Source organism: Dama dama, chromosome 20, assembly GCF_033118175.1.
Source record: "Dama dama isolate Ldn47 chromosome 20, ASM3311817v1, whole genome shotgun sequence".
In the NCBI taxonomy this organism is placed as follows: domain Eukaryota; kingdom Metazoa; phylum Chordata; class Mammalia; order Artiodactyla; family Cervidae; genus Dama; species Dama dama.
The window spans coordinates 12,128,123-12,265,691 of NC_083700.1; the positions used below are offsets into that span (position 1 = coordinate 12,128,123).

General features: G+C 44.6%; 2 protein-coding genes, 2 long non-coding RNA genes and 1 other non-coding gene across 9 annotated transcripts; 3 read left to right on the forward strand and 2 right to left on the reverse strand.

Annotated features, from left to right (window-relative positions):
* Positions 1 to 14,649: 14,649 nt before the first annotated feature.
* ACKR1 (atypical chemokine receptor 1 (Duffy blood group)) lies at positions 14,650 to 16,224 on the reverse strand. Its single transcript, XM_061120423.1, has 2 exons — positions 16,060 to 16,224; positions 14,650 to 15,658 (listed from the first exon to the last, which is right to left on the reverse strand). Exons 1-2 carry the CDS (start codon positions 16,078 to 16,080, stop codon positions 14,687 to 14,689), a joined length of 993 nt encoding a protein of 330 aa, XP_060976406.1. The 5' UTR covers positions 16,081 to 16,224; the 3' UTR covers positions 14,650 to 14,686.
* A 51-nt stretch (positions 16,225 to 16,275) lies between these two features.
* LOC133040567 (uncharacterized) lies at positions 16,276 to 18,649 on the forward strand. The gene is made up of 3 exons (XR_009689003.1): positions 16,276 to 16,341; positions 17,412 to 17,501; positions 18,558 to 18,649. It is a non-coding gene; the product is annotated as an uncharacterized LOC133040567 (long non-coding RNA).
* Positions 17,798 to 50,007, reverse strand: CADM3 (cell adhesion molecule 3). 4 transcript variants are annotated; one of them, XM_061120419.1, is made up of 10 exons: positions 49,791 to 50,007; positions 31,563 to 31,664; positions 29,377 to 29,517; positions 28,711 to 28,863; positions 27,869 to 28,006; positions 27,342 to 27,512; positions 24,835 to 24,925; positions 24,239 to 24,408; positions 21,373 to 21,498; positions 17,798 to 20,046 (listed from the first exon to the last, which is right to left on the reverse strand). In XM_061120419.1, the coding sequence occupies exons 1-10, from the start codon at positions 49,870 to 49,872 to the stop codon at positions 19,928 to 19,930; spliced, it is 1,293 nt and encodes a 430-aa protein (XP_060976402.1). In that variant the 5' UTR covers positions 49,873 to 50,007; the 3' UTR covers positions 17,798 to 19,927. The 4 variants fall into 4 exon arrangements, with proteins under 4 accessions (XP_060976402.1, XP_060976403.1, XP_060976404.1 ...); XM_061120420.1 differs by lacking the exon at positions 49,791 to 50,007 and adding an exon at positions 32,424 to 32,556; XM_061120421.1 differs by lacking the exon at positions 31,563 to 31,664.
* LOC133040564 (uncharacterized) lies at positions 32,812 to 107,581 on the forward strand. 2 transcript variants are annotated; one of them, XR_009689002.1, is made up of 3 exons: positions 32,812 to 33,321; positions 92,147 to 92,264; positions 105,758 to 107,581. It is a non-coding gene; the product is annotated as an uncharacterized LOC133040564 (long non-coding RNA). The 2 variants fall into 2 exon arrangements; XR_009689001.1 differs by lacking the exons at positions 32,812 to 33,321; positions 92,147 to 92,264 and adding exons at positions 100,726 to 100,859; positions 101,018 to 101,416.
* On the forward strand, positions 77,133 to 77,206 carry TRNAR-UCU (transfer RNA arginine (anticodon UCU)). Its single transcript has one exon. It is a non-coding gene; the product is annotated as a tRNA-Arg (tRNA).
* Positions 107,582 to 137,569: the final 29,988 nt, after the last annotated feature.

The window sequence follows — 137,569 nt, forward strand, 5'->3', positions numbered from 1 at the left end:
TTGAACAAAACAACAACTATAGCAGCAACAAAACAACAATAATGATCATAAATGGAGGACTGACATAGCACTCTTACCATCTGCCTTTTATCTGCTTGTTAAAAAAAGGAAACTGAACACCAATGAGAGAATAGCCTACTATTACATTGCGGTTTTTGTTTTCACATTTTGCTTAGACTGGTGGGAAGAAAAAAAAAAAATTGTCACAAACTGGCAACAGTCCACAGACCATTATTTGGGAAACATTGGATTAGAGGATTTTTAAGGTTCTTTCTAATTCTAAAAAATTGTACAACTCTAAATCATACACTTTGTTACCTAATTACGCCTTTCTTATACTTTAGCTAACATCTTGAAAGCGTTCTCAGTGCCAGGCAATGTGTGCTAAGTTCTTTATATGTCAGTCAATTTAATCCTCCAAATTACGCTGGGTCATTGGTAGTTGCCAGTCCACTCTCAATGGAGACTGACTCAGAGAAGTTCTATGACTTATCCCAGGTCACACAGCTGGGAATTCAACTTTGCCCTCTGACTTTGGTGCCTCTGCTTTCACCAATAGTACTCCATGCTTTTATTATTAAATATGAACAAAATGAGACTTCCCAGGTGATGCTAGTGAAGGAGCCCGCATGCCAATGCAGGAAACATAAGAGACATGGGATGGATCCCTGGGTTGGGAAGATCCCCTGAAGGAGGGCACAGCAACCCACTCCAGTATTCTTGCCTAGAGAACCCCATGGACAGAGGAGCCTGGTGAACCACAGCGCATAGGGTCGCAAAGAGTCGGACATGACCGAGCATGCAAGCATGCATGAATAAAGTATTTCAAATATCTCCCTAGACTCCGAGTTTCTAGATGGCAGGGTGTATACGTTTTAGCTTCTGAATCCCGTAATTGATGCTAGCACAGTACCTCTACTGCATTCAACAAAATTAGAGTATTTATTAAGTAGCTACTGTAATTCAGCTCAGTGCTTCCTGAGGCACACAGAAGACCTTTGTTGATTAGCTGATCAGCAAATTAGTATAGGAGAATGTTGAATGTAAGAAACTGGTAAACATACTTCTCATTTCACTTATATGCTACCTGAGTATTCAAATGCACAGGGGTCACCAGCAAGGAGAGTCTTTTCTCTGACTTACCAACTCAAAGAAGGAAAGGCCCAACGTCCTATTGCTTCTCAGATTCTCCCCTTGTGCCAGAGAGAATAGCAAGGACCCTGTCCTTTATTTCCTATGTTTTCTAAGCCACACCAGCTGCCTGTCTTACAGCCTGAAAGATCAAATAGGCTCCCCTCTGGGTCTTTGTGAACCTCTGCACCATTAAAAGGCTATTGGGAAGAACCCACTGTGAGCCAAACAGTGGGAAAAACTGATTCTCTAAGAAAACGGGCAAGGACTTGGGATTATATGGTGAAGAGGAAAGATTCTAAAGGGACCGAGAGCCTGGTGGTTGACTTCACGGTTACATTCAGATACTGTTTATGATGTGCCCACTGTCCTGAGTGCAGAAGGGGCTTTGTTGTATTGCACCATTGCCAGCACAGTGAAAAAACATGTAATTTGCCAAGCACATCCAATCAGTGTAGTTGTTACCTTGGTCTGAGCACAGCAGATGTGACTAACCAGTCTGTACGGGCTTGGGCTGAGGACCGGGGCTCAGGCGGGGCTGCTAGAGCAAGGAGCTGTCCATGCTGCCTGTCTCTAGGCCGCTGATACAGAGCTGGGTATTCTCGAACCCATCGGCACTGCCCTTCCCACAACACATATCCAGGGCTCAGGGACTGTGGGCGGGTGAGAAGGAAAGTGAGAAGAGCAAAATCTATCCATGACAACCTGAAGGTGGCAATAATCACATTTGCTTGAAAATTGCCTGAGAATGAACTGCATGTTCTTGTGTGGATATGCAAATGCATGTAAATGTATGTAAATAGGAGATCCTCTTAACTAGTTTTTCCATCTGGATGCGGCCTGTTGTGGTGAGGCCAGAGGAAGTGGACTCTAAGTGATGGTGTCTGTCCAGTTCTCCCTTTGGGCCAGGGGCCAGGGGTGTCTGGAGAAACATATCCTTTGTTCTCCTGGCCACCTTTTCCCTATAGCTAGGATTTAGAATTTGGGCACCTGGCTCGTGATCGATCAATCAATATATATTGCACTGATTCAGTATGATCTGATGTGAAGATGGGTTTTGTGTTCCCTGTCCCCTTCCTCATCCCCAGCCCCTCCCAGTCCCAACCTGTTCCAGACCATGATGTCGGTATCACAGTAAACAGGGAAACTTCCACAGTCTTGACCCTCATTCACCAACTGAAAAACAAGAAGGCAGAACCTGATGTACTTTAAGGTCCCACCCAGGAGGTCAGATCTGAAATCTGGACCCACTGATGGAAAATATAGCGAGAGGGTTGTGCTGTGATGACTTACCATCAGCTCGATGCAAGAGAGAAAGAAGCAAGGGCTTTAAAGTTGAAGTCCTTCTGAAACACAGACCTGGGTTCAAATCTGTATATTTTTTTGGTTCCTAACAATTTATGCTTGAACAAGTTACATAACTTCTGATTAGAAATTTCTACATTCTTCCCTTTTGCTACATAACTTCTGTCCTCTGTACATGTGTTAATACATACAACAGATATTTAACATTTAAAATGCATACTTGGTGTCCAGTACTGGGCTAGGTTATAGAAATTGAAAAATAAGGAAGCCATCAGCTCTGCCCTTAAAACACCTAGTCTAGGAGTAAGACACCGGGACAGAGGTTAAGTAACACAGAGTGAAGTAACTATTGTGCCCAAGAGACTTTGGGAGCATGGAACAGGTACACCTAACTCGTAAACCCAGCCTAAGAACACATGGAAGATGGTTACAGGTAAGGGGACACCTGAGTCAAGTCTTAAAGAACAAGTTTAGGCACTGGCCAGACAAAGGGGAAGTGTGGATGCTTTTCAGTCTAGTGGAGCAGCCCCAGGAGAGGCACAGGGACCTGGGAGAAGATGCTTTGCTTTGGGAAAGTTGGGCACTGTGCCAGGAACTCAGCATGACTGGTGAGGCTGGAGAGGCAGGTTCAGGACTGTCGGCGTCATGCCAAGGCTTGGCTTTCCTGTAGGGTGATGGGCTCTTCAGAAGGCTGGAAATGTTAGTTCCTCCACTTGCCCCAAGAAGCTGGACCTGCATGATTCCAGCCAATAGCCTACACTGCGGACCAGAGCCAACAGTACCTATAAGGTGACTTGCCCTTGGTTTCTTTATTCATTGAGTCTCTTAAGGGAATATCTATGTAAGAAGAGGAATCAGGGTGAGGGCAATGTTTACTAATGAGAGAGAGATTTCTAACAGCAGTCATTTCAGGGATCAGCAGAGTGGGAGTGGGTTGCAGGGATTGGACTGGAAGGCCTTCCCCCACCCCCCCATCCTTTCCCACCTCCTTGCCATCTATGACATACTTAGATCACACAGTAGTTCTGACACAGCCTGCTGGGGTTAGGTCTGTGCCACCAAGTGCAGATGAGGCCTGGCCAGGGGGAATGGGGCAGCATGGCCTCTGCCTAAAGGACACAGTGCCCAGACATAGCATCAAGAAAGAGGATGCCTTGTGTACATGTGAACGTGCCTGACAGCCCCTGCGTACGGGGTGACTCTGTGAGGTCCCCTTGCTACTCAGAGGGAGTGACACTTTTCCACCCTGTGACTGGCAACCCCTCGATACTCAGTCACTTGTTCTTTACAAGATTTTTTTTTTTTTTTTTTTTGGTTGAACTGGGTCTTAGTTAAAGCATGTGGGATCTGATTCCCTGACCAGGGATCGAACCCAGGCCCCCTGCATTGAGAGTGTGGAGTCTTGGCCACAGGGTAGGCCCCTTAGTCTGACTCTTACATCATACCTGACTTACTAATAGCTTCTCACTGCTGCCCTTTCTAGAGATACCATTTATCCAGAGCAAAAGAAGGTAGAAAGATCATGTTTCCCCTTGCCCCACAGCCCCCAGACTTGTGCCATTTGAGGGAAGATTTGCAGAATGTCTACATTTCTGGGGCAGAAGGAGCCTGGGAAGGAACCAGGATGTGGTTTTGGTCTCACTTGGTCTAAAGCATGAGAATGAAGTGCAGGCCCTGCCCCCAATGCATGGTAATTCCTGAACTTTGAAGTGGTGTCTGGAAGGCAGGGAGACTGGAGAAGGGGAAGGTTCAGAGAGCCAGGACTTCTGTCTGCTGAGAGTGGGGTGGTGGATAGGGGATGATGGATGAAAACAGAGCCCGAGTTGAATATCCATAAAAGTTGGGGGTGCTCCCCAAACTTCTATGAGCCTACAAATCACCTGGGATTATATTAAAGGGCAGATTACAATTCAGCCAAGGGTCAGGGGTGGAGCCTGAGAGTCTGTATTTACTGCAAGCTCCCAGGTCTTGCCAAAACTGTGCTTCATGGCCCACTTTGAATGGCAGGGGTGTAGAATACGTAATATTAATCTTTCTCAAAGAACTGCAGGAAGCTTAGGGCCTGCTTGGGCTTCCCAGGTGGTTCTAGTGGTAAAGAACGCATCTGCTAATGCAGGAAACATTAGAGGCCTGAGTTTAATCCCTGGGTCAGGAAGATCCCCTGGAGAAGGGCATGGCAGCCCACTCCAATATTCTTGCCTGGAGAATCCCTTGAACAGAGGAACCTGGTGGGCTACAGTACACGGGGTCGCAGAGTCAGACACGACTGAAGTGACTTAGCGTGCACTCACATATGTAGGGGCTGCTAAGCAGGCAAGTACTCCCACAATAAAGAGCCTCCAAAAGATGCCACGTTCCAAGGGACAGAGACTGCCGGAAAGAACATGTGAGAAGAGCTGGAATGTGGACATTTTTGGGTCCCTGGTCCAAGGCTGGGTATAATAAACAGCACTGTGGAGATATCACTGCTTTTGAGCAATCCAGGAATATTTTGTGCTCTGCCCTAAATAATACTGTAATCAACAAAAGCCAGCCCAAATGCCAGCAAGATGCCTGCAACTACCCTTGTTATCACCACTGCCATTGCCCCCTCCCCGGGTCAACCTCTCTCTGGAAGACACGCTTCTTGGGAGCTTCCTATTAAACTGTCTCAGACAGCTTCTGTGAGCCCTTTGGTCACAGGGCTGAGTGGAGACACAGGGACAGAGGGAGAGGGGTGAGTCCCCGCAGGCCAGCTTGTTATGTGTAGTCTCGCTTTTGTAAAAACTTACATTTTGGTGGAATGGCCCAGAAGGCAATGGACAATTTTCCCAACTGCCTGCAGGGCAAATTTTCTTTAATACTAATTGCAGTGTATTTCCTCCTAGCTGTAACTCATTTTACAGCTTCCACATCTGCAGTTCATTTCATCTTTATGTCAGATCTGTAAGCTAGGCAAGCCAGTGTCATTATCTGCTTTTTCTCAGGTGGGAAAACTACGGTTCAGAAAGCTGGCAAGTGACACGGTTACAATGCCATGATCCTTGTCTCCCAGCTCAATCCAATGCTCTATTCAAATGACGATTTCTCATACATTTTGTATTTTCCCAGGGAATTAAAATGACCGGTGGAGTCGCTAATTGATGGCCTGGTTTCCTGGGGGAGTTTTCAACTCTGGTTTTTAAAATTTATCTAATTTGAGATCACCTAAGACACGGCAAGGGGCTTCCCAGGTGGCGAAGTGGTCAATGCACTGGTACATGCAGGAGATGCATGAAGACATGGCAAGGGGCAAGAGGAATTCGGTAAGCAATTGCTTAGTTCTAGCACTTCTATTTATTAACGCTAATTTTGGTGAATAACTTTCTAAAATATGTATTTAGGAGTCTCTGCTTTCTTTTCATAGGGCCCCTTCATCTTCATAGAGCCCGTGTCAGAAAATAATTCTTAGGCTGAATGAGGATCTGGAGAAGTACAGTTGAAATGATGAGTTCTGACCACTAGAGGGACCCCGGGCACCAGCTACAATTTTTTTTTTTTTTTTTTTCCCTGCAGCAATTGATGCCTGGAAAGGTACACACCTCCTGGAAAAATTCAGGTCAGGTGCACATCTGGCTAAGAAGTCCTTCATTGTTCTACAAGCCAGGTCTGGAAGAGACCAAAGCACCCCAGCTCTGAGCCAGAGGATTTTAATTCGAGGATGCAAGCAAAGAGATTAAAATCATCCCAAGTGAGACCTAGTCACCGGAATCAAAGCATTTCAGTCTAGCTCTTTCATTTAACCTATCACCATAGGGTTTTCAGAGTCTCCTGGTCTCAACTATTTGAATTCAGAATATCTTGTATTGAGTCAAGGGCTGTTGAAATCCTCTCCCCAGGTGGTTCTGTTGCACTGCCAATTTGGGGGAAAAGCTGCTGGACTCATCCTGGATCTATCCCAAAGCATGGACTATCCCTGGAAAATATTCTGACGATTCGTTACTGTCCAGCCTCAGCTTGAGTCCTTTCTGTAACAGTGAAATGCTGACACAGTCTCAGGTCTATCCTCTTTTGCTTTTCTATGGCGCCAGTTCTTTTCTCTGGCAGCAGCATTTGTAATTTATCTATGTGCCTGGTGTCTCTGCCTCTCTTATTTGTCTCTAAACTTGACAAAAGCAAGGCCCTCATCTGGTGCACTCATCAGTGTGAAACGAAAACACAGACCAGTACAGAGCACGCTGTTTGTGTGCACACGTGTCATTGCTTTACATTGTCAAGAATGCCACACCCCATCCCTGAAATCAGCAATCCTGTCGTGGAAAGCCTTTCCTAACCTTCAGCCAAAATCAATCTCTGTTATTTCTCCCCATCCTGTGTTTCTAGTTCTAAAGCTACAGCTACATATATGTCTAATGTTTCTCTCAAGGACACCTCTTCAGGTACACAATGACAGCTATGTATTTTTCTACACTTTTCCAATGTCACTGCCCCACCCACACCAACCCCTGCTCTTTTAGCCCCTCTGGATGGAGGCAGCATAGTCTCTGGAGTTGCATCATCTTGGCCACCCTGGGAAGAGTTCTGATTTATTAGTGATTCAACATGTGGTTCCCAGAGCCCTTGATTTCCAGAATGGCTTGTCCTGGGCAGCTGAGGGTGGTTTATGCCCTCCCTCATCCTGGACACTGTGTCTCTTAATGCAGTTGAAGTCTACATTAGCTTTTTGGCTGCTATGCACACTATTGACTCATCTTTAGCCTGTGGCCAAGTGAAACCTCTAAAAATCTTTTCTTTTTTTCAAAAGAACTTCTGTTGAGCCAGGCCTCTTCCATCCTGCTTTTATACAATTGATTTTTTAAAAACACACGTTTTGCATTAATCTGCTAAATTTTATTTAATTTCTGCAGAATGTTTTTCTATCTCGGTGACCTCCCCTCCAACTTACTCCTTTCACACTTCCAGAGCTGTCCATAGACCTCCTGTCAATCAATCAAGAATGCAGATTGAGCAGCCCAGTTCTGGGGCCTGAAGGAGTGGATATAGAGGAGAAATATAGTCATATTTTTGGAAGCTTCCATGCTGAGAGTCAAGAGAGTCCACTTCATCCTCACCTCTTTCTCGGGTCACAGGGAGAAAACCAGTCACAGACTGGTTTGTAAATAGCTTTCTTTTCCAGTGCTCCACACCCATCCCCTTCTCTTCTGGATGACTGGCCTTCATTGCACTGGCTTCCAGAATCCACCACACCCACTTTGGAAGAGTATGGAAGGAAAAATGTCCTTTATTTTTGTATCTTCTCTGTATCTGTACATAAAGAACATTCTGGATGTGACAGTGAGACAGAACCACCCATTGACCAGGGGCTTTGGTTTGCTGAGAGTCTGCAGCTGGTAAACAGCAGAATGGATGGAGCAGTGTCTATGTGACTGAGGGCCTTGTGGAACTCCTGTGTGCCCTGGGATCCAGATGTGTTCAGAGTTATTCTGAAGAGGGCTGGGAAGGCCAGAGAACCAAGAAAGAAAAGGGACAGAGGGAACCAGAAGGGTCTGGAGAGATGCTGGTGTCCAGATAGTGTCTGATTCACTCATGTGTCTTTGAGAGCTCTCACAGTGTCTATAACTTAGAAAGCACTCAATACATCCTTAAATGGAATGAATTATATACCCCTAAGTGTATAATAATTATATACTGCTATATATTACCAGGGCTTCCCGGTGGCTCAGATGGTAAAGAATCTGCCTGCAGTGCAGCAGACCCAGGTTCTTTTCTCTGGGTCAGCAAGATCCCCTGGAGGAGGACTTGGAAACCCACGCCAGCATTCTTGCCTGAAGAATCCCATGGACAGCCGAGCCTGGTGGGCTCCAGTCCAGGTGGTCGCACAGAGTCTGACATGACTCAGCAGCTAACAGTTTCACTTCCTTTCATACATAACTATACAACCTTAGGTGCCTTAATGGAGAAAGAAATGGCAATGCACTCCAGTATTCTTGCCTGGAAAATTCCATGGGCAGAGGACCCTAGGAGTCTATAGTCCATGGAATAGCAAAAAGCTGGCCACGACTGAGCAACTGAGTACCAGTACCTTAAAGGGTTAACCTGAAGGAGTACCCAGAACTGCAGGGAAGTGAGTTCAGGCATGCTGGCAACAGGGGCCAGAACTGGAAAGAAGGAAGCAGAGTTCAGAGGGTGCGAAGGCCTAGGGCACAGGGACACCTAAACTGGAACTAAAGAAGAGAAGGGGATAGAATTGAAAAGAAAAAAATCAACAGGGAGAAAGAAATGGCTTTTAGGTCCAAGGAGGGTGTGAGTGCTCCCACTGAGGGTGATGACATGCAAGGAGGTGACTGGACTCCAAATTCAGTTCCGAGCCAAAGGAAGACTGTCTCTGAGAACTCTAGGGAGTCTCCCGGGACTCACTTCTCTGCAGGAGAAGATGAAGAATGATAGCCCTCCCCAGCTCTCCCCTGCTGTCTGAGGCCCACAGCTTTGCGGTGTCCGCAGCAGCTTCGTCCCAAAGGGAAGCATGCATCATTCCTCCAACGTGGCTGGGGAGCTGTGGTGAAGACCCACTCAGCTCCAGCCACCCGAAAGTTGACCCAGAAAACAGGTTTCCAGAAGTCATGTGCCGACAGCCCTCTGAACTCTTCAGCCCCCAAAGGGCTTGCACGCTGTGGAAAGTATGGCCTGCAGGACCGAGGGAGAGGAGTTCCATTTTAGGGCAGTTCTTCTGTGCTAATTCTTTTCTTACTTATTCCTCTTCCCCATGGGACTGTAAACCCTGCGGAGTGGGGCGCCACACTTTATTTTTATACAATTAATTATTTCTCATATCTGAAGTGAAGTGAAAGTCACTCAGTTGTGTCCGACTCTTTGCAACCCCATAGACGATATGGTTCATGGAATTCTCCAGGCCAAAATCTTGGAGTGGGTAGCCTTTTCCTTCTCCAGGGGATCTTCCCAACCCAGGGATCCAAGCCAGGTCTCCTGCACTGCAGGCAGATTCTTTATCAGCTGAGCTACAAGGGAAGCCATTTCTCATAATATGTTTAGAAGCTCTACGTTCCAGTCACAAGACAGGAAAAGTTCTTGCACTCTTGGTGTTTGTTTTTCTAGCGGGGGGAAGGGATCACCAACACGCTGGTAAGCACACCAGTAAAGAGACAGGACCATTTCAGTGCGTGGCACATGATGCCATGCTGGAAACGTCCTAGATGAACTGGTGGGGGGTCATTGGGTGCAGGAGGTGGCTGGGGGCCACAGCCCACTGGATGTCAGGGAAGGTCATTCTTGGAGGAGGTGAGATTTGCATCGAGATCTCAAGGATGAGAAAGTCCCAGTCACAGAAAGAGCACAGGAAAGAGAGTCATGGGCAGAAGAGATGTCAAGTGTGAAGGCACTTAGTGGAAATGGGACTTGCCTGTTCAGAGAACAGACAGTGCCCTAGGCCATGGGCCTCCAGCTTAGCGAGCATGGAGGAGCTGATGGAAGTCCCTGTAGGTAGAGGGAAGGCACGTGAGTTTAGCTCTGAGTACAGCGGGGGAGAACTAAACACCAAATTTGGGGTGGAAGATTCTATTTTCCTGGAGAGAGATTTCACAATTTTCATCATATATTCCAAGACACCTGCAAGGGCCCTCCCCCATACATTAATAATGCATAACATAGAGGGGAAAAGTCCAAGCCCTTCAAACACATATAGTTTGGACTCACATGCAGTGTATTCTTCTAGGAGGCAGAGAACTACTCGGGAAAAAAAATACAAACAATAACCCTTGAAGAGGGCAAGGGTGAAATTTGGGACATTATCTGTGAAATCTTAGGGAATAAGCAACTTTGATCCCTGGGTCAGGAAGATTCCCCTGGAAGAGGGCATAGCAACCCACTCCAGTATTCTTTTTTTTTTTTTTCATTTATTTTTATTAGTTGGAGGCTAATTACTTTACAATATTGTAGTGGTTTTTGCCATACACTGACATGAATCAGCATGTGTTCCCCATTCTTGCCTGGAGAATCCCACGGTTTTTGCCATACATTGACATGAATCAGCCATGGATTTACATGTGTTCCCCATTCTTGCCTGGAGAATCCCATGGACATTGGAGCCTAGTGAGCTATAATCCATGGGATCGCAAAGAGTCGGACACAACTGACTAACACTTCCAAATGGGGTAGGAACATACCTCCAAATGTGGGAAGAGATGGCAGATTGGGGAATGCTGGAGATTTCCTGGAAGACAACAAGTTTGCAAACAACTGGACAATGAATCAGAGATATTTGAGAATAACCAGGACTTCTTCCTCTCATTTGCATAACTGTGTCTACAAGGTTTCTAAAAGTCTAAGGGTGACATAAAAATGCCTAAAACCACCCTAGAACTATGCCTCAAATTTCCCTAAATCAATTTTTTCAAGAGCCTCTTTCCCCTGGTGATTTCCTCTTCCCTTCACCAAATAGCTGTACGGAGGATGAAAGCTGACACGCATTTTGGCCGAATGGATTTCTAACCTTCCCCTGCCACCCCGTGAGTGCCCCAAGTTCCTCCTGCCCCAATCACCTAGAAGACATGCAGAGATGATTTGGAAGGACTCGGACTTGTTAATTAACCTAAACAGTCACATTCGTCTGCAAGGTGCATTCTTGTTAATTAAAACTGCGATTCTCCTTGTGCCCAGACGGCGGGCTGCTGTTGTCAGAATAATTAGGTAGCATACGATGGTTTTCATGCAAATCCCTGACAATTAGAGCTGGCAATGAATTGGGTTTGAAATCCCAGTGAAGTTTTCAATCAGAATTCCTCTGAGGACTCTTTCTTGAGGAAGGTAATGATGGGGCTAAGGTTTCAGGGAAATAGGATGTAAGGACCAGGTATTTGCTTCTGAAATCCTCTGGGAGGGGCTCCAGTTTGAAATCAATGAACTATGGGCATCAATGCGATCTTCCATCTTCCCTTAAGAAATAAGTCTGTCTCCATAAAGAAGCAAAGCAGAGCAACCCTCCCTAGGGTATGTGTGTGTTCCCAAGAGCTTGCTTTCTGGCTGTCTTCTTCCTGAGAGGATTTTTTCTTTAGCCAGAGGCCCAATAATTCATACAGAGGTAAAGTCCCTGCCATCCCTGAGATTAAATTCTTATGGGTTCAAAGGAAATAGGATGTGTATTCCTGAAGGGTTGCAGAAAAGATGCCTGAGTCAGAGCAGTTTGGAGGTGGCTGGTGGTATGCAGTGGGTTAAATGGACTGGGATAACAGGGCCCCCAGGAAAGCCTTATAGAAATGATAAGGCCAGGGTTAGACTTACAGAAGAGCTACCCGAATGCAATGGAGATAACACAGGGAAAGGCCAGCACCCAGGGGAACTGGGGCAAAGCAGAGGGGATGGAATGGGAAGGAGAAAGTTGTGGGGACACATCTCCAACCAGTCCTTACCTCTTATCAGCCTCAGGCTTCTGCCTTGGCCTTTCCTTTGTGAGAGATGTAACAGGGGCAGAGTATCTGAGGGTCTCTCTACCCAGGCTGAGCAAGGAGGGATTTCTATCTGGAGGCATGGCTGAGGGGGTGGGTAGATAAGACAACCCCAGTGGTCTTAAATTAAGCCTCCTTTGCATCAGGTTGACACTGGAAGATTTGGCAAGCTGAAAATGCCCTCTCCTCCCCCTTAACTAGGTCAGCGTCCGAATCCAGTAGCTTGTAAGGCAGTTGGCCAGTACCTGAAGGATTGAGAGACTGGTCAGGTGCTGGAGGGTGCAATTTATGAGAATAGGCTGGGAAGGGAATTACAACAAAGAAAACACTGGGATACATTCATAAACTATGACTGGAGATCTTAGCATAATTTAGGTTTGTAATTTATCTCTCTTCTCTCTATTTTCTCTGCCTTTCTTTCTGTTTCAGTATGTCTCCCGCGTCTCAATTGGTCCCTAAATCCCGCCTTTCAATCTAAGATGCACCAATCAGCAGCTAATCTGGTGGTTGCTAAGAGACAGGAGGTGGGGGGTTGAGAGGATTTGTCACTGCACCCACCCAGGAAAATTCCTCCTGCCTTTCAAGTCGCCTGCCAAGGATGCTGTAACTCATCTCTGCCCCTCTCCTGCATTCTCCTACTTATTTCCAAGGTCCAAAGAGTCAAGCAGAAATGATTTGGGGGAGAAACCACATGTAGCACATCTTTGAAAAATGACAGGCCAAACCTAGATTCAGGGCTTCCCTGGTGGCTCACAAGGTAAAGAATCTGCCTGTAATGCAAGAGACCTGGGTTCAATCCCAGGGTTGGGAAGATGCCCTGGAGAAGGGAATGGCTACCCACTCCAGTATTCTTGCCTGGAGAATTCCATGGACAGAGGAGCCTGGCAGACTACAGTCCATGGGATCTCAAAGAGTTGGACATGACTGAGTGACTAATACAACAACATCCCTGGATTTGGATAGATTTAAGGTACCTTCTCAAGTCTCCCCAGCGTTTAACTGGGTTGGAAGGAGAGACACGTCTTTGTGTGGCATCTCGGGTATGGGGTGAATTTGTTGATGCCATTAGAATTGGTTTTCCTTGGGCTTCCCTGATGGCTCAGTGGTAAAGAATCTGCCTGCCAATGCAGAGAAAGGGGTTCGATCCCTGGTCCAGGAAGATCCCACATGCTGTGGACCAACTAAACCAACAGTTGTGCCACAACTGTTTAGTCTGTGCTCTGGGGCCTGGGAACCACAACTACTGAACCCCAAGCACCCTAGAGCCTGTGCTCTACAAGAGAAGCCGCCTCAATGGCAAACCTGTGCACTGCAACTAGAGAGTAGCCCCCACTCACCACAAATAGAGAAAAGCCCATGCAGCAACCAAGACCTAGCCCAGCCAGGAAGAAATAAATAAATATAATTATAAAGAAGAGGCTGTCCTACTTATGAAGGGGGGCTTATTTATGGTCCTTCCTATCATCACCTAAACTTGACTGTGAAAAAGTCTCCAGAAGCATCTAATCAGGGAGGATATTTGGGGAAGAGGTTCCCAGGGCAAAGAAGTACAGTGGGGAAAGCAGAAGGGTATATTTGTGTGGGGGAAATGGCTTATTTTGAAAGCTAAAAGGTATTAGAAGGGAAATTTGGGGAATTCCAAGCAGATGGCCCAGCCAGATCAGGCCTTTTCTCATCAAGTATCTTACGCTTCACAGCTTCTTGATTTTTATTTCCCTACATGCTTCCTTCATAGAAAAGGCTAGGTCCAGAAACTGGGGTGAAGAAAACTCATTTGAGATAGGAGTGAGTTATAAGTCCTGATTCCATACCCTGAGAACAAGGATGGAGAACAGAACGAGGTGGAGGGAGAGGCCCGAGAGAAAGAGAGAGCAGAACACTCTCACAGGAGTATGCAAGTCAAACTATGATAGAGAAGCAAGTATACACACGGGCATCTGTGATTACTCAGTCGTGTCCGACCCTTTGCAATCCCATAGACTGTGGTCTGCTAGGCTCCTCTGTCTGTGGGATTCTCCGGGCAAGAATACTGGAGTGGGTAGCCATTCCCTTCTCCAGGGAGCCTTCTCGACCCAGGAATCGAACCCAGGCAGATTCTGTACCATCTGAGACACCAGGGAAGCCCGTCTGTTATTACAAGCATGCATCTAACATGGACACAGGATCTAACAGATTTAGACAGACAGATGCACACACATGGGGATTAGGACTATGCTGAGGAATAAACCTCAGAGAGAGGACTCCTGGGAAGTGGCTTTAGAATTATCATGCTAGGTTCCCTGAGCTAAGTAAGGTCCTCCAGGACGCTTCTCTCCTCCATTCCTGCCCCCCACCTGATCTCTAAGCAAAGCCAACAGGAAGACAGAAGGCACCTGGAAGGCAGAAAGGAATGCTGGACAGGCCAGGCAGAGAGGAGTCACGCTCTCCGTTCATCTTCACTCGTCTCCGTTTTTCTCACTGCAGCAGCATCACTTCTTTCTTTACTAACTAAGCCATCTCTTCTGGCTCTTTTTTTTTTTTTTTTAGGTTTAGCTGCTCTCCTCATATTCTGGTCCCCCTGCTCTTGCCCTTTGAGATGGCAGTAACCCCGCACCTCAAGAGAACATCTGTGTGCCCCGAGGATGCTTGCACATCATTCACTTTCTCCCCAGGCCAGCCAGAGAAGCAGACGCTGACAGCAAAGTCTGGTGTGAAATGCCTCTCTCTCTCCATTCTCCTCCCTCTCCTTTACATCCCCAGACAAAATAAGAAACCACCAGCTTCATTAAAAAAAAAAAAAAAAAAAAAAAAACCACAGCGTAGACTTTAATTCAGCTTGACAGGTGGGCAGAGAGCTAGGATTTGCCTCCAAGGGTGTCCAGATGAGAAGTCTGTGTTGTAGACAGAGGCAGGGAGGGTGGGGAGGTGTGAGTGGCCTGGTAGCAGACCCAGGCGAGGAGCAGGGGTGTAGCCACGCAGTGCAATATTGCCAGGGCTTCTGCCACATCCAGCAGCATGTCCAGGGCCTGCTGGGCCGGACATGTTGACACCACTATGGCCCTGGACCTCACTAGAGAGTCCAATCCCAGAGACATGCCCTGAGGCCACCAAAAAATGAACCAGACCCACAGGATATCAACCCAGGAACAAGTCACCCTGCCCAGCGCCCTCTTCAGCCCCTTGGCTCCCAACAAACCCAGGGGCAACAAGACAAAGACGGCAAAACAGGCTGCAGCGTGTATGTACCGCAACATTTCCCACTCCCCGCTGAAGGTCACGGTGCAGAGTCCTTGGGAAGTGTCACTGCCCAGCGTGACTGGCAGGGACAGGAGGGTCGCCACTCCCCAAAGTCCCACGGTGATCCCCAGCCTGAGGCCTGGGACCTGGCCCGCACCCAGCTGGGGGCCTAGGTAGGCATGGTACCCTATCAGCAGAGCTTGAGCAAAGGCTGAGCCATAGGCGACCAGGTGAGCCAGGTGGCAGAGGGCAGTGATGGGCGCCCCACTGAGCCCCCGTGCCAGGATGGGCACCACGATGCTGAAGAGGGCGCTGCCCACGGCCAGCTGCACCAGGGTAGACCGGTCCTGGTAGAGCTGCCAGCGGAACAGAGGTCTGAGAAGCGCGTAGAGGACGGTTCCACCAGCCAGGATGCCCAGGACGCTGACAAGGATGAAGAAGGGCAGTGAGGAGTAGTCGAGCAGCGGGCAGGAGTGGCAGGGCGCAGCTGCTTCCATGTCGGCCTCATTATAGTCTGGATAGTCGGTCCCCTGAAATTCACTCCAAAGTTCCTCGTCGAGGGCCAACTTGGTGGAGTTGTCATCAGCCACCTGGAGGACATCCCCAAAGGGACAATCAGAGCATCCAGCTATCCCTCTGAAGGGGATCCTGGGAGCTGAGGGCAGGAGGTATGGAGAGAGGGGCAGTGGGAAAGTGGGGGCCGCAAGAGCTGGGTGCAGGGGAGAGGGTGGGAGAGGACAAGACTGAGCCGAGTCATAGGAAAGCAAGGGAAGGGGGTGGACAGGCCTGGGAGAGAGGAGCAGGTCTGGCTGAAACTGACAGAGACGAGCGAGGAGGCAATGAACGGGGGACCCTGGACACGGCGAGAAGGAGACAAGGAAAACGAGGGAAGGGACAAGAGAGAAGGAGCGAGGTCTACAGACCCGAGGGGCAGACAGAAGGGGCGGCAGGAGGCAGAGAGGGAGGGGCTGGGGGTCAGCCCCACACTCACCGGGTAAAGACAGTTCCCCATGACGCTGCTGGGTGCAGGGCGGGCAGAGAGATGGGCTGGGGTAGTTCTGCCAGTGGCTGTGGTTCCAAGATAAGCGCCAGGGACTAATGAAGGCCATCAGCTCTGGGCAGGGCCGTGGGGCGGGCAGTGCATTCAGGAAGTGTTTACCCCACGCCTACCGCCTGTCTGAGCCCCAGGACCACTTAGGGCACTGACCCCAGGGGCTTCCTGTTTTGAGACTGGAGTCCGCTGGTGAGGACCCACACTCGGGAAAGGAAGAAGGTGGGGACCAGAAAGTCAGCGTTTTTCCAAAGGTGGAAAGGGAGGCCGAGAAGCCAGGGGGCTTTCCAGCACAAAGGGATTCTTCAAGTACGAGGAAGGAAGAGGGGGGCCAGAGGTGAAGTGTGAGACGCTGATAAGAGACGTGCTGGGAAATTGGAGGAAAAGGGCAGCTGATGGCACTCACTGCTTCTCCATCCCCTTGAACTGGATCCAAGGAAAGATAGTTCAAAAGCGGTGTGTTTGTGGGAGGGGGTGTTAGTGGTGCTTGTGGCTGGATCCATGTGATTCTGCCAACCTGAGCGGTATGTGTTCGGGGGGGCCCTTTGTGTATCATTCATGGTGTCGGAGCATGCTTACTCATCTTTACACGTGGCTGTGTGTCATATCTGAGTGCTAGGTTTGGGGCTGAGTGCTAGGTGTCTGGGAGTGTGTGCTGCTCTCTGGGTCTGGGTGTTTTGGTGTGAGAGGAGGGAAGGCTGGGGGGCAGCTGTCGAGGTTGTATAATGAAGCTGCTTCAGGGAGCAATTGGGCATTTGCCCAGCCACCTATGGGCACAGTAAATGCATCTTCCATACCAAGCAGAACACATCATGTGACAAGTTAAAGCAGGCTCTTGGGGGCAGTGGGATGGCATACTTTAAAACGGGACTGTTGCCTATGGGGCAATCTCTATTCACATTCCTGTTGGGGATTATAAAAGCCCTGGAAGTGCTACGTTGTCCTGGCATCTTAGCAACACGTAAAGTTTCTTGTGGTGGGGAGAGCTATTTCTCACCAGCATCCTATAGGAGGATGCCCCTAAATGGACATTTCTGCTCTCTGGTATGCTGTCCCCTCTCCATCCCAATTCTCACATGGCTTCTGCTCTTTTGTCCCCCCCACCCGCCCCTACCTTGCATTTTATTTCCTCACTGGGGGACACTTAGCCTGGACTTGGGGAAGGGTGAGTCATAGAACATCTGAGTTGGAACCATAGAGAGGGTTAATTAGGTGATACTATTTCATTTGTCCAAGAAGGCGCTGGGTGTCAGAGCACTAATTCTGCCAAGTCCTCCTTCCCACTCACTCAGGGGCGGCTGGAGCCGGAAGCAGAGGCGCAGAAGAATGGTCACCTTGCTGAGATGGTCTCCTTTCTCCTGGGACACTAGCTGCAGTTTCAGGTCCAACATGAAGGGGACTGAAAAGGGAGTTTGGGGGGTCTGTTGAAGCGATCCTGGCAGAGGGCAGTGGGGAGCAGTCAGGCACCCCACCCAACACTGGAATCTAAGGACCTGGCCAAAGGGCACGAAGGAACGCTCTTCTCTCCCGCAGAGAGTCCTGTCGTTTCCAGACACGATGCCCCGGAGAGCGCGGCCTGGCAAGGCACACACCATCCCTGGAGGCAGCAGGTTTAGAACAGCCCTTACACACACGCATCCCAAGAGGAGCAAGAGTGGCAAGAAGGAGGCAGCCGAAGGACACGGATAATCCAGATATATTGAGGGTGGCCCCTCTGAGATTAGCACAGGAGAGTTAGAAAGATTATAAAGATACACGTGCCCTCCCTGCTCCCCGCCCCGCCCTCCACCCCCAGACAGACACACGCAGCACGACGGCCCGTCCCCCCCGCCCCCCGGTACAAATATGGCTTCTGTGTAATATGGACAGAGTGGTTCAGCTCAAAGAGGAAAAGTCATCTTCCCAAAAGCGGGCGCTGGGAGGCAGGGAGACCACAGGCCTGGGGCCCTAGGCTGCCTCGCTGCTCTAAGAGGAGGGGGCCCAGGGCCCTAACCAGCGGCTGGAAGATTCACGACAGTATTACCTGAACTGAAGGGGGTGGGCAGACCTGCTGGCTGCAGCTGCCCCCACTTGGCACACCCCTGGGTGGTCAGGACAGCAAGACGTGCTGGAGGAGGGTGAGAGCGGCGCCAAGGGGCACCTGGGTCTGGGGCGGGGCGGCCGGCGGGCGCGTGGCCTCGTTTCCATGGCAACCGGCTTGGCCACAAGGAAGACAGAAAATCAAAAGCAGGGATGGAATGGAGATGGGAAGGAGACAGGCGCTTTTGCCCCTAGCCCTCAACGCACCGGGTACAGACTATGGGGACAAGAAGTGAAGTGGTCATTCCAGGGTCAGTGCCAGCGGGAGGCCTGAGGGATGCATAGCAAAGGCTTTAGCACTGACTCCGTGGCTCCGAGACGGGGAGACGGAGGCAGAGGTTGAATGCCCTGTGTTTCAGGAAGAGATGAGATGGACGACTGAGCAAAAACACACCCCGGGACTGTTTTCTCCGTAACAGATGGGCGCTGGGGACGGCATGGAAATTCCAGGATGGAGCGACATCCCAGGTGAGGTGCCCAGCCTGCCTAGGGCCTGTCAGCTCCCACAGCCCTCCTCCACATGCCCCGCAGCCCCCCACCTGCCCAGGAGCCCCTCTGCCTCTCGCTCACATACACAAGTGCGCAGACACACAGACACACACCGACACACACATGACTATTCCCTTCGTTTGGGCAGGAAACAGCTCAGCGCAGTGAAGCTCCTTTTAGTATTTTTGTTGTTCTGTCTGCCTGGCTGCTGAGGGAGGGAGGGAGGGAGGGCTTGGAGAACAGGAGGGGGCAGAGGGCAGCACAAGACAGGGAGGCGAAGTTGCTGAGCAGTGCCTAAGACAAGTGGTTGCCGTGCAACAGTCCAGGGCTCCAGTGAGAGAGTCAGGGGCCCCTGGGCGGGGAAGCAGATGCAGTTTAGGGCCCAGAGCCGCACCTCCCCCACAGCTGCTAGAGCAAGGAGGGGCAGCCTTGCTCTGCTGTCCCCCAAGGGTGGTTCCTGGAAAAAGGGCCTGGCTTCATTCACCATAGGGGCCGGGTGGTGGGGGCGGGGAGAGCAGAGAGAGCCATCTCTGCCATCCTTTCTCTCCAAATCTGCCCTTCCTGCAGGGACCCGTGCCCTCCCACGTGGGGAAGCCCTGGGCCCCGCGTGGCTGTGTGCCAGCTGCAGGTCACATCTCCTGGGGCGCCCCCATTCACCCCTGTCCTGTTAGGGAGGAGGGGGAGGGGTATCAGGTGGTACCTTCTCTGTGCAGAGCTCAAGGTGTGCAACTTACAGAGGAAAAGCCACCTCCCGCCTCCTGCTCACTACCTCCCCGACCCCAGAGAAATCCAGGAAGAGGCTCTCATGACCGAGGGCTGGTGAGGGTCCCCCACCAAACTGACCCAGCTCCTTCCTGCCCTAACCCTCTCCTCATCCTCCTCCTAACACTCCAGGTTTTCTGTTTGTGTGGGTCTTGTTTGTTTGTTTGTTTGTTTTGCTTTCCTCACCCCAGGGCCCCTGCCCCTCCAGCCTGGAAACGGATTTGATTTGGGATTGTTACAAAAATAATAATAACCCAAACGCAGAGAAGCCACGGAAAGGGCTGAGGGCAACCCTCCCTCCCCACCCGCCCTCCCCATTCCAAACCGAGTACAAAACCGCACCCAAAGCAGACATTCTGTACAGGGGGGTGGGGGGGGGGCTGGGGAGCAAGCGGGAGGGGCAGCCCTGGGGTCGCTCTGTACAAGTCCAGGTTGGTGATGGCCCCAGACGTCCCCATGGGGTCCCGGGGGGGCGCCCCTAGATGAAATATTCCTTCTTGTCGTCCCCGCCCGACTGCCCGCCTTCTGCATTGATGATGGCCGTGTCCGCATCGGGGGCATCGTCGGAGCCTTTCGCCTCGTGCGTCAGGTAGGTTCCTGGGAAGAGAGAAGAGGGTCCTCCTTTCAGGAGCAGTTTCCGAATCTCGGAGGCCCCCCCACCACCGGCCACTTTCCCACCCACTCACGCGCACCTTGCTTCTGTAACTTTTCTCCTACCTGGAGCTTTCCTCTTCCCCATCTGCCCTGATTAGCATCTTGCTGCTGATATCTCTCACCTGAACACACTACTAAGAACTGATGGAGCCTGCTTTTAGTCTCATCTATAACACAGGCCAAAAAAAAGGTGTGTGTGTGTGTGTATACACACATGTGTGCTCATACACTGGTAACAGGGAAGCTGCGATGTCAGCTCCATGACTGCACTGCTGAGATCTGGCTAGCGTCTGACCTGTCCACAGAGTCAGGCTGCTGGCCCTCGACTTCCCTGGGTGTTCAGTGGTTAAGATTCTGTGTTCCCAACGCAGGGGCCCTGGGTTCAATCCCTGGTCAGGGAACTAGATCCTACATACCACAGCTAAAAAGATTTCATGTGCTGCAATGCAACTAAGACCCAGGCGGCTGGCTTACAAGGAATAACAGAGGGCTGTCTGAGAGGAAGGCATATGAAGAGAGGGGAGGGAGAGATGGCAGAGATACAAGCTGCTGCTGCTGCTGCTGCTGCTAAGTCGCTTCAGTCGTGGCCGACTCTGTGTGACCCCATAGACAGCAGCCCACCAGGCTCCCCCGTCCCTGGGATTCTCCAGGCAAGAACACTGGAGTGGGTTGCCATTTCCTTCTCCAATGCATGAAAGTGAAAAGTGAAAGTGAAGTCGCTCAGTCGTGTCCAACTCTTTGCGACCCCATAGACTGTAGCCTGCCAGGCTCTTCCGTCCATGGGATTGTCCAGGCAAGAGTACTGGAGTGGGGTGCCATTGCCTTCTCCGAGAGATACAAGAGAGGAGAGAAAAGGGAAGGGATGGTATGGGGTTAAGGGGTGAGGAGCTCAAAGGACAAAAACCATGAGGCTAAACTGAAAGGAGCAAAGCGCAGGAAGAAATAGGAGGGGGATGCAGAGTTGCGGCCGTCCTGTCTCACCCGACGGCCCTGGAAGCAGGGCCGCATGGTTGCAGCAGCTGACTGGGTGGGAAGGTCTGACTTCACCTGGATGATCACCAGGTGATCAGGCCTGACTATGGGGCTGGCGGTGCTCAGTTATCACAGGTGGGCTGTGTTCTTTCCTCCACTAGCGCTCCAAGGGTTTCGGACACTCCCGCCCACTGAGACTCCGAAGGCCCTTCCCTCTGGCCGCGCCTACCCTGCCGGCCCCTCATGATCTCCCTGTCCTCTCTCAAGTCCCTCGTGATGCTCCCTCGCGTCTCTGACCTTTGTGCCGGATCAAGTAGTGACCGAGGAAGATGAGCAGGATGAGCAGCAAGAAGACGATGAAAGCCACGATCCCCCCGATGATGGCGTGGTAGGTGCTGGAGGACGAAGGCACTGGGCTGGGGTCTGGGGGGAGAGGGGAGCACACAGTCAGATCTGGGAAGGACCTGCGCCTTACAGCGTGTCTGCCCCGGGCCATGGACCATCCGACACCTCTGAGAGAACAGAGCGGCTTCATCCAACAAAAGGGATCTGTCTCACTTTACACCTGGCTTCTTACACAGTATCTGAAACATAGGACTTGTTTTAAAAAACATATTCAAGAATAAACAGATATATCTGCTCACACTTAACCTTCTGAGTTCGTGAACCTGAAGCCTGACCCTGGTCAAAGATCAACACTTCGATCTCTACATCTTTTCTTATCTTCTCTCTCTCTCTCTCTCTCTGTGTCTGTCTTTGAATTTCTGGGTTATCAGGATATTCTTTCCCTATCCCCCATACCCTCTTACCCTTCTGTCTGCTTGGTATTCTGAGCTGGCTTTTCTAAGGGGGGCTTCTCAACCTAATCACGCATTGTCCTTATTGCAGATTGGAAAGGAGCAGTGAAAAAATGCTGGAGACAGGAATAGGCACATGAACTGTGCATAGATGGTGGACTGCGATTCCCTGTATAAAGAAAAGTGTTCCTTCTTGTCAGGGAGCTTAGAGTTCCAGCAAGACCCAATCTTCCTTTCACCAGAGAGGTCTGGGGTTCCATCTTCACTTCCCCACCAGCCAAAGGTTTGTGGGAAGGACAAAGACTGAACTTCTTCCTCCCAGTTCTGATGGCCTCTGTCATCAGATACAGAAACTCTGTCCTCCACAGCAGTGTCTATAGGGGACAGATTCCCAAGCACAGGCTTGGCCAGGCATGCCGAGGAGAGCCGCAGTCACAGTCAGAGTCCCACAGACCTGAGGAGACAGTGCCCATGCCTGGGACACAGTTCTGACATGTCCAAAATTATACGAGCTGCAGTTAAGGCTCTCCCACCCATGGGAGAGCTACTATTTTTTTTTTTAATAGATTCAGTTTGAGTCTTGATGCCTCATTGACTCCTCGTCCATTTTCTCTCTCCTACCTTATGTCTCCTCTGGCTTGACTGGGCCAGATTTTTAGCTCCTTGCCTGTCTCCACCTTATTTGGGGAAAAAAAAAAAATGCTCTGGTTTGCATGCTCTGCTTGGGAGGGAGGGAGAAGAAGGTCCCTGCGTCTCTGTGGTAGGAGGAGTGGGTGTGATGGTTCAAATTGGAGGGAACACGTTGAGGTTATCCACTGTTCCTCTCCCCTGCCTCCGAGAGAATGTGAGATATAACCTTTATTAAAAACCAATTCTAGATAATCATCCCAAAGACTGTAAGAATGAAAAGTCCCTAGGAAAGCCTAGGTTGGCATGGCGAAAATGACCTCTGGGTTCATCATTTACAGGTTGGTGTCTCCAGGTATAACTCCATCTAATTTCACTCCAGGTAGTTGGAAGTCAACTCTGTTCCGAGTTCTCTCTGGAGGCAGATGCAGTAACTAATTCTACCACCAGGCGTCAGCACGGGAAGCAGACCAGTCAGAGGACTGGGCTTCTAGCGCAGAGTGGCGGGATCAGCAAGAGACCAACCACAAGGGCACGGGAGCTTTCCTTCTCTGCCAATGGTCATCAGAGCTGGCCTGGAGAGATCTGGGGGCAGACACAGAAGCTCAGTGCATTGTCCTTGCTCCTGGCACCCGACAATAGCTTTGTTTGCTGTGCTGAGGCAGCTCCCGTGTTGCTGAGGTTTGCCCCTGGAGTCCCGAGACCTCTGGTCTCTTACTCCTGGGAGGCCTGATTGCTATCTCCACACTGCTTTAATGGACATTTCCTGTAAGGGAGTCTCTGATGTCCCCCTGACAACACACGTCCCCTATTCTGAGGGGAGCCCGAGTTTCTGGAGGGACTCAGTGTTCCTATCTGCTGCATGCTCACGCTTTGGTCCTGTCCGACTCTCTGCGACCCTAAGGACTGTAGCCCGCCAGGCTCCTCTGTCCACGGGATTCTCTAGACAAGAACACTGGAGTGGGCTAGAATACTGGAGGCCATTTCCTCTTCCAGGGAATCTTCCTGACCCAGGGATTGAACCCCCATCCCTTACATTTCCTGTATTGGCAGGGGGGTTCTTTACCACTAGCACCACCTGGGAAGCCCCCATTGTTATTGGGGAGGGGTCTTCAAAAAAAATCTCCATAAAGAGGCTTAGCCTATCGCTTTTCTTGAAGCTGAATTTTGTAGTCACACCTTTGGGACAAAGTTCAGAGAAGGAACATCATCTAGTCTCTCTAGACGATATGGCATCTGAGAAAAAGATTCTGACTATCTCTCCGCGTAGTACAAACTTATCTCTGTCTTCTGCATGGATTCTCTATAGTATGTCAAAGATCCTCAGAGAAGATGACAGCAGCAGCAAGCATCCTGTATCAGTCACAGGAGAAGTGACTCTGAGGATAGCCCTGCTGCAAAGACAGATGCCTCTGCACACAGATGAGAGACTCCGGGGGCTGGGCACACAGAATTCTGACTCTTGTTGCCAGGTGAGCGCAAAGATTGAAGGATGGTATCACCTGGGTCATGGCTAAACAGAGGCAGATGAAAGTCCACCATCCCATCGATTTGTCCTTATTCCACATCCGAGAGTGGACCCGGAGCCTGCGTCCTTGGGCCTCCAGTGGTGCACTGTTGCACCCCCCCAGTCCGCTCCCAGCCGTGGTCAGGGGAGGCTATCAGGAGATGGAAAGAGGAGAGGACCAGAAGGCAGAGGAGAGAAGGGGTCTGCTGGACGAGAGCTTCGGAGGGCTCACCGTTCACGTTGAGCGTGTAGTAAGCCTTGTAGCTGCCCATGTTGCTGGTGGCCGTGCAGCCGTAGGTGCCACTGTCGCTCTTGTTGAGGAAGGGGAAGATCAGGGCGCTCTCCTGGGCCATCTTCAGCGGGGGCACGCTGCCCTCCTTCTCCCACACGTACTGCTGGGGGCTGTGGAGGCAGAGAAATCCCAAGTGTTAGGAAAGAGCAGGGCATGGAGCTAGAGGAGAAAACAGACCCGCACACGGGGAAGTCAAGGGCAGCGTGACGGGGGCTTGAGCGGTTCGAGGGGCCGGAGACACTGAACTGCTTGGGGCAGGGGGTGGGGGTGACCCCTGAGGCCCAGCCTGGGGATGAGGGAGACTGCCGAGCTCGTATCTAACTGGCTTGGTTCCTTACAGGAACCTCAGGGGCTCAGTCCGGGAGTGGCCCCTCCCCACTTCTGCTGCTTTGTAGGAGAAATAGTCAGAAGATGGGCCTTGTTCGACAGTGTCAAGGAAAACGAGAGGCTCAGATAGCACGAAGGAGACAGGAAGGCTTGAGGTGAAGCCTTCGTGTGCAGAGGTGTGTTAAAGTCCAGGAAACGGATCTTCTTACACGGGGTTGCCACGTCCCTCACAGTGGAGCAACAGCTTTTGGCCCTCACGGGGATGAGGAGGGTCTGGCCTTATCTTCGCTGTTGGTGTGTCTGCAGAGAAGGAAATGGTGCCAACGTGATTCCATGCCATTTAGACTGCCTCCATCTCAAAGCCATTCAGTTACGCAAGTCAGCATCCACCTCTAAAGGCCTGGGAGCCCAAGAGGCTGTGCAACCAAGGCCACCCCACCCCCGCCTCTGTGAGCAAAGAGTACTACTGCCATTGGGTGTCTGAAAACCTTGCAGAAGTAGGGCTATGTCTGTCCTTGCTAGGGACCCAGGGATGTCTTAACAGAGAGCTGAGAAGGGGAATCGGGATCACCTGTGCCTAGCACATAAATGGGACTTAATACAATTTTTGACAAAACAGATAAACTTGAATTTGATCACTGATTGAGCTCACAATCTCTCCATCCTCTCTGCAAGGCAGTTTAAACAGCAAGTGCTGCATTAATGCAAAATACCATTTTTTAGGGGCTGGTCCAAAAATGAAGCGAGAGCTTGGAAAGAGCAAGAGATGGGGGTCATATTTTGGCTACAAAAAGGCACTGACACAATATACATGGGCTCTGGGAAGGAATAATGGCATCTGCCACCAATGCCGAAGGGCTGCTTAGGAGGCTGGGTCCAGATGGCTGCATAGAACAATACAACCAGATGCTGGTTTAGAACAACAGATAAAGAGGCCGAGCTCCCCCTAAGGATACAGCCAACCTTAACAACCGGTTAATGAACGTGTTTCAGTCCAATCAAACAGGACAAAGAGACTCAGGCCAGGTGAGAGAATGGGTGTTCCGGGGCCCCACAGCCAGAGAAACCTCCAGTGTGGTGCCTGGAGTGTAGCATTTGTTGACTGACTGCTGATCACACGGAAGCCAAAAGGGTCCCTGGAGAGTGACTGCCAGATGGTCTGGTACCTAACAGAGAGGTCTTTGGGACTCAGACACGAGAGGGCCTTCTTTAGCCCTGGCCAGGGGCCAGGACAAGAAGCTCAAAGTCAGGGGCTTTACACTCAGAACTAATAATCAGAGGAACAACTTAGAGCAATATAGACCTTTGAGGTTTGCAAAGTTCTTTCATTAGGTATTGTTTCATTTGTTCTTATGAAACGCACTGAAGTAGGCAGGGCCCACTCAGATTAAATGGTTTGCTAACAGTGACACAGCTGGTCAGCAGTGTCACCGCAGCCGGAATCCAGACTGAGAATCTGCTAAATGCACAGTGACGCCACTCCGGACCTACCTCACGTGCAATGCCAGCAATGGGTCTGGCAATTGATTAAAACAGCCCTGGAGTCAGGCCTGGGTCTTCCATAAGAAAGAGGTGAAGGGTCTGAGTTCTTTTAGAAAAGCAACCAGTCTTTAGAAAAGTTAGGACAAGAAATGCATTATTTTGTAACTCATTATCTTCTGCCTTTGTACTTTACTTTTTTCCCCCTTGACTTTTCTACTCAGAGAAGTTCTTTTTGAAAATTGCTAAATTTCCCATCTGTTTGCAAGGCAGATTCCATAAAGGAACGAGGATCCTTGGAAAGGTTGGGAGTAGTGATTGTTGACAGTGGCCATTTCAGGTCAGAATCCCAAGAAAAATCATACAGCTGGGGCAGATAGGGGGAATACTGGGAAAAATCTAGGACTAATGATGCCAACGAGAGTGGTTTTCCTATCGTCTCTTTTCTTGAACTCGTAGTATGTTAGACCAAGAGGAGCCCTTCATGATTCCATGTCCATCTTCTCATTTACCAAATAAAGAACCAAGCTCAATGGGGTAAGCTCCCTAACATCACTCAGCTAGGAAGTGGTGGAGGGGCAGATGAGAATCTGTTTCTTCTGACTCCTGATTTGCTACAGTTACTGCTATAATTTACAATTTAGATGCATAACACTGGCCTAACCCAGGAGACGGTAAATTTACCTATTGGGCCAAATCCCTCTAGCTACAGGTTTCTGTAAATAAAGTCTTATTGGAACACAGCTATGTTCACTATTTACATATGATCTATGGCTATTTTCCTGCAGCAACAACAGAGTTAATTAGTTGAGAAAGAGGCCACATGGCCCTCGAAACCTAAAATGTTGACCATTGCTGGAGAAAGCTTGCTGACCCTTGGCCTACCACTGGCACATATTTTTTTTCCCCCTATTATCTGTGCCTGGTTCTTCATATACAGTCACCCACACTTTTCTTTTCTCCGTGCATATGTGCTAAGTCACTCCAGTCATGTCTGACTCTGTGCGACCCTGTGGACTGCAGCCCGCCAGGCTCTTCAGTCCATGGAAACCCCATGGAGTGGGTTGCCAGGTCCTCCTCCAGGGGATCTCCCCAACCCAGAGATTGAACCCCCGTCTCTTAAGTCTCCTGCATTGACAGGTGGGTTCTTTGCCACCAGTGCCACCTGGGAAGCCCTTTCTTTTCCCCACTCCCCATCTTATACCAGATCTTCCTCACCCACAAGCCCATGACATACATAAAACTTCTATGCGTTGAGCAGTGGATCTGTCAGCTCCCTTAAGAGATTCATGGTTCACAGAACACACGATGTCTGCACCATCATCCTCCCGGGTGACCTGGAAGGTGACTGAGCTGCTGACGGTGAAGGTTTTGCCATTGGGATCTTCCTGTATTCGGGTAGATTCCCCTAGAGAGCAGAAACAGACACGTGCACACACATACACACATAGACACGGAGTGAGCCCTACCATGCGGGGATTGTGTGGGCCCCACCGAAGACATACAGATGGTGCATCTCAGCTTAGACAGACTTAGGAAGTTGTGAAATGGATATGTACACACAGGGAGGATGGAGGCCCCAACACACACACACACATTCAAACACAAGTGTACACAGATTATCTATCCTTCCCTTCTCTTCTTCTACACCATGGCTTATGTGCACGTAGACAGACAGACAGACAGGTACCCCTCTCTCCCTCTCTCCTCCCTGCCGCCCCAGCACCACCTCCTCCTGTCGCCCCCAAGGCAGGAGGAACTTACCATGGAGCTCTTGGTCACCCTTCCTCCAGGTGAGCTGGGCTGCAGGTTTGCTCCCAGAAGACTGACAGCTTAGGGTGGTTGTATCCTTTTCCCGTAATGATGACTTGTAGCCACTGATTATAGGCTTCTGTGGGATTCCTGCCACGAATAGGGGGTGGCCAGGACGGGAAGGAGAGGCACCCTCAGCTCTCCCTGCTGGGATGCACTCTCTGAGGGCTAGGATATCTGGGTTCTACTTTGGTTCCTGATGGGTAGAAGGCTAGAGAAATCGTCTTCCTCTTTGATCTCCTTCCTGAGGACCAGGAGGAAAGACCGCCCCAGAGGGAAAAGATACAGTGGTGGGAGCTTTACTGTACCTGAGATGATACCTCAGATGACCCAACGCACTAAAGCACAGCTAGGTGGCCACAGACATAGTGTGAGGCTCAGGGAAGCAAAGAAGGAAATTGAAATACGGGGTCAAGATGAGAGCATGCAGACAATGAGTGTACTTGTCTTGGAAATCAAAATCATACACTGAACATATTTCTCATGTTTGTGTCTCATCACACAGTCTTCAGAGGGAAGTGGAAGAGACACTAGCATCCTTCTGTTACAAGTTAGGAAATTCAGGCTCAAAGAGAGTTAAAGATTTGTCCCAGAGCAAACAGTAAGTAAAGGAGAAAAGATTAGAATTAGACCCAGCACGCTTTGCATTTCATTACATTGCAATATTAACACAGGCTGAACTTTCCCAACATGCCTGGAGAATTGCTTGGCTCTAGGCTGCTTTAGAGGCCCACCCAGGGAGATCTGTTTGCAAGGAAGCGCGCCGTGGAGACATCAGGGTTTGGGAGCCTCACCGAGCACGGTAACGAGGGACTTGGCCGTTCTCACGGGCATAGTGAAGATGGAGCAAGTGTATTCACCCTCGTCGGCCAGGGCCACGTTGCTGATACTGATGCTGAGCTCGTGGGGTGTAGATTTAACCAGCTGAATCCGGTTATCTCGAAGGGCTGGGGGAAATCGCAAGAATTGGAAGCAAGACTTTTACTGGCACCTTTCATCTTTATCTTCCAATCCCAGGCCAGTTTTTTTTTTTTTTTTTTTTCTGAGAAAGGGTCTAGCATAGTTTGGGGCAGGGGGGAAAAAAAACTGCTCCTGAGTTTGAGCAGTCTTTCAGATATTCAGTCCCTTTCCTAGGCCCTTGGGCTCAGTAGCCTCAGAGATACTCAGAAAAGTAGACTGGATGTGTGGGCTACCTTGGGGCAACACTGTCATCAGCTGTCACTCAGGGCTCCTTTGGGGTGCCCTTTCGTTTGGGCAGGACCCTATAGTACCATGCATGACCTAGGTCAGAGCCATGATAATGAAGTTTCTCTGGAGCCAGTTGAGGAACCCATGGCCTGTTGATTCCCCAAATAGCTTCCCTTCATGTTTCTCAGCCTCTGAACTGCAGGGACATTTCCTCTCAGCTCTGCAGCCCCATTCCTCAGCCCATGGGAGGGAGACAACTCATAGGATGCTACCTCTCTTCTCCCCAAAGTAGAGAGTCTGCTGGGCAGGGTTAGACCACTGTAGGGATGAATCCTCATGGTCTTTCACTTGGCACTTGAGCACCACGGTGCCACCAGCCACCACTGTCTCATCAGATGTCCAGGGCTGACTGTCTGCAGGAGCAGAATAGGGTTAGTTTGCAGACACAGTGCTGACCCCTCCACCCATTTCTGGGCTAAAGTCCGGCTCATCTAATTACAACCATCCAAGGCCCATGTCTCTGTATTCTTTTAACACACCACGGGGGGAGGAAGAGGGGTGAGGGTGGGGGTAGGGGGAGACAGACCTTACTTCCTCTTGCTTTGAATGCACAGAAAAACAGTCACTTGTTGAATATTTGCTGAATGAACGGACAGGGCCACAAACATTGAGAGGAATAAAGGCACCCCAAATTGACACATACCATTCCACATGTATCTTTTCTGATAGAGTGCTACCATTCACCTTTGAAAACACACATACAAATCTGTCATTCTCTTTTACCTTCCTGCCTCCACCTGCATATGAGAGCAAGAACAGGAGAAGCAATTGAGACTAATAATCCCCAAACTAAAGGTGAAGAAAAGGCCAAGTCGGCCCCTGGGTTACACATTCATTTACACAAGAGGTAGCTGATAAAACTGCAAAATAAACAAACAAAGAAGATTAAAAAAAAAAAAAGGAACATTTTGACACAGACTTCTCAATTCCTCCAACAAGAACTTCCCTCTAGTCATCAGTTCCCTTAACATATTCCTCTCAGTATCAGTGCTACCCGCCTCCCAAATCAACACACAAACCCAACTCACCATCCTGATGTTATTTTAAAGAAGAATGGATTAAAGTTTTCCCTTCAATGTGATGGAGGGGTGTGGTTTCTAATCCCTCTCTCCTTAGTCAAGTTAAACAAAAGAAGATAATAAGATAACATACAGATGAGGCCTTTGAATTCCAAATATGCCTTCCAATCAGTTTGAGCTATGAGCCTCTCAGCCTGTGTGACATGTGCTTCCTTCACCTAATATTGTCCCATGTGCCCCCCAGCATGGACGGATTCCCAATATTGATTCCCTCATCTTCAGGTCTGACTTCCTATGACCCAATAGCTCTGACCTTCCAGCTCGGATTTCTGAAACTTTCTTCACACACTTTCTTCTATCCTGCTAAGTTATTTACCCAGCAATGTCATCTCTGAATTGGAAACAAAGAAACATACTTCCTACACTCCCTAATTGAGCAATTTTAAAAAAATCCCCACATTCCCTATGGCACCAACCTTATCCCTACTTTATTTGCTTTCTCCTGTCTTCCTCCGTCCCAAGAGTTGCATTTTCAAGGAACAGTCAACGAGCACTCCTGGCACAGAGCGGGCCCTGAGGAGCAAAAGTGGCGCCTGCCAGCGCTGACATGAAGCACCAACAGCTCTGGGTGGCTGGCTCCAGAAGGGAGCCCAAATCCTGGCTGGCAGCTTTAGCATTTAGAATCATAAAAATTAGAATGGACAGGGATCTTAAGGCTCATGGAATCCAACTCCCTCATTTTACAGATGTAGACAATGAGGCAATGTTGGTGAAGTGATTGCTTCAGATCATGCCACTCATCGATGGCTCCAGTCAGGACTAGAAGCCTCCTAACTCGCAAGGCAGTAAGTACTCTTTTCTCTGGAATGCTCCTCAGGTAGTTGCCTAACTTGAGGACTAAAACTACAACTCTGATATTAGCGAGCCAGAGACTGAGTGGGCTGAATGAATGTGGGAGTGACATATTCCTTAAATATTTCAATGGAAGGGTTGGGAAGTCTTTCATTTACTGCTCACCATATAGTGATGTTTGACTAGTAATCCCATTGTCCCTGGTTCCTTTTGAAGAATTCTACCTCAAGTGGGTCCTTCCAGAACCTCTTTATTCTGCATAATACACTCCTCCCAGAATTATTTGATTTTTGGGAAAAGGTGTAGGGGAAACAGAGGTCTCTGTACTGGAGCGAGGGAAGGAGGAGTAGGTGCCAGAGAAGTTGGTGGTGTAGAACTAAGTACTAAAATGTCAGATGGAGAGGAGGAAGAGTTGTGTGGTAATGAGGGGAGTGAGAACACGGGGTGGAAGCAACATGAGTGAGAGATGATTTGAGAATGGCTGAGGGGACTGAGGGACATCGAGATGAGGGGGCCTGGATTCTCACCTTGACTGGCCAGCATGTCAGGGCTGCTCCAGACTGTGGAGCTGATGGCCTCGTCGAGTGAAGCCAGAGTTCCCAGCTCCAAATTCTGCTCTTGCCAGTAGCCTGGGGAGAGAGTCTCCATCAAGGATGAGCCCTACATGTAAGCTGCTATAGTTTGAGATCTGTACTTTCGTTGCTGGGGGTGGGGGAGAGGACTGGGCCCTATGAAAAGCATGTTCACCAGGGTACCTAAGAGAAGGTGGTCTTCTCACAAAGGGGAGAGATTAACCAGAGTCCTGAAAAAGGAAGTGAAGTCCTTCTTTGAAAGGGTGAACTAAGGAGGATGCTAAGCTTTAGTAGTCAGTCATACAATGTTAGAGCCAACAGTGATCTTAGAGATCGACGGGTCCAGTTCTCCCAGCTCACAGATGAGGGCAATGAGGCCCACAAGGGTTAAAAGTGGCTTGGTAAAGGTCATACAGAAACATGAAAGATAACAACGACTCTTTATTTCTGATCCAGGATTCTTTCTGCTACACCATATTCTCTACTAAAACAATGACAGGTTTAATCATTTGAAAATGTTTCCATTTAATCCTTTAAATGAACCAGTTAAATAAGCATATTGGTATTATCATTTCTACCTCACAGAGAGGAAACCGAATGAAGTGACTTGCCCAAGGTCCTACAAATAGAAGAACAAAGACTGGAAATTAAACGCCTGCTTCCAAAGCCCAAGCTCTGTTTCAAGGTAAAACCCTCAGCACTGCAGAAAGAGACCACAGTTGGGGCTGCAAGTTGCGCCACGCCTTCCCAGACAGTTCCCTTCTATCCAGAGTTCATATTCTCAAGTTTTCCTCCTCCGCCCTCAGTCCCACTCACCACTTGACATCACTGACTCTGCTCCCTCATCTGGCACAACACACGCGCAAGGCCTGAGTCACGGCTCTCTCCCTAGACCCTGTCGTGAAGTAGCGTACAGTGTCCATGGCCTATTCCCCCAATTCAACCTGAGAGGCAGGGGGACAAAGAAACCCATTCGCACGCTCTTGCCAGGATCGCCCGTCGTAAACCCAGAGATAGCCAATCACGTACGCAAAACTCAGTGACGCCATCGGCTGCTGAGCAGAGTCCGGAGCGGCTCCCTGTCCCGGGGCCGGAGTCCCGGCAGAACTTCGCCCCTTGTCACCTCCTCGCGCCGGCTCCGGAGCCAGCGGAGGTGGGGGTCGGGAGAGAAAAGGACGAGAAGAGGGTGGTGGGACCACGGAAGATGGGCAGGGGGGTGGTGGGGAGGGCACGGGTGGCAGACTAAAAAGAGAAGTGGGAAATGGGCTTAGGGGCCACGAGAAGAAAGGGAGCGAGGGAGAGAACTGCCGAACGGGAGAGCAGGGCGTGGGGGAGGGGAGAAGGGAGCCAGACGGGGGAAGGGAGAGGGTGTTAGGAGTCCTAGCCTCCCGAGACGGCTCTTAAAGACAGCTTCGGGGACGCCGCCGCTCTTCACGCTCTCTCAGACGTCCTGCAGGAGTTGCAGACTTGACTCTACTCCCGAACAGAAGTACTCATGCCCAAATGGGGACGGGGAGTGCAACAGAGCAAAAAAGGATCTGTAGCAGGTAGAAGTCGACAGGAGAGGGGGCAAGGAAAGTGCTGATGAGGAGAGGCAAAAAGGATGAGGATGGGAGAAAGAAGGGCGGCCAGGATGAGGTCGCCTCTCCCTGGGGGCCAGGCTGTCACCCTGCTATCTTCTGTGGACCTCAAGGATGGAGGCAACCGGAAGCTGGTGAGTGTTTCGTGGTATTTTCCAGGTCGTCTGTTTGTGGGTGCTTCACTGGGGACCCAGATTGCTTGTGCTAAAGCTTGGCATGGCGGAGGGCCCGGGAAAGCCAGAGAGGGGTCAGTGCTCAACCCCACAGCATTGGTACCCAGTACCCAAAGTAAGCACTAAATAGACCTTTGCTCAAATGGAGAAAATAGCTTTCTCTTACGTTGGCATAAAGGCTTTCAGTTTTCAGAGTGGACTTTCAACCATGAATTCATGTCAAAGCAACCTTGAGAGAGAGGCAGCCAGATAGGGTCCCTTTTTAGAAGCGAGGTTTGGAGAGGTTCGGTGACTTACCTAAAGGCACGCAAGTAGGACCCCTTTCAAGGATCCTCTTTCTCCTGCTGGTTGGTGCTCTTAAAGCTTTTTCAGCAGCTTCTCTTTCTTACAACATTTCAGCCCACTGTATTGCAATTTTCTTTAGTTATCAGCCTCCTCATCTAAACTTTGAGTTGGTAAAGAGGGCAAGAGGCATTCTCTTTTTCATCTTCGTATCTTCAGTACTTAGCCTGTAGTGGGCCCTCAGCACATTTAATTGCCTCTGGTAATTCATTCAGTCACAATTGGCACTCTGATCTGTCCATTCTCACTCAGGCAGAGCATGTCTTCTGTCCAAACAGCATGGATTTAGTCTTCATTCTATTGCTCCTTATTTCATCTGTGCTGTTTTCGGCCTTCTCCTCCGTTGCTTTTTTCCTTGCTTACATTACATTCAGCCCTCCCCTCCTCCTGCATTTTGCTGGCTTTTTTTTTTTTTTTTTTTCTGCATAGGATGAATAAGTGAAATGATGATGTTGGTCATTCAAACCAGACTGAATTGTTTAGCTGAGGGGTCTGATAACTAAACAAATACTCTCTAATAAGTGGCATGTTGGGGATATGCTTGATATATTGTCTCTGTAGATTTATAAGGAACTCATTCTGGTTTGCTATGTTTTAAGAAACTGATTAAGAAATAGCTCTTTTTTTTCCTGCGAGGGGCGATATTTTCCCCTTTAATTCTCCAAAGTACTTATGATCTCCTGTCTCCTCTTGAGAATTGTCTGTTAATATGCCTGAAAGTTTTCTTGCTGTTTTTATAAAACTGTACACCTGTAATGATAAATTCTGAATAGCCACTCTCCTGGGAGCCGCTGAGTGATTATATAATGTTATTCATAGAAACATGGATAAGTGGCAGAAATTATAACCTGGATTGTGAAAGCCTTGTTCTTTGGATTTAGATCTTGCCAATCGTTTATGACATCAGCATAAATTCCCTCAATGGGTTCAGACTGGAAAGAACTTAAGAGAGTGCTCTGAAAAGGTGGCATGCACTTTGAAGTGGAAATAGTGACAATTCTCTTCAGGCAGGGTCATTGGAAGGAAATGTAGACTTTGAGACCATAAGACCATTAGAAAGGGGAGGCCCAGGTTACTCACGTAGAAAAACTGGTAAAGAGAGCTCCAGTCATATAGGTCATGTTGTTTCTCTGCTTAGAAACCTTCACTGACTTCCCATCGTCTGCAGATAACATCCAGATTTGTTAGCCTAGCTCACAAGATCCTGCAGTCTGATGCCAATATGCCTTTCAGCTTTGTTGCTTCTTTACTTCACTCACCCCATATCCCAGACATATGATGCTATTTGGAATTCTTTCTGTAAACCCTTTGCTTTACAGCAAAGTTCACTTTCCCACAGTCACTCTGTTGATAATGCCCTTCACCCATTTGCACACATCTAAGCTCTAACCATCCTTAGAAGCCTCTATTTGTTTGTGGCACTTCCTTCAAGAAGGCTTCCCTGATTGCCTCATGTGGAAATCATTTCTGATTTTGTTGTTGTTATTACATTTTATCTGCTTTTCTTAAATTATGCATCAATCTTTACTTTGAGCTGAAAGTTTGGCTTCCCTCCTAAATTATAATAATTCTGCAGGTAGTGTTGATATCTGATCCATCTCTATGTTTGGTACCAGCCCTATTAGAGCATATTGCACTTAGAAGGTGCTTAATAAATATTTCCTTAATAAATGAATTAAAGATGCTGAACATCTTCAGTTGGGGTAACTAGGTTCAACATATGCCCGTGAAGAGGAAATAGCTAATCAAACAGGCTAGGAAGAAATGGAAGATATAAAAGGAAGAAGGTAGATATTCCAGAGGCTGAAGCTCTAGAAGTTTACAAAATGGGGGGAATCTCTATTGATTACCTTCTATGTGTCATGATCCAAGTCAAGTGCTCTGTTTTCATTATTCCAAAATAACCTGTGTGTATGTGTTAGTCACTCAATCGTGACCAACTTTTTGGGACCCCATGGATTGCAGCCTGCCAGGCTCCTCTGTCCATGGTATTTTCTAGGCAAGAATACTGGAGTGGGTTGCCATTTCCTCCTCTAGGGGATCTTCTGACCCAGGGATTGAACCCAGGTCTCCCACTTTGCAGGCAGATTCTTTACTGCCTGAGCCACCAGAGAAGCCTGAATAACCCTTTAATAGATATTATTATGCATATGTTAAGGATAAGTTAACTAAGACTCAGAAAATTTAAGTAACGTTTCCATATGATAGATCCAATAAGTACTGAGATAGGGCAGCCTTTAAACTTAGATATCTCTGACCACAAAGCCCAGACACTTTTTTGCACATCTTCACTACACTGCCTCCCTTTGTAGAAGCATGTGCTTTGTGTGTGTGTTGGGGGGCAGAAGGTATAGTTGGAAAGATTCCTTCCTGCATTGCTAGCCAAGGTTTGTTCACCTAAACAATATTCACAACAGTCACCTGCAATATGATAAAAATTAACAGTGTAGCAAGTTGGAAGTGGGAGCTTGTGGTGTTAGTATGATTTATACCCACTGAGTTATGTTTTCAATTGGATTCCTTAGTGCATCTTCATCTACACCTTTGGGGGCTCAGCTCAAAGAGCTGGGATGATTCTTCAGTTAACCAAGCAATAGACGTGTCTGGTTAAAACAGAGTTGCCTCACATTTTCATAGCACTCTGGCTCTAGGCTATGAACTAAGATTGCCTTCTTGTTTGCTCTTAGTTGTCTGGGGCTTTTCTTAATTCTTGGCCTATTTACCCATGAGTCCCAGTATCTTCAGGACTCCCAGCATTTTAAAGGAGAAAGTAGCCCTTTCACTCTGATTCCTTCTGAATGATTGTTCATATGAAGAGGAGCAGAGATGGGAACTGGAGACTTACTAATGCATTGACACCTGTGATTTTGTCTTTCACCCATAGTACAGGGCCTTACACATAGTAAGTACTCAATAAATATTTATTGAATAAATACATGAGTAACTGAAATGAATAAAAATGTATTATGTTTCCAATTTAAGTGATGCTAGTAGGGAAGTTTATGTGCTTAAAGTTTATTGCTTGGTTGATGTATTTTCCCTGCCCTGTCTGTTTGGGGAATCCACACTGCATGGGCCTCAGGGCCATATATAAAGTCACAGGTGCACACTCGGGACAGTGGGACAAGGGAACAGAGCTCCCCTGCATAAACACTGCTGGCCTTACAGTGCTTGGGTCCAGAGCTCCACTTCCCAGATTATAGAGAACGCCAGCTCCTCGAGTAGGAGTTAATGGTGATGGTGATGGTGATGGTGATGATTCAGCATTTCTCTAACTCCAGAGTTAAAAATACTCTTCATCCCAGCCTACTTGTTATTCCTCACGACTGCCATGGCAGGTGGGTGGAGGAGTGTTATCTCCAAGGGAAAAACACCCTGGGGGCTGTGGCCCAGAATGCTGAAGGGACCCACTTTTAGAAGGGTTTACCCACCCCCATTGCTGGGTTCCCTGGCCAGGTGATCTCACTCTTGATTCTCCCCTGACCCTAGCTATGTAGTGGATTCTGACATATATTTCAGTCACACTGAAGGGAGTGGCCATGACAAGATCAGAATTAGAACTCAGTGCCTGCATCCTTTCCTTATGCCCAGAGCCATGTTTTTCTTTAATAGTGAATGTCTGCTTCTGCATTTGGAAGAAAGTGGACCAATCTCATCTGCTGCTGCTGCTGCTAAGTTGCTTCAGCCGTGTCCGACTCTGTGTGACCCCAGAGACGGCAGCCCACCAGGCTCCCCCGTCCCTGGGATTCTCCAGGCAAGAACACTGGAGTGGGTTGCCATTTCCTTCTCCAATGCATGAAAGTGAAAACTGAAAGTGAAGTCGCTCAGTCGTGTCTGACTCTGCGACCCCATGGACTGCAGCCTACCAGGCTCCCCCGTCCATGAGATTTTCCAGACAAGGGTACTGGAGTGGGTTGCCATTGCCTTCTCCGAATCTCACCTGAGGCCCAATTTAATCCATAACTCCAAGATTTGGGAAGGGAGTTACTTTGACCTGCATAGCTTTAGAGCATAACATCCTGATCACAAAGAACTCTCTTTAAACTTCATTTTTCACGCTTGCTCTTGGGTTGCCAGGAATTCCATTACTTCTGCAGAAGTCACTGTGTAATTTCCTGGTTGAAGACCATGAGGGCATGAGTGTCAAAATGTTCTCTCACTTTCTGCTCTACATTCCTCTTTAACTTTGTCTTCCCTAAGTCCCCAGGTCGCTTCTATTCCCAGTATTACAGAGCAGTCAGATGAAAGAAAGCTGGGGCCATAGAGGTAAGAGCTATTTTGTCATCACGGCTTGTCTGTTTTTTCAGCTGTACTTCCTTCCTTTCCTGTGGCTCCTCAGCGCAGGCTCCTGTCCCCTCACAGGCAACATGATCCCCTAATGGATCTCCCCGCTCAGCTCAGGTATGCTCCAGCTCACATCCACTTCAGAGCCTCAGAGCTCAGTCACGCTTCAGCTGCCTGCCTCCTGATCGGCCTTCTCTCCAGCTCGCTGCCCCCGCCACCCTCTCTCTGGCTGGGCTGCTGAGACCTTAGCTTCTCAGTATTCCCTCCCTCCCTCCATTATTTCTGTTGTTGTCTGGCTTTCCCTCCTGGAGTCTTGTTTATCTACATTCTCTCTGGCTCCCAACAGCCTCTTGGCCCAAAGAAGTCACTACTCTTTGGGCGTGGCTTTACTCTCCCAGGGGGCGGGGGGGCGGGGGGGGGGCGAACAGGATATAAGTCAAACTGGATGGTGAATGGAGCGGGGAAGAGGACCTTCACTGTAAGGAGTCCCTAACATGCTGATTAGCCTCCGTAGCTTGGTAAAGTGTAGCCAAGAGAACAAGAGATCTTTACAGAATGAGGGATCTTATTCTGTTAGATGATCCAAGAGACTTAGGTTTGGAAGGGACGAATCTGGGCTCAAACAGGTTTATTATTGTAGGCTGGCAGACACTTTTTGGCTGCATCCTAAGCAGTTGTTAGAACTGAAAGGCTTTTGCTTCCTGGCCTTGGAATGGTGTGGCACTTAGCTTTTCCAGGCTGAATGAGGAGGAGGGGATCTTTAGGGTAGTTGGCTAGTTGGCCAGCTTGCCTGCAGAGGGCGTGAGGTTGAGGTTAAAACAAAAAGCACATCGTGGTGTTAACCCTCTTTTCACTAAAAAACAAACAAACAAAAACCAGTTATCCCAAATGTTTTCCCATATCCAAATGTCTTTAGAAAAACATCCACGTTTACGATGTCATGAGTAACTGCATCTTTTTGCTAAAGCCCTGCAATCAATTTGCATGTTTTGGTCATTTTCTACTGACCCCTACTGGCCAGAGGTGGTTATTCCTAAAATCGTTTTGAGTCTTCCAGGCGAGAATGTAACTGGTGTCCTTTCTGACTCCACTGCCAAAGTTCAATAATTCCTCACCTTCTTTTCTTGCACCTCATTCTTCCCAAAATATCTTCCCCTCTATGACTCTTAGGCTTCCCTAATGGTTTAGATGGTAAAGAATCCACCTGCAATGCGGGGGACCTAGGTTCAATGCCTGGGTTGGGAAGACCTCCTAGAGAAGGGATTGGCTACCCACTCCAGTATTCTTGCCTGGAGAATTCCACAGACAGAGGAGCCTGGCAGCTTACAGTCCATGGAGATGCAAAGAGTCACACACAACTGAGTGACTTTCCCTTTCACTATGGTTCTTTTAGAGTTGATAAAAATCTCAAGTAGTGTCTAGTGCACACTTTCTGTTTTAAAGACGAGAAACCAAGGTTCACAGAGGCTTAGAAACTTCTAAGCGTGGTCACACAGGCAGTTCGTGGTAGCTGGGTTTATAACCCCAGTCTTCTCTTCTCATTGTCATTCCTGTGCACAAGCTAATTTGGAAGTTAAGTTACCATTTAGTGTGACTTTACTTCCAGTGGCATCCACTCTTCCTACTTCCCAACTCCCTCTGCATTTGCTGTGAGGAACCCTAGGACTCTGGACCTCAGGGAAAGTAACTGCTAAATGCCGGGCAGGTTAGAGAAGTTGGGGTGAAATGAGGAAGCAGACGGTGTGAATAATGTCACCCTACAAATGTCAGGGTCTTCCTGGCAGATTCTGATTCTTACAAAAGAGGAGGCCATGGGGCTGAAGCTGCTTCTGTGCCCTTAGGAGTTAAAAGGGTGATGAGGAGGGTGGGCTGTGTGAGTGTTAGCATCTGTGTGGAGAGCTGGAGGATGCTAACCTGATTGTGATGTGGGAGACAGAGACTAGAAGGGAGAAAGCCGCAGAGGAGCTTATCCTATTCTTGAGCTAGTGACAGAAAAAATCTGGAGGCAGAAGTGGGCTTGCAGTAGGCTGAGGGGGGGCCCTCAGAGACTTAGTTAAGATTCCGAGGAGCAGAGACTGGGAAGTGGGTGGCAGAGAAGGAGGTGGGGACAGCTGTTGCTTTGATTTGCTATTGAGTCAGTGTTCTCCATGCATTAGCACTGGGAGAGAGCCCCGGGCTGGCCCCCCACACAAACAAGCCCCTCTGGAGCCAACACAGTGTTGAAGCAAGAACTGCAGTTGGGAGGCAAAAAAGGAAGGGGATCTAATCCCCAAAGAGCCCCTTCCTTGCCTTAGCTCCTGCCTTCCAGGACTGGGCTATGTGCTCCAGACAAGCATCGAGTGTTCTGGACTAAGAGACAGGTGGGGGTGATGAGACACAGCAGAGCGGATGGCTTTGTAAGAGCTGCTGGGAGCACAGGTTCTGTGCAGGGGGTTGACTGTCATCATTTATTTCTCAAGCAAGCCCCTAAGGGCGGGCATGAAATCACTCCAGTTGATGACAGCCTTGAACCATTTTAGAAGCATCGTTTCACCTCCATCTCCTCATTCCCTTCCCACCATGTTCACATCCTCAGAAATCAGGACAGATATGACCTGGGTCTGTGTTCTAATGCAATAGAGAGTCAGGAGGCCAGATTTTGAACTCTGAGATGTCCCTTGAGCCAAGTGTAGGCACTTTATACCCTTTCTCTAAGTGTATGTAATTGCTCTCACACGTCTGTAATAGAATTGGGAAAAAATTGCCCCATCTTAGGAAAGGAAACATACCAGAGTCCGGGTGGAGTCAATGAAAGCATAATTAAGTTTAACTTGTTGGAAAGTATGTCTAGCCATGAGAAAATAGGAACTGGGAATAGGCAGGAAAGCCCAGGAACATTGGGGAGAAGTAAAGAACAGATTCCCTAAGGAATATTCATCCAGGTGCCAAAGCCTGGCTCCTAATTGTCCATAGCCACAAAACCTGTTGGAACAGATGAATGAGTTCCCTTCTCAACAGGCTGTATCTTATTCTCCTTTGCTCTTAATGTCGCACTGTAGATAGTTGAGGCTGATGGCTTGGTGTGGTGGGATAACAACTCTGTGAAAAAGTTTAATTTGTTAGAAGTCAGGCAAGAGAGCGTTCTGGCTCTCTGCCGGCTCTCATTTTACTGACTTGTTTTTACTGTTTCCCTTCACTGGGTGATCAGAGTCAGGGTGTGGATGACAGGTTCAGGGCAGTGATTAGGAGCATCACATGGAGAAAAAACTGCTCTGCTCCGCACACCCACACTGCTCTGGGTCCCCCTCTAATGCCAATCCCAGCTGAGATTTAGTCTCTTCCCTTCACTTTTCTCACCTAAAAATGTATTTTGCAGCAAGTGCCACATTGTTCAATTAGCCTTATTCTGTGCCTTCCTGGGAATTTAGCTCCTTTGTGAGACAGATACATTCCTCCAAGCCTACAGACATCACAGTCCCTGAAATGGCCATTAATTCTGCCATTCCAAAGTTCTCCTCCTCTCCTTAAACCTTCATTGAGTGTCTTATCTTTAATGTGGATGTACATTCGATTCTGTTCCCCAAGATGCATATATATTCTGATGCATGTATATTTCAGCCTGGTTACTCTCTTTTTCCCCTTCAGCATGTGACCCTCAACACACACATGATGACGGGTTTTCACTATTTGTATCTCTGGTTTCCTTTTTTTTTTTTTTTTTCTGTCATAAACACAGTTTTCTTATGACCCAGATACAGAGCCCTTTTCACAAGCCTGTTATTAATCAGAACCCCTTACGTCCGTCCAGCAAACCATATGGTTCAAACTCAGAGATTCTCCTCAAAGCAGAATTCAGAATCCTGCTCAGACTCCCCAGGAGAGGACCAGAATCCTCTTCTCCCCAGGGCTGAGCTCAGCCCATCTGTCCCTGACACTGGACTCCAGGGCTTGGAAAGCAGAAGAGAGCTGGCATGAAGCAGCAATTGTAGATAAATGAGAATGTGCGAGGCCCAGGGGCTAGTGATGGTGGTTTTTATATTTGTTTGAGATTATAGGATGAGATGAGTGGAGGAAATATATAATATGTGTTTGGAAATATCTCATCCTTAAGAACTAGAGAAAGAACTAGTAAGAACAAGTGAGTGCAGTTGTCTCACTGTTTTGTTTACATTAGCTGAGGGACAAATGATTAGGAGCAGATGGTAAAACAGTCCTCTCATTTTATGATAATGAAAAAACTTTGCTCTGCAAAGACTGACCTAGACTAGGCTAAGTCTCAAGTAACTTGTCATCTAGGTATTTGTTAGACTCTTGCTGGGTTTCCAAGGAGGGTTGGGTATTTAAGTTAGAGACTCAATAAACCAGTTCACCTTCTGAAGCTTTTTACTCTGAGACTTTGGCTGGAATTCTAGAATCCAAATTGGAAGTAAAGAGCTAGATCTCAGAAGAAAAAATGAAGGCAAGAAGCAAGGATCTGCATATTCCCAGTAAAACCTGGTGTTGGAAGGACTAGTTTTTCATTCTACCTTGCTGATATCTGCGGCTGTATGAAGGAAGTAGAGAGCTAAGTAATGGTTAGCTTAGAGATGAATGGCTGAGATACCAGCCTTCATTTCTTTTTTTTCTCCCTAGGGCGAGGTGATACGTCTGACCTTTTTTGACCCTGAACTGGAAGTAAATGAGCCAAAGGTGCTTATAATTAGCAATCAATACACAATTAGTGTAGGTCTAGCTGGGGTAAGGAAAAATGAATCCTGAGAGAAAATAACATTTTAGTTCTTTATGTTATTTAGCTTTCTTATCATTCTCCTGGAGACCTCTGGGAGAAAGATGGCAAGAGATGAGAGGGTTAAAGAATCCCAGAGGTAAAAGCTAGCACAGAAGAATGATACACATATTGAAAAAAAGCTGGAAATTCTGCATTAGAATCCTTTCAGAAACATGTCTGCTCTTTATGAGAAGAGGGGGCGCAGGGAGATGAGTAGATGCGAGATACTCCAGCTGTTACCATAACCCTAATTCTGTCTTCTTGAAAGCTCACTCATGGAGATAAATCACTTCCATTACCTGTCCTTGAGGAATGAAATTTCTCCTTGTTTCAAATAAGGAAATGGAAGAGGGGTACTGGAAATTAATTCTGGAAACCTGTCTCTCCAGCTTCACTCTGTACAGGTCATTCATAAGTGTTAACTATTATATGAACTATTATGTAAAATTGACAGGGGGAAATCATCATTGAGGGGAAGAGAAGCTTGCATAGCTCTGATGTGATGGGAGGAACAGGCTGTCTAGTCTCAGACTGGCAGGGGCTGAGCATTCTTGGCTCCTTGCTGCACTTGACGTCATCAGCTTATTGGCAGATAACCCAGAAGAGTAGCAGAGTCCAGTTTAAAGATGCATCTTCTGAGATATGGCCAAGGACTTGGACTCTGGCATAAGACGGTTACATTAAGGCCATTTAGTCTATACAAGATGGTTATAATGATGAGGAACATGAGTCATGGATTTGGTATTTATTTAGACTCTCCCATATTGCATTCTTCTATCATCTATTCTGATGAGCCAACCTATATATTGTCTTTATGTTTACTGCTAAGGCCGAGGGGAAAGGGACAATGAGTATCATGACAGGATACTTTGAGCTGGTTGTCAGGCTCAGAGTGGTGTTAGGAGGTATGTGCTCATAAACTGAGTAGGACTCATTTTGCATTCTACATGTATAGTGTATATATGGTAACTGTGCGTGAGCAATGCTGTCTCAATCTAAGCCACAACAGTTTGTAGTTCTGTTTTAAATCTATAAGTCCATGTATAGCAAACATTCAGTTCTTTTGAGGCCACTTGAGGTCACTGTAGGCCCTCATCTCCTGAACATTGCAAATAACACTTTTCCACCTCAGAATTATTTGCTTTTTCTGTCCCCTTCCTACAGGTGACTAGGTAGTTATGAAGATTCTCCAGATTTGGTCTTGTTCCCCTCTTGCTGGTAGAGCCAGTCAGGAATCATAGCCAAGATCATGTGTGTGTTTGTGGTAGGAGGAGGGAAATCCCATCCCTGTTTTGAGGGCTGCACTGTGGAGAGTAAAGAGATGAGGAATTCGGATGGGGAGCAGGACCACGGAGAGCAGCAAGAAGAGCCTGGAGTGTCCCCGTCAGGGGCTAGCACCATGGAGAGCTCAAAGCACCTGTGGTTTGTTCCACAAAGAACAGGAAAACCAGGATCATGGGTTAAGGCAGCCAGCTCGCAAACAATCAAAAGAGAAAGAGCAGATATCAGGGCTTCTGTTAGGATCACACCACACCCATCATTTGCTCTCAAAGGACTTCTCAAGTACTTTGTTTGAACCTACCACACATGCAACCCAGAGATGGTGCTAAAAAAGTGAGACCCACCACTGGACTGAGTTTGTCAACATAAGCCTCAGTAATTATGGAAATTACATAAAAATCAGTGGTGGTGGAGAGAGTTTTGATTTGCTGCAACCAATTATGAATGCCAGTAAGAGTATCTTTTAATGTGGGAAACTGCCACAAAGCCTGGGTCTCCTCAGAGACACTAGACATAAGGAAGCCAAAACGTGTATTATAGTTAGGTATGGTATGAGACCCAGAGAAGGAAAAGGCAACCCACTCCTGTATTCTTCCCTGGAAAACCCCATGGACAGAGGAGCCTGGTGGACTACAGTCCATGGGGTCACAAAAGCGTGGGACACGACTTAGAGATTAAACCACAAACAGAGGGTGTGACATGTATCAATCGAATGCTCTAAGGCACCCCAAACTGCTGTGAACAGTCCAATCTTGATCATACATGGAAGAGCATAATGGATTATACCTTGTAAAAAGGGTATTGTCCTCAGGACTTAGAGGTCTTTGTGTTAGTTGGGAAATTTGGCCACTCTCTTTAGACTTAGGGAAATTTTGGTAAAGGGACAGATCGCTCTCTCTTTTGGTGCTTGTGGCTTCAGTGAAGAATATGTAGCTTTAATGAGCTTATATTTTGTTTAAAAAAAAAAATCTCAGCAGTTTCATGTGTTCAAGACTCCTATCTCGGTGCTAGAATGGATGGATCTCCTTGTTGTAACACGGTTGGATTGGGTTTCTACTTGGGTTGTAAGATCCCTGAGCACCAGCTGGTTCTGACCTGGTAAAAAGTCATCTCTACTGCTGATTTTAGAGGAAGAGGCAGGTCTCTGACCCCAGAGACTTGTTCTTCCCTATCTTTCAGTTACATGGAGGATTTGTGCTTAATTTGACTGAGTTCTTAGGGACCTGAATCTTTTTCTGATGGCTTGCTTTTCCAGGCTTTTTTTTTTTTTTTCCTAGTGGTTTGTTTTCTTTCATCTCTTATAAGCATTCTCATGAGGATTGCTATTCTCAGAGTTTATGGATGGGTCTCTAGGACATGACCTCATCCAGGAAACAAAATGTTCCAGTGCATAGACCTATAGCCAGTGATGAAACAGGAAGTGTTAACTTGTAGCATAAAAGATGAAAGGAGAAGATATAATTACCAAAACTTTCTAATACCCTGGCTTTTTCATGCAGTAGTCAGTTAGGAATCGGTGCAGTCTACAGCTTGCATTCATGGAAAACCTGGAGCCTAGATTACCATTCTTCAGTAAAATTCCATTACTGAGAAATAGATGACAAAAAAAAGATTGTTGAGCTGGTTCTGTTGGAGTAGGAAACAACAAAGAATGTGACTAGCTTCAGCCCCAGGGGTTTAATTTCTCTGATGATAACTGTGAGGGTTTTTTCCTTAGGTTATTTTTTGTGACCTAAGGACAAGAAGCTTTTGATTCCAGTACATATTATTTGGACTGTGAGAAAGCAGCGATAGCAAGGGGTACCAAAATCACATCTAAGAATTTTCAGAGCAATGGCACGACTACCTGGTCTGCTGTTTCAGAGTGACCAGAACACCAGAAAGATGCCATCTGTGGAGTTTTATGGCTGCAGAACTATGACTCATTCTTCAAGTGAATAGGGACTGTCTCCAACAAGGCACTGTTGAAATTAGATTTGGACCTCCTTTCTTGCTCAGTTGCAAGAGGAGAGAGAGGAAGAGAGAGAACAAGAACCTAAGGATAGTGAACTGTCTCATTTATTGTCAGTCTAGGGTAGAGGATTTCAGACTGTATGTAGCAGAACCTCTGTGCCTTAAGGATTAGGGGGAAGTATAGGGGAAGTCAAGAAGAAGGGCGATAGGGTTTAAGGTCTTACTTATCTGTTTCAAAAAGAGTAATTCTCCTTTGATCTGTTTTATTTATTTGGTAAAGAACTTCCACATCTTTAAAGATAAAAGTGAGAAAGCCACTGTGCTAGAAGAAACTGCTGGGACCAACAGTGCCGCCGAGCCGTAGGGAGAGCTCAGGACAGAATCTTTGGTGTAACTGCTGGAAGAGGCAGTTGATATGCTGCAGCTTGGGTCCCACATCAGACAGACTGGCTCTGTATGGAATTAACTAAACTCTACGATACCAGTGTCTCTCTGATGCTTTCAGCTTCTCTGTACCCGAAAATGCCATGTCTGAAGGGAGAGCATCTCCTTCCCAAGGATTCCCAGCTGCAACTGGGAAGAGAACAGAAAGAGAACAGCTCCAGCTGCAACCAGGAAAAGAAGCTGGGCGCAGCAGGTCTGCCAAGCAGATCCGTGGGCAGCTCTGGAGTGAATGCCTGCTGGACTTCTCCGGCACATTGGGCATGATCTCTACACTGGGCACCTGGCCAGGGGGCTGCAGAATGGACGGCAGTGGACAGAAGGTCATTGGGAAGGGAAAGATGTTCATGTGTGAGGCAGTGCACTCCAAGGTTAAACTGCTGTATCTTGATCTGAAGGAAAGGGAGGCTGCCCACCTGTCTGTTTCTGTACCAGATCAACTCACAGAGTGCTGGAAGAAGTTTGAAAAAGAAAAACCAAGGGAGGTTGGTCGCAATGTGGAATGTGGAACAGCTCACTGGAGAGACAACCACAGCATACATGAAGTTCACGGCCTTGTAATCCCCCAAACCTGGAAGTGCCAACTATAGCCAACACTAGTGGAGACATGTGAGAAGGAGGGGGCAGCTGGCTCACCCGGCATGTCTAAACCATTCCTGAGTTTCGAACCACAGCACTAATGGTCAGGTTCAGATAACAACTGTTTGCCCTTCTCCAGCCTCTCCATCCCTGTTCAGTCTGATGAAATCTAAAAAAGTACATGCTCTACTCCAGGGAGCTGTGTGTTGCCACTGAGCTCCCTGCCCAGGGCCCTCGGGAACCCCAAGTCAGGGGTCCTAGACACACCTTCTGTATGATCCTGGGAAGAATGGTCAACAGGACCGCCACCTGTGGGTATTAAATCTATACACCTGCCTCCCACAGCAGAGTGGGCCTGTTTAGATCCCGAAGCTAGGAAGTAGAATTAATTTAGATAGAAGATGGTGCATGGTTGTGTCTCCTGTGCATCGGTGCCTCCTGAGACACTGCAGCCAGACATACGGCCACTGTCAGGACAGGCAGTGCTCTCGAAGGACAGTGATGCTTGGTTTGACTCTTTTTGGGAACAGATCTTCTAACCCATCTCCAAATTCTCAATCCCTCCTCCTGACATTCTCCATTCAAAATTTATTGGCTTCCACTCTTCCCTCAAGCCACTGCTATGAGAGGTATATATATATATATGTATGTGTGTGTGTATAAATATATATATGTGTATATATATACATATATATATATTTAAGGATAAAGCATTTCTTTTCCTCTAAATCTTAAGCCTGAGTAGGGGCTGAGCCCCCAAATTGAGGACTAAGAGAGAAGAGTGCAGTTGGTGAAGAAAGACTTGGCTAACACACAGATTACTCTCTTCTCCAGTGTTTGTTTATATCCTGGAGTTGAAGAGCTCACAGCTTTCTGGGATGACTTCGTTCTGTTGAGGTTCCAACCTGCCCCATTAGTCCCCATTGCCAAACAGAGGCAGTTTGGGTCACGCTTGTCCCTCTTAAACACAGCTAGCAGAATGGGAAGGCCAGGGGCTGCAGCTGAAAGTCAAGGCCTAATAGAGAGTCCTTATTTGGGTATGTACACCGCACCCAGCAACCTCTCCTTTGCCTTGCACTTAGCCTGCCCTCCGGCAGGACTCTCTTCACCTCCTCACTGAGTAGGGTCGTCAGTAAGGCCATCCAGGGGAAGTGGGGTTCCGCATAGGGGAGAGGAGGGGCCTCTGTCCTGTGGTGACTCGGGTAGGAACTCCCTTGGGGAGTGTGAATGGATACAGAGCAGAAGGAGCCAGCCAGCTAGGTAGAGGATGCTGCCCAGTGTCCCCATAACACCAGAAGCTCCTTCTTCATGATGGAGATAGGACTTGGGGAGCAGGTCGGGCGAGATGGAGCAAGTATTCCTCCAGCACCCTGGCTCTTCGCCTGTTTCCTTCGGATGAAATTCTCTACATCATCCTCCCGAGTTTCACCCCTCCCCTCTCCACCCCCGCCCCGCCCTGTGCCCATCCTTGCTGGCCACTGGGTCCATCGCCCAGGAGCCGCCTCCCCTTTCTCCTCCCCTGCGGTTCTTTCTGTTTTTCGTTGGCATCTGGCCGGGCACAGCCACCACCCTCCCCCTCACTCTCCCCACATCCCTGGGCTCCGCAGAGGTCCCGGTCCCCCTTCCCCTCCCCCAGCCCAGCCCGCCTCTGCCAGGGGCGGAGGAGACCGGAGGACGCATTCCTTTAGTCCCTTCACCGCCTGCCCTCCCTCCTCCGGGGACCTGAGGCTCTGAGCTGTGCCTGTCTTCCCGGTCTCCCTACAAACTGTCCCCTGCCACCCCATGAAGCGTCAGCAACCTTTAAGAACGCTGAGGTGCCCCCACGGCGCTGACCTACATAGCCCGGTCCAGGGCGGGAGGGGTCCCTAGCCCCTCACCCCGGGCCCCGCCTCCGTCCGCCCCCCACTCTCTTCCTTCACCTCTCTACCATGACTAACCCAAGCAGGTTTAGTTCCTGACTGAAGCAGAGGGGGCTAGGCGAGACACCTTACCTCCAATTCGGATAATCAGTTCTCAGCCCAGGAAAGCTTTGGGTTTTCCATGCCTCCTCCTTCCCAAATATCTTCAGTCTTGCTTTTGCCCAGTCTCCCCCCGCGACTCCCCCTCCTCCGCTCCCGTCTGGGCTTCCTCCCCAGCTTCTGCCGCCGTCGGGGACCCTGCCATGCGCGGGCCCCCTCCGCCCAGTGTTGTTGTTTTGCTCCAGAGAGAAGCCCCCCGCTTCCTTGCCCACGCCCCCCTCCGCAGCCTCACCCAGGCCCCCTTCCCTGCCCACTCGGAGCTCCGCCGCGGGTGGGGGGCGGCCGGGGGAGCGGGAATGTTTGCATACATCAGTTCAGGGGCGCGCACTGGCTACCCAGCCCCTCCAGACACACACACACACAAACAGCCGACACACGCCCTGACTGAAGCAGCGACGAATCTCACTCCGCCCCCAGCACACACGGACACAGACATACACACAGATCCTGACACAGAAACGCAGCCAGACAGCAACACAGACGCGCACACCCAGACGCACCCGGGCCGCGGCAGACCCAGAGCCCGGGCGGCCCGGAGCAGACCCAGGCCCCCGGCTCCACACGCAGACACGCCGGACGGTGTGCAAGGGGGGAACGCGCGGCACACCCCGCGGTCCACAGAGACGCGGATGCTCGGAGGCAGGCACAGGCTGTCAGGAGCGGCTGGCGACTCGAACCCCCGCGTGCAAACAAAGCCGGCGGGCTCCCTCCGCCCCCTCGGCCGGTCGGAGCCCCCGCCCCGGCCCCTCCCCACCTCCCCTGGCGCCGCCCCCTCCCTCACTCACCGTCCTGGGAGAGGTTGGCCCCGCCGGGCGCCCAGCAGCTGGCGAGGAGCAGGAGCAGGGGCAGGGCGGAAGGGGCCCCCATCGCGCTTCCCGGCCGGCTCCCTGGCAGGGCGCTGGCGAGCCTGGGTCCCTGGGGGCTGGTGCTGGGGAGAGGGGTAGACGACGCCACTGACCGAAAGGGCGCCCCCGAGCCGCTTCGGAGCCCGGGGCCGAGGCGGGGACCGGGAGGGAGCCGGCGCTGCTGCAGTCGCGGGGATTAAATAGGGCGCTCGGAGCAAACCATTCGGTTGGAGGTGGAGGGGGGGTGACGGGGGGCTGGGCTGGTCGCGGGGGGGACCGGCTGCCGCATTCCCCACCCCCCCTCGCCTGCCGCACCCCCTCCGCGCCGTCGTGGTGCCTTCCACCCTCTCCCCCGGGAGCTCCACCAGCCCGGCTCGGGCGTGGAGCAGAGGGAGCGAGCTGGCTCAGCAGTGGGACCCGGCGCCCACCCCTCCTAGCCTTGGGGTGGAGGGAGGGGAGTCGGGCAGGGCCTTGGGCCAGCTGGCGGGAGCTGCCACTGCAGGCCTGGGCAAGGGCGTGCCCACTCGCCCGAGAGCTTCCAGCCCCGCCCTCCTTCCTTTGGCAACTGGGGATCCCCAGGAGTGGGATGCCCCTAGGGTGCCCCTATCAACAGTGTGCCCAGGGACATCTCTGCAATGGGTAACCAGTTACCCTGGTCTTTTTCCAAAGCACTAACATCCCTAGTTCCTCTGACGAAAGAGCCCCTACTTGGACGTCCAGCAACAATTTGTGGCCCCAGGCAATTTCCTTTGAAAGGCATCTTCCAGCAAGCCCCCAGGCCATGGGAATCAACACTTCCCTCAATCCCTCAAAGAAATTGCTCCCAGTCTAAAAACAGCGATTTCCCTTCAGATTCTGCCGAACTGAGCAGCCTACAAAGCAACTCAGTGGTTTTCCCCCTTAATCCTTCCTATTCCCTGACTTTACTCCCAACCTTTTCCAATGTGTTCCTTCTTTATAGTTCAGAGGATCTTGTCCTTCCTTTTTCAAGTTTTAGTGAGTACGATTCTAGGAGAATGGTCTGATCTACAGATTCTCAGGAAGCTACTCTCTTAAGGACCTTCTGTGGCTAAAGCAGTTCTTGCCCCTGAGGCCACATATAAGATGAATGAGAGAAGCAGGGTGTCTGTACTTGCTCTTGGCTCAAGAGTTCCAAGCCCCTGGGGTTTGCTTTTTCTTTTTTTTTTTTTTAATTGTGATTGAAGATCTCTGGAAGAGTCTTGGTAGATCTCAGAAAGAGACCCTCCTGAGTCAGTTTTGCTCCAGCTTACCTCTTAGGTATACACTCCTAAATTTTAGGATCTCTGAGTCAAAGAATTTTATGTGTATGAGTATTTTTTAGAAAGTATTTGGTACGATCCTTATTACACAGGTGCAGTTGAGATTCAAAGGGTATGATTAGACTGACAATAGTAGAAAACACAAGTGTTGGCCAGGACATGGAATAATATGATTTTTGAAATGCCCTCTAGTCTTGGGTAGTATGTATGGATGTGAGAGTTGGACTATAAAAAAGGCTGAACACCAAAGAATTGATGCTTTTGAATTGTGGTCTTGGAGAAGACTCTTGAGAGCCCCTTGGACTATAGAGATCAAACCAGTCAATCCTAAAGGAAATCAACCCTGAATATTCATTGGATATTGACACTGAAGTGCCAATACTTTGGCCACCTGATTTGAAGAGCTGACTCATTGGGAAAGACCCTGATGCTGGGAATGATTGAGGGCAAGAGGAGAAGGGGACGATAGAGGATGAGATGGTTAGATGGCATCACTGACTCCGTAGACGTGAGTTTGAGCAAACTGTGGGAGATGGTGAAGGACAGGGCAGTTCATGGGGTCACAAAGAGTTGGGCACAACCTAGCAACAGAACAACACCAATCCCAGGAGGCCAGTTTTGTCTCTAGATGAGAGATTTGGGTGCCTGTCTTCTAACTTCTGGGTCCATCCCCTCTCTGCACTGGCTGTGCATCACCATGCTAATCTTTAATGTTTGAGTAATCTTTCCCCCTCTCAGGCAGTTTTTGCAGCTGTCTGTGATGGACTTAATGTCTCTGTCACCTAGTAACTCAAGGACAAGGATGTGGAAAGAAAGTGAAGTCGCTCAGTCGTCTCTGATTCTTTGAGACCCCCATGGACTGTAGCCTACCAGCTCCTCCATCCATGGGGTTCTCCAGGCAAGAATACTGGAGCGGGTTGCCATTTCCTTCTCCAGGGAATCTTCCCGACCCAGGGATCGAACCTGGGTCTCAAGCATTGCAAGTAGATGCTTTAACCTCTGAGCCACCAGGGAACAAGGATGTGGAATGTACTCTGTAATCAGTAAAGCTCTATATCAATGTTAGTCACTGGTGGAGAGGACAAGAGAGAATATTCTCCAGGAAGACCCTTAAGGATAGCCAGAAAGCTGCCCCTCTGTTTTTCTTCTCACTGTGAAGTTTACCTGTGGTTTCTGGGAGAAGAGCTCTGCCTACCTCTTGAACATTTCTTGAGTGTCTGGGTGGTTATTAAGAATTATTTATAAGACAGTTTTTGACCACCTTGGATTGTCTGACTTGCCTGCCTTGACTCATCTCAGTGACTCCAAACTGTCCTGCTGCATTGGGGTTCTCTGTCTCCCTGGGGGTTCTCTGATACCCTGAAATCTCTGAGTCAGAGATGGAAGGGGAAGTGTGCTTGAAAGATACAATAAGGACACCTGGTATAAGAAAGAGGAGAGGCTGTGCTGTGGGATAGGCAGGAGGGAAGATACAGGGAAAATGGACCTTCTGACTAAGGTGGGATTAGGTTGGCGTGAATTTAGTCATGCAGCAAAAAGGAACGAGTGGGTGTGTTTTCAAAGAGAGAATGAAGCTTCAGAGAAGAATCATGCTATCCTAGTTAAAGAGTCTTGATGGATAAAGAGTATTATCTTTGGAGCTAGAAGTTTGAAAGATCATCTAAGTGGGATTAAGAGAGGACAGGTTAGTGTTGGGGGGAGTGAGGGTGGGGATGGGTGGGATTGGGATGCTAGGATGTAGGATTAGGTCCCAAGCTTCTGTAACTAATCACCTTTTCCATCTGCTGCTCTGCTGATCCGCTTCTGCCTGTCCTTTAATTCTCTAATGACTCTGCTGGTCTGGCCCCACCCTCTACTGTAACTGCAAGGGAAGAGAACCAAGGGTGGGAGGAGAGGGGGAGAGCTTTTGTGGAGAGTATTAAGCATGAGCAAATGAGACTCTGGAATGCTCTTTTCCTACTAGATCCTTCTCTCTTTTCTGCATCATCAGCATCATCTTGGCAGCACTTTAGGGTCTGGGAATAGGAAGCAGTCACTGGCTTTTAGAAATACAGGATAAAAGAGTATTAGAATTGTAAGGGACCTTCAAGATTACCTAGTGATGACCCCTTGTTGAACAGATAAAGAGAATGAAACACGGAGGACTTAGGTGACTTCTGTGTTCACCCGGCTGTGGGGTAGAGGGGTTGCAGTATTGGATGAACAAGGCAGACATACCCATGGGAGCAGGAGGGACAGGAGAATCGCTGTTCTCTGGGAGCGTCCACTTTGCGGAATTCTCACTCCTGCCTCTCCCAGAGTGAACGGGTCACGTCTCCTGCAGAGGCAGATGGACCCATTTGGAATAGCTCCTTACCTCTAACAACCCTAATGCCTTTTGTCCCTGGGCACCCAGCCTCTTACAGGCACCCCGTTCACTCGGAATAGAGTTTTACAAAGAAAGCCTGAACTACAAGGATTATCCTCAGCCCGAAAACAGGTGAAATAAAGGTATCCATGTTGCATTGTGATCTCTATGGTTACTTTTCACTCTAAAATGCTATGATATACAATCAGTGTTTCCCAGAGACTTGCACAGAGTCTGGAGTGGGTTGTCTGTGGGATTCGAGAGCTGGTCACCAGTGAAAACTGAGGGGAGCAGAGAAGGGGAGTGGAGGGAGGGCGAGCGCTGGCTCCCGGGTGCCCTTGTCCACTCAGCAGTAGCCTGGGTGGCTGGGGGTGAGGAATGCGGCACTGGCAAGCTTCTGGGCTGGATGCAGCTGTGTGGGCCCTGGGCATTCCTTTCCCCACGTGGAGCCTCTTGGGGAGGGAGGAGGGCGGGAACTTGGCCTGAGTGGGGTGAATACTACATATTCATCTAGGAGGGGCGTGACAGCACCTGCAGGAAAAAGACTCCGAACCCTGGCTCAGTTCTGCTTTGCCCTCTAACCCTTGGCTTCTGTATGACTTTTTCTTTATCAGTAAATTCTACACAGGTTTCCACATTTACTTTCCTCTTTAATCTCCCACCCAAGTAAACCAGGATTCCTCATACTGCTTCTTATTTCTATTATCCTGTTTTAATTAACCCTATCCTTAATAAAAACTTTTGTATGTGTTTTAATTCTAACCTTAATTGAATTCCAATTTCAACCCTAACCCTAATCTTTTATAGACTCTAACTACTAATCCTAATACCAACTCCAATTTAATTGTTAATTTTAAGCAGCATCTTAATTCTAACCTGTTGTAAGCCACCAATTTGGGACAGCAACTTGTTCACAATAAAAATGATCACAGGTACCATTTTTTGGGGGGGAGGGGGGTGGGGGAAGCTTTCCTGGTAGCTCAGCTGGTAAAGAATCTGCTTGCAATGCAGAAGACCTGGGTTCAATCCCTGGGTTGGGAAGACCCTGGAGGAGGGCATGGCAATATTCTTGCCTGATAATCCCCATGGACAGAGGAGCCTGGTGGGCTATAGTCTACGGGGTCACAAAGAGTCGAACTCAACTGAATGACTAAGCACCTACCATTTTTTTGAGAATCTCTTGTACGCCAGACTTTGCACTGGGTACTTTACTTACACGGTATGTCATTTAATACCTGAAACACCCTAATGTGGTTGAGATTATTAGCTGCATTACAGATATGAGGAAACAAAGGTTTAATGAGATTATGTAATTTGTAAACAGTGAATCCGAGCCCACTGTTGATGTTCATTTCTCTTTCTGCTAACAAATACTTTCTGATTGAGCTTTTCCTAAAATCCTAACTAATTTTGACTTGAATAACTTCTAAATTACTGAATGTCTTGAGAGTATATTATTAGTTAAGCTTAAAAAAAATAAATAGTGGTATAAAATAGAAACCAAGCAAGCCAACAAAAAGCCCCAATTCTTCCTGCCCAGAAACCCCACTGCCACTTTAAAGCATTAAAGTCACGTGTTTATAGAGTTAAAGTAATCAAGTGATGGAAAGAACCAAGCCAAGGAAAAGGCTTCTCTCCACACCAGACTTTCCTACTGAGCCACCCCTGGGGGCATTGTTCCCATTGGGGTTTTGCAGCACTGCAGTCCTACCTCCCACAGCGCATCCGGAAAGCACTTAAAGTCAAAATAAGCACCTACCAATGAAATCACCATATATATGCACGTGACTTAGGCATGAAGCTCTCTAGACAATTTGAATTTACCGTGAACAATAACTGTTAAAGGCTAATGATCTGCCAGGTTCCATGCTAAACTCTTTACATTTTGTCCTTTTTAATATTCACAAGTTCCCCATGCAGTGTGCCTTTACCCCTATTTTACAGATGAGGACAGCAAGGCCCAGAGAAGCCAGAATCACAAAGAGGTTGAATGAGACACACAGGTTTCCAAGACAGATTTGTCTTACTACACAGCGTCAATTTTTCACCACTAGACTTAGCCAGGGAGGCTTGTTAGAGAAGAGGTCATATGAGTTTTGTTCTAAAGGCGAGAAGGGGAGTTGCTTGATATTAGAAAGGAGGATGACCTATAAGACTATAGACGGACTCAGATCGATATGGGAGGAGACTATACAAGGGGGAAAGGAGCAAGGTAGCTAGCAAATGGGGGGGAATGAGTAAAAGGGGAGAGCATAATAAGGGAATAGAACAAATATGAGCAGAGACCTGGGAACTTCTATGTGATAAATTCAGGCAAAAATAAAATCGGGTAATAAGTATGTGTGCCACTATTGCTTCTGCTGGAGGCTGATTGATGTATATTGGAAAGACAGTAGACACACATAATCATCCACAAACAAAAATTCACATTTTGGTTACACGGATATCTGTAGCCTCTCCAACGAAAGATCTCTGCATCCCTCCCCTTACCTTCTGTGTCCCAGCAACATCAAATGGCTGGTAATTTCCCGAACACTCTGTGTTGTTTCATGCCTCAGCATCCTTGCACATACTATTTTCTATACCTGGATTGCCCATCTCATTAAGCCTGATGAAACTTGTGCTTGTGTTTATTCATCCAAACTTTGATTAGGTGTCGTTGACTCTGTGAAGCCTCCTATACAGAGCTAATCACTCCTTGCTAGGTACTACCATTGTATTGAATATATCCTTCCACGGTTACACCTTTTCCCTGGGTTGTGATAGTTTGTCTACATGTTTCTCCCTTTTGTGAGCTCACTGAGGGCAAGAATGATATTTCATGAATCTTATTATTCCCAGTGCTTAGCTTAGAAAGAGAAAAATAGTTGCTTCCCAGTTCATCCTACTGAATTAAACTGCAGTGATGTATTTACAAACACAGAGGCTTGATCAGTTTTTTTTTTTCCAGAAACACAAACATGTATATAATTTGATTTCGTTGGTGTACTCCCTGAATTTGTATGTGTTCATATAGATACAGTGTGTCCCAAGTTAGGTGAATGCCTCTAAATCACATATTTTCATCCACTTATTTAAGATAACATTTTGTAATTCTTGGAACTGACTTAGAGCCTGCCATTTCCTTTTGCATATCCTCAGTTGTGGAAAATTTTCATCCTTGGAGGTTAGCTTTTAATTTTGAAAATAGCCAAAGGCCTTTGGGATCCAAGCCTTATGGATAAGTGACAGTTCATGTTGGGTAATACAAGAGTTGCCTACTAAGTAATAGTAAATGGCTTAAAGGTTGACTAATATGTTGGTTCTGAAGGCAGTTCCCAGAGTCCTAGAAAATTTCTGAGCAGTGGCATTCTGATCTATTTGTTAGTACAAACAAAATAAAATAAAGGTTTTGTCATTTTATAGTCACACTTAAGTATAAGAAGACAAAAAAATCATTTGTCCAAAATAGAACTCTTTTATCATTCATTTATAGTTTATTGCATTTATAGTTTATATCATGCATTTATAGTTTATTGAATTTTTATGTGCAGTGCACAATGCTAGTTGAAAGTGGCTGTTTTGACCCAGCTGTCCTGTTTGGTCTATAAAAAAAAAAAATCTATAAACCCAGGTTTTATTTTTATAATTACAAAACAAAATTATCAATGAATGCTCTTACCCCATCTGCAATTCCCACCCTGGTTGTGAGCCTCATCTTATTTAAGAGGAATAATGCAAGGGTCAGGGATAGGATAATACTTATGGATGTGAAGTTCATGATGATAAAGACCAAACTGACACTAGTAGCTTACTTTTTAGAATCATAAAGTAAGAGTGAATGTTTTAAAATGCCATGTCTAGAGCTGGCTTCTAGAGAATACAAAAATATGTAAGGCATGAAACCCACCTTCAAGGCACTGTCAGTCCAGTAGGAAAGATAAGCAAATGCAGAATTACTATACCATGTGATAAGTGCTACAGTGCAATGATAGATACGGCATCTTAGAATCAGGGAGGAGGCAGGGATTAAATTTATAGAAAACCTTAATCAATGACTTGGGAGTTGGCCAACTGTAAAAAGGATGAAAGGTATTACGAAAGGGAACAGCATATCCAAAAGCAGGAAACAGAATAGTCTGTTGTGGCTAGATTGTGAAGGGAATTTATGCTGGAGATAGCTATTTATCCTGATGACAAAGTGTCATTGAAGGGTTTTAGCAGGGAAATGTCAGGGCCAGATTTGCATTTTAGAGTAATAACTCCGGCCATAGTGGATGGGTGGACTGGAGGATACGCATCATTTGATTCAGAAGCCTGACCATTCTGGGGACCACAGATCCAGCTCCATGACATTGAGTAGGACCCACTGAGTGTGGCCTTGTCTGATCCTATAGGTAGTGTGGAGATAACCCCAGGCTACTGTAGTTGGACCAGGCGTCAACATATAGACAATGCGCAGACAATGCTGTGGCGCCTACAGACCCAAGCAGTGGCGCCAAGCAACGTTAAGTTGTATACAGAAGAGGTTAGGTACCCTGACCAGCCATCCCAGCTTGCCAGATGCATTTTCTAGGACTTTCAGTGCTAAAATTGGAAAAATCCAGACAAACTGGGTTGAGGTTGGTCTCCATACACAGTTCCTGGCAGAAACAGCCTGCACTTAAGAGCAGCCATTACTCAGACCATCTCCCCAGCAAGCAGTTGGGGTCACCTCCAGGCCAGACTGGAGAGGAAGGAAAGTTGAGCATGCTCTTTTCCGTTTTCGGGGAAGGAAGGGGTGGGAAGGGATGGGGTAGTCATGAGTCTGAATAGCTAGGCCAGTTGAACAGGAGGGAAGAGGAAAGGCTAAGTAGGAGGCAGAGGGTAGAGGCTGGGTTTTGGTACCAGATCTCCCCTCCATTCTCTGAGATCTGGGCTCTCTGCTGGTGGTAAGGAGCATTGCAGGCTCAAAACAGGATTGCAGAGAATGAATTGGATGTATATATTTAGCTTTTCATTCATGCATGGAGTTCATGTACAGTTGACCCTTGAACAACACAGATTTGAACTGCCCTGGTTCAATTACAGGTGGAATTTTTCCAACAAACATACAGTTAGCCTTCTGTATGGGAGGATGTGGAACCTGACCACACGGAGGGCCACCTGTGAGGCACGTGAGCATCTGCAGGTTTGGGATCCTGGGGGTGGGGGCGGGGGCCTTGAACCAGTCCCTTGTGGATACTGAAGGGTGTCTAGTCACACTGTCCTTTAATATCCGTGGAGTGCTTCCTAAGCGCCTGACGCTTTTTATATGCTTATGTCACTCAGGCTTCATGTATAGCCCTACATCTTGTAGGTATTGGCATTCCCATTTTACAGGTGAAGAATGAGGCTCAGGAAATTTGATAACTTCCTACAAGTTACACGTTAACTGATGGAGTTCTTGGTCATCCAGAGAAACCAATACACCCACCTGTGCCTGATCATAGGACTTATGTGGAAAGTGAAGTGAGAGTCACTCAGTCATGTCCGACTCTTTGTGACCCCCATGGACTATACAGCCCATGGAATTCTCCAGGCCAGAATACTGGAGTGGGTAGCCTTTCCCTTCTCCAGGGAATCTTCCCAACCCAGGGATCGAACCCAGGTCTCCCGCATTGAGGGAGGATTTTCTACCAGCTGAGCCACAAGGGAAGCCCAAGAATACTGGAGTGGGTAGCCTATCCCTTCTCCAGCAGATCGTCCCAACCCAGGAATCGAACTGGGATCTCCTGCATTGCAAGTGGATTCTTTACCAACTGAGCAATCAGGGAAGTCCTGATATCAAGGAAGCCTTGAGGTGGGGGCACTGGTTAAAAATAATACAGGTATCCTGGAGTTTCTCCTTCCATAGGGTAATAATAAAAATTCCTGACCTCACTGTTAGTAAGTAAGTGCTCCCAGATGCTGCCTCAGTCCTGACATCCCTGAGAAACAGCACACCACAGCTTGTGGGTCCTTACAAGGAACTCACTAGTTCCTGAGCAGACCCTATCTGTAAATAGTCTATTGTGTTAAGTTATAAAACCAAAACATATCATTGAATCTTTCAACACATAATTTCCTCGACTCTTCCTCCCAGTGATGGCTAACCTTGTTTATAAAACCCTCGGCAATCCGCCCCTTGCCGACGTCTCTGACCTCGGATTACCTTTTGGCCACACTGTCACTCCCAGGCTGTCCTTTTTGCATCTCTCACAACCAAGCTCATGCCCACCCTAATCCTTTGCACTGGCTGGTCCTCCTGATCTTAAACTTTCCTCTCTGCTCTTGCTTGCACATCTCAGTTTGAATATCTCCTCCTCAGAGAAGCCTTCCCATTCCCTTGTAATCTATTAGCTTCTCTGTTCAGTTGTCAGTCGTGTCCGACACTTTGCAACCCTTTGGACTGTAGCCCACCAGGTTCCTCTGTCCATGGGATTTTCCAGGCAAGAATACTGAAGTGGATTCCTTCTCTGATCAGTTAGCATTTTCTGCTATTTTTAAAAAATAATCTATCATTGGTTTATTTGTTGTCTGTATTCCTTCTCCCAGTAGATACAAGCTTCATGAGGAAAGAAACCCTGTCAATTGAATGCCAAGTTGTGTTGTCAGAAACTGAAAGGATGTTGCACATTAGGTTGCTTGCCACATAATCAGTGCTTATTAAATGTTGTTTGAATGAATTCATGAAAGAGGACTCTCTCCTTCATCACATTTGGAGAAGAGCGTCCACATTCCTTCATTTGACACATTGATTTTACAATCAAGAACCTCCTACTCTCATATAAGGCTTTTCCCTCTGGTTCATGAAAGAAGACATCTCTTTCTCTTTCCTAGCCTTTATGACATGTTTCTCTAGAGGCTGCAACACTGTTATTAAATTGCCCCTCAACCTCCTATATGTCAGGTAAAGTGTCCTAATTCTTAACCTTCTGCCAATTCCTTTATCATTTTAGAGCCTCTTCCCTGATTCTTTCCTCTCAGATAGTTGAGTTCAGAACAGGTCCCAGTAGGTAAGAGAGGCTATGCCTGATGATTATGAGTTGAACATGAGACACTAGTCTAGGTTCTCTTGTATATTTTTCTGCTCTCCTTGATTTTTTAAGCTGTCTTCCTTGGCTGACTCATGATCACTTGTGATCCATGTTGGTCCTAAGACCTTTCTAAGCCCTGGAATTCCAGAGCTTGCTTCCCCTCCAGTAGCATTCCTTTGCCAGGTGACACCTGATGAGATTTGCCAGCAGAGATTCCAGTCCGAAGGCTTCTTTGTGGACTAGTGCCCCCACTACCTCTCACCACCCGAAACCCTGGTTAGTGTGGTGTGGATGAAGGAGGCCAGGAGTGGCTGCGTGTGCTTTTCTAAGGAAGTTAAGCAGGCTCTGGGTCCAGCTGCAAGGAGCCATTCCTGACTTCTTATAGAGTAGTGCAGGACAAAGCGTGGCTTTGGAAGTTGGACTTTCCTGGGCTTGAATGTCAACTGGGCCACTTCCTTTGAGATCAGTCTTTTCACTTGTTAAGCGTTCCACTTTGTTATTTTCCATCTTGTCATCAAGATTAAATGAAGACATTTAAGCAAAACTCCGAGCTAAGAATTCAGCCCCCGTTATTACCTTTCTCTGTGCCCTTCACCTTAGTGCAGATGTGTGAGGAATATTTCTCTGTTCTACCTGCTGTGCAATACAATCTTGCTATGTGCCCACTGTCTGAATAGAAAGCGCTTTTTGGGTCTAGGTTGTTGTTCAGTCACTAAGTTGTGTTTGAAATGTTTTCGACCCCATGGACTGCAGCACACCAGGCTTCCATGTCCTTCACCATCTCCAGGAATTTGCTCAAGCTCATGTCCATTGACTTGGTAATGCCATCTGACCATCTCGTCCTCTGTCGTCCCCTTCCCCTCCGGCCTTCAGTCTTGCTCAGCATCAGGGTCTTTTCCAATGAGTCAGTCCTTTGCATCAGGTGGCCAAAATATTGGAGCTTCAGTTTCAGCATCAGTCCTTCCAATGAACATTCAGGGTTGATTTCTTTAGGGTGGACTGGTTGGATCTCCTTGCAGTTCAAGGGACTCTCAAGAGTCTTCTCCAGCACCACAGTTCAAAAGCATCAGTTCTTTGGCACTCAGTCTTCTTTGTGGTCCAACCCTCACATTAGTACATGACTACTGGAAAAACCATAACTTTGGGCACACGGACTCGTTTGGTTCCAATAACCTGCTCACGCTTACCCAGAGCGCTTGTTTAGCTTGCTCTCTGCTGCCCTCGTGTGGTCACCCTGACCCCTCGCCATTCCTGGTCCTCTGCTCCCTCTCTGCGGCTGCTTTGCTGTAATGCAGGCTCTTGCCAGACTCTTGGCTCAACTGGCTCCCAGCTCCTCGGAAGCATTTTCCAGTTTAACTTCAGTCTTTTCTCTTCAGGTACTACTATCTTAGTTCTTCTAACCTCTTCTGATGCGTTTCAATATTCATCTCCTCTCGTCAGAGAGTCTGTGGGAAATGTATCCTGAATGTTTCAAGTTTGGGTGCCAGTAAGACCTCTTCGAGGGCGTCTCAGGTGGTCCTAGTGGTAAGGAACCCACTTGCGGATGCAGGAGACATAAGAGATGCAGGTTCGATCCATGGGTCAGGAAGGTTCCCCTGGAGGATCAGGGGAACTATATGGACTGATCTGTATGAACTGTATGGACCGTGGCCTGCCAGGCTCCTCTGTCCATGGGATTCTCCATGGACATGGGAACATGTCTCCATGGATGTGTTCAGTCGCTAAGTCGTGTCCGACTCTTTGTGACCCCATGGAGTGTGGCACACCAGGCTTCCTTGTCCTTCACCGTCTCCAGGAATTTGCTCAAACTCATGTCCACTGAGTCGCTGATGCCATCTGACCATTTCATTTTCTGTTATCTGAACGACTGAACATGTCCACGGAGACATGTTCCCTCTTGTCCATGCAGAATCCCGTGGACAGAGGAGCCTGGCAGGCTACAGTCCATAGGGTCACAAAGAGTTGGACATGACTGAAGCAACTTAGACCTCTGAAGCACACAAGACCTCTTCACGTTTTGGATCCTGTTATCTGCTGTCCTGTTCGACACCACGTTCTTTGACTAGGAATGCTGAAGGAGTAGTATGTTGCCATAGGTTACTTAATCATAGAAATCCCTTCTTTTTGCCCTCAACATCAGAGCTTTTTATTTTTATTTTTTTTTTTAACATCAGAGCATTTTAATAAGAGAGAATACACCTATGCTTGCTTTGCTGAAGGCTGATGGTAAACCTCAGATAGACCCACAAAGCCAGTGCTTCAGAGGGAGGGTGTGTAGACAAAGGATATATCTGCTTTCTCTCTCTTCTAGTTGCAAAGCATGCCTAGCAAAGGTAATGAAGGATTACTTAGGAGACAGACAAGTACACTCTTTGTTAGAGAAACTTTGTGGATAAGAATAAAGGGAAATAAATTCAGTGAGGTGATTTTAAGCCAAATTTGGGAGGCTAGGATGTGAAAATCAGACACTGAAGAGTTTTATCTTTATCCCGATGTCAGTGGCAAAATTTTTTGAAGCAGAATGTTATGTGATTGAATTGCTATTAATCCTCAGATTCAGTGCAGCCGAGATGTTAACTCTGTTCCCCTCTGAATCTGCAAATTCAGTGCAGTCCCATGCTAACTTCCAATGTTTTGTTTTATGGGACCTGATTGATTAGTTCTAACAATCCATTGGAAAATAAAGTCTGGAATACCCACGATGTTTAAAAAACATGTGGAAAGGTGATAGTGGGTCTTCCCACTGTCCTTAAGTTACTTTAAAATTGTAGCAGTAACTTCTCAGGAGCTGTCTGTTTTACACGTGGTGGTGTATGAAAGTCAAGGCTACTTTCTCCGTTCAGCCTGCTTGCTCCACTGTGCCCACAAGTCATTGTCTGTATCTGACCTGGAGAGGTGGGCCGAGGAGAGGGGAGGGGGGCACGGGAGGGAGGTGATACCTGTATGATTATGGCTGATTCGTGTTCTTGTTCAGCAAAAACCAACACAACATTGTGAAGCAATTGTCCCCCAGTTAAAAATAAATTAAAAAAAAAAAAAAACGTGAAAAAAATTGTATCAGTGAAAATGTTGAGGCATTGACATAGAAATATGCAGATAGTTTCAAGGAACGAGAGAGAGCGTAGTGGTCACAAACCAATATGAGAATTTAGTGTATGAGGAATAATACACTATGTTGTACACTATACTTCTAATCAGTGCCCAGGGATTCAACTATTTAATGACTGGCATTATAATAGTTTGATATCTATTTGACAGTTGGGGTGGGCTCAAGCTCTTCCTTATGCATATACAAAACTAAATTTCAGATGGACTGACATGCTAAATTTTATAAATAAAACAAAACTAAAAGACATTGTTAAAATCTATAGAAAGTATGTTTAGTCTCAGAGTGGGAAGGACCTTCCTATGTAAGACCCCCAAACTCACAATCTCTAAAAGGAAGGACAGGCTAGTTTATATGATTTTTATTTTCTTTTTCCCTCTTTTTTTCACATTTTTATTTTATATTGGCTATAGTTGACTTACAATGTTGTGTTAATTTCAGGTACAGCAAAGTGAGTCAGTTATATGTATACATATATCTATTATTTTTCAAGTTTTTTCCCCATCTCTCAGTATTACAGAATATTGAGCAGAGTTCCCTGTGCTATACAGAAGGTTACTGTATGATTTTTAAAAGCTGGTATATTTTGTAGATGCCATTAAGGCAAAATGTTAAAGTAAGTTACAGATTGTGATAATTTAATTATAACATAGCCAAGTTTTAAATGGATATTATGCAGAATATTCAATAAATACATGTAAAAGACAGTTCAGTAGAAAATTACACAAAGGGTATGAGTAGGAATTTTTAGAAAAGGTATAGTTGTCCAATAGACATCTGAAAAGATCTGCTCCATGTGAATTTTGAGAAATACAAGATAAAGCAACAAAGAAATCTAAGATTTTTAAAAATTAAAATGATGGAAAATATCCAGTGTTGGCAAGCATTTGGGAAAACAGGTACCTTTGTTTATTGTTAGTAAGAATGTAAATTGGTGCAGTCTTTTTGCAGATATTTTGTCAGGATGTATCAAAATTAAAAATGGAAATACCAGTAGTGCTATTTCCACCAACCTGTGCTGTAGATCTATTCACATGAGTGCCATGATTTATGTACAAGAATCACATCATTGATTGCAGTAGTGGAAAATGGAAAATAATCTGAATATCCATCAAGAGTGAATTGGTCAAATAAATTACGCTATAGTCATACTTTGTAATAACATTTAACAGTTAAAAAGAATGAGGTGAATTTATATGTACCAACAAGGAAAGATAACCAAGATGTATTATTAAGAGGAAATGCAAAGATAATACACATATTGTTATCCCTATTGTGTAAAGTAAGAGAGAAACCTAAAAAGACATGCTTGCATATGTTATAGTTCACATATAACATGTGAAAATGTGTGTTAATGTAAATGCATAGGTACTTACTGGCTGTGTATCCTTGGGCAAGATGCTTAACCTCTCAATATTTTATTCTCCTTGAATGGAAAATACAGATAATAGTAGTACATATCCCCTAGGGTTGTGTGATGTGAGGCTTAAATAAATTAATCTACTTAAAGTGCTTTGAATAGTGCCTGGCACATAGTAGTCACTTGATGAGTGCCCCTATTATTCAAACACGTATTAAACTTGGAGAATCATTATTTGGGAGGATGGGAGTGAGATTTCAGATTCTGAATTATTTTTAGAGCTTATTCTAAAGAAGGTCATTCAAAGCTGATTTAGAAACCCAGGAACAAAATCAGACAGTCCTGAGTTGGGCGATGCTGTTGGAAATGGAAAGGAGACTCTGAGTTTGGTGTTGGTGACGGAAGGGCCGAGAGTCAGAAGGCAGGGGCCGCTCTCAGTGTGGGGTTTTGAGTGATGGACTTAGAAAATGCTGCAACATGGAACAAAGTAGTGGAGATAGGAGACTGTTTCTGTGGCGTGACGTATTTTGGAATGCAGGAAGATTAGTTTTGTTTTAAGTTATGTTCTTTACGCTTCTGGGAACCCATCTACTAGGAAGTAGTCAGTAGACTGGATGTAAACACTGGCACTCTGGAGAAAGATGAATGCTCCAACTACCCTTGGAGGTAGAACAGCAGAAAAAGTCTCCAGTTCTTAGGTCTCATTTTAAGGATTTCCATCTAATAGTTCCATTATAAAAATAAATGATTGTGATATTATGGAACAATCTCTGGGTAAGAGGGGCAGAGGACCTGTTCTAGTCAATTTGTTTGTCTATTCATTCCCCCCCACCCCCAACAAATATAAATTGAGCAACTCTCGTGTACCAGACACTGCTCAGACTGATGAGGTAGAAGGAGCTCAGTTGCTCACCGTCTGATTTAGGAGACAGACATGAACAAAATTGCAATACAGTGTGCTCAGTGCTCTGAGAGCCATCTTCACGAGGCTGCATGAAGATGGGTGTGATCCAGTCTGCTTGGGGGTGTGGGGGAAGCCAGGGAAATGGGACAGAAAATGAGACTGCGGAGCTGAGTCTTCCAGGAGGGAAACAGTCCTCCAGGAAGATGTGAGGGTGGGGAGAAGGGAAGGGCCTTCCCGAAAGAGGAAGCATTGCATCTCAAAGCGTGTTAGCATGGGATTTGAACAGCTTCTTTGCTGGCGGTGGTAGCTTTTTTGGGTTTCTATTATAGAGAACTGTAAGTACTTTGGCATGGCATGGCATGGGGGTAGGGGTAGAGAATATTAGCAAGTGAATTGACAAAAGTGGCAGGGATCAGATTGTAGGTGGCGGGAGAAATATCAATAACCTCAGATACACAGACGACACCACCCTTACGGCAGAAAGCGAAGAGGAACTCAAAAGCCTCTTGATGAAAGTGAGAGGTGAGTGAAAAAGTTGGCTTAAAACTCAACATTCAGAAAACTAACATCATGGCATTCGGTCCCATCACTTCATGGAAAATAGATGGGGGAAACAATGGAAACAGTGAAAGACTTTATTTTGGGGGCTCCAAAATCACTGCAGATGGTAACTGTAGCCATGAAATTAAAATACGCTTGCTCCTTGGTAGAAAATCTATGACCAACCTCGACAGCATATTAAAAAACAGAGACATTACTTTGCCAACAAAGGTTCGTCTAGTCAAGGCTATGGTTTTTCCAGTAGTCATGTATGGATGTGAGAGTTGGACTATAAAGAAAGCTGAGCACCAAAGAATTGATGCTTTTGAACTGTGGTGTTGAAGAAGACTCTTGAGAGTCCCTTGGACTGCAAGGAAATCCAACCAGTCCATCCTAAAGGAAATCAGTGCTGAATATTCACTGGAAGGACTGATGTTGAAGCTGAAACTCCAGTACTTTGGCCACCTGATGCAAAGGACTGACTCATTGGAAAAGATCCTGCTTCTAGGAAAGACTGAAGGCAGGAGGAGAAGGGGACGACAGAGGATGAGATGGTTGTATGGCATCACCGACTTGATGGACATGAGTTTGAGTAAGCACCGGGAGTTGGTGATGGACAGGGAAGCCTGCGTGCTGCAGTCCATGGGGTTGCAAAGAGTTGGACATGACTGAGTGACTGAACTGAACTGAACTGGCCACAGGGGAACATGGAAGGGTTTCACCTTCCAGAAAAATCACAATTGCTCTGGTTGGTGGCATGGCAGATGGGTGGGAGGGGAAAAGGGATGGTTACGGGTAGACAAGTGAGGGGTTATTCACATTTTCACATCGCCATGGTTTGAAAAGAAGAAAACAAAGGAACTAAAAGCAGTGATAATGGAGAGTGAGGGACAGATTTGAGAGCTAGTGAAGAGGCAGAATTGGTAGAACTCAGCAGCTGATTAAATTTGGAAGATAAAGGTGAGGAATGGAGCACTGACAGGCTCCATGTTTCCAGCTTAAGTGACTTGATGGTCTGTTCCTTCTCCCCAGGATATATCACATCAGTCTTCTTCTTTCCATTTGCTGTTGTGTAATCTGTTCTATTTCTGGGGTCCAGATCTCATCATAACTTACCTTGATGACTGCCACAGCCTCCTCGCTGTGACCTCTTGAAGCTATCTACCATGCAACATCCAGAGTGATCTATCAAAAATGCAAATCAAGTCATAGTTTCTCCCTTACTTAAAACCTTTCACTGCCTCTGCATCTGCTGCAGGATGAAAATCGGAGGCCTTTCACATGACATTTAACGGTCTCTAAGATGTGGTCTTTCTAACCATATTCTTTGTCATTCCCTGCCTGAGACTTTGGACTTAAGCAACTCCTCATATCTTGTCGTATCACACGCAGAGCTTTCTATTTGCTTGTTCTCTCCCCTCTAAAGTCTTTAGTGAGCCTTCCTTTCTGTTTCCCCAACACACTCTCCCGGCCCCAACCTCTTTTGCTCTGATTAACAACAGTTCTTACTTTAAAACTCAGATTAGGTCTGCAGCTCTGGAAAACTCAGGCCTCACAGCCTGGATTAGTTTGCCCATATTTTCAGATATTATAGCACACTGGACCTACCTCTACAATCGTTCAGCTTTTTTTGTTTTATGATTCTGTTTATTTTCTGTTTCTCACCATAATCCAGAGCAGACACAGTATCTTCATGATCTCTGTGTCTCAAATGCCTAGCACATTTCCTGGTATATAGTATGCATTTATGGGCCTGTGGAATAAATAAATTAATAAATGAGTAGGCAGTCCCATTAGCTAGATAGGTGGAACAGGAAGAGCAGAAGATTGATGGGGAACTGTAAGCTCAGGTTTGCACATTTTACAGTTGAGATTCCTGTGAGTCACATAGGGATGGCTATTTCAGGGCAGCCAAATATATCAATCTGGCTTTCAGGTGAGATGTCTGGCTTTCAGATACGGGTATGGGAATTTTTAGCTCATAGTTGGTAGTATATGGTGTGGTGCTGTTTAAGATCATTCATGGTGAAAATATGAGGAGAGAGAAAGGCACCCTTTAGGGTAGTATTTTTGACCACAACTCACAGAAAAAAATTGGTTTTTACTATGCCCCAGAACACATACACTCACACAAATCCATGTACATCTAACTAAAACAAAAATTTTATGAAACAATATATAGTCCTTTTAGACAGTGATGCCCTCTGATGTATTTTTTTTATTTCATCCTGTCTCATCCTATCCTATCATTTCTTTAAATGCTGCTATACATTTTGACTGGCAGTCTGATAAACAGTCCTCTGTAGAACACTGATTTTAAGAAGGAGGAAGAGGGGCTCGTGAAGGAGGCTGAAAAAGAAAGCCTGGTGTGGTGGGGCGGGGGGGCCATTGAGAAGTAGGTGGCAGATGAGAAGAGAGTAATGTATGTCTCAGAAACCAGGGGAGCGAACATTTTTGAGAGAACAGAGGTGTGGTCAGTGGTGTGAAATGCTGCAGAAAGGTGAAGTGAGACTATCGAATTTGGCGAGGGCATTTTTGCATTACCCCAGTTGAGGTCATTTGAGGAATGGGTAGGGGGTAAGGGAAGAATGCCTGAGCCTAAGCTCTTCTCTATAAAAATGGAGAGTACCCAGCAGTAGTCTGCTGAGGATTTTCTCATCCTTTATCTCATTTACTCCTTCAAGGCATTATTATTTGTGTGCACTTTGGAAATCAGAAGAGTAATTCAAACCTCAGAGAGGTTCATTTAGGTGCCCCGTGGCGCCCGCCATCACATAGTAAGTTGGAGAACTGAGATTCAAACCTTGGTCAATCCCGACTTTAAAGTCTGCAGTTTTCCAATTGCACCGTAATGGTTAGTCTATTTTTGTAATTTTGGATAAGTAATTTAATTTCTATGGTCACAAGTTTACTAATCTATGTAATTACAGATGGAGAGGGTTGGCAAAAATTATAGACTAGAGAAATATAGAAAATAAAGAGCTTGCATGTACTCACTTAGCATTATCAATTTAATCTTCCATCTATTTTAAAAAATTTATTAGTGTCATAAGAGCATGTGGTAAAAATTCAACTGATGCATAAGGTTAAAAATGAGACAATAATTTTAAACTCATTTTCCATTTGGAATCTTCAGTGGTCCTGGGAAGAGTTTATTCAATATTTTTGATTTTCTAATTTATCAGTTAAGACTGAATACTTAACTGATTTTGGCATTTTGGTCTTCTTCTCCCTCCCCTTCCCCTTCCCAACGCATAGCGACTGTGTTGAAGATTCAAGAGTGATTCAGTGATACCATAAAGGAATAAAAATGGCACTGAAGTTTAACACTGCTCTTTGTTACATATGAAGTTAAGAGTACATCCTAAGAGTTCTCATTACAAGGAAATGTTTTTTCTGGTTTTTTCATTTGGCTGTGCCACGCGTTAGTTTTGGCATGTGGGATCTAATTCCTCGACCAGGGATTGAACCTCTGCTCCGCTTGCATTGGGAGCACAAAGTCATAGCCACTGGGCCGCCAGAGACGTCCTGGAAAAAAAAAACAACCTTTTTTTAAATGTTGCCTCCATGTGAGATGAATGAGTGCTATGTTTTATCTAAGGACTGAATCTGTTATAATGTGTTTTCACCTACCTGTTATTTGATGTATTTCATTAAAAGATGTTTTGATGATTGATTAAAACAAAAGGTACCAAAGCAGGAGTCAGAAAAATTGGAATTGAGGGTCAGCTTTGTGAATGACTGACTGATCTCGAGGAAGTTACTTTATTTATCTGGAGGGCAGATAAGTTTCCTGTGTTTTTCTTAAGGTGGCTGAAAGGGGAGTGAGCCACTAAAGGGGGCCTACATAGAGCTGCCTTACCCAAGGCTGCTGTCTGCCTTCTAAACACCATAGCCTCTGTCTCCTCCTCTGCCCTGTGGCCCACCTGACCCTCCTGTCCTTCCTTGGGCTGTCACCCTCTGAACACAAAGGCGGGGACAGTTCTCAGAATCTCACTTCCTGGGGCGAATCTTTTGGGCATCCCCTGCCTCTCGGTGGATGCCTTCTGTGGAGTGGTGACTTCTGTGGAGTGATGACGGAGTCAGGACACGGCTCCTCAGCCCCACCACTTCCGAGCTGAGTAAGCTTGGGCGTGTCACTTCGTGTCTTTCATCAAGGTTCTTCTTTTGTAAAAGGAGTGCAAGGATAATCACTTTTCCCATAAGCTCGGGCTGTTCTGATGATAAAATGAGATAAAAAATTTGAAATCCTTTTATCATCATTATGTCTATTGTTAACAATGGTTCTTAGAATCGTAGATGGGTAGCATGAGGAAGGACCACTTTTTAAAGGAGGAGAAACTGGACCTGGAGGAGATCAGCTCGTTCACTCCAGGAAAAATGCTTCCCCTTGGCCCTGTTTCCAGGCTGGGGACTGAGTGATGTCTCGCTCCGGCTTTAGAAGCCCCAGTCTTCTGTAGGTAGCAATGGACCGTCGTGTAAGGATAAACTGTATGGTATAGATGTTGCTATGGCTTGTCACGGGCATCACCGACTCAATGAACGTGAACTTGAGCAAACTCCAAGGGATGGCGAAGGACAGGGAAGCCTGGCATGCTGCAGTTCATGGGGTCACAAGGAGTTGGACACAGCTTAGTGACTGAACAACAACAGCTACAATAACGACAAAGATCGCTTGTCAAGCAGAAGGTCCTTATATAAGGACAAATTTAGTTCCTGGAGTTGAAACTTTCACGGATGTACTTTTTGGTTTAATTACTGATGTATTGTAAACGATGAGTACCTTTCTCATCCAGCCATTACGGAGTCTGCCTTGCTGTGTTCACGTCAAGGTTTCCTCCTGGCAGAACGGGAGGTGGAGCTGAGGTAGGCAAAAGAGAAAGAAAGCCCACTTTACTCCTAATATTAGGCAAAACCAACGTTCTTGAATCCCTTGGCCAATGACGACAGAGTAATTGGCATTTTAGGGATCCAGCTTCTAATTCTTTGACCTCTAGCCTAGAGCATTTGACCTTTTAAGAACCAAGGGCCCCGTGTCACTATGAAGATTAAGAAGCCAAGTTGCCAGCCCGTCCTCTGGTAACTCAGTGCCATGGGGATTAGCAGGGCCGTATTCAGGGCCTCCCGGTTTTAAAGGCAGTGGTGCACAGAGCCCCAATCAAAGAAGTAGAAGAGACACAGGTGTGTCATGGAGACAGGAAGATTCCAGGATGTCTTGAGGTGAAAATGGAAAGGAAGGGAAGGACCAGCAAGTCATTCTGGACAACCCTCAGGAATCTTGATCTGTTATGGACTGAGTAGAGGAAATTCAGAACAAGAACTATAAACTGAAGATTTAAGAAGGAGAAAGGGTCTGGGCTAAGAAGATGGGCGGAAAAGAAAGAGATGTGGGAAATGAAATCTGGAGGAAGGAAAAAGAGAGCCTGAGGATGAAGGAAAGACAAAATCAAGACTCTGGAGCCAAGTGACAGTCTACTGAGAGGGTGAGGGTCAAGGAGCTTGGGAGGCTGGAAAACTCTAAAAATCTTCAGGATAGTGGTTTCGGAAGGCAAACACAGAGAGGAGTGGTGGGTGGAGTCTGGGGGAGACCAGGAACAGTGAGCTTGGTCAGTAGTCTTCCGAGTAGATGGATCCAAGGGGAGATGAGAATAAATAGGGAAAGGGTCAAGAAATTGTGCCTTGCAGGAGATAGTGACTGGGTGGGAAAGGATTAGGGAATGCCAGCTGCAGAATGTGGGAAGTAGCGACATGAACATGAGTGAGGAGCGGTGTGGACAGAGGGGAAAGGGCATTTAAATCCGGAAATGACTAAGGTTGATGTGCCCCGAGGAAGAAGGAGAAACTGATGGAGATGGTGAGGGGAAGAAGCGTGAGAAGGTACGACAGGGAAGTTAATATTGAACGCACGAGAAGGGGATGACTTAGAGTTAGCAATGGAGGCATAGAGAGCCTGATTTTTTTCTTTTTTCTTTTTTTGATTGCGTTGCAAGGCATGTGGGATCTTAGTTCCCTGAGGGATCTAACCCACACCCCCTGCATTGGAAGTGCAGAGTCTTAACTCCAGGACTGCCAGGGAAATCATGAGAGAGCCTGGAATTTAAAGAGAAGAGTGTTGAAGTAGAGAGGAAATACCAGAAATTACACATTTGAGGGGAAAACCTGGGTGAAGCTGAGAGAACATTTCCCAGCAAATTCCCAGAAAGATCTGGTGGGATGTGTCAGCCCACTTCCTCTTCTTTTGTTAGACACTGCTAGCTTCCTCATACTTTTTGACCAAACAGAGCATCTCATATCCTTGGAGATATACTCTCTGAAATTTTCTAGTCAGCTGAAAAAGATGGAAGATAGAAGCAACCAGGAAGGAGAGATTCTATCTCCAGATTCTTCAGCATTCCTCAGACCACCTCTCCCCACCCCCCACAAGAGGCTGACCTCGGTATCTCCACTATGACCTTGAGTACCCATTGGAAGTCCAGCCCATTTTTGAAATAGATTGGTTCTAGATCTACTTTCCAGGAAGCTTGAAAGGGCTGGGTATCCCACTGGGACTGAGTTAGACCTGGAATGGTGTCTGAAAGTTGGAAGTTGTGATTAAAGCAAAATTTGCTCTCTGTTTGTGCTCCTTTGGCTTGATTACAAGCTCAGTTATTACCTGGATTATCTCACTTCTCTTTACTTAAAGGACAGGGAAAAGATGAGGAGTGAAAAAGCAATCTACAGTCAAGCTCCTTGACTGAAAGTGAAAAAGTGGAAGTTACTCAGTCTTCCCAACCCAGGGATTGAACCCAGGTCTCCTGCATTACAGACAGATTCTTTACCATCTGAGCCACCAGGGAAGTCTTGGATGATGAAGGAAGGAAATAGAAGGCTTTAGGAACACACATACTTTATTATCACAGGTTAGAAAAATGCGTGAGAGAAACAGACAAATGACAGGGAGCAAGGTCCAACAAAGATGCAGTGTCTGGAGAAGAACCAAAGACCCTTTGTTTGCCTATGGGTTTGTCACTATTGCCTTCTGTAAAGAGTAGGGAATTAGGAACTGAGCACCTCTAACTTCTCCAGAGTAGGGCCTCGCCCCACAGGCCTGACCTTGCAAAGCACCTTTCTCAACCTCCCTGGGAGGTGCTGACAAGAGGAATGAGATGGGCTGACTCTTAGGGGTGAGAAAATAAGATAGTTGTTGGGGACATTGAAAAACGATATATGGAAACCACTTTGGGAGAATGTGGCCACGTTCATGTGAATGAATAAGATTTGGGACACCGCAGGGGCTAGATGAAAGCATAGTGTGTAAAGGCTATACTCTCTAAACTGTTACATCGTCCTTCTCCATCTAATATCCTTTAGCATTTAAAACATGGATATGTTGGTATAGCTATAGGGAAGCTGTGAGCAGGGCCAAGGTAGGATGTGGGATTTAATTGTATTTGTTTCCAGGCCAGCGGGAGAGGTTTCTGGCATTTACCACGTGTATCCCAGCAGCACTTTATGAATGAAATAAGGTGTGAGCATCAGCAGTGTGTCTGTGGGGTCAGAGGGTGGTATTCAATTAGAGGCATGAGTAATGCTTGAGTCATAGATCTTTGGAGAATTCAATCAGTACAAAAGTTTTTTTTGGATGGAGAATGTACTCATCTTCTTAAGGGTTTACATAAACACAAATGACATACCTAGCTTAGAGAAGAAAAAGATGTACTGTCTTTAATCATTTTGATGGCTTAACCTTATCTTCCCTTCCCCTTTAAAAACTACCACTTTCTTTGATTGTTTCCCTCCTTATTTTTAAATTAAAAACCTAATTGAGAGACATTATTCACACTTATCAAGAAGCTTTATCTGATTGATGGATTTAAAGTGAAATAATAGACGTCAGAGGAATGTCTCTTATTTGATAAAAGCCCTTGGACAAAGTCCAGCATATTTTTGTTGATATAGAATTTAAGTGTAAAGGGTCCTGGAGTAACTCTTGTTGGGGAGGGGTGTTTCTTTGCTGGAATGGAGAGGTTGAGGTGGGGAGTAAAGAAGGGATAAAGGAAGGGTGCTCATGAGGAAGGAGGCAACTCAGGTAAGATAGTCAAGAATTATAACTCATGGGATAGAGGAAGGAGGGGGACAACATCTTGAAGTCTTAGCTCATCTTTCGCAATAGCATTTTTTTATTGCCCCCAGTTTACAACGAGGAAATGGAAGATTGAGAATTTAAGTCACATTCTCGGAGTTTTGAAGCAAGCAAACTACATAGCTTGCTACTGAAGCTGGCCCTTTGGTTAGTGTGAACCTGGAAAATCAGCACTTCATTTGGTGGGCAATAAGACTAATTCCATCCTCCCCGGTGGCGGCTCGGTGGTAAAGAATCTGCCTGCCGAGCAGGATACACAGCTTTGCTCCCTGGGTTGGAAAGATCCCCCGGAGAAGGAAATGGTAACCCACTCCATTATTGTCGCCGGGGAAATCCCATGGACAGAGGAGCCTGATGGGCTACAGTCCCTGGAGTCACAAAAGAGTCGGACAGGATTTAGCAACTGAACAGCAACAAACAGCAAGACCAGTTCCATCTTTTCCTGTCCGTCTTTCAGAGTAGTTCCTAGATTAGAATTTACCTGCAGGATCCTTGAGAGTGGGACCATGTCATTATTATCTCTTGTCATTGTATGTCTTTAGCCCCAAATGAGAACATTTCAAACGGTGACTGAAGGTCTGGAGGGAGTTGGAGAACTGGAGCTGTTCATTCAGGTTGTGGGGAACGCATAATCTCTTAAGGTAGTGAAGCTTTGGGCAAAACTCGGGACTGGTTGATTTCTTGGGTCTGGGGCTAAATCTCTATGAAGAGCAGAGGATGTGTTGTGTCTCAGAGAACGCTGACTGAGTCTGGTGGGAAGTATCCCCATAACCTAGGCTTTCCTTTTGCTCGTGCCTGTGGGGCTCATGGCTGGCCTGAGCATGGAGCCTCCCTTTACGAGCACGTGGACCTCCTGATGAGTTCCCTGGCCAGCACCTTGCCACTCAGCGTGGTACATTGGCCAGCACCAAGCCCTATGTGTCAGATTCTTGGAGTTGCCCAGGGTAAAAGTATGAAGAATGGTGCATTCTGTGCTCCTTGCTTTAGGTTTGTAATATGCATAAGCAGTTTTACTTTTCTCAGCTCCTCTCTCTAGGTCCTAGACGAAAGGCAAGCTTGACTAGAGTGGCTGCTTTTCCCCAGGTGTCAGACTCTTCCCTTTGCATCCCAGCCTGACTGCATCGCCTTGCTCCCTGATCCCATCACTGGGGCTATGGGAATGGGTAGGGAAGTATAAGCTCTTACCCTAGGATACAGTCTTCGAGTTAGAAGGGCCCTTTAAGCTCTTCTGGTTGACGCCCTTCATATTGTGATGCTGTTCTCACTTGGCCATCGCCTGTATCTTGAGCTGTAGTTGGAGGCAGGTGGTAGTGACCAGAGCTGTAGCCCCAGCTACACCCTGAGGCTGGGCAGAAGGGGATTCTGAGCCAGCACTTCACTCTAGTTGTAACCTTTTGAGTGGGAGTGGGGTCATGAACACTGAGTCAGTCTTTCGATCAATGTGCTGTCATTGGGAACACAGAGGCCAGTTGTCCCCTGATGTGTCTGGGAATCAAATAGAATAAAATGAGCTGGAAGGTGAGGTTAGAAGGACTTAGATTAGACTTTCAGAAGGACCGGCATAGCGGAAACAGTGATTGTAGTATTGTTTTCTCTAGAAGGCTTTTAAAAATAGGAACTGATTTATTTGATCTGGGGTAGGTATGGAAGTCGTTATGCAAGGTTATGGAGTGATGGTCAGTTTGATTGTCTGGGGTCACCTCTAGCAAGCCCAAACAGCTGAGAAATCCTCTTTCATTAAATAAGACAGTCCTGGGAGGAAAGAAAGGCAGGCTTGGAGCTGGGGAAGGTGGGGGAAGGGAGGCAGGTATTCGTGGAGGGTTGCTTGAAGACCATCTGTGTTTCATTAGAGCTGCCACACTCACCCTCCCACCGTGTGCCCTCCTTCCCACCTTCCCTCTCTGTCTGTCTGTCTCTCTCTCAAACACACAGACCACCGCTCCGTCTCCACTCCCATCCTTAATTCTAGAGAGGATGCTGAAGGAACATCATATCAGACTCCCGTTCCCTCTCCCCCAGGCTCCGTAGATACAGAGCGCAAAGCTGAGAACTGCACTGTCTTCTGGAGCCCAGTTTCCCTGTCGTCTCTGCTGCTGCCGTTCACACTGTTTCTTTCCGGAGGCAGCTTCTTTGTCTGGGGATCGAGGGTTTTCCTAAATCTCCCAGCTTTGCCCAGCCCCTGCCTGAGACTAGCTGGACTGGGATGAAACCACAGTGAGGGAGAGGGGTGGAGGTAGAGAAGGCTTCGGGTTTTCTCTGCTGGACTGGGTGCACTCTGCTTAATTAGCATGAGAATAGAAAGACATTCTCCCTACCTCCCTTAGGGATGGAGAGGAAAGAAGAGCAAAGACTCTAGCTCTGTCCTACTCCACCAGAGATTCTGGGACTGGGGAAATGACCACTTTCACATTCCTCCGATCCCCTGAGGACCCCAGGACCCACGGAACTGAGAAAAGCTTTGATGGAGCCGGCTGGTGGATCTCCACTCCAGATTTTCCAGCTGTCCCTGTCCCCCCACCGCTCAGAGAGCAGGATGCTGAGATGGCTCGGTGATGCAGAAGGTATGTGCTTTTTCAGTTCTGGTGCTGATGCTGTGTGTGTGGTGAGGTCTCTGTGGCGCAATGGACGAGCGCGCTGGACTTCTAATCCAGAGGTTCCGGGTTCGAGTCCCGGCAGAGATGGTCACCTGGCAGGTACCTCTTTTATTTTATGTGCTATCATGCTAGGTTGATAGTTATATTTATTCCTCCCTGGGGGTTCTGGGAAGAGAAAGAAAACCTGTTTCCTTGGGAATCCTGGACCTCCCCTCTTTTTCTGTCTCCTCCCTCTTTGTTCTTTCCCTGTTCCTCCCTTATTAATTTTCTATTGTCTAGTGAAGGCTCAGATGCCTGCTACATCTCTCCGCTCAGCCTGACACAGCCTTTGAATCCTTTGCTTTGCAGAAGAATCACTCGCAAAGAGTGACCGGGATGCCTGGTCATAGGTTTTGAAACCACTATGGCTCCATTCCTTTACCTCTGAGCGCATGAAAAGGCAGATCATCCCATATGCTGATAAGGAAAAGTCCAATTGTCCTCTAAGGTAACACTCACCTTGACCAAGATGGGTCAGGAGGTGGATGGGGTCCTGTAGAGGGTGATTTCCTATGCTATCTTTGTCAGCTATCCTTTTGTATTCCAAAGGATAGGCTTTTTGTGTGTATGCTAAAACTCATCACTCACTTCCTCATCTACAAGGTGAGATGTAATCATTGTTCTTCGTCTCAGTGGAATAAACTACAGAGCAGCACGCTCATTATCAGCAGCAGATGAACTTGTCTCCAGAAAGCCAAGGTCTTATACTTCAGTGGTCTGGACTGAGAAGTTCGCAGCCTTTCCTGCTTGCAGGACAGGCTTTGAGGTTTGTATCGGAATGTTCTTTTCATAATTCTTGGTTTCCGGCAAGCAGTTTTCTCACCAACTCTCTCATCCTGCATCCACTTCAGCTCTTTTTCCCTGTTTCATCTAATGAGCCATATTCAGGAAGATTGGAAGCTTGGTCGAATTGGTTTTCTATTTTGGGCTGGTCTGGCTCTCTGCATTTCATATTGCAGCCTCTCCTCTATTAGCTAGAGGGAACCGCCTGAGCCGGGAACTGACCTCCACCTCAGGTGAACTCCGGAAACCTGAGGAGACTCACCTCTCCTCCTGACTGCTGGGGAGTCAGCATCTCTCCCTCCCAGGGCTCTGGACAGGTGACCAGAGCATGCAGGCAGCTGTCACTTGCACTCTAAAGAAGCTGGAGGGGGTGAGATTGGAGAATCCGGCCCATGCTAAGAAGTGGGGAATTGATAGGGCAGGCAGGAGAACTCTGAAAGGAGATTGATTTTTTTTTTTTTTTTTTAGCTTGTGTGTGTTTGCAGCAAACTGAAACTCCTGAAATTCTTTTGCAGTTAGTCTGGTACTTTTAAAGGGACTTAGGAATCTTGCAATAAGAACCAATACAGCTTTACCTTCCTGAGGTACTTTGATGGAACACCAGTTCTGACATTAACTCTTTCCTGACAGCCCAATGGATTATGGCCTTTGGACCTGAAATCCCTGGACAGCCCTTCTGGAGCCTTTTATTTTTAGCTCAGCTTATCCTAGATCTTTTTGCTTTAAGGTCAGGCCCGAAAGGAAAAAATGGTCCCTGTGTGTGGATGGGGGCGTGGAGGGTTGTAGCGAGGGAGTTTACAGAAGAGGCATTTCAGAGTTTTCAGCCATAATCCAGAATACTACCTACATCTTTCTAGTCCACCCCTCACTCCCCTGCATCATTCTGTTATAATGGTGCTGCTGAATGCTAACAGTTTTGAAAAGTAAGAGGGTTGTCCTTCTAGCACTGTGAAAGTTTGGGACAAGGGTATACATTCATCATGGCTCACTCTAAGCTTTTCTCGATTCTGGACGCTCTCTGTGAATGTATTCTTTATGAAATGTAATCCTTACGAAATTGTGGGAGCTGGGATGGGATGTGTGCCCAAGTAGGCAGTGAATCGAGATTCATTTAAGTGCTTGATCAGGGTGCAATGTAGCCAGCTCCTCAGGTCAAGTTCTATATCAGTGAGAATTTAACTCCACAGGTAATTCGCCGAACCTGATTGTAGCTAGACAATGGTTTCCATTTTCTAACTTGGAATCAGGAGATCCTGTTTTAAGTTGCAACTTTGCCAAGTTTCCAAGTCTCTCTGATCTTTAACTTGCTTATTTATTAAAACAAAGTTGTACTATCTATCTTCCAAATGTGAAAATGAATGAGAAAGCCCATTGTACAGTTCTGTATAGCTCTGTAGAGCTGTGTACGAGCGTATAGGTTTTGTTAGTTTGGGGGGTGCTTTTGTCTCACTCCTCAGAATGAAGAAAAGGTGCCTGGCCAGAGAGTAGGGAAATGACAGGCTCTGAATGATCAGCCCCTGCCTGGAACCTCCAGGGTGGCTGTATGCCACCAGCTGGGGCTGGTACTGACCTGTGCTACCCTAACAAATAGGATGGAATGGGCTTTCTAGCTGGTGGAGTCCTTCAGAGGGCAGATGGCCCCTCTGTGCCTTACATAGGTGACTTCATCTCAGCCAGGTAGGTAGAGGTCCCTGCTGGCTACACCACTGAAGGGAACTAAGAGCTTCCACTTATTTAGATATCACCCAGCTTTTAGCTCCCTCAGCCTCTGAGGGGTGATGTTTTGGGAACTTGTAGAAGAACATCGCCAGGACCAGTGGCAAGATTTTCCACATTGGTAAAAATTCCTATATATGTGCTAGCAACATTTTTCTTAACACAAGAGAGAGAATTTTTAATTTATGAATATCATAAGTATTACATTTTAAAGATATTCAGAATGTAAAATAGAAATGGGTGGATTTTTTTTTTTTTAATAAAGTCACTTCACTGTAGGACTCAAATGCTTCACCGGTACTGAAAATGACCATTAATTACAAAGTGTGCAGACAGGATATGTCTTATTTATTATTGTATTCTCACTGCTTGAAATATGGTCAGCATTTGATGGATATGTTTGAAAGAATTAATGCTGACTTAGATTGGCTATAAATTATGTAGGTAAGAAAGAGAAAGAACCATAGCTCCTAGGGATCAGGAGCACAGGCAATGTCTTCTTGCATTAATTCATCCACTTTACAAATATTTATCAAGCACCCACTTTATGCCACTTTCCAGGCACAGGGATCCAAAATAGCATTTCCCACTTCCCTCATGGAGTGCATATTTCTGCGACAGAGACAAAGAATAGGTAGGTAAATAATATTATGATAGAATTGTAGGTAGAGATACCTGCTGGAGGAATCGATGATAAAAGAGTGATGTGAAGCCTGGTGGTCACGGAAGACTTTCCCAGGAGGTAGCATGTGAGTGAAGAGTAAATGAAGCAAGAGAGCCTGATGAAATCCAAATGATGAGCATTCCAAACAGAGAAACAGCAAGAGCAGAGAACCTGAGGCGGGCATGAGCTTGACGACTTTGAGGGAAAGCACAAAGTTAGTGTGGCTGGACTGGGGTGAAGAGAGTCCCGCTCAGAGATTAACGTGGGACATGCTGGAACTTCCCTAGCAGTGCAGTGGTTAAGATTCCATGCTTCTAGTAAAGGGGCATGGGTTCAATCCCTGATTGGGGAATTAAGATTCCACATGCCATGGTAGTGTGGTTAAAAAAAAAAACAAAATATGGGGCACGTCATACAGGATAATGTACTCAACCCCATCACAGCCAACTCTGCCTTGTGTATTAAGTCTAGTATCTCCTCACTTTTCCTTTACTATCCTGCAATGAAATTTGTAGGTAATACAACTTACAAGTATAATTAAAACAAATCAGTAAAATATCCTTTTTTGAAATATAAGGAAATGTAATAAATGCTATGTGTCTTAATACATAAATGCCACGCTAACAGTCTTATACCTATATGAAGAACCACCTCCAATGCAATAACTATAGATGCAGATACGCAAAAAAGTGCAGGTATATAATAAATATCACAAAGAATATCAGTCATCAACAGTGTTGTGATTTTCCAAACTGATGCACACTTGTTGATAAATTTATGATCAAAACAAATTAAATATTCTTGCAAAGCATGCACCGTTTTGCATTCCTGAATATTTTAGGAAACTTTAAACCATGCAGAAAACTGTATTTATATGGAAAAATGAGATAGATTTTAGGTCCAGATACCAGCAACTAGCCTTTCAGTAGGTCATTCAAAAGAAGTACACCACTTGAGGCAAGTCTTCTTTGTGTGAGATACATCTACATATTGCAGGACATATGAATCCCAGGTACCCTTCCTCTCTGTAGCTAATAGTGGTCCCAATCGTTAAGAAACAAAGCAAAAAAAAAAAAAAAATACTCCACCAAATTTTCAAATCACTACCTCAGGGCTATTGCAGACCAAGTGGTAAGTCTTGTAGATCAAGCTTTCCTTCATGCTAATGAAAAGTCATTGGTGGGTTTGAGCAGAGGACTGGTGGAATCTGATTTATGTGTTAAAGGGCTAATTTTGACTGTTGGTAAAGAATAGCCTGTGTTGGGGAGAAGGGAACATTTGCTGGTCTGTTGGACGCAACACCTTTTGGAAGCAGCCGGGTGTGGCACTGGGGTTCCCAAGGGACACCACTAGAAAAGGTCCACCCACAATAGTCATGGGTCATCTCTGGAGAGCTAGCCTGGCATGGTTCATTTATATTTTGTCTAGGAACTAGTTAGTTTATTGTCCTTACAATGATTCCACTTATTAGCAAAAATGTTCATGTTTGTTTGCATTTAAAAGCCATAGGAGATGGAATCTACTCTCCTAAACATGATTTCAGTGTTTATGTCTTTTTTCAGTTTCTATAGATTATAATGGAACAGAATGTCTTTAAACTTCTTTGTGTCCTCCTTGGAAGATGTATCTTTTTGCTTCTGTAATGTAATGTTGTCCTGTGATGGTTCTCCTGAGCGAATGGACGGTGGGTGAGACGGAGTGTTCTGATACGAGGAGCTGGAAACACCAGCATTAGCGGAGGAAACGACTATGGGTCTGCACGGACCCGGGTCTGCGCCAGAGGTCTGCTGTCTACTTCTGTAACTTTGGGCATGCACTAGGTTTCTTGAGCCTTGGCTTCCTATTCTAGAAACTGAGCCAACTGTTATTTAGAATTAAATAAGGTAAAATGGAAAAGGGTCTGGATAGGTAGATCCACAATGGGTGCAGAAACAAACACTAGCTTCCTTTGTTTACGGATGGTTTATCCAACCAACCTTCTTCACATTGAGCGTTTCAAGCTAGTTTCTTGGAGATCGTGTGTGAGGCTCTGGGGGACTTAGCCATGGACCACATGTCTCCATACCTTGAAAATGCTTGGGCATAGTGGAGTGCTAGAGGGAGTAAGAAATGCATGATGCCTCTTACAGTAATTACCACCAAGAGGACTGTCTCTCTCCCGTGTTCCCTATGGAAGCTCTGGACTTCTCTCTGGGGCTCTGAGCATAGAAACCTGCAGGAATCATTAGTCCAATTCTGGGAACAAGGTTTCACAGGCCCCATGGAGAGGGCCACGTGAAGTCTTTTCAACTAGGAGAAATGCTGGGCTTTAAAGCCAGGTATGAGAACCAGGGTGTCCAGAGAACAGACAGATTCCTGGGGAGCTGGGAAGAGATAGGAGTCCAGAGGTCGGCTGCTGTGTTCCTGGCCAGGGCACTTTCTGGGAGTTGCCTGCCATGGACCCAGCCCAGTCCTGAGTTTTGGAGGAGCATCATCTGGGAATCGCTCACAGCCCCTAATAATCTTCCTTTTGCTACATCTATAGTCCACTTTTGAGGAGGGACATGGTGCCATCCAAAATATCAGACAATTTAGAACCAATTATACCTATTTTGAAGGAATATGCAGCTTATTTTCTTTTCTAATTGTGCACAAACTTCCAACAGTACTTTAACATTGTTTAACTTAACTGTGCCCCTAACAGTGGAGGAGAGTGATGTTTTTACCCCCAGATGTCAGGAAGCAGAGACTAAAGTGGCTTTTGACAAGTACAATATTTCTTTGAAGTCTTATGCTTTATGCTATATTTCAGTACAGTTTTGGGGTTCTGCTTAATTATATCTGTGTTTTTAGGTACATAAATAATTATCTGGCTGCAAACTTTATAGTAAAAATAGTGCTTGGCATGTCCCACATATGAGTATCTGGTATATACTAGTTATAAAAGCACAGAAATATATTAATATTAAAAACGAGTTTGCGACCCCTGAGTGTTCACTCAGAGTTGAGGGGGGATATAGCCTGGAGACAGATGGAGTAGATAGAAACCTGACAGAGAATGAACATTCATTCAGTTACTCTTTCAACAAACGCTTACTTAGCACCTACTATGTGCTAAGCATTGAAGTAGGTGCTGGTGGGACACAAGGATGGACAAAGAGAGGTACAGATTATGACGCAAATACATTGTAGAATTGCGACTATGAATGAAAGGGCAGACGATAGAGAAGAGGACATTTATGATGGGGGGAGCTGACCTCCTCAGAGGGGCCAAGGAAAGCTTCTTCCAGGAAATGTCTCTTGACCTGACTCTGAAGATCAGTAGCAAATAACCAGGCAGAGAATGAAGGAAAGAGCTTTCCAGACAGAGGAACAGGGAGCACAAAGGTCTCATGGTGGGAGAGAGAATAAATGGCTAAAAAGCGAGTGTGGTTTGACTTCAGAGAGGAAGGCAAAAAGAGGCATGAAATGAAGTTGGAGAGAGACAGGAAGCTAACCCACAGGGCTTTTTCATGACTGTAGGGGTTTTATCTTTATCTGAAAAACAGGGGGAAACCACTGAAGGGTTTTAAGCCAAAGAATAACGTGATTAGCTTTGCATTTTAGAATGATTGTTCCAGCTGCTGTTCAAAGGACAGGGTGGAAGGGTGCCAAGCTGAATAGCAGCTCAGTAGTCGTGAGAAGTGAGGTTAGCTTGGATTGGGCGATGGTGGTGGTGGTGTAGTTAGAGAAAAGTAGATGGGTTTTAGAGATTTTTATGAGCAAAAATGTGCAGGAGTTGGTAGTAGATTGGCAATGGTACAGAGAGGAAGGAGCTGTCAAAGGTGACTCCAAGATTTCTGGCTTGCCTACTACTGACCAAGACAGGAAAACACTGCAAGAAGGCCAGGTTTGGGGTAGGTGAGCTCAGCTCTGAGCTTCTAACTTTGAGGTGCTTTGAAGCTGAGAGCTGGGTCAGGGCCTGAATCAATGATGTAATTTTGGGAGTCATCTGCATGTTGGTGGAATTTGAAGCCAGAAGTGTGAATGACATCACACAAGAGGAAAAGTATAGTGAGAAGGACCTAAGAATGAGCTAAGAAAAACTCTACTGTTTAATGGCACAGTGGAAAAAGAGAAGCAACGGCAAGGGAAGTAGGAGGGAAACCAGAATATCATTTCTGAATCCAAAGGAAGGGAGCATTTCAGAAGGGACTTGATTGAGTACCACATGCTACTGCAGAGCCAAGAATAAGCAGAACTAAACTTATCCGTTAGAGTAAGAGATGTGAAAGCCAGTGGTAGGTTTTTTTTCACTTTCTGTGGCGTAAAAGGGCAAGCAACCAGATTGGGGTGCAGAGGGAAGGGGAGGGGAGGATGAGGAGAGAACGCAGAAAGGCCACTCTTAGAAGTCTGGCTGAGAAGGGATGAAGGAAGGCTGGTGAGCTGGAAGGCAAGAAGAGCCAAACAAAAAAGTCTTTTTTTTTTTTGTTTTTTCTTTTTAAAACTTTTCACTTTGGAAATTTTCAAATGTAAATAAATTCAACTGAGTAGTGTTGTGAACTGTCACGCACCCCTCACTTAGTTTCGGCAATGATGAACTCGTGGTCAAACTTGTACCTATATATCCACCCATTTTATCTGTGTTGTCAGTGGGAGAGACTTGAGGAAAACCCCCTGGGGAGGAAATCACTGAGAAGGAGAATCTGAATAGTCAAGAGAAAGAAATAGAGAAGAAAAGCATAAATGATGCTTAGGGTTTCTGAGAAAGTGGGACGGGAATAGGATGTAGAGCACGCTAAAAGGGAGTCCCTTGGGTACCTGGAGAGCCACCTTCTGTCTTGCTGAAGGAAGGAAAGAGGGCAAGGTGGTAGGATGGGTGCAGATATCGATTTGCATGTTGACGTCTGGAAGATAAGAAGGTTTCACCTGATGATGGAGGTGGCTCCTCCCCCTCCTCCTCTTCCTCCTCCTTGTCCTTCTTTTAAAGTAAGCGATCATATCATCTTCTGAGAGTAATTGGGAAAAAGAGGATGTTGGTGTTTAAAGAGAGCATAGAAATCTGGGTTAGTTATTGTGGAGAGAGAGGGAATGATGATATAGCAGAGAAGTGTGAAATATTTACTAGATGGTATTAAAGGACCAATTTGCAGGAGATAGGCTGGCTCTGAGAAACAGATCCAATTTCACACATATATATATGTACATTTGTATGTCTGGCTTGTTAATGCGAGCCTTCATAATATGCTGTTACTCTAATCCCCAGTGGAAGAATGTGTTTAGGTACACTGTATTTATGTGTTCCACAGAGTGCATGGACTCCACAATCTCCTGAGTGTGTAAGCAGAATATATATATCATAAAGGGAAGTGATTTTAATTCTTAAAATGTAGGTGTGCCTAACCTGGAGAAGGAAATGGCAACCCACTGCAGTATTCTTGCCTGGAGAACCCCCGTGGACAGAGGAGCCAGGCGGGCTACAGCCCCTGGGGTCGCAAAGACTGAGAGACTAATCACAACATGGTGTATGTAAGTACATTGGAGCTTGTGTTTCACATTAATTGGTTCAGCTCGCCACCTGCTGGAAATCTTGCTTAACAACACCAGCCTGGGTTTTCCGAGGCAAAATCTAAAATCTTTTTTCTCTGAAGTCAGTGTTCTTGCATACAGCATTTCCCTTATGACATGCGAGCTTCACTTATCAGATACTCTTTTACTTTTTTATTTGTGTGTCAAGTCACAGACATTAAACTATGTTCTTTTCCGACTTGATTTTGGTCAAAGATCACATCTCTCCCATTTCAGTGCATGTGCTCTGTGAATCTCATCCATGATCCATATACAATAGGAGAGAAATAAAATGTCAGACTTATCTGAAACGGCATGAGGGAGAAGCAGATTATTGGTTAAAGGGGTATAAAGCATAAAAGATAGAGTCCAATTTTATCCAGATTAAGAGATGTCTTATTTCGTAATCCCTCAAATTCAGATGTTGTCCAAAGTTTCCTATCACAAATTCTTCTCTTCTAGGTTCTTAAAGTAAAATATTTATTTCTCCATAGTTTCCAAACTGACCCGTCAGGAAACCAGTCTGCTATAAAGTATCCTTCTCATGGGCTATCTTAATTTGAATACATTATCATTCAAAACTTTTCTCCAAGGTCTTCAGGTGACACCATTAAACCTAATATTTATCATAAACCACATCATCTTTATCCATTCTTCTGTTTATTCTTCCAGTTTCTAGGTTTTCATCAAATAATTCTTTTCCTTTGAGTGCAGTTACTCTATGGGAGAGTTCTGGGATAAATCACTCTTTTTTGTTAGTTTTTAAAAATTTCTATTTCATTTTTCATTGGAGGATAATTGTTTTACAGTTTTGTGATAGTTTCTGTCATACATCAACAAGAATCAGCTGCAGGCATACATACGTCCCTTCCTTCTTAAACCTCCTACCTCTCCATCCCACACCTCGAGGTTGTCACAGAGCTGGCTTTGGGTTCTTTGCATCATACCCCAAATTCCCACTGGTTATCTATGTCTCATGGGGTAATGTATATGTTTCAGTACTACTCTCTCAAGTCATCCCACCCTCTCCCTCCTCCATTGTGAACAAAAGTCTGTTCTTTACTCCTGAGTCTCCTTTGCTGCCTTGCAAATAGGTTCATCAGTGCCATCTTTCTAGATTCCATCTATATGCACTAGTATACTATATTTGTCTTTCTCTTTCTGACTTACTTCACTCTGTATAATAGGCCTCATTAGCACTGACTCAAATGTGTTCCCTTTTACAGCTGAGTGATATTCCATTGTATATATGTACCACATCATCTTTATCCATTCTTCTGTCGAAGAACATCTAGGTTGCTTCCATGTCCTCACTATTGTAAATAGCTGCAGTGAACTAGTGCTTCAGTGAACATTGGGGTACATGCGTCTTTTTCAGTTATGGTTTACTGAGAGTGTATGCCCAGTAGTGGGATTTCTGGGTCATATGGTAGAATCATTCCTAGTTTTTAAAGGAGTCCCCATACTGTACTCCACAGTGGCTGTATCAATTTGCATTTCTACTAACAATGCAAGAGGGGTCCCTTTTCTCCTCACTCTTCCAGCAGTGGCTAAATCACTCTTAATTGCTTCTTCTCCTTTAATTCAATCAACTCTTCATTATGGTCATTTTTTCATATACAAATAATCATGATTCATGGGGAATTTAGAGAAATGCCAACACAAAGTACTGAGTTATTCACAAGAAAAGCAGCATTTGTTCATGTACCTGGCCAGTCCTCATTAAGTGCTTACTGTGTGCCAGGAACTTTGGGAAGCACTGGGGGGATGTGGGGGACGGGACAGACGTGATTCTGATCCTTAGAGAGCTCTCTGTACAATGTGGAAAGCAGACATTGATTATAGCATCCCAACATGTTCTGGTGAGCCCTCTGCTAAAAGAAATACAGAGAATGCCCTGAAATGTCTGGAAGACTGAGAGTCATGGACGTCTCCCTTGAAGAAGTGGTATGAAGCCATGGAGGAAAGGGAGAACACAAAAACTCCAGGAAGGCTATGGAATAGGAGCCAAATGCTGAGAGCCAGATTACAGAGGGGCTGATAAACCTTTTGAAGAAGTTTGGATTTTATTATAAGAACAGATACCAGCTATGAGAAATTTTAACAGTTTGTGTATGAATGACACTCAGATTTGTATTTTGGAAAGATTATTCTAGCTGAAGTTTGGAGACAGTCTGGAGGGAAAACCCTGATGGGACAGAAGTTTCGAGGTATGTGTGATGTGGAGTTGGCTTACATTAGGACAGTGGAGAAGGAGAGAAGTGAGTGAATCTGAGAGATATTTAAGATGTTGAACAGATAAGACTTGGTGGAAATTGGTTGTAAGGCGTCACAGGAAGAGACCAGTCCAAGATGGCTCCCAGCTTTCTGGCTTGAACAAAGGGAGGTGCCCCTTAGTGAGACAGCAAGTGCTAGACAAGATGTAGATTCTCAAGGCCACAGAAGGTGAGTATTCCCCCTTGGATACGTTGAATTTGAGGTGTCTAAGGGGTATTGGGAGATATGTCTAGTGAGCAATTAGATATATAAGCCTGGAGCACTGGAGAGGAATCCGGGCTGGAGATACAAGTCAGGACGATCAGCCTGTTGAGAGTAAATTGATGTTTTGGAAGTGGTCAATACCTCACCGAACATAAAGAAAAGAAGAATGACTAAGAAGCCCTGAGGAACACATCTTCTAAGGAATCATTAAAAGAGGGGGGAGCCAGCACAGAAGACCAGCCAGAGAGGCTGGGAAATGACCAGGAGGGCCAGTGACAGAGCCAGTGGTTAGAAGCTTTCAAAAAAAAAAAAAAAAGACATGTACAGCAGTGGCCAAAATTGCTGATAACAACTGATGTTTTCCTTTAGGATTTAGTGACACGTGGCCTTGTCCAGTGAAGGGACATAGTCAATTTCAATGAGTTCACACACAAGTAAGGGATGAGGAAGTGGGGCAGTGAGTGCAGAAAATGAAAAAATCTGTTGTAAACTGGAGGTTAGGGACGCAGTGGGAACTGTCAGGAGAGGTATGGCTAGGGAGAAATACTGTTGTTGCTTGTTCTTTGGAAAGAAAAGGGTTGAGAATGTTTCAGTGCTCACAGAAATTATCCCATAAAGAAAGAAGGGCTGAAGGAAACAAGGGAGGAAGTATTCACTTGATAGTTTAGTCCCTAAGATAAGGCAGCCAGAGGTAATAAATACATAAATAAATAAGTAAATAATTCACTATGCTTTTTTTTGTGTGTACAGAAACTATCCTAGGACCATTATGTCATTTGACTCTTATGCAGCCTCTCTGAGAAGTTCCATTATTATTAGCCCATTTCTTCGAGATGTGGAAACTGAGGCACAGATAGGTACCAAGGCCACCCAGTACATGGTGGGGCTGGGATTCATATCGGGGTATGTGACTTGAGACTTGCACCCGTGGTCACAAGGCCCTGTTGTGGGATCCACAGCCTAGCTGGAGACATAGATGGGAGGTGTCCATCCTTGCTCTTGTAAGAGGTCTGGGGAGGAGGGGCTGGTCTGGATGCAGATAGGTGTCAGATTGGTTGGCATTATCAATTTTTTAGGGATGCTGTAACAAATTACTCCACTGTGGGTGGTGTAAGAACAGAGGTTTATTCTCCCACAGTTTTGCGAGTCAGAAGTCTAATGTTAAGGTGTCATCTGCTCTCCCTCCGTCTGAAGGGGTCACTTGTCTGGGGCCGCATACCTCCGGTCTCTGCCTCTGTCTTCACTTAGCTGGCATCTCTGTGTCTCAGAACTCTTTCTGCCATTCTCTTATCAAGAGACCTGTCGTTGAATATAGGGCTCACCTTAAACCCAGAATGATCTCATCTTGAGACTCTTAATCACATCTGCAATGATTCTTTTTCCAAATAAGTTCACAGATTTTGAGGGTTAGGAACTGGGCATATTTTGGTGGGGTGGGGGGTGTACTATTCAATCCACTACAGTTAAAAAGATGAAGGAGTTTCTGTCTGATGGATCCCTGTATTCTATGAAGTAGAGTGTGAGTACTTTTCTGAGATTGAACTCAGAAGTAGAGGGGTCAAGTATCTGAGGAGTGAAGAAATCTGGGAGTGATTATTATTGAAATGTGGAGAGTCGACTGAATAGGAAACACAATATGTTTGTGGAGCAGCGTGAAGAATGCAGATAAAGTTTGTTATCATTAACTTATAGCTGTGTGATTTTCTCTAACAGCAATTTGCAGCTGGGTACACGCATGGAGAAAGCTGACAGATGAAATGACAGGAGTTACAGTCAAGAGGGAGGGGCATGGATGGGGAAGCAGGACAGAGGAGGAGGTTTGGGGTACTGGCGGGGCAGTCGGGGGGAATTCTGTCCGTAGGAGCAAAGCTGGGTGTGTATGCAAACAGGGTCCGAGGAGGACTGATGGATGGGTCAAAAAGCAGGCGAAGCCCTGAGAGCAGTTCAGTGAACTATGTATGATACTACAAGGTTATTCTCAGAGTGTGGAGTATTTGATTGTATTGTTTTACATGAGGAAAAGAATCTGGTTGCAGTAGAGGCAAAAGAAGGTTAATGGAAATGGACAAGTCAAGAGAGAAGGCAGGGATAGAACAAAACAGAAACAGATTCAAGGTTACAGAGAACAGTGCTTACCAGGGAGAAAGGTGACAGAGGGGTAGGGGGTTAAGGGGCACAAACTACTGTGTATAAAATAAATAAGTTTCAAGGATATGTTGTGCATCACGGGGAATATAGCCAATGTTTTATCATAAGTCTCAGTGAAGTATGATCTATAAAAATACTGAATGATTATGTTGTACACCTGAAACTGATATAATGTTATAAATCAACTATACTTCAGTTATTTTTTAAAAAAAGAGAAGTCACGATTCAGGACAGGCCACCCATGTGAACAGAGTCACACAGAAAAATGACAGGACCTGGGTGGCAAATGCTGCTGATGGTGTGATGTCTGACCTGGGACTCAGTGGGTGGAAGAGGCTGTTGAGGTGGGTGTGGGTCCCTTGGAATGACACTGGGTGCTGTGTTAGTGAAGATTCTAAGAGAAACAGAACCAATAGAGAGAGGGAAAGCGTGTTTGTGTCTGTGTGTGTGTTTACAGAGAGGGAGGGAGGGAGAGAGAGAGTTATTGATTGATGTATTATTAGGAACTTGCTTATGTGACTATGGAGGCTGAGAAATTCAGATCAAGGAGAACAGATAGTATAGTTCCATTCTAAGGCAGGAGAGGACTGATGTTCTAGCTTGAAGACAGTCAGGCAGAGAATTGTTTCTTAGCCTTTTATTCTACTCAGGTTGTTAACGGATTGGATGGAGCCATCACATGCGGAGGGGCAATTTGCTTTACTCAGGCTACAGATTCAAATGTGAATCTCATCCAGAAATACCCTCACAGATATACCCCAAAATGATGTTGGACCAAAGATCTGAGCATTCCCTGCCCCACTCAAGTAGATACATAAAATAAACCACAAACACCTTGATTACATGAATAGTCTTACTCTACTGGTCTTAGTCTCCCTGATTTTAAATGATGGGGTAAAGAAGATTATTGCTAAAGGTCCTTCTAATTTTAACTCTCATGTTTTGAAATATAATTTCAAACCCTTAGGGTGGGAAGAAAGTGTTAGTCGCTCAGTCCTGTCCAGCTCTTTGTGACTCCATGGACTGTAGCCCGCCAGGCTCCTCTGTCCATGGAATTCTCCGGGCAAGAACACTGGGGTAGGTAGCCATTCTCTTCTCCAGGGGATCTTTCTGACCCAGGAATTGAACTTGAGTCTCCTGCACTGTAGGCAGATTCTATACCATCAGAGCCACCAGGGATATCCTGGTGGAAGGGTGGAAAGAAACATCATGTTAAAATTCTCCTTAATTAAACATAACCCAGAAGTGACTCCTGTGAATCCACAGATCTTAGAGACTAATGATTATTCTCAAATTCTGGCTAATACTCACTATTTACCAGCTTTTAAAAAATATTTACTTATTCTTGGTTGCACTAGGTCTCCATTGCTGCGTGCAGGCTTTCTCCAGTTTCTGCAAGTGGGGGCTGCTCTTCATTGCAGTGTGCTGGCTTTTCACTGTGGTGGCTTCTTTAGGTGGAGAACACAGGCTCTAGGTGCATGGGCTTCAGTAGTTGTGGCTCTTAAGTTTAGTTGCTCCATGGCATGTGGGATTGAACCTGTGGCAGACAGATTCTTATCCACTGCACCACCAGGGAAGTCCTCTTTTTTAACAACAACAACAAAAACGTAAAAGTCTTGACAAAACTTTCAACAGCACAACCACAGAAACTTCTCCTTCTTTCCCCACAGAAACCATCCACACATGGTTCCAAAATCTCCCTGGGCAACAAGAACTAGTTCTGGCTTGTTCTCTGTCTTCTCTGAGTGTGGATTAAGTGATACTGTGTCAGGACAGAAGTCATCTCAGGTGAGTCTCTCATTTAGGTCAATGTAGCAAACTTGCCTGCAAGCCATGAATTCCAAGTTGTTACCTTTGCTTGAAATCTGTGCATTTTATAGGTGGGCTGAATATTTCTTTTGAAGTAGGTGTACCCGAAAGTAATAAATACAGTCCTTCCTGGAAGCATGGGTTGGGATGAGAGGACATTTTGAAGCATAGCACATTTGCCTAGTTTGGGGTTAAGGAAAAAGAGAGTGGAAGTTCAGCCCTCAGTGTACATGCTTCTGCTGGAGGAGTTAGATAGAGAAGCATCTTCTCAGATTGGCACACTTTATCTTTACTCCACTTGGAATGCCCTTCCTCCATCTCCTCACTTGATGACTTGGAACAACCTCTGAAATGTCAGCCTCCCGTAGGCAGCTTTTCTTGGCTTCCCTTCCCACCCACTCTCATCTGATCAGGCGCCCTACCTTTGTCTGCCTGTCGCCCCCCTGTGTGTACGTCTATCATGGCATTCCCCGTGGCATATTTACTTGTCTTTTATTTCTGTCTCCCCGACACAATGGCTGACACATGAGGCGATAAATTCATTTATACTGAAGTCATTTAATTGTGCACTTTTGATGAATTTGTCATTATCTTGCTCCCTTTGCTATGTCTGGCAACTATTTTATATCAATCACTATGCTAGCAACTAGGAGCATACAGATAAAATATAGGAGGTCCTGGCACTCGTGAAGTGTGTATTCAGGTAGGAGATACTGACAAAGAGGAAAGCAGTAGAAGAAAAGTAAATAAGGTGGCCATGATTTGTAATTACTATATCACGAAGGGAATAAATAAGAGACAGATAGAGGCTGATGGGTGAAGGCACTCTGGGTAAAATGAGTAACAAGCCTCTCCCACTTGGTGATGCAGGGTAGAAGTAGGGAGGCAAATACTTCAGGCAGAGGAGACGGCAAGAGGAGGAGCTCAGTTAAATGTGGATGGAGTAGAGTGAGCCAGGCATCCTGGAAAGACATAGGAGTGGGATCACTCAGAGATGTTGCCGATAGTTAAAGAGTTCAGAAGGGAGGACTCGGGAGACGAGTGAGGAAGTGCTGCAGATCATCATCCGTGAAGGGGATGGTCTTGGAGTCATGCAAGGGCAGTAAAGACAGAAGAATGTAGGCATGGGATTATATGTTAAAGATAAAAATTGGTCATGTTTTTGATAATTTAGATGAGAATGATGAAGGAAAGAAAGGAATCAAGGATGTCTCTTACTGAAATAATGGATTGCTGTGTACTGATTTGGGAAGATTTGGAAGAAAGAGAAAGAAACAGCCTCAAGATCCTACTGTACAGCATAGGGAACTATATTAATATCCTGTGATAAACCATAATGGAAAGGAATATGAAAAAAGAGTGTATATGTATGTATAACTGAATCACTTTGCTGTATAGCAAAAATTAGCCCGACATTGTAAATCAGCCTATGGTCACCTAATCTATGACAAAGGAGGCAAGACTATACAATGTTGAAAAGACAGTCTCTTCAACAGGTGGCGTTGGAAAAACTGGACAGCTACATATAAAAGAATGAAATCAGAACTGTTTCTCATGGCATGAAGCTAATTTCGCCAGTTCTTAAGATAGTCAAGCGCCTTCCTGGTGGTTCAGTGGTAAAAAATCCGCTTACAATGCAGGAGATGCGGAAGACATGGGTTCGATCCCTGGGTTGGGAAGATCCCCAGGAGGAGGATATGGCAACCCACTCCAGTATTCTTGCCAGAAAAATCCCAGGGACAGAGGAGCCTGGTGGGCTACAGTCCACGGGGTCACAAAGAGTCAGACACAACTGAAGCGACTAAGCACACAAGATACTCAACTGGAATTGGCAATATTTGACAGAAACCTGGAAGGTCACTGCTCTTTGGCTTTTTAACTCCTTTTTTGGCAGGGACAGATTCCTCTTCATCTATGCTTTTTCTTTTCTGAAATTAGTTTGTGTGGTAGTTAATAGTTTTTTGATGAGATTCAAAGTTCTGTAAGGGTCATTGTCCCTCAATCATGCTTCAGGGGTGAAGGCTGGCCAGGACACCTGGCTGTGTGTGGTGGGAAGAGCTGATTGTCATAGTTTCTAGACGGGGCTTCTTAAAGGCTTGGAAGGAGACGGGTGTATGAGAAAGAGAAAGCATTTGTGCAGGAGAAGAGAAAAACGGAAATGATAAAAAGGAACGATTTCAGTTTTGCCACGTGCTGCACAATCCTTAGCACTCATATCTGCCTTCCACAGAACATCTAATAAAATTTGCGCCACTTGTCAAAGCCGACACTGCTGCTTTCTGGGCCCAGTGTGGAGTCACCGCAGAGGCTACCCAAGGGGTAGCCCGTGCACATTTGGGTTACATTAATTTTTTATTGTGAAATAAATTATTCATAGCCAAGGATGTATATAGAATATATGAACAGTTTAAAATGTATAATTACAATCATAAAATAAGCACTCAAGTTCCAACTAGCCAACTTAAAAAGAGAACATTGCCAGTTCCTCTGAAGACGCTTGGGTGAACCTCCTCAACCGTGAGAGATGAGTCGCTCAGTCATTTTCGACTTTTGCGACCCCGTAGACTAGCCTGACAAGCTCCTCTGTCCGTGGGATTCTCCAGGCAAGAATATTGAAGTGGGTCACCACTCCTTCTCCAGGGGATCTTCCTGACCCAAGAATCGATCTTGGGTCCCCTGCACCGCATACAGATACTTTACTGACTGAGCTGTGAGGGAAGCCTCAATGGTATCCCTCTCCTACTTCCAGAGGTAACAAATCACCCCCTTAGTTTTCTTTATTGCTAAATAATAGTATGTTGTTGTTGTTCAGTCGCTAAGTTGTGTCCAACTCTTCGTGACCTCTTAGACTGCACACACCAGGCTCCCCTGTCTCACTGTTACTCGAAGTTTGCTCAAATTCATATCCCTTGAGCCAGTGACACCATCCAACCATCTCATCCTCTGTCGTCCCCCAGCTTCATTTATTTTTAAACTATGTGGAAACATATTTTTAAACTGTATGCTTTGGTTCTGTCATCATTGTACTTTTTGAGATTCATCCATGTCCTTAGAGGTACAACAGTTTATGTCCATAGATGGGTTGTGCTCCACAATATGGAAATACCACGATTTATTAATATACCCTGCCTTTGACAACATGTGATTTGTTTCCAGGTTTTTCTGTTATAACCAGTCCTGCTAGAATATTCTTATATCTCATGGTGCAAGAGTTTTCAGATCATATACTTAGGAATAAGATTGCAGAGTTATAGGCTATATCCCTAGTCAATCTCATCAGGGTATACTTTTTTGCTTTCCCAAGTGATTCTTATCAATTTTATGTTGTCTTTTCAACAAAAACAATAAGGATTATATCCAATATGAATAATAACAGAGATTTTGCAAACCTGGAGGCAATGTTATTAGTTGGTCCTCCCTGTAGAGATAGCCACGGTGCAGGAAATGGGTAGACACTCAGGCAGGTGAAATGTTGGTGGTACATGTTCCTTTGTTTCATTTCTTTCTTCCCTAACCTTCATTCTCAGACAGGAATATCTTTTGACATGTGGATGTAGTTAGGAGTCTCCTAGGAGGCTGAGAATGTCAGAAAACAGGAGATTCAGAGTTTGAGGCAGAAAAAGAAGGGGACATTGCCCTGCACACATATTTGAGGATCTGGAATGTCCAACAAACAGTGAAGGGGTAGAGGTTGCTGTGCAAACATTTTTGTCAGAAATTTTGGCCCCAGAGTTGAAATGCTTTTTGCAGCTAGGAATTCCCATGGTCACTGTTGGATGCATTAGTGAGAACTGCAAGTTTTTCTAACCTTTCATCCCCAAAGGATATGGAAATGCGAGTATCATCCTGCCTGAAATTCTGGTACCCTGACGCTAAGGCCACTTTGTCCTGTGTTTCCTGAAGTAAGAGTACCTGGTACCCACACACCTTCCTCTCTGCATCCTCTTCCCTTCTAGGGGATCAGCCATTAGCCAATCACATTAGAAAAACAACCTTGAATCCTCTCAAGATCCCTGAAAATTAGATATTATCCCAACTTTAGAGATGAGAAAACTGAGGCTCAGAGAGGTGAGTAACTCACCCAAAATTAGGTCACTCCTAAGTGGTAGACTAGAAAGCTGAAGCCACACCTGTTTAACTGCATCTGTGTTTTTCCTCCCTGTTTTCCCCTGTTCTTCTGTTCTCTGTCTTGTCCTTTATAACCATATGGTCCTGAACAAGTGTCTTCTGCTGTCTGAGCTTTAGATTGAAAATTAGCAATTCACATAGGTTTAATGAACATTTATTAAAAAATGAAAATCACCCTATGGACATCTCACATTCTAGTGAGAGCAATGTTCTGAGCTGGCAAAAGATCTTTCTCCCTCTATCTTACTACTGGTCTTGTTGCTACTATTTTTACAAAGTGAAAGTGAAGTCACTCAGTCGTGTCCGACTCTTCCTGACCCCATGGACTGTAGCCTACCACGCTCCTCCGTCTATGGGATTTTCTGGGCAAGAGTACTGGAGTGGGTTGCCATTACCTTCTCCAGGGGATCTTCCCGACCCAGGGATCGAACCTGGGTCTCCCGACCTTCTCCAGGGGATCTTCCTGACCCAGGGATTGAACCTGGGTCTCCCGCGCTGTGGGCAGGCGCTTTACCGTCTGAGCCACAGGTGTCTTCTAAATCTACGCTTACAGCCTGTGGCTAAACATGTGAGTGTAGCCTGTTCCTCAGCTGGTGTGTGCTTACAGTTGGGTAGGTCTTGACTATAAAACTTGCTCCAGTGTGTTCTTGGTTGTCTGTTATTTTGATTTCATCCTATTTTGCCAACCAAGAGCATGTTTCCTCTCATAAAAGTGAGTTTTTTGTGGGGGCCTTTTTCAGACCTGCTGTTACAAACTCACACACACCTTAGCGCTGGTATCTGTCTTAGGAAAGCAGTCAGGCTTGGCAGCGCAACGGGTACGCCCATCAGTACCCACGGGAAACTGCTATGGCAGCCTCCCAGGTTCATTACTTCTCCAGTGACACCTCACCCTGCTAACAGGGAGTCAGAAGTAGAGACAGGAGGTGTAACTCAAATGTGGGAAAGATTCAAATCAGCCTCTATCTTGGTGTGGCTCGGGGAAACCCAGTCCCTACCACCTAGGAGGCTAACTGATTCAGACCTTTCTCCTCTGGGACAGCCACCTTGCTGCCTTGCGTGCTGGTCCACCTCACCTGTTTCTCTCTTACTCCCCTGGTTGGAGAGAAAGATGCTGGTTCTCCAGGGTAGCCCTCATCCCCTGGGAATGTGGAGACCATGATCCGAGGAGCTGTTCTCTATGACCCCAGTGTGTGTGCATATGTGTGTGTGTGTGTGCGCTTAGCTGTGTTCACCTCTTTGCAGCCCCATGGACTGTAGCCTGCTAGGCTCCTCTGTCCATGAAATTTTCCAGGCAGGAATAACTGGAATGGGTTTCCACTTCCTACTCCAGGGGATCTTCCTGACCCAGGGATCGAACCTGCATCTCTTGGGTCCCCTGTATTGGCAGGTAGATTCTTTACCACTGCATCATCTGGGAAGCCCCCTTTATGACCCTAAATACTCCCAAAAACAATTAATTGAGATTAAAAGAAGTTCTAAACTCTTCTAATAATGATCATGCACGTGAAGAACAATATTAGGGATCTCAGGTTCTGATTCCTTTTTGCAGTTGGTTGCCCTGTAATCCTGTGTCCTCTACTTGAAAACTGGGTAGAGAATCTCAAAAAATCATCAAGATTACTGAGAATAGCAATGGATGAGAGACTAGAAGTTTTTCATAGTCTAGAACAGTAGCTGGCAAACTTTTTCTGTAAGTCAGATAATAACTATTTCAAGTTTTATGGTCCCTTCTGTCTCTGCGGAATATGAAGCTCTGTGTGGATTTACAATCTTTAAATGTATAAACACCATTCTTAGCTTGGTAGCCTTACAAAAATGGACCACAGGCTGGATTTGGCCTGTAGTTTGCTAACTGCAGTCCTATAAGCTCATCTGCAATTTTAGAGCAGCTGGATATTAGAGAAAAACCCTCTAGAGACTTAATATGGTATATTTTGAGAGGAAGCAATGAGCAGAAATATCAGGCTCAAGCATGAGTAATTAGAAAATAATCTGGAGAACAAAATGGACAAAGGAGAGTAAAGGTAAGGAAGAACAGAGATTGTGAGGCAATTATTTAAAGGAATTAGGGATGTGGAAAAGAGGCAAGGATAGGGGATGAGGATTGAATGGAGTATCTTGAACAAAGTAGAGAGTCTGGGAAAATGGTGTAAATGAGGCAGATTTTCTCCTAAGCATGTATGTATGCATGCATGCTCAGTCACTTCAGTCGTGTCTTACTGTTTGTGACCCTACAGACTGAAGCCTCCCAGGCTCCTCCGTTCATGGGGTTCTCCAGGCAAGAATATTGGGGTCGGTTGCCATGTCCTTCTCCAGGGGATCTTCCCAACCCAGGGATCAAACCTGCGTCTCCTGCATCTCCTACGTTGCAGGTGGATTCTTTACTGCTGAGTCACCGGGGAAGCCCCTCCTAGACATAGTTACTGGCAAATACACACAAGTCCTGCTGTGTAGCAGACTGGATTTGCATAGGGATATGACGAGGAATTTACTCCCGTCTGTGGCTTATCACTACATGCAGGCGTGCTCAGTCACTTCAGCCATGTCTGACTGTTTGTGACCCTGTGGTCTGTAGCTCACCAGACTTCTCTGTCCTTGGGATTCTCCAGGCAAGCATATTGGGTGGGTTGCCATTTCCTCCTCCAAGGGATCTTCTCAGCCCAGGGATTGAACCTGCATCCCCTGCATCTCCTGCATTTCAGGCAGATTCTTTCCACTGAGCCACCAGGGAAGCCTGGCTTATCACTTCAATCCTCTTTTAACCGTATGTGTCTGGTCACAGGTCTTCACTTGCTTTCCTGCCACCATCCAACACTGTTAGTTTAGTGCTTGTTCAATCAGCTTTCATGATCGAAAAATAAAAAGGGGGTAAAGAGTGCATTACTTCCTTGGACTGTAAGTTGGCAAGGGTGATTGGGAAGAATGCAATATTGTGGAACATTTTCTGTGGATTGAGAAGGAAGTGCAATAACATCAATCATGGCACTTTAACCAAAATACAAACATGTTTTCTCACAGATAATTGTCCACGAGAGGAAACTCAAGATGGACAAAGAGGACAGTCAGAATATTAATGAAGAGGTAATACATGTCAAAGAGAAAATAAGAAAATGGATCTCAACTGTGTGACTAGGTTGAAAAACAGATAAACAGGCCAATTTATGCTGGGAGATAATTTGAAAGGCTGAGACCTTTTAATACCCAAGAAATATTGAACATCACAGTATTTGCACAATATATTGAACATCTCAAACAGGCCCATTTTCTCAGAATGATGGAAGAGCTCTGAACTAGGAATCAGAATGTCTTGGGTTTAGCTTTTGGTCTGCTCAATAATTTGAAATCTGTGTAATCTGTGTGATTGAGCTTTTCTGAGTCTAATTTCCTCATCAGTAAAATGAGGATGGTATGTTTTTCCTTTTCCATACTGTTATTTTGATTTATACATGCATATTAAATTTGTAAAGCATTAGAAACTATGATAATGATGGAGATTTTATTAATTTTAGTATTTTATTATTATTTATTGCTATTTTATTATGAGTTGGCTTCACTAATAGAGCAGGCTGGGTATTATGATTAGGGGCTTCCAAAAGACTAGCCGCCTGTCAAATTTTGCATAAATTGAACTGTAATAGTATGATTAAATCATTTCATGAGGTCCAAAGTTTCTACAGTCCTTAGGTTATGAAAATAAGAAATATTAAAAAATACAATTACATTAAAGAAGAAATTTAATTCAACTGTGTCCCTCTCAGCACTTAATTAGTCAGCCATCCTAGCAATATCTTGAGAGAATGGAGCAGAATTGCTGAAGAGCTTTGAGTCACCACAAAAGCACTGAATGAATGCCTGTCTGAACATCAGAGGTGGGCAAGGCATTAAGGAAGAGAGGGGTGGTCTTTTGCAATTGTCTTCACAATTTTGACTCAGGATAGTTTGTTCTGCCCATATCTAGGGGTTTTGACAGAGGGCCGCCTGTGATCTTTTTTCCTTTGAATTCCTTCCAAGTGCCCTCTCTTCCCCTAAGCAAGTATTCTCAATACAGGATCCTGGCTAACCCTCCTAGAGTTCTCATGGCATAGATAGCTAATGTCCCACAGAGAATGCATGCTTCCCTTCCAGGAGCCTTGTATCTTATGACCTGTATTCTAGGAGTCTTCCAGGAGACTTGCCAAGCTGCCTGTGTCTAGGTGGGGCTGGGTGCCAACGGCAGGTTGTATGGATGTGATGTGTGTCACGTACAGGCTGAGCTAGTTAAGAAGCAAGTGCTTTCTCCACTCTCTTTTTTTCTTGTCTGCATACTGAAAATTGATACCAGTGGTAATACTGGAAATCAAGTCTTGAGGAGGGAACTGCCACTAACGTGGAAGGAAACTGGGCATCTGAATCGCTGCTTGAAGGAGAGCTGCCCTATCAGGAACACCTACATCATACTGGAATGTGAGCAAATAATCCACTGGGACTTTTGGGTTTTCTGGTATCACCTGGATTAATACAGCTGTTGATATAGTAAACCTTCCCAGACTATTCCTTTCTCTACAAATTGCGATCAGCTAGCCTTTGCTCTTGATATTTAGCCCTTTCCCTTTCTTCCCTAGGTCCTTTCTACCCTTCCTGCTGAAAGTTTGTTGCTGAGCTGTGAAAGACACTGGGATTCTTGGCCTCCAGAGGAGAGGAATTCAATCCGGAGCCAGTGGCAAGGCTTGATCACTCAGAGCTTTTGTGTGATAAAGTATTGTTAAAGTATGGAAGAGATAGACAAAACTTCTGACATAGACACCAGAAGGGGGCAGGAAGAGTGCCCGCCTGCTAGCCTTTAGCAGTATGTCATATACCTATCAGCAAGCTGCTAATTAGAGAAAGGAACTGTCTCAAAACTCAGAGTGGCACCAGGCTCCTCACCCACAACATGCATTTTGAGATAACCTTGGCACAAAGTGAGTCATCCCGGGCCATAAAACGATTGACATGAATCTTGAAGAAAGGCAGGTTTCCAAGTAAGTATATAGTTTCATTAAGAGGCAGAGTAGGAGAACAGTGTATGAGTAACACATACTGGTTTGTTGAGCCCTTATCAGTTCTGAGTCTTAAGCGGAACCGACTTGAAGAAAGACGGAGTTTAGGGTAACTACATAGTTTATTAACATAGCTTAAGAAAAACATTTCCATAAGAGAAACGCATTGATTAGCTCAAGGTTTGAGAAAAGTCAAGTTCAGGTGGAATCAGGTGTCATCATGGCGACCCAGAATTTTAAAAGAAACCTTTTAATTTTGTATAGAGAAGGAAAAAAAATCTGACACTTGTAGTTTGTTTTCTCCTGCCGCTTAAGGGAGAGATAAAAAGTGTCTGATGCTTGCAGCCTATTTCCTTCACTTGGAGACCCCAGGCCTTCTTGCCTGATACCCTCTCACTGCCATCATCTTCAGATGAATAATGACATCAGCAAAGGCCAAGAACCGAACAGTGGTTATTTCATTCATGCGTACATTCATTGATTCATTTGTTTGTTTTTTCTCTGCCTGACTCAAATGCATGGTAGTAGCCCAGATGTTGGATGGGAGCCAAGAACAGATGTTTGCAGGCTATTACCCTAAACTCTTGTATTGGATATAAAAAAGGCATAAACAGTAAAGACCATAAGTTTCGATGGCATGACTTTAAATTGGGAGTCTAGAGGAAGCGTGTTTCTCACCAGTTTACATCCATGGGATTTGTTTCAATTTTATTTCTTCCTTCTCATGTGGCAGGGTGCACTTGAGATGTAAGATTCACCACTGGTGCACCCTGTGGTCACTATTGGGTTTATAAAGCCAGCATAGGGAGATCAGAGAGTTGTTTAAAACCTGAGGCCATGTTGTGACCCTGGAACCCAAGTTTAAATACTTGGATATAAGAGAAACTGAGAGCCCATGTGTTGAAGGAGGATAAAGTTACACATGCAGAGCAAGTAAACAAAAACCTAGAAAACAGACACAAAAAAGGAGGTTACAAAATCACACTGAACTCGTGTCTGAGAGCTCATAATTTTCCCACTTATACAGATTGTGCTCACAGGTACACTTGCAATTTGATCAAGTACAGTCTATACTTCAAACAGTTGTCCTAACCTGTTATTTTAGTAATGATGTTGGGTATAACTGTGGTTTCTAAACAAGAAAATTATTCCACAGTCACTTAGGGATTAAGTGGCTTAACTGGAATGAAACCATGATTGCAGGGCTAACTTTATAGTTTCTATCACCAGTTTATACGGCCAGTATAGAATCTCACTGGCCTTGAATAATCCTTTAACTTTCCAAGAGCCAAATACCTGGCTTTGGAGGAAGAGATTCTTCTTATGTGCTGGAGTTTGGACCAGGCTCTGTTGTTTGAATCCTGACTCTGCCACTCACTATCTCTATGACTGTAAGTGAGTTACAGAAACCTCTCTTTGCCTCATTTCACTCATTAGTAAAATGAGGATAATCATATGACCTACCACTGGTTGTCAGAGGGATTAAATGGACCAAGAGGAGTAAATCATTAGAACAGTGTCTGCTAAATAAGCATCAGTTTTTGCTATTGTTTTGCTGTTGTGGGTTAAGTGCATTTCCTCCTGTTTGAGCTTTTGTTGGACTGGAATGCAGCTAATTCTGCCTGCAGATGTGAAGGTCCTGACTCAGGTTCTTTCAACCTTATTTGGAGGATCCTTACAACACTAGTGTCCTTTTCCTTCCAAGTCAGAGCTCATTCCAATCTTCTCTTTTTCTTTTTCTGATTGTGCTGGGTCTTTGTTGTGTGCATGCCTTCCCTAGTTGTAATGTGCAGGCTTTTCATCGTGGTGGCTTCTCTCGCTGCGAAGCACAGGTTCTAGGCACACGTGCTTCAGGAGTTGCAGCATGCGAGCTCAGTAGTTGGGGCTCTCTGGCTCCAGGGTGCACCTTCTCTCTAGAGCTGTCGCTTTCTCCCTTCATCTTTTCCCCACTGATTCTCTCCCTGTGGTTGTGTCCTCTTCCCTGGCAATTATACCCTTGGCAGCCCTGTCTTTCAGATCTGGCTCAAGAGTTCTAATGATGAAGGGTCTTCTTTTACACTGGTGTATGGGTACTAAATCTGGAGGAGGACTTGGCAACCCACTCCAGTATTCTTGCCTGGAGAATCCCAATGGACAGAGGAGCCTGGTGGGCTACAGTCCATGGGGTCACAAAGAGTTGGACATGACTAAGCAACTAAGCACAGGATATGGGTACTAACTACCTAACGTTTTTCAATGCTAGCTTCGTGGCAGGAGAGGACACTTTAGTTCAGGATTAAAAGACTGGCCAATAGCTGTGATAATGACGCAGGTGATCAGAAAGACAGAGAGAGATGGCAGATCAAGATGCTCCAGAATCCTTGTGCAAGACAAGTCGTGTGTATCCTGTCTGCTCAACTAAAACCTGTAACCAGTTAAGCAAATTGCATGTCTAATAGATCACATATAACTAGACACCAAAAGGAAATATTTCAAATGTCTTTTGCCCACAGGACTCTGGCTCACGTCTTTTGGTGACAGGTTTTCTAAGGACAAAAATAACTCAAATGAATCCTAAATTTCACTCAGAGTTTTTATTGTTGATGTTGTAATTTTGAAATTATCGTATGTGTGTCGTAGAATAAAGGGAATAAGCAGGGAATTCCCTGGCAGTCCAGTAGTTAGGACTGTGTGCTTTCACTGACGAGAGCCTGGTTTGATCCCATCCCTGGTTGGAGAACTAAAATCCTGCAAGCTGTGTGGTATGGCCAAAAAAAAGCAAATAAACAAAACTGTTGATGATATTAGGATCCAAGTTTTTCAGTGTCTGAGAAAAGACAAAATATAGAAACAAAGAAGGTAATGGAGAAAACCCTATAATATCTAATCTAAGTTGGAAATATCAATAAGAGCACAAGGTTATATATGATTTATACATAGTCTATATAAAATATAGCATGTGTTATATACAATATAATCTGTGTGAAATTAAAAGATGCTTGCTCCTTGGAAGAAAAGCTATGACAAACCTAGACAACGTATGAAAAAGCAAAGACATCACTTTGATGCTTTTGAAATGTGGTGCTGAATAAGACTCTTGAGAGTCCCTTGGACATCAAGGTGATCAAACCAGTCCATACTAAAGGAAATCAAACCTGAATGTTCACTGGAAGGGCTGATGCTAAAGCTCCAATACTTTGGCCACCTGATACGAAGAGCCAACTCATTGGAAAGACCCTGATGCTGAGAAAAATTGAGGGCATGAGGAGAAGGGAATGACAGAGGATGAGATGGTTGGATGGCATCTTGGTGGACATGAGTTTGAGAAAACTCCAGGAGATACTGAAGGACAGGGGAGCCTGGCATGCCACAGTCCTTGGGTTGCAAAGAATTGGACTCGACTGAGGGACTGAACAATAACAACAGCAATTTATATTTACCTGTGTATAATCTATAAGTCTATTATATATCTATGTCTATATACATATATATGTGTGTGTGGAGAGAGAGACAGGGAGAGAACAAAAATTTGAGAATATGCTCTATTCAACAAAAGAGTTTAGAAACCAACATACGCCAGTAGCAATGAGCACACCTGATATTCAAGTACTGTTTTCTAAGATGCAATTTTCACTAAAAAGAACCAAGGCTCCTTAGAGAAATGATAAGTTCTAGCTTTGAAGCAGGAGAAATTTAAAGTGAGGTTAAGATTTCTTATGCCATCATAATGGAAAGAAGTTCCAAAGAGTAATAGGGGTCTTGCTAAAAGGAAACAGCTCTCACTGGACAAATTTGGGACAATATTAACCTCAAAAGAATAATGCCTGTGATTGATTATATCAATCAAAATGTCTGACTTTATAATGATACTCAAGAAAAGATGAAAAAAAGAAAAAGGGGAAATAAAACCCTATTTACTACAGTGGAGATTCTTAGGACACCAACTTCTTATTATGAAAATTAGTAATTAAAAGGAAATAATTAAGCTTACTCTGTGTTAGTCTGGGCAGGTGGGTTATGCCACAACCTCAAAATCTTAGTGGCTTGAAACAAGAGAGTTTATTTTTCATTTCCCCTCCTCGTCTATCTTGGGTTAGGCACATGTTCTGATCCACATCTTCCTCACTTAGGGATACAAAATGACAGAGACTCAATGATTTAGAATGCTATTGTGGCAGTAGAAAGGAATGTGCTAGAAAATACACCATATGTCTACTCGTATTTTCATGAGCCAAGCTTGTTATATGGTCATGTCCAAATTTAGGAGGGTAGACAAGTTCAATCCCACAATGGCAGATTGCGTAAACTTTTTAGGAAATACCTTTCTTCTTCCCTTTTCCCCAGGAACACAATAAGCGTCCTCGTTCTACTGACTTTGTGACTTGCTCCAATTGAGGCTGTGTGGGCAGAAGAGACAGCACACTGGCCCGGAGCAGTGGCTTTCCAAGGCATCTCACCCTTTGTCTCTTTAGCACTCGGGTCACCCAAGAAGAGAAGAGCAGGCCCCAGGAGCCATTGCTTCTTTTTCAGACTCCTGGTTTGAGAGACACACTGCACTGATCTGGAGCCTGGAGCAAAGCCCAGAAGAGCTACAGCTGAGCCACAGGCAAATCACAGACTCGTGAGTAAGAGGTACTCGTTGTTGTAAGTCAGTAAGATTTGGGCTTGTTTGTTGCTGAAGCAAAAGCTGACTAATCCACCCATCATATACTCAGAAGGAAGATTGAAAGTGGAATATTGGTGGCTAGCCACATTGCCTTTTAAAGTGAAGTGAGTACTCCAGATTGCCAACTAGTAAATGTTGAAGGAATGATACCACTAGACATCACTATTTTGCCATCCTGAAATAATTAATTCCAGCAGTTATTATCAATGAATTTGGAACCATTAGGTGAAAGTTTATTTGGAAATAGAATATTTGGATGAGGCTAAGTAGCATCTTGTGGGTTACTTCCTGCTTGCAGGGGGTTCGTTGTCGCTTTGGAGAGAGCTGGTGAAATCAAACTGTATGTCACTGATAGAGGACAGCTTGACATTGTGTGCTCCTTGCGTGATATGGTTTGAAGCAACAGCGCTGCCTTTGAAATATCCCTGCCTGAAATATCTTTCATCTGTATTTAATCAAGACTTTAGAGTTTCAATATACAGGGAGTACAGGAGACATAGGAGCATGTTAAATGATGTTGCAGGAGACAATGCATCAGGAATGTGGTAATTTTATAAGGTGATTGTTCTAATTTCTTCAAAATCCCCATGTCACAGGGATTAAAAAAAAACAATATGTGTGGCTGTTCTGATTTAAAAATGACAAAAGATATAAGACAAATGTAGTGCATAAACCTTGATTGGATTCTAGTTTCAAAAAAACTCACTAGTTTCAAAAAAAAAAAAAACTATAAAAGTTTCAAAAGTTTTTCTAGTTTCAAAAAAACTATAAAAGCATCTGTTGGTCAGTTTGGGAAATTTGACCATATGGCCTGATAGTTGGATGATAACAGGGTATTTTTTTTTTTATAATATTCCTAGGTGATGATAAAAGTACTGAAGCTCTGTAGAAGACATTTTTCTTATAGAAAATGTATGCTGAAGTATTTAATGGCTAAATATCAAACCCAGTTTCAAATAGCTTGACAATAAATTTATACAGATAAACAAACACCAACATAATACTTATAATTCAAGCAAATTGTTAACATTTCTTGAATATGAGTGGTGTATACAAGTGTTCATGATATTAATCTTTCAAATTTATATTGAAAACATTCTGTATAAAATGTTTCATATAAAAAACCTGAGTGGTGGAATTTGAATCTGTGCTCAAAATGTCATTCCAATCCAGAAGTCTAGCAGGATAAATGTGACATCAATTTTTCTTTTTTTTTTAATTAACTTTTATTGGTGTATAGTTGATTTATAATGTATAGGTTTCAGGTATACAGAAAAGTGAATCCAGCCTGTTTTAGATTCTGATATAGGTCATTACAGAGTATTGAGTAGACTTCCCTGTGCTATATATTAGGTTCTTATTAATTATCTATTGTATATATAGTAGTGTGTATATGTCAATCAATTTGTTTTCTTTTACTTGCTTTTGAGCCATTTTATTTCAGGCATCCTTATCCTGAATGGTTGCTCCTGACCTTCTGCATCCTCCATTTTTTTTTTTTTCCACCATGCAAAGAGCAAGCTATCAATTGATTTAGGGAAGGAGATCAATAATTACACTTTATTTGAATTATGACCCACCTGGAGAAACCATATTTTACTGGATAACTAGTGCTTCTGTTTGGAATAAACATTGCATATACAAAATTCGTGAACTTCGTGTGTTACTATTTTTCCTATAATCCCACATCTTCTGCCTCATAAGATGAGGCATATTTCTTCTTCTTTATGGCTAAATGTCTCCTTTGTTCCAGAGCACATCCTTTGCCAATGCCTTTGTAATCCTGATCTGATCTGTTTATTCTGACTCTTTCATGCAACTTCTTTTGACACTTGGCCTTCAGCCTAACACACACACACACACACACACATCTGTCACCTACATATAAAGCATATTTTTCTGCTATCTACTAAGCCTCCTGAGATGTATTGATCTATTTCTGTTCTTCCCTTGACTGCAAAATTTCTAACTACCGTCTATCCAAGCTATTGCCATTTCTAGCTTTTTATTCATTATTCTCAATCATTTCTGAAGCAACTCTTGCTGAAGTCACGCACAAAAAGCAACTTGAGAGTGGAACCCAATTTTTCAATTGTCTGTACTCATCTGTATTTCTCTCTCTACAATTTCTTAAAAAAAAAATACCTCTTCCATCTAAAGTTTGTTTGTTTGTTTGTTTTTCCTGCGATGTCCAAGGGATGTAACAACAGTTTCAGAAGCACACCTAGTACCAAGTGGCTCTGGAAGGCCTGAGGTCCACAGGCCTTTTCTAAGCAGGATCGGTCACTTCACCAGATTCTTTCCTATCAAATCCAAGGCCACAGGGGTTCTATGAACTCAGGCCACTGTCTTCTTCCAGCCTCAGTTTTCCTCTCTCCACTTTAAACCATTTGGGCTCATGTGTGTTTTTCCTTTATGGCCTTTCTGTTGCCTCAAACCTGGGCTCCTTAGCGTAGTTCTTCATACTGACTATTTGGAATGTTTTCTTAGCTTTGATTTGCATTTATCTGGCTATCCTGTCTTTTAGGTCTCTCTGTTTCAGATTCATGCATAACATCCTGAAATCCACAGTTTTACCCTGCCGCTGCATTTAGGTTCCAAGAATATCGTGGGGCCGAGTATAATGGACACCCACCTTTTTGACTCAAAAGACATGAATTAGAACAGACTCTGGGAGATAGCAAAGGACAGAGGAGCCTGGTGTGCTGCAATCCATGGGGTCACAAACTTAGTTGGACACGACTTAGCAACTGAACAACAACAGCCTTTCTATAGAAGGAGATCATGCACAATAGCAGTTTTGCCTAATGTAGTTCTTTGGGCTACTGTGCCTGGTTGGTGACTCTGTAGCCAATTCAAAGGTCAAGGGTAGGGTTGCTTATCTTGTGCCTACAGACCTGACTTCTACAATCCTAAGAAGAAGACATGGCTTCTAATTCAGCTTTGACTATCAATAAAGATACAGGCACTGACATTTTGATGACTGGCGTTTCTGTTATCCTGCCTGAAAGAGGAGACTGAAAAGTGTTATACCACTGCACGAGAAACTGGAGAGCAAACTATGCAGGATCCCTGGCCGCCTCATCTGGACTTCATGAAGGCACTTTCCCAGTCATACATGCTCCACAACCATTCTCGGGATCGACTGGAAGAGAATGATCAGGCATGTGGTATTATAGTGAGTTAGGTCTACTCTTCTAAGATTTGGTATGAAGTTGTACCCTCTTCTAGGGAGATATGAATAAACAATCTCAGGAGTCATGCAGGTCAAGTAGGCTAATGTGAACTGGTGAAGATCATTTTTGTCATACTCCTGGACATATAATAATGCTCAAGGCCATACCTCCCGGACAGCTTCCCCTGGTACCCTAGCAGGGATGAGTCCAGAGGAAGGGAATAGAGTCAATGAAAGTTGTGGGGGTTGGGGTGGAGAAGGAATTTCCCTTTAATACTCATCAAATAGTAGCTTCATCCCTAGAGTCTGTGTCCCTGGAGATCTGGTAGCTCCGTAAAGCACATCCCAGATAAGAAACACTCTGTTCTTAAGAAGGAATGAGATAAATGGTCAGGTTCAGGTCTACGCATCTTTTCTTTCAATGTTCTCAAGACCATAGCTTTGGATACTAGTTGGTAATTATAGATCCCACATAAATTGGGATTTCAAGCTATTGGAAATACTTTCTATATCCATCCTGTTCATTGGGGGCAGCCACCTACTGAGCCCATTCACACACTACAGGGTCCATTCTTATGAGATCATACCTGTAGCACTCCGTGTGGATGAATTTTCATCTATCATATAGCTTCCTTCTGAACTTTGACTTCCTGGCTAAAATCCTATGCCAAGTTCATCTCCTAGCACTCCATGCTTTGGCGCCTCACCAAATTCACTCTCACCAGTATTGCCTCCTGTCACAGTCAGCCGCCCTTCTTGTTTTATAGGTATCTGGGTATTAACAAGTCATATTATGAATCAAGGGCGAGGTCTTCTCACAACAGGATGTAGACGTACCCTCACTTTAGATCGTGGCTGTGCCTTTGCTTATGTGCACTGTTTATTCTTGGAACCAGACGAAGGGCTCTTCTGGGATTATATAGATAAGAGTGTTTAATCTTAACATAGGTTTGCAAGCCTCAATTAATCCTACTGGGGTTGCTGTGCTCCTCATGAGGAAGAAGGATGGGAATTCAAACCGTGACAGTGTTGCTCTAGCCTTATATGATGACGACATGTGCCCACTGTCCATTTTCACCCATTGGATTTTTACAGCTGTGAGGCTGGAGTAGTCATGAAGCTCAGTCTTGTGGAGGAAAACAACCAATCTAAAGCGGGATAATGGCATAGGTAAAGTCTTCCAGACACTCTTAGGGACACAGAAATATTAAGTAATGTGCTTCTTTTCAGGACGGAACTTCATATCTGAGTAGCTAATCAGTGTGACTCTTCATAATCCAGTGGATTGAGTGACTGCTATTCAGAAGATCTATCAAACACTCCTCACACTGTACCTCACTTACCCAGGCCTTGGTCTGTTTGAGGCTGGGCCAACTAGCGCAGCACACACTCCGTAAGAGCTTGGAGGCCTCACTTCTGGGTGTTATGTTCTCCAAACAGGTTTATCTCCATAATGTAAGATGATATATCTTCTGTATTTAATGGTAAGCCCTCAAGACTAAGGAGTATAACTCCTTTGGGAGTTCGAAGGCACTCCTAGAAGATCAAATCCCTTTAATCACTTCATTGTCCATTCTCCAATTTCCTTAAGAAAGGTCAGGTTTACCTGAAACTTGGCTGCAGCTGCTGTCCATGCTCAGTTTTGTCCAATTCTTTGTGACCCCGTGGACTGTAACTCACCAGGCTCCTCTGTCCATGAAATTCTTCAGGCGAGAACACTGGAGTGGGTTGCCATTTTTTCCTCCAGGGAAACTTGGCTACACACCAACTTTTCTTTTCTTTTTTTTCAGGAAATCTTCCTTCTCAAATCTTAGCTTAATTCAGTACATCATGTCCTCTCTAATTCTTAAAGACAGATATCACACTAGTAAAGCGGCTAGATTTACATTTATCTCTTTCAAGATAATGCCGCTGGGAGACCGCTACCCTCAACTTACTTGTTCATCTGGTTTTGCCAGGGTTGTCTGCTCAGGGATGGGAAAATAACTGCTCACTTTTAAATTTGCATAGAGACTTTCACCTTGAGGGGTCCGAATTCATAACCCTGAGGCATGATCACTATAGTGGCCAAGAAAAGCTCAGTTCCTACCAGATGTGATGTTATTTTTTTTAAATAGGGATTTGAATTCCAGATAATGTACATACTATGTGACCCAAATGTTCAGATCCATAGTGCTATGACAATGCAAGTACTGTACTCAATGTCTAGCGGCATAACCAGCTTATATAATAACATAACCTCATTGTATTCATTAGATTAATTGTATTCATTAGAGTTAATAGAATTCACTGAAAAGCAATGTTAAAATATGCCTAGGTCATGGGACTTCTTCCCTGGTGGTCCGGCGGCTTAGACTCTGTACTCCCAGTGCAGGGGGTCAGGATTAGATCCCTGGTCAGGGTACTAGATTCCACATGCTGCAACTAAGAATTCATGTGCCACAACTAAAAAAGATCCCACAGGTTGCAAATAAGACCTGGTGCAGCCAAATAAATTAAATAAATTTAAAAAAAATCTAGTTTAGCACTCTCTAAAAGAACCATAAGTACCTCCAAGAAATTTCTGAAGAACAGAGAGGTCACTATAGCAGTTTAGTTACTTACATTTTTAAAAATGACTACATGACAAAAAATGGCTATATGCAAATACTATAGCAGTTCAGCTACTTAAAAACGTGTTTGAGCACACAGATGCTCAACAAACATATTTTGAATGAAAGCATAGATAAATGAATACGTAAAAGCTGATTTGTAGGTCTTCTGCTTCTGCTGGGTGTCAGCCTGGTGACCACCCCCTCCCAATGCTAATTTCCTATCCTTCATGTGGTCTGTCAGATCTTCTTGTACCTTATATCTGAGCTGACACTGTGTTAGACATCATTGCACGAAAGCTCCACTATTGGTGTTGGGAGTGGTCCTAGGGGAACCACTAGTAATAATAAAGATATTACTACTTTATTTGCTACCAGCCCTGGAGCTGAGAGATTATCTAGATTCCATAGTAGACCTGCCCATGCCTGTTCCAAGAGCCTCAGTGGGGTACTAATATGATTGTGCTTCTACTAATATCTCTTCCAGTCACTTCCACTGCCCTGCTTCTCTGGCAGGATTTATCTGCTCATTCACCTCTCTACTTGGCAGTTTGGTTAAAACTGCAACCTGAACCTCACCCAAGGCTATAGGAATTTATTGGGCCACCTGGCAGACGGTTAGACAGGAATGGTCTGAGTAATGGTTTTCAAAATTTATTGTACATCAGAGTCACCCTGGAGAGCTTGTTCAGACACAGCCTGCTTGTGCCACCCTTTAGAGTTTCAGGTTTATTTGATCTGGCTTGAGGCCCAAGGATTTGCATTTCTAACAGGTTTCCAGGTGATGTAGATGTTGCCAGTCCAGGGGCCGCACTTGGAGACTCACTCCTCCAGGTGTGAATTCCTTGAAATCAGGAAACAAAGGAAGACCTCTTTGCTTTCATTTCCCTCTACCTAAAATATCTTTGGCTGATTTCTCAAATGGATAGAAAAACTATTCAGATTTGGCTGAAGAAGGAAAGAGAAAGCTAAGAATTTTGATGGGAGGAGCCTTAAAATCCTGTCACCATTGTGCCTTTTCTTTCCAGGGGCTTAGCACCCAGGTGACAGCAAGGGCCACTCCAGTTTCTAAGTGAAAGTAGACAGGGGCACTTTTCCTTGTTACCTTTCAAATCTTCTTCTTATCATGTTAATACATGAAGAGATTTACTTGCTGTATCTTTCTACCCTAAGAAGACTAGCAGTCATCCCTGAAACTTCGACTTAGGACTAGTTTGCTTTGGAACTAGATTCCAATGAGGTAAGTCTTGTGTTAATTCTTCTTGAAAAAGCTTGGGTAGAACCATTTGCTCATCGAAAAACTAGAAAGGAACAATGGTTGTGGGTTTCTGTGGTGGGAAAAGCGGTGGTATGACTATATTCCAGAAAAGGAAAATCTGTGGGTAGTTTGATTCTAAACCTCCAGTTGACTGAGGGAACAGAAGTTAGCTTTTATTTCACCACAACTGAGATTTTAACAAAAGGAAATGCATTTGGCTGTGGCAGGAATTAGAATATATTGTGCAGGAGGTTGACCCAGACTGAGTCTAAAAGGAATTCTGATTTTCTGGGTGTGTTGGTCTGCAGGTGTCTTATTGATGTGAGTTTATTTTTAGAGGCTTTTGATTTCTGGCCAAAGGAGGGAGAAACTTTAGGGCTGGGGATCTGTTTCTAAGAAAAAGACAAGAACAATGGCATGACAAAGCGCCGATGATGTAATATTAGGTTAAAAACATCAGAATACAGAACTGTATTATATATTATTCTTCAAGTTAAAAAAAATACCTAGGAGATAAACGCTTCATAGATTCAGAAGGGCAAGAAGTATAGATTTTAAACTTTTTTCTATTGCATATTTTAATTTCTATTTCTTGTAGTATTACATGACAGCATATTTGTTTCTGTTTACTTAAGATTGAACCCCTCTCCCCCCACATTCACAGCTAGATTCTTTGAGTTTGAGGAATAAATTATATTCATGTGACAACTATTCTTTAAAATAGGTTGAGACATCTTTTATAGCCTTATTAAATACATAGTAAACATTTCTAAATGTCCCATCAGATGAAAATTGTTAATTGTGTTATTCAGCACTGCTATATTTTTGCTGAATTGTTTTGACTTCTTGAATCATAATTTATTGAAAAAAACATGTGCTATAATCTCCCACCATCATAGTGATTTGTCAGTTTATTTCTGCAGGTCTTTTGACTTTTGTTTATATCTACTGAGTCTACCTATTTAATAGAGTGTGTACATGTTTAGAATTGTTATGTTGCTTTAGTTACTTTAATCTTTAATCATTGTATAGAAACTCTGTCTTTAATGATGTTATTTGTCTTAAAGTCTTCTTTGACCGATTTTAATTTATCTATACTGGCTGTCTCCGCATTTGACTGACGTATCACTTCTCATTCTTTTCAACTTTTCATTATTTTCATGCTGTAGGTGTGTCTTTTGTAAGAAGCACAGAAGTTGGATTGTGTTGTCGTCCAACCTGATATTCTCTTTTAACTGACAAGTTTGATTTACATGTATTGAGATAATTGATATATTTGGATTTGGTGTGATTAATTTTATTTTCATATTATACTTCTTTTGTTTGCTTTCTCCTTTTTAAACATCTTTTTTTAAGGATGAATATTTATATATTTCCCTTGCTTTTTAAAAAATGTATTTATTTTCAATTGAAAGATAATTGCTTTGCAGTATTGCATTGTTCTCTTGCTTCTTGTTTCATAAGTCCTATGTCATTAATTCTGTGAGGACAAGTCATTTTCTTAGAGTCCAGGTAAATTGCTACCAGATGTTTTCTCACTCCTTTTAAGAAATGGAGGTGAAATTCACATAACATAAAATTAGCCAGTTTAAAGTGAACAATTCTGTGGTTTCTACAATGTTCATAATTTATATGCAAGCACAACCCTATCTAGTTCCAAAATATAACAAGGTCTCTTTTGCTTTGCTCTGTAAGACGTTTTATTAGACCTCAGGCCAGGTTGTTTTACTTTTCTTGTAAGAAAGAGTTCTTTCTATATGCCTCCTGTGCTGTGCTGTGCTTACTCTCTCTCTTGTGTCCAAATCTTTGTGATTCCATGGACTGCAGCCTGCCAAGCTCCTCTGTCCATGGAATTCTCCCTGAAAGAAAACTGGAGTGGGTTACCATGCCCTCCTCCAGAGGATCTTTCTGACGCAGGGATCGAACCCACGTCTCCTGCATTGCTGGTGGATTCTTTACCACTGAGCCACCAGGTAAGCATCTATACACCTTCAGTTCAGTTCAGTTCAGTCGCCCAGTTGTGTCCGACTCTTTGTGACCCCATGAACCGCAGCACTCCAGGCCTCCCTGTCCATCACCAACTCCCAGAGTTTACCCAAACTCATGTCCATTGAGTCGGTGATGCCATCCAACCATCTCATCCTCTGTCATCCCCTTCTTCTCCTGCCTTCAATCTTTCCCAGCATCAAGGTCTTTTCAAATGAGTCAGCTCTTTGCATCAGGTGGCCAAAGTATTGGTTTCAGCGTCAACATCAGTCCTCCCAATGAACACCCAGGACTAATCTCCTTTAGGATGGACTGGTTGGATCTCCTTGCAGTCCAAGGGACTCTCAAGAGTCTTCTCCAACACCACACTTCAAAAGCATCAATTCTTCAGTGCTCAGCTTTCTTTGTAGTCCAACTCTCACATCCATACATGACCACTGGAAAAACCATAGCCTTGACTAGACGGACCTTTGTTGGCAAAATAATGTCTCTGCTTTTTAATATGCTGTCTAGGTTGGTCATAACTTTTCTTCCAAGGAATAAGCGTCTTTTGATTTCATGGCTGCAATCACCATCTGCAGTGATTTTGGAGCCCCCAAAATAAAGTCAGCCACTGTTTCCACTGTTTCCCCATCTATTTGCCATGAAATGATGGGACCAGATGCCATGATCTTAGTTTTCTGAATGTTGAGCTTTAAGCCAACTTTTTCACTCTCCTCTTTCACTTTCATCAAGAGGCTCTTTAGTTCTTCTTCACTTTCTGCCATAAGGGTGGTGTCATCTGCATATCTGAGGTTATTTATATACACCTTCAACACCTTCCAAAGCATATGTGGACTGCCCTCAGCCTCATTCTCTGTCCACTCTGCTATTAGAATGATCATTAGATCTGATTAGACTGATAATCTGTTAGACTGATGATTATTCTAATAGCAGAGTGGAAGGGAATGAGGCTGCAGGCAGTCCACATCTGCTTTGGAAGATGCTAAAGGTGTATAGAGGCTTACCTGGTGGCTCAGAGGTAAAGAATCCACCATCAATGCAGGAGACATAGGTTCGATCCCTGAGTCAGAAAGATCCTCTGGAGGAGGGCATAGTAACCCACTCCAGTTTTCTTGCAGGGAGAATCCCATGGACAGAGGAGCCTGGCAGGCTGCAGTCCATTGTGTGGCTTCTTCTAATTGATTGGGCTTCTCTTGTGGCTCAGCTGGTAAAGAATCTGCCTGCAATGTGGGAGACCTGGGTTCAATCCCTGAGCTGGGAAGATCCCCTGGAGAAGGGAAAGGCTACCCACTCCAATATTCTGGCCTTTAGTCCATGGGGTAGCAATGAGTCGGACATGACTGAGCAACTTTCACTTTCACTTCTAATTGATCTGAATCTTGTTCTACTGTTTATTTTATTCATTTATGTTTTATTTTTTATTAATTCAGATATAGTTGACATATAACATTATATTAATTGCTGGTGTACTGACTATTTATTATAGATACTGAATACTGGATTACAAGCAAGCCCCAATCCCTAGTAAGGATTGTGTACTAGAGCTCTACCTGACTCTACCCCACCTACACAGCATGTTATAATGAGAATGTAAAATTCCATGGACCACTAATGGAATGGAATGTTGCCAGGATCCAACACCCCTACCCTCACCCCAAATTTTCCTTGATGTTTTCTAGATGTTGTAATTCCTGAATATATCAAAAGAAAGAGGATGAGAACAGATAACATTTTGGCCACTAAAATATCAAAATGCATGCAGAGAAGGGTTTAATCTCAGTTTTCTACCTGGCACAGACTCAATTTCTCTAATTCAGAGGGGCAGCATTACAGAAGGGATAAAGTGTCTCCACACTTTTTGGTTTTAGGTGGACAGATTTTGGGTAGCAAGGTATATTAAGGCTACTGATTGCACTTACCAAGCAATTACCATCAGCTTCTCATATTATTCTAATAGGTTTTCTGATGGTGGTGTAAGATTTTTCTTTTTTCTTTGCAAATCTTCACATCTATCTTTGTCTTCATGGCTAATTTGCTGGAAAGTCAGAAACATCTGCTTTGGAAAATCTTCACAGTTTTTTTTTTTTTTTAATGACATTTTGAGGTTCATAGGCCCTCATAGACCAAGGGCAGAGGAATAAGGCCTGAGAGAACATAGAATTTGAGTCTTTTGTGCATAAATGGCACCTCCCAATCTGGTGACACTTCAGATTCTGGTTTTCAGAGTTCTCATCGAATAAGATATTATAAAAGGACTCCTGAAGCAAGTTTTATGTGGAAGCAGGGCCATGGTCTTTGTCTCAGCCACACTCAGAGATCAGGGAAGAGGCTGAAGGGAAACCCCCCTCGCTGCCTCAGCCTTGTCCTGTGAGCTGGTTACAGACAACTCTCTCCCATGGCTTCACAAAGACACCTGCCCTCGAGACACCTTGAGGTCCTGAAATTCTGTCTCCTTCATACCTTCTCTAATATGATTTCCTTCCTTGTTCTTCATGGGGGAATTTAGAGCAGCAGATTTGACTGACTTTCCTGGGTCTGCTTTGAGGCAAGTTGGTATAGCACTGACTTTGATAAAACATAACAAACAAAAAAGTTGGTAAAACGTAACTCACATGACCTGAGTTTAATGTCTGCTTCATCATTTAGAAGCTCAATCATTTTCTTTACTTCATTTGTTTTTCACTGATGTTATCACTACTTGACACATATTTTTATTTGTTTCTCCCACTAGTGTATAAACCCAATTTTGGCATGGAATTTTTCTTTGAACTGTATCTCTACTGTTTCGTATACAGGCTAGCACATTGTCATTAATATTTATTGCATTAGGCTTGTTTCCTTTTTTTTTCTTTTGCAATCCTAAGTAACTCTGAAATGAGCATCTTCAAGTTTTCATCATATGTAACTCTGATGTGGAATCTTTTTTTGAATTATTTCACAAGATACATCACAAGTGCAATTGTTAAGTCAAAGTCATAACTATTTTTTGACTCAATATGTATTAGCAAATTGCTTTATAGGATGTCCTGCAAGTTATCAGAGTTTCCATAAATAAATGTTACTCATTTAATAGGCATAGAATGGTAGAAATTAGTTTTAATTTCTTCGATAAAGTTTCTATACTTCCTATAATGTGCCCTAGTCTGTCACAGGAGAAGAATCGTGTCACTTCCATTTTTCTATGCTTGACTAAGAAGCACGAGGCATCATCAAGCTTCTCTGGTGGCTCAGACGGTAAAATCGTCTGCTTGCAATGCTGGAGACCTGGGTTCAATCTCTGGGTTGGGAAGATCCCCTGAAGAAGGAAACGGCAAACCACTCCAGTACTCTTGCCTGGAAAATTCCATGGATGGAGGAACCTCATAATACCATCCATGGGGTCACAAAGAGTTGGACACGACTGAGCGACTTTGCTTTCTCTAGGTATCATGAGTATATTGAGAAGATATTTAGCTATTAAAGAAAAACTGTGGCATCTGGTTAAAAGGAAAAAAACAAAGCAAACAGGGCCTTATTTATGCCATTTCTCATTTTTTCTGTTATCTTTCATGTATCTCATCTTTTTCTTGAAGTCTGGGTGAGATTACAGTCACTCAAGTCTGAATATGAAGAAATTTTGATGATTTTTCTTTTCACCCTCTGTTTTGCCAAAAGTTTTCACTTTTGTCTCAGGTTCAAAGGATTTGTTAACAAAATAAGCCACTTGTTATATACAAATAAATAATATAGATACTTACTAGAGAATTATCTGCTTACTTTCAACATACTAACATTAAAAGAAAAGAAAAATAGAAAGAGCAGAGAATACATCACCAAATTGGGTTTTGACCAACATCCAGACTCAATCAGCGCTGGGAAGTCCCGCGTCACAGCTCAGCTGGAGCCCCAGTTGGGAGAGGGTCTCAGGCGGCACGTCTGCTCCATGGGTGAGACTTCAAAGACTGAAGTTCAGGGTTCCCGTTTATAATCCCAGGACAGAAGCAAACTGATATCATCATCAATCTGTGACCAAATTGCAAGCCTGCTTTCATGTTAATGCTGTTTGTTTTGTCTTATAAAACTTGGAATGTTGCTAAGTGCAGGGCTTGGTTGGCCAGGCCCCCTTCAGGGGCTCAAGAATCTCAAGATTCCTCTCCCATCTTATCTAAGGTGTGGCAAGTCCTGCACTCTCAGCAGGTGGGTTAGAAGCAAGGTCAGAGGTCTGCTCTGCTTTGTCTCTGAGGCTTAAACAAGACTATTTATTTAATTTCTGTAGCACCCTCAAATCCTGCTTCTCTTCAGGTCCCTAACCACTTCCAGAGGATTTAACATTTTCTGGGAAGAAAAGGGTTAGGGAGGTTTCTAGAGAAGATACAAGAACTTGACTGAGGACCAGACATTCGGAAGTAAAGCAGTTACTGCACACAGTTATTGCATGTCTGCATGTATGGGTGGGGTGGGGATGCTGGTAGGAAGCTAGGTTGAAGGGAACCTCTGGCAGTTTTGTGTGACACAGGAGGATAACGAAACACGGTGTTATATCCCATCCTTTGTATCACTCTTTTCCCTATCTGCTCCATTTCCTGTATTCATTTCTTTAATCTCATGTTCACCTTGATGTGGGAGTGTGGGGGGAGGGTTAGGAAATAATCTTGTTGAAAGATAGGTATGTGTTTACAAGCTCATTTATCCATGAAAATACCTTATGATATTAAAGAAAACCTTTTGAAATGGGTTTTTTTTTTTTTTTAAGGGAGGTAATTTATGTGGCTAGTTTACTAATTTTCAAGAGATGTGATTAGCATCTTTATCTGTGTACATTTTTTGTAAAAAATTAATACTGCCTATTAGAAATGGTCAGGATACAACGGGAGAGTGTGGTCAACTTTGCTATTGGTTGGCACAGACTATATTAAAGTAACAATGATCCCATGAGAAAGAAGCTTATTTTTTTTTTTTTTTTGAATATTCAATTGAAAGACACAGAGACTTGAATGAACAAAAAGTGAAAAAACATCAACTTAAACAGACATTTAATCCAAAGCTTTATTTTTATGTCTGCTAGTCAACCACCCAGGGCTGGTGTAGCAGCTTTGCAAAGCCATGTGGGACTTAGGACGTGTGTTTTTTTCTACTTAGTCACATGTGGAGTGTGCCTGTCACCTTATGGCCACTAAATGGCTCTTTCAATTCCACGTTACTGTCCTATTTGAAGCAGTAGAAGAGGATGGGCAAAGAAGGGCATGAGTGTGCCTCCCCTCCCACTTGTTCACAAGCTCTGCTGTGAGGTCCTCCCCACAACTTTTGCTTCATAAATACTGTGTCACATGGCTCTCCTTATGCATTGGGGAGGCTGGGGAAGGTGGGAGCTGTGGATGTTTTTCTCTCTCTGCTTGCTTGTAAACTGGGCACAGTTGAGAGCACATGGGATGCTTTTAGAAAGAGGGAGTGAAGATTTAATACTGAGCAACATTCAGTAATGGGCTTCCCAGGTGGTGCTAGTGGTAAAGAATCCATCTGTCAATGCAGGAGATGCAGGTTTGATCCCTGGTTTGGGAAGGTCCCCTGGAGGAGGGTATGGCAACCTGCTCCAATATTCTCACCAGGAAAACCCCATGGACAGTGGAATCTGGTGGGCTACAATCCATAGGTCACAAAGAGTCAGACACAACTGAAGTGACTAACACACACACAAATACAACATTCAGTAATGTTGAGCTGCCCCAGAACCTGAACACTTGGCCTTCAGAAGTATGAGTTTGTCAGCCGTGTGATCTTCATCATCATTGGGGTTTAAGTGAGAGGTAATCATGGGTCTGTGGGTTTATAATTCATGGGTATGGATGTGAGAGTTGGACCATAAAGAAGGTGAAGAGCTGAAGAATTGATGCTTTTGAACTTTGGTGCTGGAGAAGACTCTTAAGAGTCCCTTGGACAGCAAGGAGAGCAAACCAGTCAATCCAAAAGGAAGTCTATCCTGAATATTCATTATAAGACTGATGCTGAAGCTGAAGTTCCAATATTTTGGCCACCTGATGCAAAGAGCCAGCTCCTTGGAAAAGACCTTGATACAGGGAAAGATTGAAGGCAGAAGGAGATGAGGGTGACAGAGGATAGATGGTAGGATGGCATCACTGATTCAGTGGACATGAACTCACACCATCTGGGAGATGGTGACAGACAGGGAAGCCTGGCGTGTTGCAGTCCTTGGAGTTGCAAAGAGTTGGACATGACTTGGTGACTCAATAACAACAATCGTGAATTTAGAATAAACATTAAGAATAAAAAGGACTTCCCTGGTGGTCCAGTGGCTAAGAATCCAGCTTGCAATGCAGGGGATGCCAGTTTGATTCTTGGTCATGGAACTAAGATTCCATATGCCACGAGTGACTAAGCCCATGCACTGCAGCTAGAAAGTCCATGCACTGCAATGAGAAGATCCTTTGTGAATCAATAAAATGTGTGCTACAGCTAAGACCTGAGGCAGCCAAAAGGAAACAAAGCAACAGGGGTTCAGGTGATGAAAATATTTTGGTTATAAGTAGTGGTGATACATACAATCGTGAATGTATTTAATGCTGTTGAATTATAGACTTACAAATGGTTAAAATGATAAATACTATGTCATATACATTTATCACAGTAAAAATATGCAATAAGAGGGATAGCCATTAGACTGGGGGAGAGTTCTAAACTTCTCTGGGTGGAACAGAAGTGGAGGACCTAAAATGTAATATTAAGTAAGATGGTTCTTTGTCTGGGTGGATTGACCATGATAGTGAGGAACTAGTCTAAGAAAGAGTAGACAGTGATTTCCTCCGCCCATCTACTGTTTCTTCCTGTTCCTCTTTCAAAGGACTGTCTAGTATGCATTGGCTTCTTCCATGTTTGCTGTAGCCCGCAGGCTCACCCCTCCTGCTCCAAGGAGTCATATTGCCAAATGTGTCAAAGCAGCGTCTTCCCACTCACATCTGGAGGAAACCTGGCACACGATCAGTATTGCTAGGAAAAGCAGAGGCTTTTGGAGTTGGAATTGGCTAAGTGTTAAGTTTTTTAAGACTTTTTTCCATCTAAATTACAAATTATCTCCCAGTTTCAACCTCAGGGCACACTGCTTTCTAACATATACCCCTTTCTTTTTATTTCTATTGAAGTATAATTGCTTTACAATCTTATGTTAATTTCTGCTGTACAGTGAAGTGAATCAGCTCTATGTATACATAGGCCCCCTCCTTCTGGGACCTCTCTCCCACCCCTCTAGGTCATCACAGAGCACCAGGCTCAGCTCCCTGTGTTATATAGCAACTTCCCACTAGCGCTCTATTTTATACATGGTAATAGCACCTCCCGGGAAGCCCCCAAAATATAAATGTCAATTCTCTCCTCCCAATTCGTCCTATTCTCCCCTTCCCCCTTGTAACCACATGTCTGTTCTCTCTATCTGAGTCTATATTCCTGCCCTGGAAATCAGTTCATTTGTACCATTTTTCTAGATTTACATATACAGTATTTGTTTTCCTGTTTCTGACTTACTTCCCCTTTCTTGAGAGTTTCTCTCTCTGAACACTTGGTATGGTTTCTGAACATAGGATATAACTGCTCTAGCTGTGGCTTCCCATTTGCTTCAAAGTAAAAGCCTGAGACCAGACAGCAGCTCATCAGTTGGGCTACCAAGCTTCCTGTTTTGCCTGGTTTGTGATTTTTGCTCCAGTATAATTATTAGTAACACCTCATTTACTCTTATATGGGTTGCAGTCTGGACAATAAATTATATGGTCCTTCTACCTGTAAGGCTCTGCATGATCTGTCTTATCTCACTCTCAACATACTTCTCTGACCTCGCCTTGATTTATCTCCCTGCTTCTTGCTCTGAATTGCAGACTTACAAATGGATAAAATGATAAATATTATGTCATATGCATGTTGTCACAGTATAAACATGCAACAAGAATGACAGCTATTAGACTAGGCTCCTCACTGACTCTTGAACTCATGTGTGTGCTCCTGCCCTGGAACCTCACATGAGCTTTCTCTTTCTGGAATGCTCTTCCCAGAGATCTGTGTAGTCAACTCCTTCATGTCTTTGCTTAAATTTTACCTTCTCAAGGAGACAGGCTGGTCACCCAGTTTATTGGGTTGGCCAAAAATTTTCATTTGGGTTTTTCCAAATGAGTGTATGGAAACGTGCCATCACTCACTTCTGCTGCATCCCTGACCCCCATTATTCTGCCCTGGTGTTTCTTAGAAGTGTACTATTCACTTGGGGACTTCCCAGGTGGTGCAGTGGTAACGAATCTGCCTGCCAATGCAGGAAATGCAAAAGATGTATGTTCGATCCCTGGGTGGGGAAGATCCTTGGAGTAGGACATGGCAAACTGCTTCAGCATTCTTGCCTGGAAAATCCCATGGACAGAGGAGCCTGGTAGGCTACAGTCCATAGTTTTGTTAAGAGTCGGACATGACTGAGTACACAGCACACACATCCTATCTCACTTACATATATTTGATATTTACACTGTCTCAGTTGCAAATCTATTATGGTTATTGCTCCTCTCCCCTAGCTAGAATATGAGCTTCTCCAGGGCAGGAACCTTGTCTCACACATAGTAGACACTCCATTTATATTTGTTGAATGAATGAGCGAAGTAATAAGTGAAAAGAAATATGATCTGTGGCCCATTTCCTCAAAATCTTGCAGGGTGACTTGATAGCTATAAAGAGCCTTGGTGCTAATAGCTGATGGTTTTCTGACTCATTAGTTTATTCCTAAACTGGATAACTTTTCATTTTCATTTCCCAAAGTAGTATTGGAAATTTGTGTGGCAAAGCGTTTGGCCATTTTATCGCAAATCAGTTGAGGGGTAATTTGGAAGACGGGTAGGTCTTCAGGATCCTTAGAAATAATCGCATGGAAGCAACTATTTGTTTTATCTAAGAGAAAGTCTAATTCTGCAGAAATGATTATGAAAGTAAAAAGAAATTGATATTGGCATAATACTCTGTGGTTTATAGAGCTCTCTCAATCTTACTATCTTAGTTAATCCTCACAATAACACTTCCTATTATCCTGACTTAATTTATGAGGAAACAGAGCCTGTAGAAATTAATGCCTTTCTGAAAGATAGATGGCTAATTTAGTGGCAGAGTGGTTAAGTGGCAAAGTGCCTTCACACTCCTAGTTTAGTGACACATTTTTTCTAATATCCCTTTCTAAGTTTTATCAGCACACTTTGATTTGATGTGTCTTTTGGCATCTGGTGGGGAAGTAGACAAGAGACAGAGAACGTCATAACCCATAGCCTGTGAGAGGATGTGCTCATGTTCTAATGTGCCGCTGGACACCATGAGATCCAGGCCACGGGCATTTTTCACCCAGATCCAAACGGACATTTTATACAAGGCTTTCATAAGAGACAGGAAAAGACTTTCTTCATGATATTTCATAGTCTCCTCCCAGTTTTTTTCTGCTCTCACCACTGTAAAAACTATAGGCATAATAATAGGAATAATAGTTACTATATACTATGCATACCATGTATTGTGAGCTATTCTAAGTGTATTACATGTGTTAATTCACTTGCATCTCATATCATTTCTATGTAGCAGTTAGCAGCCTATTTTTCATAAATGGTTCTGAAGCACATTTGAGCTCATTTCATAGATAGAAAGTGGAAGAAATAAAATTTGAATTTATGTCCATACTCCATAAAAGTGCTGTCCAGTAGAGATAATGTGAGACACATGTAATTTTAAATTTTCTAGTAGTTACATTAAAAAAGTAAAAAGAAAGAAAGAAATGAAGTAAATTTTAATAATGTGTTTGATTTAACTGAGTATATCCCATGTATTCACACATCACCATGTAATCACTGTAAAATTAATGCAAATTTCACATCTTTTGTACTAAGTTTTCTAAATATGGCATGTGCTTTACTTTTTTAAAAAAAAGATTTATTTATTTGTTTTTTGGCGGGTGGGTGGGTCTTTGTTGCGGTGGGTCTTTGTTGCTGCGCGCAGGCTTTCTCTAGTTGCAGCAGCTGGGGGCTGCTTTTCATTGCGGTGGCGTCTATATTGTGGAGTACTGGCTCTAGGCACAGGCTTCAGTAGTTGGCAGTAGGGCGGCTCATGGGCTTGTTGCTTTGTGGCACGTGGGATCTTTCTGGACCAGGGACTGAATTGATGTCCCTTGCTTTGCAAGGCAGATTCTTAACCACTAGGCCACCAGGGAAGCACTGCACTTGCTCTTATAGCACATCTTGACTTGGATGCTAAATTTTCATCAGAAATACTTAACTTGCGCTTATATTTCATACAATGTATAGCTGAAAAGTAGATTTACATATCTGAGTTATTTCAATCTTGAGTTTTCCAATAACTGAATTGAATATGAATTTTTAAATTAACATAAATACAGTGTAAAATTAATTCCTCTGTGGCACATTTTGAATGCTCCTTCGCTACTGTGGCTGTAGCTGCTGTTTTGGGCAGAGTGGCTCTGGATCCCATGCCCCAAAGTCATAGCACCATGTGACTTTGATTGTTAGGGGAGACAGTTCCAGAAAGAGCCTGTCAATGTTCCTCTCTAGTGTCTAGGTTTCTGAGCTATGGATCTGTTCTATGTCATGTTTAACAGCCTTTTTAAAGTGTTTTGAAAACCTAGAGTTAAAAACTGGATTCTCCCATGTTGATGTTTTATATAGTAATTTAGGAACACTGACACAGCTTCTGGGTCATCTGACGTGGTAGCAACTCTGATTTGATTAAAGTTATTACCATGTACAGTTATACCATGTAAGCTGTACACTGGGTGGAGCAAGTGCACTTTCTATCCTAGCATGAGATTTAAAAAATTTCCTCTTGGCTTTGCATTGTGTCCAAAGGGGTATTTTGGGGTAAAAAAGAGGGAAAAGCCATTTTTTTTTTTTTTGATACTTCAAAAGAGACAGGGCTGAGAAACAATGGCCAATACCTGATGGGTAGAGGGTGTGGGTGTGTGTGTGTGTGGGTGTGTGTGTGTGTGTGTATGCTCAGTCACTCAGTTGAGTCTGACACTTTGCCACCCCACAGACTACAGTCTGCCAGGCCCCTCCATCCTAGGGATTATCCAGGCAAGAATACTGGATTGGGTTGCCACTTCCTCTGCCCAGGGATCTTCCCGACCTAGGGATCGAACCTGCATCTCCTATGTCTCTTGCACTGGCAGGCAGATTCTTTACCATACCCATGATGAAATGCTGTTACCCTTATGTTTATCCCAAATCTCTGGTGACTTTGTTTGATTGACTCTCACTTCCCTTGAAGATTTAATTAAGTTCAACCATATTCTGTCAACCTCCCCAGTTTCAGTGGAGTCTTTTATTTCTGGTTCATTATAACAAGAAATTGTTTCTCAGATTTAAAAAAAAAGCACCCCCAAACAAAAACTACTCTCCTTGCCAGAGAAGACTTCCTGCCACTGTGGTAATTTCTTTCTATCTTCTCCTCCTCAGCTTTTTAGATCTTATGACATTCAGCCCATAATCTTCATATTTAGCCTTGACATTCAAATGCCCTGAATAGCACAGATCCTACATCCTACTTGGGGAAAGGTGAGAAATTTTATGAAACAAAAAGAACACGTAGGTTTTTTTCTGCTCTGCTTAATATCTAAGAAAATTCAGGAAAAAGTAAGACCATCTCTTACCAACTGTGGGGGGAAATAATAGCTAGATTTCATGTCAGACCATCATTGCTTAATAGGATTTCAAAATAGCTCCTTTGCATCCTCTTGGTTTTGGTGTGGGCGAATTTGGGAGAGGGAGATGATTGGTAAGAAATGGAAAAGTGAAAGCTTCATCTAGAATTTCCTTTCATGTTTCAGAACTGACCTTCAGGGAAGACATTTTTGCCTCTCTGCAGCCAAAAGAAGAAAAATATCTGTAAGGCAAATGAAAGGGGAAGGTTTAGGGGTGACTTTGTCTTCCGTCACATTTCAGTCGGGGGGGACACTAAGTTAGAACTCTAGAAAATGTTAGTACAGTCACCTTACCACTTGGGCAGGCCCAGAGCCACGAAGTTATGAACTAAGCAAACCTGCCTCCATCATGTCTTCTCCAATTCTGAACTTGGTGAGGCAGAGAGAAATGGCTCTCTCTCCAGACTGACCAGGGCAAGCTTGCTGCAGTGACGGACAGTCCCTCTGAGGTGGACACTAAGCTGATGATTGTCATAAGCTCAACACTGTAGACTGGGAAAAGAAAATATGGTAAAAATGTGAGTATATGTGATATTCTCTAGCTAATGGATAATGAAAGCAAAGTCCAGACCCTCTGTGGCATGTGGATGACAGCCAGCATACACTTTGGCCTGGGGCAAGTTAGGCTTGGAAACCAAGTGGTGACAGCGTCAAGGATCTCATCCATTTCCAGTGCCCTTTAGGTTTTACGAATATTTCAGTTCAGTTACCTCACTTGAGCATGGGTCATAGAGTAGATGTTAATAGCCTGACTCGGATTCAGAGGGGTGAGGGAGCTCAGGCAGGGCCAGAGAGCCAAGAACCAGGTCACTGACTTCAGCCCCTTCTGCACTACACACCCTGCCTTCTCTATAGCTAAAACCTATGAAGAAGAATGCATGTCTCCTGACTGATTGTTGTAAAGAAATATTCTATACTGATCTAGAGCTTAGGCATGAACACAAGCTTAGCTTCAGGAAGGGCCTTACAGTCACATTTCTGCTTATCCCTGCCTCGCCTTTGGTTACAGGAACATGCAAGTTATGTCTAGCCTCAGTGTTATTCTCCTTCCTAATTCATATATTCCTTCTTCTCTCTTTCCCTTTTCTTCTTTCCTCTCTTACACCTTCATTAAGCATATTCTTGTATTAGGCATTACCTAATGCTTTAGTTATCAGGAAAACAAAGGTGAATAAAATGTTCTTTGTTTCAAGAAATATGTGGTTTATAATGGGAAACAGATTAGAAAACAAATGGCAGTAGAAACAAACAACGGTGGCCTGACGGTGAGAATGTTTTATGCAGGAAGATGGGAGAAGGTTTGGAAAGACTTAATGAACATGGAGAGTCAATTAAGTGGGGTTCCCAGGGGTAAGTAGGAGTATCTCAGACATTATAAGATGGAGAGAGGACAGTCTATGTTTCTGTAAAACGTTTACCTAGAGTGATGCATTTTAACTTTTGCCAGGTTTTCTCTATCAATTTGGGGCTTTCCCGGTGGCACTAGTGGTAAAGAACTGCCTGCTAATGCAGGAGATATAAGAGACATGAGTTCGATTCCTGGGTAAGAAAGATCCCTTGGAGGAGGACATGGCAACCCACTCCAGTATTCTTGCCTGGAGAATTCCATGGACAGAGGAGCCTGGCTGGCTACAGTCCATCGGGTCGCGCAGACTCGGACATGACTGAAGTGAATTAGCACACACACACACATCTCCCAATTCACTTTTTATATATTGTGGACATGTGGTAAGTATTCATAATTTGATTGCAGAGTGTGGATCCATGGTAGAAGTCAATGTAAATAGTTAAAACTGGGAGTAAGCGTTATACTCTGCTCTTGTTTTTTAAGCCCAAAGAAGGCAATTATTAAGGTCAATGTGTAAATGTCAACACTGGTGGGGATATCAGTTGAGAAGTGTGTACTTCTTTGCCATTTCTTAAATCAGTCTCCCTTAGTTCAGCTTAACCTTTTTTCTAAAGTTGTACTTATTGGTTGCCAGGTTAGAATGCTACTTAAGGCACATGAGGCTAAGATTAAGTGATCCTCTGACTTTTCTAGGGAAAGTGGGAGAAGCCCAGAGCTGTAGGAAGTCCTTCACTAAGGAAAGTCAGTGTAGAACATGTCATGAGGACCTAGTGCACCAGTCAGGTGTGATTGTGTCCTTATTCTGTGTGTGTGTGTGTGTGAGTGTGTGTGAGTGTGTGTGTGTGTGAGAGAGTGTGTGCATTTTGTCCTTGCTCTTGATTCAAGCAGATGATTTGAAAAAAAGAAAAGCAGTTAATATAATTAGATACAGAGTGATATAGGAGATCTAGCAGTTTTGGGGAGGAAAAAGAAAGCCAAAGCAGGTCTATGACAACCTCATGGAACATGGTTGTGAGCTGTGGTCAAGGTGAGTCAGAGTTTTGGATTCTATGTATTTCACCTATGTCATCTTTCACCTCTATTCCATTGTGTCCATCTGGCCTTATGGCCACTCCTATAGAGACCTTTTTTCCTCTGAATAATAAAATTTAAACATTTTCTTCTGACCACAACTTGATGTCTCTCTATCCTTTAAACTCTATCACCCAGTCATCCCTGCCCTCTGTCTCCTGATTCATCCAGATCTCCAATTTTGGACCCATTTTCTCAGTGTCTATTAGTCCCACCTCTTCAATGCTTTTTCCTTTTTTTGAATTTTTGGTTGTGCTGGACCTTTATTGCACATGGCCTTTTTTTCTAGTTATGATGAGTAGGGCCTACTCCTGCGGTGCATGGTCTTCTCTTGTTGCATGGGCTCTATGGTACAGGACAGGCATATTCTTTACCAAGACTCTTTACCAAGAAAGCCGTTTCCCTGCTTTTTCTATTAAACTTGAATTGCATGGTCAGAAACTTCACCTCTTCCCTTTATCCTGAATTCTATTGTTCAATCATCCTGTGCTGCAATATCCCAGCTGTCTGCTTTTTTTGAACCTACTCTTGGGTTGCTGAGCACTGGTGAATAAAGATCACACAACATGATATATTTAAGTTTCTCAAACAACTGGATTTTCACTTCTCAACAAACTGAAGTATCCTCTCTTCATTATCCTGTTTTTGTTTTTTTTTTTCCCTGCATACCATGTGTCACAGACAGAAATTATTTGGAGAGTATATTTGTTTATTGATTGTCTTCATTAAGATTCTGTGAAAAAGAGTCTCTGTTTACATTACATGTTCCTCTACTCCTGGTGCTTGATAGACACTTGTTAAATAGATGAACATGTCTCAGCTTGGATGTCACTATCTCTAAAAATTGTTCCAGCATCCTTATTTCCTATCAGTCTGAGTTAGGGATTTTCCCCTTAGTATCCTGTTTCTATGTCATAGCATTTTCTGTGCTGTATTCCCTTTGCCTGTTCGGTCCTTCCAGTAGGACTTTTCACAAGGATAGGAATCGTCTGTAGTCTATCTCTGTGCTTTCCCATGCAGTAGCTACTAAGCACATGTGACTAATGAATACTTAAAAAGTGGCTAAGTACTTCCATGTTGGTCCAGCGATTCTGACTCTGAGCTTTCACTGCTGAGGGTCTGGGTTTGACCCCTGGTTGGAAAACTAAGACCCCACAAGCTGCATGGCATGGCCAAAAAAAAAAAAAAAAAAAGTGGCTACTGTGACTCAGGAAATACACTTTTATTTTATTTTAAACAATTTTAAATTTAAATAGTCATACATGCTTCATGGCAACCACATTGGAGAGAACATACGACTCTAAATTTTAAACTTTATGAGCTGAGGGACTGTATTTGTCTCTTTTTCTGTTACAAGCATTCAATAAAAGGGCATATAATCTAGAGTGTGTGTCACTTGGAGGTTGATTCCTTCTATGTTGAGAGTGGGGGGGAATGTGAGAAAATTCTGTTTCAGAAAGGCTTGGATATCTGTGCTGATGATTTTAAGAGATTAAGTTCTTATTATTGTGTCTATGAAAGGTCTTCAAAAGTGAGCTAGCAGTGGTGGCTAGGCTTCAGGTAGCTGGATTTGTGATAGAATTGCTTATTCTGTCTCAGTGCTGAACTAGACCATAGAGATTTTTAACAGATGTATTTTCATAAATTGTCTGAAAATCCAAAAAATCAGAAAAATGAAGGTGATCCCTCCTGGGAATGAAAGACTACCTCAGAATGAAGTGAGTATCTTTTATTTCTTTTTTATGAGTGAGTGGTTGTAGCACTTGCTCTTCTTCTCTTTAAATAAATATTTACTCTTTTAATTTTTAATTATTATTTTTAAGTTTTGGCCGCACTAGGTCTTCCTTGTGTCATGCAGGGTGCTTAGTTGTGTACGTGCGCTTATCTGCCCCACAGCATGTACGATCTTAGTTCCCCAACCAGGGATTGAACCCACGTCCCCTGCATTGGAAGGTGGATTCTTAATCACTGGACCACCAGGAAAGTCCCACACCTGCAGTTCTTGAGGTCTGAAATTGATTTGCCAATTTAGTGATGTGGGCTAACAATTTGTGTCATATAATAAGCACTAACCTGTTTTCTATGCATTGGTTTATGTGATAACCAAGTACTACTAATATCTCTACTTTAGAGACAAGAAAGTTAAAGCATAGGATTAGTGACTTGCCCAGTGTTACTCAGTTCAGTGGGCAAAGGAGGATTTGAACACAAGGCCTCAGTTTCAGAATCCACTCTCACCTGTATTGTCTCTTGTATAATCATTTGTGTCTCTCTATACTTCTGTGTTCTCACTTACGGAGTCCTAGGAAAATATCACTCACCTCATTTGGCTATTAAAATTACATGTACTATGTATTTGAAAGGGCTTTGTAAAGTATAACAGACTTCATCAGGTTGGGTGCCCAAGAATCTAAAATATCAGCACAGTGACCTTTAAAAAATGCCAACTCAGAGATAACACAGCTATAAGATTTAGTGGTTTGCCTAAGAATCGGGGAGAATTTTCACGTTTCTACATCCTGTAGTTCAAGGATTTTTGCTTTTGGAGTGTGAGAGGCCTGGCAGCTTTCCTGCAGTTCCAAGTTTTCAGTGTCTTAGAGTTGCTTCCGTCCTAGAACAACCCGATGTCTTCGAAATCACATGTATGAAAGGGATTCAAGGATGAAGAGAGGCAGTGGTGTGTGTGTGTGTGAGTGTGTGTGTGTGTGTGTGTGTGACTAAAGGCCAATGCATGACCTTTATAGACCCTCCAGGAGGTGAAACCTTCAACCAGCACCAGTTTATATATACCTCCACTCTCATGGCTGCTAATACCTACAAAGAGTTCCGCGCATTCTTGGCTGGTTCCAGCTGTGACAATTTAGTGAGTAGTACTCTGTCGCCATGACCTGTCTGCCTGAGAGTCCGCTTGCTGTTCTGATTGGAGTCCTACTTCGAGGTGCTAGTATCCACGCATGTGTGTGTATTAAGTCACTTCAGTCATGTCTGACTCTGTGACCCTATGGACTGTAGCCCAGCAGGCTCCTCTGTCCATGGGATTCGGATTCTCCAAGCAAGAATACTGGAGTGGATTGCAATTCCCTTCTCCAGGGGATCTTCTCAATTCAGGGAGGTTCTTTGCCACTAGCGCCACCTGGGAAGCCCATTAGTAGGCCATAGAAGTCAGAAAATTTTAGAGGCTGTCTTAGGAAGCAGTAGTTTTAAAATGTCTCTTAAAGGTGTAAAAGAAGACTGGATAAATAACATCAAAATCCATTAATTTTTTAAAAATAAAAGTAAATGGTAATTTATTTATTAGATACTTGATTATCATTCCCCTGATATACACAGTATAGCTGACATTGACTGAACTCACACCACTTTAACTTTACCATCACTTTATACTTTCTTTCACTTTATTATCATAATAGCCTTGACCTGAAAATGAACACCTCCAGTTTCAGAATAAAGTACAAATTGAAGCTTAATGTTTTCCTTTCAGTGTTCCTACCTCCTTCATAGGGAATTCTTGTTAGTACACAATGTATGATATGCCAATTAAGTTATGAAAATTTTCAATGCATCTAACCATTATAGATTTCCATCATCCATTAAGCATAGCTTTTCCACTTCAAAGAAAGTGTGGTGCCTTAAGATCTCAAGTTGCATACACTTTCAACATTACACCCAGTAAACTAGGTAACTTTCAATATAGGCTGTTAAGGAGGAAGACAAGGAAAGGTGCAGAATATAGTCGAGATCATTCTAGAGCACCTGACTGGGAAAATAGAGATGGCCAAGAAAACTGTCACGTAAGCAGAGGCCCTGTAGGCCGGGATGGCAGGCTCTGGGCGTGGGTGCATCTTCCTCCTTTCTTCCTGAGCTCTTGGCACAGGCAAAATTCACAGCTCAGCTCCATTTGCCTAAAGTCTCTCAAAACAGAGCTCACACCACCACCACCAACTAACTGATCTGATCGGAGCTGACACTCATATAATGAACTCTGTTCTTCATCCAGCCTCTGTGATATTTACTGCCTTGAGGGAAGGATTCAGAGTTTTCTGCTCTCTAATGTAGATTGACTAAATTATGGTAGATTATGAAACATGTATAACAAAGTACTTACTACTCTTTCCATTATTGTAGTAACTCAAAGCCAGCAAGGAAAGTGATCTGAAAGAATTTTCACAGAAGTGTCAGGAGTGCTTGCCTCTCTGGGTTCATGAATTTTTTTTTTTTTTTGGCCTACTTTTGGTTGGCTACATTTTCTGATGTTTCAGTAATGACTTAAATTGTTCTATCACAGTAACAAAAGGATAAAACAACTGGAGCTTAATGAAAGAAATAGTGAAATGTATATTTTTTATAGTCAGTTTCTTTTATCTTTTTTGCTAGCATAAGCAGCCTAGAACGAGAATAAGACTGAAAATAAATTAGACACACAAAATGAAAAGGTAGACTAAAATCCTCAATTTTGGAAACATTATTTTAAAGCTGTAAAACACCATAAACAATTGTAAAAGAGCTTCAAGGTGTGCCAAGTTACCCATACCAAAAAAAAAAAAAAATTCACTAAGAACACTTGATGTCTTGAAATTAACTATTGCATAGATATGCAAAACAATATTGATAAGCACATGTTTAAGATGCAGACATATAAAAGCACAGCAAATACCTGTGTACCTACCACCCACTTAATTTATGAAATGGAATATGATCATCATTTCCAAAGCCCCCATGTACCTCTCCAGTCCCATCCAATTTTCACTCCCCTGAGGTAACTACTCTTCTGAATTTGGGGGTTTTATCCCTTTGCTTCTCTTAAGTTTTATACCAATAAATAATAATTGCTTAATGTGTACATTTTATGCTTTAAATACGTGAAATCATATTATGTACATTCTGCAACTTGCTAAAATTCTTTCATGTTATTATTTTAATTGTAGTTCACTTTTGAAGTTGTGTAATATTCCACTACGTGAATACACAACAATTTATTTGCCCATTTTACAGTTGGTCACTTTTTATTTTTTCTTTTTGCTTTAACAAACAGTGCTCCTAAGAAGTTTTTCTAACATGGGGCATGCTGTATCACAGGATATATGTATCTTCAAAAATAATGCTAATGCCACATTATGATCCAAATGCCTTATACCTCTTTATATTTTTACAGTGAATAAAACTACTTTCCAGAGGACTTCCCTGGAGGTCCGGTGGTTAAGACTTCCAATGCAGGGAGCATGGGTTTAATCCCTAGCTGGGGAACTAAAAGCCCCCCATGCCATGTGGCATGGCCCAAAACAATAAATAAATAAACGAATAATTTCAAAAAGACTGTAAAAATGGAAGTGTTAGTCGCTCAGTTGTGTCCAACTCTTTGCAACCCAATGGACTGTAGCCCATCAGGCTCCTCTGTCCATGGAATTCTCGAAGCAAGAATATTGGAGTGGCTTGCCATTCCCTTCTCCAGGGGATCTTCCCCACCCAGGGACGGAACCCGTGTCTCGTGTCTCCTACATTGGCAGGTGGATTCTTTACCACTAGTGCCACTTCCCACTTATCCGTGTCCTCACTAGTACTTGTGTTTGTCAGATTTCCACACTTGCTCTTCTGGTGGTGGTGAAGCAGCACCTCTGTGGCTTGTTTTCATTTCTCTGGTTACTGCTGATAAATTCAAGCACCTTCTTCACGTATCAGTTTTCTTCACACATAAAGTGCTGCTCTAACCTGTGCTCATGTATCTATTGGGTTGCTTGTCTATTTCTTATAGGTTTATAGGATGTCTTTGATTATCCTGGATTAAACTTCTGTTGGTTATATGGGCCTTTATACATCTTCTCCCAGTTTTTAGCTTGTTTTCCCACTTTCTCTGATGTTTTAGAAAACAGAAGGTCTCAATTTTAATACAATGTACTTTGTCAACTTTTTCTCTCATGATTTTCATTCTGTACCTTTTGCAACTCCTTCATAATGAATTTATTGTTATATGTGTTCTTAGAGCTTTAATAATATTTTCTTTGTCATTTAAGTTTTTGATCCACTTGAAGCTGATTTATATATGTTTTTTCATTTCATATGAAACTATGAGAATGACTATTAATGTAGTTCCCTCCTGTCAAATATACATTTATACATTTAATGTTTTCTCTATATATTCCAAAGCTTAAATTTATGAAAATTGACTTCAAAAATTTATTGTGCATATTTTTCTGGTTGTCTGATAGCTCAGTTGGTAAAGAATCTGCCTGCAATGCAGGAGACCCCAATTCGATTCCTTGGTTTGGAAGATCCACTGGAGAAAGGATAGGCTACCCACTCCAGTATTCTTGGGCTTCCCTTGTGCCTCAGGTGGTAAAGAATCCGCCTGCAATACAGGAGACCTGGGTTTGATTCCTGGGTTGGGAAGATCCCCTGGAGAAGGGAAAGGCTACCCATTCCAGTATTCTGGCCTGGAGAATTCCATGGACTATAGTCCATGAGGTTGCAAAGAGTTAGACACGACTGAGCAACTTTCACTTTCTTTCTTTTAGGCTATGTAAGATACCTATTATGTTAACCAATAGATGTAACCTTTCCCTTGATTCTTTGTGTTTTCAACAAATCTAGTATTTTCTCTGCTTCCAAATGAATGATAAAAAAGCTCTGCAGAACAGAATCCTGAGACATGTCTCTCCAGATTGTTCTTCCAACTGAATTCTGTTCACAAACCAAAACTCTAGAGATTCACCTTTTAAAGCAGCTACAAATCCACCAATAAATATTATCAACTTATTCTTTCCAGGTAATCTGTTGTAGTTATGGTTGTTCAGTTGCTAAGTCATGTCTGACTCTGTGACCCCATGTACTGTAGCTCACCAGGCTTCTCAGTCCTCCATTATCTAAAGGAATTTGCTGAAATTCATGTCTGTTGAGTTGGTATTGCTATCTAAACGACTCATCCTCTGCCACCCCCTTCTCCTTTTTCTCCAATATTTCCCAGCATCCCAGTCTTTTCCAACAAGTCTACTTGTTGAATCAAGTGGTCAAAGTACTGGGACTTCAGCTCTAGCAACAGTTCTTCCAATGAATATTCAGGACTGATTTCCTTTAGGATTGACTGGTTTGATCTCCTTGCAGTCCAAGGGACTTTCAAGAGTCTTCTCCAGCACCACAGTTCAAAAGCATCAATTCTTCAGTGCTCAGCCTTCTTCATGGTCCAACTCTAACATCTGTACATGACTACTGGAAAAACTATAGCTTTGACAATATGGACCTTTGTCAGCAAAGTGATATCTCTGCTTTTTAATACACTGTCTAGGCTTGTCATCATTTTCTTTCTAAGAAGCAAGTGTCTTTTAATTAGCAAATATTAAATTCATTCACCCTCCCTAGAATCTAATGTATCTGGCTGCACACCTCCACTGACCCCGAGGAAATTTGAATATCCTTTAATATTATATATGGAAAGCAAAGGGGAACTAAAAAGCCTCTTGATGAAAATGAAAGAGGAGAGTGAAAAAGCTGGCTTAAAACTCAACATTCAAAAAGTGAAGATCATGGCATCCAGTCCCATCACTTCATGGCAATTATATGGGGAAACAATGGAAACAGTGATAGACTTTATTTTCTTGGGCTCCAGAATCATGGCAGGTGGTGACTACAGCCATGAAATTAAAAGACACTTGCTCCTTGGAAGAAAAGCTATGACCAACCTAGAAAGCATATAAAAGAGCAGAGATATTACATTGCTGACAAAGGTCCATATGGACAAAGCCATGGTTTTTCCAGTAGTCACGTATGGATGTGAGAGTTGGACCATAAAGACGTTGGAGTGCCGAAGAATTGATGCTTTTGAAATGTGGTGTTGGAGAAGACTCTTGAGGATCCCTTGGACTGCAAGAAGATCAAACCAGTCAATCCTAAAGGAAATCAGCCCTGAATGTTCATTGGAAGGACTGATGCTGAAACTGAAGCTCCAATACTTTGTCCACCTGATGCAAAGAACTGACTCACAGGAAAAGACCCTGATTCTGGAAAAGATTGAAGGCAGAGGGAGAAGGGGATAACAGGATGAGATGGTTGGATGGCATCACCAACTCATTGGTCATGAGTTTGAGAAAGCTCTAGGAGTTGGTGATGGACAGGGAGGCCTGGCGTGCTACAGTCCATGGGGTTGCAAAGAGTCAGACATGACTGAGTGACTGAACTGAATGGAACTGATAGCCAAAGAGGTGAATTGAAATAATGTGTTAGACCTTGTGGAATTATATAAGTCATCAATAATACTCCCTTATTTATAAATATCATGAAGCTGTGTGTGTGAGTGTATGTATGTGTGTTAATGTCTTTCCAGTAATTTATTTATGCAGAAGCAAATTGGTATTTGG

Excerpts from the sequence above, each read along its gene's own strand:
- ACKR1 (XM_061120423.1), bottom strand. The coding sequence starts at position 16,080 with ATGGGGAACTGTCTTTACCCG. Across the intron at positions 15,659-16,059 it reads TGGGGAACTGTCTTTACCCG|GTGGCTGATGACAACTCCAC; the intron begins GTGAGTGTGGGG and ends GATGTCCTCCAG.
- CADM3 (XM_061120419.1), bottom strand. The coding sequence starts at position 49,872 with ATGGGGGCCCCTTCCGCCCTGCCCCTGCTCCTGCTCCTCGCCAGCTGC. Across the intron at positions 29,518-31,562 it reads TGACATGCTGGCCAGTCAAG|ACAGTCAGCCCTGGACATCT; the intron begins GTGAGAATCCAG and ends CTGCTCCTGCAG. Across the intron at positions 21,499-24,238 it reads CTACACGCTCAACGTGAACG|ACCCCAGCCCAGTGCCTTCG; the intron begins GTGAGCCCTCCG and ends CTCTCCCCCCAG.